The sequence below is a fragment of the Bubalus bubalis genome, chromosome 21, assembly GCF_019923935.1.
Source record: "Bubalus bubalis isolate 160015118507 breed Murrah chromosome 21, NDDB_SH_1, whole genome shotgun sequence".
NCBI classification, from domain to species: domain Eukaryota; kingdom Metazoa; phylum Chordata; class Mammalia; order Artiodactyla; family Bovidae; genus Bubalus; species Bubalus bubalis.
In genome coordinates, this window is record NC_059177.1 from 735,213 (window position 1) to 879,391 (window position 144,179).

The following is a 144,179-nucleotide window of genomic DNA, read 5'->3' on the forward strand; positions in this document are numbered from 1 at the left end:
TTCCTCACTGGGGAGCTGCTCAGCAGGGACTGATGGATCCCAGACACCGATCCCAGTGCTTCCCCAACTGGATGATCCAGGCCACTCAACACCACTCGGACCAGAATTTCCAATCAGCTTCTGCAGCATAAAACTAGTAGACCAAACTTCTAACTTGAAAGATAGAAACTAAAGCCAACAAACAGGAAAAGTAATTCAGATAAACTAAAAAGCAAGTGGGACATGGCTGGAAAAACTGCTCTTCCCCTCCTGCTGACTCATCGCAGCACATCCACACTGGTCCTTCTGAAGCAACCAAGAGGAGAATGGGGTCCCCAGGGAAGCTCAGCCTGGCAGTTGTCAGAAACGAATTCCCAGCTCTACTAAATCAGACAATCCCAGCAATCCATGTCCTAACAAACCCTTCCTGGAACTGCCGAGTGAAGTCTGAGCCCCTCCCCCCTTTCCCACTCTCCTGGGCAACATTCATACTTTCTCTCCTCTCCTCACATCCTACACCTCATCTTCCTCCATCTTCACTCAGCAGATGCTGCCTCACTTCTCACTTCACCAAGACAAGTGAAGAAGCCAGAGGACTTCCAAGCTCCCCCCACCACCACCCACCCTCTGCCTCCGTGCTCATCTGTTACCCACAGGCTCCTCTCTGGCTGAGCAGCTGCCTGGTGCTAGCTCCAGTCTCCTCTGCCTACCTGAAGACATCACTCCACAACATCCCTTTCTGTGCTGCATCACTTTTAAAAGAAGCCCTCATTGGATCAGACTGATTTACAGACATGCTGTTATTTTTCTGAATAAAAAAGATTTTTTTCTTGATCTTATTTCTCTTGAAAACTATGGCCCCATTTCTTTCCTCTCTTTTGCAACAAAACCCCTTTAGTGTTGTCCGTTCTGCTCCCCAATTCATTAAGGACCTCGGGGTGATGAATGCAATGGCCAATTCTGAGGTTTTCACTTATCAGGATCATCTGAAACAGCCAATCACTCTGCTGCACACTGTATTTTCCTCACTGGCTCCAGGAACACAGACTCCTACCCAGAGACTTCTTCTTACCCTCCTTTGCTGGAGCAAACTCCTTTGGATTCTTAATGCTGTAGGCTCTGCTTTCCCTGTTCCCTTTATCCTCACCTTCTGGGTGAGCTCATCCAGCTCTTAGGTGTAAATAATCAATATGCAAATGACTCCAAAGTGACAGTTCCCTCCCAGATCTCCCTCCCAACTCCAGCAGTCAGGCCACCTCACACTCCACATGCTTAAGCAGACTCTGATCCCCCCAGTAGTCTCTTCCACATCTCAGCTGCAGGCAACATCCTTTCCAAGGCTTGGGCACTCCAACTCTGTGGGCTCTTCCATGCTCTGCACCTGGCTGTCAGGAATCCTACTGGCTCTAAGGACACATCTAGAGAACAAAGCTAGTGGAGATGATGGAATTCCACTTGAGCTATTTCAAATCCTAAAAGATGATGCTGTGAAAGTGTTGCACTCAATATGCCAGCAAATTTGGAAAACTCAGCAGTGGCCACAGGACTGGAAAAGGTCAATTTTCATTCTAATCCCAAAGAAAGGTAATGCCAAAGAATGCTCAAACTACCACACAATTGCACTCATCTCATACGCTATTAAAGTAATGCTCAAAATTCTCCAAGCCAGGCTCCAGCAATACATGAACCGTGAACTTCCTGATGTTCAAGCTGGTTTTAGAAAAGGCAGAGGAACCAGAGATAAAATTGCCAACATCTGCTGGATCATTGAAAAAGCAAGAGAGTTCCATCTATTTCTGCTTTATTGACTATGCCAAAGCCTTTGACTGTGTGGATCACAATAAACTGTGGAAAATTCTGAAAGAGATGGGAATACCAGACCACCTGATCTGCCTCTTGAGAAATCTGTATGCAGGTCACAAAGCAACAGTTAGAACTAGACATGGAACAACAGACTGGTTCCAAAAAGGAAAAGGAGTACGTCAAGGATGTATGTTGTCACTGTGCTTATTTAACTTATATGCAGAGTACATCATGAGAAATACTGGGCTGGATGAAGCACAAGCTGGAATCAAGATTGCCGGGAGAAACATTAATAACCTCAGATATGCAGATGACACCACCCTTATGGCAGAAAGTGAAGAAGAACTGAAGAGCCTCTTGATGAAAGTGAAAGAGGAGAGTGAAAAAGTTGGCTTAAAGCTCAACATTCAGAAAACTAAGATCATGGCATCTGGTCCCATCAGTTCATAGCAAATAGATGGGGAAACAGTGGAAACTGTGGCTGACTTTATTTTCTTGGGCTCCAAAATCACTGCAGATGGTGGCTGTAGCCATGAAATTAAAAGAGGCTTACTCCTTGGGAGAAAAGTTATGACCAATCTAGACAGCATATTAAAAAGCAGAGGTTACTTTGCCAACAAAGGTCCGTCTAGTCTAATCCATCATGACTATGGTTTTTCTAGTAGTCATGTATGGATGTGAGAGTTGGACTATAAAGAAAGCTGAGCACCGAAGAATTGATGCTTTTGAACTAAGGTGTTGGAGAAGACTCTTGAACGTCCCTTGAGAGTCCCTTGGACTGCAAGGAGATCCAACCAGTCTATCCTAAAGGAAATCAGGCCTGAATATTCATTGGAAGGACTGATGCTGAAGCTTAAACTCCAAAACTTTGGCCACCTCATGAGAAGAAGTGACTCATTTTGAAAGACCCTGATGCTGGGAAAGATTGAGGGCAGGAGAAGGGGACGACAGAGGATGAGATGGTTGGATGGCATCACCAACTTGATGGACACGAGTTTGAGTAAATTCCAGGAGCTGGTGATCGACAGGGAGGTCTGGCCTGCTGCAGTCCATGGGGTCACAAAGAGTTGGACACGACTGAGGGACTGAACTGAACTGAACTGAGAGTCCCACCATTCTTGCCAAGCCACATCGTTTCTCTCCTGGACCAGCATTCTGGTTTCCCTGTATCCTCCTGGCATTTTCTCAGGAGTCAACACATAAACTAGGTAATATCCTTCCTTTGCACAAACCCTCAAGTGACTCTGTGCTTCACCCAGAGTGAAGAGTCTTTAGAATGGCCTTCCTTCCCCACTGTCCTGTCTCTGCTCTTGAGCAGGGCACACCATCTGTCTGATGCTGTTTCCAGACACTCGTCTGGCCAACTCCATGAACTTCTTCAAGTCTTGGCTGTCACTGTCTCTAGTCTCACTCTGACCATCCTGCTTAAAATAGTAATGTGTGTTCTCTCCGCCACGTCAGTCTCTTGCTTTATTATATCCTATTATTACTTAATATCTTACAACATAGGAGAAATTTGCTTATCTAGACTTATTGTCTCTCTGCTATACCACAAACTCCACAAGATGAGATTTTTTTGACTGTTTTGATCATTGATGGATTCCAAGTGCCTAGAAAAATGTATGGCACTGAATAAGCACATAATGACTATGTGCTGAATAAATTACCATCCTCAAAGAGATAAGATACTGCAATAAGAAATAAGAAGACGTACACAAAAGATGTCCTAAGGACAAGAAAAACACCTGGAAATAAAGACACAATAGAAGGCTTTGAAAATAAAGTTGCCATCTCTTAGAAAAGAAAGCAAAAGGCAGAGGAGAAAAAGCAAAAAATAAAAAATAATATTTTTTTTAAAAAGAAAGTATTCAAGAAAATTTCTTAGACTTGAAACCGAGTTTCTAGATTGGAAGGACCTACCAAGAACCCAGGACTAAGCTCATTATCATGACAGAAAGAAAAATTCTACAACTTGCAAAGTAATCACATCAAAACACAAGATTGAGCACAAAGAAACAAGAATCACTGTGACTTTGAGGTTCTCAGAGGTAACACTGCAAGCCAGAAGCCCGTATGATACCTTGAAATCTCAAGAGGAAAGTCACTTCCAGTGCAGAATTCTCTAAGCAATCTATGATGTAAGTGTCAGAACAATGACATCCTTCAGGCAGAAAAGGTCTCAGAACTTTCTGTTCAGCTGCAGGCAGTGTGGTCCTTGTTACTGGAGAGGCTCTGGGAGCAAGTCTGTCCCTGCTCACAACCCTCCCTTTCAGTGTCCCACAGCCAAGCATGAAGCTCTTGGTAACTTCCCTATGGCCTCCCTGAGGAAACAGTTTGAAAAGCAGGCCTCCTGAGTTCTTGGGACTGTGGGGGTTATTTACATGATTATGGGTAGATTTATGATTATGCCACTTTGGTACATGTTTTATTCTCTCATGAACGATACTTTAAGGAATGCAGTAGGGTCCCCGTTAACACACGACCAGGACTGCATCTGTTGGATGATCCCATGAAAGCCACAAGAATCTACCTGGTACAGAAGCAGTAAGATCTCCAGGGCCATTAAACAAAGAACAGGTCAGAGAAACAGAAAACCCAGCCTCTCTGAACTTTTAGGTTTGGTGTAAGCCTGAAATTGTGGTTTGGCTCCTCCTTGCCCCTGTGGCAACTCTTCCCCTTGAAGGACCTTGGCACAGCGGGCACCTGCACAGAGTGTACAAAACAGCTGGCTGAAGCGGACTGAGGAGAGGCTTGGGATTTGGGATTTTCATTTTTACTCAGGAGAGTGAGCCCGTTTCTCCACACAAAAGCACCACACCCATCCTTCATCAACCCCATCACAAGAGCACTGCCATGTGCTAGGTGCTTCTTCCATTTGTTATTTCATTCTAATTCTCCCACTAACCAAATAAGGTTATCCTGATTACACAGAAAAGCTCAGTAGGAAATTCCTTGTCCAAATTTATACAAGTAGCAGAGCCCAGATTCCACACATCCAGATTCCACAGTCTCTGCTCTTGACTTCCATTCCACATGAGGATACCCAGGAACCTGGTTAGAATATACAATCATGAGGATTTATACCTATGGAAGTCATCAAATTAACTTAAAAAAACAGTCATGACACAGAAATGAGTGAGGGTAATGGATGACAAGGACCAGCCTAACCTCACACCAGAGGCATTAGACTGCAAGACTGACCTGGTCAGCTTACCTGTGGTCCCCTCCTGCTGGGACCAGGAAGTGCACCCAGGTCACAAGCCCCGCCCACACACCGAGGAGCTGTCCGAGGTCCTGCCAAAGGAGGGTGAGAACTGAGCCTGAGCTCACTTCCTGCAGGTGCTCAACAGAGATGGTGAGCTGCAAGAGGCGAGTCAGCACTTCACTGTCAGCAATGAGCATGAGGCCTGGCATGCTGCACGTCTGAACCAAACATTCGCTGGGAGGAACTAAGCCTCCCACCTCCAAGTTGGAGAAGGAAGGGGGTGGCAGTGGCACCTGGGATGCAGACTGGACTTCTTTATAGCCCCCGTGATCCAGTGACCTATCTCCATGGAGCAGGGGCCTTGAAGGAGCCTGCAATCTTCCTCTGATCAGGAAAAGCAATGATGCAGCACAGCCTGCCAGGGCCACTGGCCAGTCCAACAGAAGGGTGACAGGCATCACGGTGACATTCATGCTGGAAATGACACCTGGCTCTCCTCCAGATGTGATGTGGAAAAATTCAGACTTGGAAGGGCCCTTTTTAAGCTTCAGCAAAGAGACTGGGAAGGAGTAAAGACAGTCTATAAAAATGTTTAGGGAACCTGGACTTCACACCTGAGTATTGCTTTTGTGAATTTAGCAAATGAAATAACAGCTCTAAGATTGCCTTATAAAGTTAAGAATAGTTTGAGACTGCACTGAATGGTTCAAGGGGCCCAGAAAGCAGGGGAGAGACGACAGAGCTTCTCTCAGGCTTCACTTTCTCACCTTCTGTATCGGGCACATAGGAGAGAAAGTGCTGAGTACAAGTCACAGGTTTGGCCACGGGCAAGAACTATCCCTCATTCCAGCTGTGACCAGGGCAGGCCATCAGCTTCCTCACTGGAAAATAGTAATGAGTACAGTGCCCACCCCCAGGCATGCAGTGACCCCCCAGCCATGCCATAACCCCACCAGCCATGCCGTGATCCCAACGCACTGTTGACTGTTCAGGGCAACTGTGAATGAAAAGGCCTGTTACACATGCAAGCTCAAGACAGGTTTCTCTTAGTATTACCCAGGTTCTGGAGGGCCTTGGAGTAAAAAAAGAAAGCTATTATTCTAGTGAGCTATCTAGGACATCCCAACACTAGCAGTCGCCACATGTTCTATGAGGAAGGCAACCTTCACACTGGTGACCAAGGCTCCCAACCATCGCTCCTGAAGGCAGAGAGAGCTGAGAACAGAGGAAGACCCCGCAGGTGTCGCAACAAAACCGTTTTTACTAAGTACTGAACTAGGGTACCCCACACACTTTTTGTGGACCTCAACTTTTTCTCTTTCAGATTTTAAAATGGAATTGTGCATACACATTATTTTAAAAGCTTACACACATTTTGGAGAAAACGAACAAATCTAAGAAATCACTGAAAGGCTCTGAAATCCGAATTCACACGCTATCAGAACCACTACATCAGCTGGGGCTGTTCTCTTTCTTCGGGGAACTGGGAACTGGAGCCCGTGTCACCACCGGGAGTCACAGCCTGCGCTGTTAACACATGTAGCAGGTCAGCAGGCTTCTAAACAAGCCCTGTAAATAACATATCCTCCACTCACCTCACAAGTGCTCTATCTTCCCTCAGTGTGTTAGGCAGAAGCAAGTTGAACACACAGGCAAGATGCCCAGGTAAAAAGGGTCACCCTTACTGCTTCTGGTCAGGAGATGTGGCCAGAACCCGGGTTCCCAAGAGCGGCTCGCTCTTGCTGAGTGGGGCGATTCCCGTGCTGCTGCTCTGGCCTCCCCTGGGAAATGAGCCAGCCTGGATATAACTCCGTGCCCAGGCCTGCAGGGCTGCCACTGAGCTCTGGCTGAGGTGGGAACGGTGCATGTGGGCTGACGTCGAGTGAGCTTTTCTCACAACAGCCCAACCCACTCCAGTCCCACCTGTGGGTCCTGGGAAACGGGGCTGCCTGAGAAGCACATGAGGAGACCCAGGAAGCTGGTCAGAATATACAATCAAGAGGATTTATACCTATGGAAGTCATCAAATAAACTTAAAAAAACAGTCATGACACAGAAATGAGTGTCAGAAAATGAAGAGATGCATGAGGCATCATTTAGAAACCAAAGGGCACGTGTTAGGGTGTTAGCCCCACAAACAAGGCTTGACATCCCAAGAACTGCGCATGTGCAAAGGAATCTCTGTTCTATGTAGACGTTCTTCTTCCTCCTTTATGAAAGGAGTGGAAACCAGGGCTGACAAACACTTGACAACCCCTTGTAGACAAGGAGCAGATCATCAGAGATCTACCTTGTCTTGATCATGCCTTGGCCCACAAGTGAGAAGTCTGTAGAAAGTCTCAGACCATTCATACCATGACAACAAAATTCTTCTAAAGACAGATCTACATGGTAAAAATACCATGAGGGTATGCTAATCCAAGTTAATGCCCAGTTTTAAAACAAAAAACATCAGACAGACAGTGTAATTTTCTTGGTTAGAACTGTTTCCCACACGCATAGATACAGACCAGTACTTTATGCTTAATACATTTCATCAAATGTGAGATTTCTATCACCTGAATAATAGACAAAAATAAGGACTATATTCATCCCAGATCTGTACTTTGATAACTTACTAAAATTTGAAAAAAGTTTAAGTGGAGGGACATGGGAATAGCCTGTCTGGAATTGTATCCACTGAACTTAAAGCACTAAGTTATACTGCTGATAGAACTGAGGTGCAGTCTGTTTTAATAACATACACTGAACCGAGACTTGCCAGCCCTCAGCCGCTGCTACTTGATTTCATGTGGCCATGAAAAAGCTCCCCCGAATGTCCCCAGTATCACGGGTCCACTCCTCAGGGCACAGGCTGCCTTGGATTGAGGAGAGTCTAGAACTTCACACAACAAGCCTAAGAATGGGAGTCCCAACAGGGGACAGTGCTGGAATGCGCCCCCTTTGGCTTCTTATAAACACTAAGAGCACAACACACAGAGAGTGCACGTTTGACTATCTAGTGGAAAGGCTCTCCACCCCCTACTTCAGCAATCCTGTTTGATTTTTTTCATTTTTGGAGTGGTCTTTCTCTCACGCTCATCTGAAAGGCACACGCAGAAAATGCTGGGAAGTTTTACCACTGGGACATCACTGTGGAGAATTCTGTTACATAAGAGACACCACCTGCCTATTTCCTTGTTTGTCAATACAGAAAACACCTCACTTTAATAGTATGTACAGAGAAGTGGCTGCCGTGTGCCCTCATGCACAGCCAGCTCGGGCTCATGGACAGAGAAGGGCTTCTGTTTAGAACAACCTACACCTATAGACAGCAAACACCAAGAGACATGCACACACGACAGAGGACTGGACATGAAGAATTCATATTTTACACCGGCGAGGGGCACTGTTACAGAATGCTGACGGGACGGTCTGCCATCACACTCTGACACAGGGGGTCTAGGAAGACGTCTGCTTCTCCTTCTCCCGCCTTCAGGATTCCCAGTCGGTTCTGTGTCAGGCACTCAGCACTCAGCAACCTGGTGGCTTCTGGTCCACTCAGGTCTCTCAGTAGTCTTTTTGAACCTTCGTATCCCTCTGTGAAGAGCTGAGTTCAAATGCTGGAAACCGTGATGCCTCTGGGGCCAGGATGTCAGAGAGGAAGTGAATAGTGCCAGCCATGCCTGCAACGAAAAACGTCATCCATCGTGAAAAAAACGGTGTGTGGTGGGGTCCCAGGCCAACTGACTTTTAATCACTGCCTTTACTGGGGCTGTAAGGATGTGGGGAAAGGTAGTGAGGACTTTAAAAATAACTTCACACACACAAATGGAAAATCCTTATATTAGCACACAGCAGGTTTTCTTCACGATCTTATTTTTAAATCTTGCTTCTTGACACTTTATGGTGATTTCATAGAACTGCTAACAAAAAAGTTAAGGGAATTGCTATTGTGATATTCCAACATGTAAACTTCCTCTCAGAGTCTTTATGTTTTTATTTCAAATGTAAAGCTGCATTTTATATTTTCCTTAGGTTTTAACAATACTATTTAGAATAAACTTGCTTGGTTAAAATCCCCACCGCCAATCACTGCAGTAACTCAGCAGCCTACCCAGAGGAACCCTTGGTTGGAGGGAACTCTTGCAGAAAGGGTCCCAAGCACTGGGGGCCCTGCCAGCCTCAATGCCTCCACACAGCCACTCACCATCTCACTAGAACCAAGTTATTGGTGTCTCTTGCCAGGCATTTGTCAGGCACAGGATCCAGAAGAATCTGAGAGCTTCCCAGCCTCTAGGCAGGGAACATTCAAAGATTTTCACCCACTGGGGCTTTGAATTTGCCATTTATAAACTTGAATTTATGAACCTGAATGAACTTCATTTACAGTTTAGGTTATATCTATTATTCTGTTATTTCTATACACACACACACACATATAGGTTATTCTGTTATATCTGATACAACTCATTTTTATGACATGATGAAAATTTTTATCCTGAGAAACATTTTTTCATTATAAAATCTGTGAATACTAAAAAAGATCTTTTTTTGCAAAAGATAATGACAAATGCTAATTTTTGCTCACTTGTCTATTATATGATTAAAATATTATCAATAGCAGAAATAAAACATGGCATATCACTACAGACAATTCAAAACATCAAAAAGATAATGAAGGGATACTACCAAAATTTTATGCACATAAATTTGACCCCACAGGTGAAATGGAGCAATATCTTAAAAATGCAAACTAATAAAATTCACTGAATATGAAATAGATAACTTACAGCCTGGTGAACTATTAAATTAAGTTCATAAATTTAAGACTCTTGGAAAAGAAATCTGTAGGCTAGGAAGGTTTTGTGGAAGAATGTTACCAAACATTTAAACCAGAATTCTTCTACCAATTAGTATACAATCTATTACAGAAAACAGAGAAAATATCAATTTAGTAGGCCAGTATTTCCCGGATAGCAAAACCAGAGAGTGACAGTATACAAATGGACAGCTACAGGCAAATATTCCTTATGACTATAGATCAGTAAAAACCATCAACAAAATATTAGCAAATACAATTCTGCAATACATAAAAAGCACTGTACACCATGGCCAAGCAAGGTTTATTCCAGAGATGCAAGATTGGCTTAATATTTGAAAATGAACCAATGTGATTCACAGTGCTAGGAGGCTGAAGAGAAAAAGCACATGATCTTATCAGCTTTGTATTCGATAAAACTCAACATCCATCTATTATTTGATTTTTTATAAGTATTCATTTATTCCTTCTGGAATTTACTTTGGAATTAATGTAAAATGTAGCCCTAAGGTAATTACAAAGTTGCTGTCAATTTATCCCAACCCCATTTAACCTTTGCCCTTAGTTTCTGCAACTTATGTTAGAATATCTCAGTCTCTGCAGGTCTTCTGTTTGGTTTTCCTGAATTATATTCTATGCATTCTGCCTGCAGCAGACTCTCAATGTGTTTGCTGGTTTCTTTCACTGCTCTTGTTTTTCAGAACTTTCTTATTATTTTTCCAAGTACTAATAGTTTTACTTACTAATACTTTTAAATTACTAATGTTAATTATTTATGCTTCTTTATATGACTTAAATAATTAAATGTATCTAAATAACTAACCAAGTTTGCTGTGAATAGAGCAATACTATATGCATGGTATTACAGGTGAAATGCAGAGGAAAAACTTATTATTTCTTCCATCACAAAGCAGCAAACAGTCTATGCATATATACTTCACAAAAGATCTAAAAATACATGGAAGAAGTTCACAGGAGCACAAGTAGGCAAGGTAAAAAGACTCAGTATAGTTTTCAGCAAGGAATAACTTTGCTCCTGGTATTTGCGAGCTTTGCACTGATCACTAAGTAAGATCAACTGTGACGGTGCACAGAGCCAGGAGGACCAAACGCACGCACCCAGAGACTCGAACCTGGAGTTTCCCTCACTCTTACCTTCAAAGAGAGAATAGGGTCTGTCAGGAATTCGGCAGCCATGTGCTCCATATTCTAGACACCACTCTGCAAACTAGGAAGAAAGACATTTCTTTTTAAGAGTGGGGTTTCACTTGGTGGAAATGGAACTAAAAAGACACTATGGTGAATTCACAAAGAATCAAAGGCCCAGATGCCCAGGCAACAGAGCGGCCAGCAGTGTGGGCCTGGAGGGACTTAGCACCACCTCCTCTAAGGAGGTGAGAGCTGGCAAGTCCTGTCACCTGTCTAGGCCTGTTTCTCATCCGTCAGGGAGGATTTACCCAGGAAGGTTGTCACAACCTTCTCTCTCTTCCAGGCATTGCCTTCCGCCCTGGCAGGCACTCTGTGCAGACGAAAACCCCCGCATGCTGAGCCCTGTTGCTGAATATGCAGCTTGCCCCCCTCTCCCCTCCTTTCCCCACTGAGCCCATGGGCTTCCCACTGCCCACCCTATTCCTCTCGAAAACGCATCCCTTAGCTTTCTCAGCAACTCCTCTGAGCTCTCTGATGCTTCCTTCTGAAACTTCTTCAACGGATTTTTGTGACATTATAATAAAATTCATGCTGCTTTCTACCCTCCAGACCCTCACACACTTCTAGGTCTTTTGATGCACTATCTATCTGGTTTTCTTAGTCAGACATCAGGAAGATATTCATACATTTCTGTCTTCTCCACATTAAAAAAAATCCACCAAATTCTGTGGGCTCAACATCCTAAGTGTTTCTAAATCTTTCTTTAGTATCATAGCCAGTATCCTTGGTTTGTAACTACATTTCCGCTTTTTAAAAAATATTGAGTGAGTGAGTTGTTTGGCTGCATTGGGTCTTAGCTGCAGCCCTGAGGTACACAAACTCTACAGCTGAGGTGCTCAGGCTCCAGAGCACACTGGCTCAGTAGCTGCAGCACGCCAGCTTAGTTGCTCTGAATGTGGGATATGGGATCTTAGTTTCCTGATCAGGGATCAAACCCACATCCCCTGAATTGGAAGGCAGATTCTTAGCCACTGGACCACCAGGGAAGCCCCAACATTTCCTGCATTAATTATTAAACAACAATTTGGAGAAACCATGGTGACCCTTCTGAGAGAGAAGACTGAACGTGAATCACAAACCCTCATGAAGCCCCTCCTGACAGATGAGGACTCATGTGGCTGGTGGGGAGACCCACAGGTGCTGGGACCACAGGGCTTGGGCTCCTGCACCACTGGATCTCCGCTGGGGTCCAGGCCCTCTTAAGTGTGAGAGCTTTTAAGCACTCACAGGCTCCCAGTGAGTCTACAGTGTAACCAAGGTTGAGATCTACTGACTAGGGCAAGGACTAGCTTTCTTTGGCCTCTGCCCTTCTGACGTCATCCCTCACCCTGCACCCCCTAACACTGGGCACTTGGGGTGTCGGGTTGCCCTGTGCTGCGCCTGCCTCCATGGTTCTGCAGGAGCTCTTCTCCTAAGGGAGAGACACCCCCCCTCCATGCCATGCTTTCCTGGCCCACCTGAAAAGCTCTACATCTTTAGAAAACTAGCCGTGCCTCCCTCCTTGTGAAGTCTTTCCCAATCCCCACAACTTCTTGCCCATCTGCCACTGTGACTTCTGTCACCCGAAGCTGCCCCTCATGTCTCTGCTCTGGCCAACGGAACGTCATGGCCCCAGGGTGCTCACCCCTCCAGCTCCCTCTGCGGGCAGCTCTGCTCCCATCCCCCACCCCTGCAAAGCTTCCAGCTCTCCTTTGGGTCTCAGTTTACATGACACTCCTGGGCCAGCACCTGCCCTCGGTGCCCCCACAAGACCCTGTGTGCACGGCCTTTGTGAGTATGGGCACCACGGCTCTATTCCACCTGGTTTAAGAAAAGCCTGCAGAATAGTAATAAATATAAAAATAAGCCACTCTGAATGCCCCCATCTACCCATGGTCTTGTACATTTTGATGTATTTTCCTCCAATCTTTTTTTCCAGTGTCTTCGTAACTATTTTGTGAAGTGTGTATAGCAAACGTTTACTGAGTCTTGCTTTGTGCATTCATTTTCAAACACCTGAAGCGTCTTTGTTAGTCTCCACTTGGGGCCAGGCACTGTCCCGGATCATGGTCGAGGGCGTGGCACAGCAAGAGCAAGCAGAGCACCCCGCAGCGAGCAGCAGCTCCATCACTGGGGTCGAGACCTCAGAGGTCCCCTCCACCAGGCGGATTTCAGGGGAGCCCCAGGCCTGCTGTGCCCCACGGAGAGCACGGGGAGGGGGGCGGTGCGGAAGCGGCAGTGTGGAGCACATGGCGAGGCAAGAGGAGGCACGCGAGGGCTGAGGCACAGGGGCCCTCCAGCGTGGGGGCGTGGGTTCTGTGCATGGAGCAATGTGAACCATTGGAGGACTTTAAGCAGGGGCACTGACTGATGATCTGCCCATTATCACAATTAATTTTTCTTGGAACAAATTTAGGAGCGGATAGTATTTTTCCAGTTGAGGCTTAAAGAAGGGACGTTCTAAAGTCATGAGGCTAATAAATGCACAGGAAGGCACACTTAACAGGTTGTGGGATGGCAGAGGGCATTTCCACTCCCCAGTCCCACTGCACAGAGAGGACCCCTGAGGCAGAGGGTCAGCAGGGACACGGCTGTGTAGAAGAAACTGCAGAGCTGGGCGAAGCATGTCTGAAACCAGAGAGCTGTTTTGGGCTTTGTGTGCTCTGGAGGGCTCAAAAGCTGTCTGGATAGACATGCTCTTACCTTGCAAGCTCGGTAGAGGTACTTTTTATCCTGTGTGATGTGGTAAAGGGAAAGGAAGGAGTAGCCATTCCCAGCGGTCCCGTGGCAGATCCCATAGCCCTTCCGCAGCAGACCTCGCTGCCAAATCACGTCGCTGCACTCCACTGCGTCCTTCAGGTACTTCTCCTCCTTAAAAACCTGAGAGATGGAAAACAAAGCAGTGCTAAACTAGTGTCTTAAGTAACAAACAGCACATCTCCCCTTTCTGCTGAGAAAACGTCTTGCCCTTAGGAAACCTGAAGTGACCTGAGATGAACTGAGCCCAGCAGCAGCAGCATCGCACCAGGCAGCCTGTAGTTCCCCCTGTCTCCCCCCGCCCCCCGCCAAGTGGCTTAGGAGAGTCCCAAGATACTCCTCTCCCCCGCCCTCCTTCCAGTGCGCAGTGTTTCAAAAGCAGTTCAAAGGTTAAAAAATTATAAGGAAACTGACAAGATCTCTTTGGTACGATGGTCTGGCATACACAAACTGTTTTGCATTTCCTGGGACTTACAGGCTGCAGCTCTGAAACTCCTACTCGTGTAGAAGGCAGTGGAAGATTCCACACGGCCCTGCCATCCACATCAAGAACATTCCATACCCTAGGTCAGCCATATACCCAATGCATCCGACAAGCTGTCATATAAATTGTCACAAAGAAACCTGCACAGAGCATCTTCAGCCCCTCAGCGGAGGAAGCGCCATCTCCACGCAGTGGTTTCCAGGGACAGAGACAAACACACTCGGGAGAGATGACCCCGGCAGGGCAGGAGGAAGCTTTCACCACTCCGACTCCCCTTTACTCTGCTCTTTCTCCTCACACTGCATTTGTTTTCCTTCCCAGTCCTCTCCTCAGAATCTGTTATTTTATTAATAGCAATCTCTGCTGCTGCGCTCATTCCATTCTAGTGCAAACAAGTTTTAGACCATGGGTTCGAGGCAAAAGGTCACTGGAGAAGAGTTCCCTTGGGCGGCCAAAAGGATCCTCCCTGTGACCTCTTGGGCATCCAACTGAGGAGGCTCTGAGGAGCAGGAGAAACAGCACCTGAAAGGGGATCAGCATCTGGGGGTCTGGCTGCCCGCCATTCAAAAGCCAATAAGCAGGCCAGGTTGGTGGGAAGAAAATTTGCTTTATTTCAGATGCTGGCAACTGGGGTGGGGGCAAGTGGCGGACATATGTCCAAAGACTGACTCCCCCCCCAACACCCCACCAAGCAGGAGGTGAGAGCTTTTACAGAGTGGGGTGGGGGAGGTTACACGCAGAAACAGCACAGTCATCTCTAACAGTCATCTTCACTGGTCATCAGTGGTCTGACCGGCATCATCTTGTTTGTTACAGGTACAGTTAATCTTCAGTCCTGCGGTGCGCTTGTTCCCATTTCTTTGAAGTCAATTCTCAGAATTGTGGCAGCTCAAGTCCTGGATACAGTCTGGTCATCATGTAGTTAACTTCTGAAAGGTTGCTAAACCATGAAAGATGCACGGATTCTTGGCCTCCGGAGGAGAAGCATTCGATCCAGGGCAGAAACGAGGTCTGATTGCTCAGAGCTTTTGTGTAATAAAGTGAAAGTGAAGTCGGTCAGTTGGGTCCGACTCTTTGTGACCCCAAGGACTGTAGCCTACCAGGCTCCTCCGTCCATGAGATTTTCCAGGCAAGAATACTGGAGTGGGTTGCCATTTCTTTCTCCAGGAGATCTTCCCAACCCAGGGATAGAACCTGGATCTCCTGCATTGTAAGCAGACGCTTTACCATCTGAGCCACCAGGGAAGAACTGGTGTAATAAAGTTTTATTAAAGTATAAAAAAGGTAGAGAAAGCTTCTGACAGACATCAGAAGGGGGCAGAAAGAGTGCCCCCTCGCTAGTGTTAGCAAGAGAGTAAAATACTTTTTAATTAGTTATTACAATGAATCAAAAGAATGTCTGGAGATTGTAAAGATCTTATTAGACCCACTCCCATAATTTACACTTTTAAGATAAAAGGATTAGCCAAAAGGTTTTCAGGAAGGAGAAACTGTCCCCAAGCAGGATACACTGTTGTCAATACAGAGTTCAGTTCAGTTCAGTTCAGTCACTCAGTCGTGTCCGACTCTTTGCGACCCCATGAATCGCAGCACGCCAGGCCTCCCTGTCCATCACCAACTCTCGGAGTTCACTCAGACTCAAGTGCATCGAGTCAGTGATGCCATGAAGCCATCTCATCTTCTGTCGTCCCCTTCTCCTCCTGCCCCCAATCCCTCCCAGCATCAGGGTCTTTTCCAATGAGTCAACTCTTCGCATGAGGTGGCCAAAGTACTGCAGTTTCAGCTTTAGCATCAGTCCTTCCAATGAACACCCAGGATGATCTCCTTTAGGATGGACTGGTTGAACCTCCTTGCAGTCCAAGGGACTCTCAAGAGTCTTCTCCAACACCACAGTTCAAAAGCATCAATTCTTCAGCACTCAGCCTTCTTCACAGTCCAACTCTCACATCCATACATGACCACAGGAAAAACCATAGCCTTGACTAGACGGACCTTTGTTGGCAAAGTAAAGTCTCTGCTTTTGAATATGCTATCTAGGTTGGTCATAACTTTCCTTCCAAGGAGTAAGCCTCTTTTAATTTCATGTCTGCAATCATCATCTGCAGTGATTTTGGAGCCCCCAAAAATAAAGTCTGACACTGTTTCCACTGTTTCGCCATCTATTTCCCATGAAGTGATGGGACCAGATGCCATGATCTTAGTTTTCTGAATGTTGCGCTTTAAGCCAACTTTTCACTCTCCTCTTTCACTTTCATCAAGAGGCTTTTTAGTTTCTGCCATAAGGGTGGTGTCATCTTCATATCTGAGGTTATTGATATTTCTCCTGGCAATCTTGATTCCAGCTTGTGCTTCTTCCAGCCCAGCGTTTCTCATGATGTACTCTGCGTATAAATTAAATAAGCAGGGTGACAATATACAGCCTTGATGTACTCCTTTTCCTATTTGGAACCAGTTTGTTGTTCCATGTCTAGTTCTAACTGTTGCTTTGTGACCTGCATACGGGTTTCTAAAGAGGCAGGTCAGGTCGTCTGGTATTCCCATCTCTTTCAGAATTTTCCACAGTTTATTGTGATCCAACAGTCAAAGGCTTTGGCATAATCAATAACGCAGAAATAGATGTTTTTCTGGAATTCTCTTGCTTTTTCGATGATCCAGCCGATGTTGGCAATTTGATCTCTGGTTCATATATATATATAAAATATTGCTTTGCTGTAATTATTGCCATATACTGTTGCTATATATTGCTATATACTGTTGCTTTGTGAAGCTCACAGTGACACGGTAAATCAACTATGTTGACGTTCAGTAGCCAAGTCACGTCTGACTCTCTGCAACCCCATGAACTGCAGCATGCCAGGCTTTCCTGTCCTTTGCTGTCTCCCAGAGTTTGCTCAAACTCACATCCATTAAGTCAGTGATGCCATCCAACCATCTTATACTCTGTCGCCCCCTTCTCTGCTCGCCCTCATTCTTTCCCAGCATCAGGGACTTTTCCAGTGGAACTGGCTCTTCACATCAGGTGGCCAAAGTACTGGAGCTTCAGCTTCAGCATCAGTCCTTTCAATGAATATTCGAGTTGATTTCCTTTCGGATTGACTGGTTGGATCTCTTTGAAGTCCAAGGGAGTCTCCCAAGAGTCTTCTCCAACACCACAGTTCAAAGTCATCAATTGTTCAGCACTCAGCCTTCTTTATGGTCCAACTCTCATATCCGCACATGACTACTGGAAAAAACATAGCTTTTGACTACACATAATATGTCAGTAAGGTGGCTCAGACAGTAAAGCATCTACCTACAATGCGGGAGACCCAGGTTCAATCCCTGGGTTGGGAAGATTTTCTGGAGAAGGAAATGGTAACCTACTCCAGTACTCTTGCCTGGAAAATCCCATGGACAGAGGAGCATGGTAGGCTCCTACAGTCCATGGGGTCACACAGAGGACACAACTGAGCGACTTCACTCACTCACTCACTCAATTTGTCAGTAAAGTGATGTTTCTGCTTTTAAATATGTTGTGTAGGTTTGTCATAGCTTTTCTTCTATGGAGCAAGTGTCTTTCATGGCTGTAGTCACTGTCTGCAGTGATTCTGGAGCCCAAGAAAATAAAGTCTGTCACTGTTTCCACTGTTTCCCTATTTATTTGCCAAGAAGTGATGAGACCAGACGCCATGATCTTGGTTGTTTTTTCTTTTTTTTTTGAATGCTGAGTTTTAAGACAGCTTTTTCACTCTCTTCTTTCACTTTCATCAAGAAGTTCTTTAGTTCCTCTTTGCTTTCTGCCATTAGAATGGTATCATCTGCATATCTGATATTTCTCCCGGCAATCTTGATTCCAGCCTGAGCTTCATCCAGCCTGGCATTACACATGATGTGCTCTGCATATAAATTACATAAGCAGGGTGACAAAGGAGCCTTGATGTACTCCTTTCCCAATTTGGAACCAGTCCATTGTTCCATGTTCGGTTCTAATTGTTGCTTCTTTACCTGCATACAGGTTTCTCAGGAGGCAGATAAGGTAGCCTGGTATTCCCATCTCTATACTAACGCATATATATGGAATTTAGAAAGATGGTAACGACAACCCTGTATTCAAGACAGCAAAAGAGACACAGATGTATAGAACAGTCTTTTGGACTCTGTGGGAGAGGGAGGTGGAGGATGATTTGGGAGAATGGCATTAAAACATGTATAATATCATATAAGAAACGAATCGACAGTCCAGGTTCAATGCAGGATACAGGAAGCTTGGGGCTGATGCACTGGGATAATCCAGAGGGACGGTATGGGGAAGGAGGTGGGGGGGGGTTCAGGATGGGGAACACGTGTACACCCGTGGCAGATGCATGTTGATGTATGGCAAAACCAATACAATACTGTAAAGTAAAAATAAATAAATAAATAAATAATTTTCCACAGTTTGTTGTGATCCACGCAGTCAAAGGCTTTTAGCATAGTCAACAAAGCAGATCTTTTTTGGAATATCCTTGCTTTTTCTATGATCCAGCAGATGTTGGCAATTAGTTCTGGTTCCTCTGTCTTTTCTAAATTCAGCTTGTACATCTTAAAGTTCTCAATTCATGTACTCCTAAAGCCTAGCTTGGAAGAGTTTGAGGATTACCTTATAGCATGTGAAATGAGTGCAACTGTACAGTAATTTTAATATTCTTTGGCCTTGCCTTTCATTGGGATTGGAATAAAAACTGACCTTTTCTAGTCCTGTGGCCACTGCTAAGTTTCCCAAATTTGCTGGCATATTGAGTGCAGCACTTTCACAGCATCATATTTTAGGATCTGAAATAGCTCAGCTGGAATTCCATCCCCTCCACCAGCTTTGTTCGTAGTAATGCTCCTAAGACCCACTTGTCTTCGCACTCCAGAAAGTCTGGCTATAGATGAGTGATCACAGGATCATGATTATCTGGGTCATTAAGATCTTTTTTGTATAGATCTTTTTTGTATAGTTCTGTGTATTCTTGCCACCTCTTCTTAATCTCTTCTGCTTCTGTTAGGTCCTTATTGTTTCTTTATTCCTTTATTGTGCCCACCTTTGCCTGAAATGTTCCCTTGGAATCTCTGATTTCTTGAAGAGATCTCTAGTCTTTCCCATTCTATTGTTTTCCTCTATTTCATTGCAATGATCACTGAGAAAGGCTTTCTTATCGCTCCTTGCTATTCTTTAGAACTCTGCCTTCAGTTGGGTGTATCTTTTCCTTTCTCCTTTGCCTTTTGCTTTTCTTCTTTTCTCAGCTATTTGCAAGGCCTCCTCATACAACCACTTTGTCTTACTGTTACATTTCTTTTCTTGGGGATGGTTTTGGTCACTACCTCCTGTACAACACTATGAACCTCCATCCATAGTTCTTCAGGCATTCTGTCTACCAGAACTAATCCCTTGAATCTATTCATCACCTACACTGCATAATCATAAGGGATTTGATTTAGGTCATACCTGAATGGCCTCATGGTTTTCCATACTTTCTTGTATTTTGCAATAAGGAGCAGATGGTCTGATCCATAGTTAGCTCCAGGTCTTGTTTTTGCAGACGGCGTAGAGCTTCTCCATCTTTGGATGCAAAGAATATAATCAATCTGATTTTGGTACTGATGATGTCCACATGCAGAGTCGTCTCTTGTATTGTTGGAAGAGTGTGTTTGCTATACCAGTGTGTTCTTTTGGCAAAACTGTGAGCTTTTGCCTTGCTTCATTTTATACTCCAAGGCCACACCTGCCTGTTACTCCAGGCTATCTTTTGACTTCCAACTTTTGTATTCCAGTCCCCTACGATGAAAAGGACATCTTTTTTTTTTTTTTTTTGGTGTTAGTTCTAGAAGGCCTTGTAGGTCTTCAGAGAATCATTCCAAGTTCAGCTTCTTCAGCATTAGTGGTTGGGGCACAGACTTGGATTACTGTGATGTTGAATGGTTTGCCTTGGAAATGAACTGAGTTCATTCTGTTGTTTTTGAGATTACACCCAAGGACTGCATTTCAGACTCTTTTGTTGAATATGATGGCTACTCCATTTCTTCTAAGGGATTCTCACCCACAGTAGTGGATACAATGGTCATTTGAATCAAATTTGGTCATTCCCGTCCATTTTAGTTCACTGATTCCTAAAATGTCAAGTTCACTCTTGCCATCTCTCGTTTGACCACATCCAATTTATCTTGATTCACGGGCCTAACATTCCAGGTTCCTATGCAATATTGTTCCTTACACATCTTATTTTACTTTCACCACCAGACACATCCACAACAGGGTGTCGTTTCTGCTTTGGCTCACCCTCTTCAATCTTTGTGGAGCTATTTCTCTGCTCTTGCCCTGTAGTATACTGGACACCTACTGACCTAGGAGGATCATCTTTCAGTGTCATATCTTTTTGCTTTTTCATGCTATTCAACTATACTCCAATTAAAAAAAAAAAGAGAGTGAACAGAAGGTGCCAGTGGTTCCAGAGCCCTCTGAGATCACACTGTTTCATGTCTAATCCTCTGAAGAGTGACTCTAACTCTTTGGAACCACTGGGCTGGAACATACTCTCTCCCTCCCTCAGACCTGGTCACTGAGACCTTGCTCCTCTCTCTCCTCTGTAGAACCCTGCTGTGGACTTCAAGGTATGAAATAAAATTCAGAGGTTTTTAATCTTGTGAACTTTTCCATTGAGCTATAACATTCTGATATTACTCCCTTTTCCAAGGGAAAATGGGTTGACTTTTTTCTTTTATGGTTTAATACATGACTACAGGGAACAGCTTGTGGGGTGCAAATCATTATGTCTTATTGCCTTCAGATCAGATCAGATCAGTCGCTCAGTCATGTCTGACTCTTTGCAACCCCATGAATTGCAGCACGCCAGGCCTTCCTGTCCATCACCAACTCTCGGAGTTCACCCAGACTCAAGTCCATCGAGTCAGTGATGCCATCCAGCCATCTCATCCTCTGTCGTCCCCTTCTCCTCTTGCCCCCAATCCCTCCCAGCATCAGAGTCTTCCAATGAGTCAACTCTTCACATGAGGTGGCCAAAGTACTGGAGTTTCAGCTTTAGCATCATTCCCTCCAAAGAAATCCCAGGGCTGATCTCCTTCAGAATGGACTGGTTGGATCTCCTTGTAGTCCAAGGGACTCTCAAGAGTCTTCTCCAACACCACAGTTCAAAAGCATCAATTCTTCGGCGCTCAGCCTTCTTCACAGTCCAACTCTCACATCCATACATGACCACAGGAAAAACCATAGCCTTGACTAGACGAACCTTTGTTGGCAAAGTAATGTCTCTGCTTTTGAATATGCTATCTAGGTTGGTCATAACTTTCCTTCCAAGGAGTAAGCGTCTTTTAATTTCATGGCTGCAGTCACCATCTGTAGTGATTTTGGAGCCCAGGAAAATAAAGTCTGACACTGTTTCCACTGTTTCCCCATCTATTTCCCATGAAGTGATGGGACTGGATGCCATGATCTATGTTTTCTGAATGTTGAGCTTTAAGCCAAACTTTTTCACTCTTCACTTTCACTTTCATCAAGAGGCTTTTTAGTTCCTCTTTACTTTCTGCCATAAGGGTAGTGTCATCTGCATATCTGAGGTTATTGATATTTCTCCCAGCAATCTTGATTCCAGCTTGTGTTTCTTCCAGTCCAGCGTTTCTCATGATGTACTCTGCATAGAAGTTAAATAAACAGGGTGACAGTATACAGCCTTGACGAACTCCTTTTCCCATTTGGAACCAGTCTGCTGTTCCATGTCCAGTTCTAACTGTTGCTTCCTGACCTGCATACAGGTGTCTCAAGAGGCAAGTCAGGTGGTCTGGTATTCCCATCTCTTTCAGAATTTTCCACAGTTTATTGTGATCCACACAGTCAAAGGCTTTGGCATCGTCAATAAAGCAGAAATAGATGCTTTTCTGGAACTCTCTTGCTTTTTCCATGATCCAGCAGATGTTGGCAATTTGATCTCTGGTTCCTCTGACTTTTCTAAAACCAGCTTGAACATTAGGAAGTTCACGGTTCACATATTGCTGAAGCCTGGCTTGGAGAATTTTGAGCATTACTTTACTAGCGTGTTAGATGAGTGCAAGTGTTTATCATTCCCTCATAAACACTGAAAAACAATGTCTGCTCCAAGGAAATGAAGGCTTTTCCCTTTCTTCTTAAAGCTTTCATCTTTTTATCATATATTTCCTTTATCGTCTTCAAAATTGTTTCAACTATTAAAATTAAAGCCTTTAAGGAAAATACGAAAAAAGGAAAAAATATGAGCTCATATTCAGTGAAGCTGGACTGGTGACAGGGTTTCGACTTGCCAAGAAACACACATGACACAAAGTTAATAAAACTACTTAAGTTTTTTTTTTTTTTTTTTTTAATTCTCACAAGCAGAAGTGAAGTTTCAGGTGATTCATTTACTAAGACCTCTTCCAGAAATAATACTTACTTTATTAACTTACAGTATTTCACTAGTTAATTTAAAAAATAATTCCTAAGAGGCATTCTCCTTGTAAGTCTTGGAGAGATGAAATCCCATAACAACAACAACAAAAAAAAGCAACTTCAGTTTTTTTTCTTTTTTTTTTTAACATCTTCCACTTAGCAGCCAATTTGATGGGGTGGAAGAATTGAGTTTTCCTAAGTAAAGAGCAGTATTCATCTCCATCACTGCTTTTGCTTATTGTTGTGCATGCTCAGTTGTTAATTCATGTCCGACTCTTTGCAACCCCATGGACAGTAGCCCACTAGGGTCCTCTGTCCATGGGATTATTCAGGCAAGAATACTGGAGTGGGTTGCTATTTCCTCCTCCAGAGATCTTCCTGACCCAGGGATCGAACCCACATCTCCTGAATTTGCAGATAGATTCTTTACCACTGAGTCTTATTGTTAGGCATTCCTAAGGTGGTAGGAAATTTCTGGATCAGTTATTACAAAATCCCTGTTCTCTAAAGTTTTTGGAATAATAAAGAAATGTCTGCAGAATTGATTTAAATGTTCATGATAAGGAGAGCATTCCTCCCAAATCACGACAAGATGCAGAAGGAAGACTGAAGCACCACCCAGAGGGATGGCTTCAGATTTTGCCCATGAAAATTACCATTGTTGGAACAACCAGAAAATAATCAAAATATTCACCTACATTAGGAAAAGTTCCCTGGTATGTAATGTAGATGAACCAGTACTCCCAAAATGTCAAGCTCACCTTGAAATCTATAAAGCACTTTGGTACAAAATACCCACACACTAGTGCCACAGGAATATGAAACAGTAGGAATTCTACTGTTAGAATTTTATTGGTTCATTTGGATGTCAACATCATCACAGAGAACTGCAAGAAATTTTCTTAAATCAGGAAAAAGATATAAAATCTCTGTTACCATAAATACCACAACAATCAACAAACTGAAGGCTGTTTGCCAGATATGCATTCCTTGCATGAATCACCTCTTTGACAATGGATCACCCTCTCCTAAGTAATCTGCTGAATAAGCCAAAGCCAGGTCAAAGGAGTTCCAGCTGGTGCATTCAAGTGTGTGGTTCCAGGCAGAACAACCTGGTGCCTGTATGGTGCTAAGTACCTGAGGCAGGGCCTGAGGTATGAGACATTTAGCAACATGTTGGGATCCAAAAGTATACGCTACAACTAAAATATACTGTCCTTTATTTTCCATTAAAAAAAAAAACGAAGGTGAAATAAAGACAAGTGATAAGTAACAACTGATAATCAATGTGTTGTTACCAAACCGACTATAACAAATGCTAAAGGAAGCTCTTCAGCCTGAAGGAAAGATCTGGATCTTCAAGAAGGAATGAAGAGCACTCTAAAGAGCAAATATACAAATAAATATGAAAGACCATCCTCTTTGTCTTAATTTCTTTAAAATACTATTTAAAAAGCAAAAATTATAAAACTAAAAATTATATCACTGGTTTTTAACATTGTTGATTTATACATCTGACAGATCTTATAAAGATATACAGAACTGCAGTCAAGAGAACTTGGCACTTACTACTTTCTTCTTTTTTATGTGAAATGTACAATGTTAATTCTAAGGAGACTGAAAAGTTAAGAATGTATACTGCAATTTCTACATTGAAATATTAAAGATGTATATTTAGCAACCACTAAAAAATGAGCGGTGAGCAGCCGAGAAGAGATACCCCACGTCCAAGGTCAGGAGCAGCAGTTGCGCTTTACTGGACCAGCCATGTGGAGATACCCCACGTCCAAGGTCAGGAGCAGTGGCTGTGCTTTGCTGGACCAGCTGAGAGGACATACCCCACGTTCAAGGTCAGAGAAACCCCAGTAGGATGGTAGGCACTGGAGCAGCTGTGAGGAGATACCCCACGTCCAAGGGCAAAGGAGAAGCACCAGCAAGATGGTAGGAGGGGCGAATTCACACTTAGAATCAAACCCTGTTCCCGCCAGAGATGCTCAGAGGGCTCAAACAAACCTTGTGTGCACCAGGACTAGGGGCCCCATAGAGACTGAGACAGAACTGTGTTTGAGCATCTTCTGTGGAGGTACGGGTCAGTGGTGGACTGTCACAGGGACGGGGCTCTGGGTGCAGCAGATTTGGGTATGGCATAAGTCCTCTTGGAGGAGGTCGCCATTAACCCCATGACAGAGCTGCCAGAACTTACACAGGACTGGCAAATAGACTCTTGGAGGGCACAAACAGAACTTTGTGCACCAGGACCCAGGAGAAAGGAGCAGTGGCCCTGCAAGGGACTGACCCAGACTTGCCTGCGAGTGTCAAGGGGTCTCCAGTGGAGGTGTGGGTCGGTGCTAGCCTGCCGCAGGGCTGGGAGCACTGAGTGTAGCAGTGCATGTGTGGGATCTTTTGAAGGAGGACACCATTATCTTCATTACCTCCACCATAGTTTGAAAGTGAAGTCGCTCAGTCATGTCCGACTCTTTGCTACCCCATGGACTGTAGCCTACCAGGCTCCTCCGTCCATGGGATTTTCCAGGCAAGAATACTGGAGTGGGTTGCCATTTCCTTCTCCAGGAGATCTTCCCAACACAGGGATTGAATCTGGGTCTCCTACATTGAGCCACCAGGGAAGTCATTCCACCATAGTTTGTCCCTAAATAGCAGGGAGGGAACACAGCTCCAGCCATCAATGGAAAATTGGATTAAAGATTTACTGAGAATGGCCCCACCACTCAGAATAAGACCCAGTTTCCCCCTCAGTCAGTCTCTCCCATCAGGAACCTTCCATAAGCCTCTTATCCTTCTCCATCAGATGGCAGACGGACTGAAAACCACAATCACAGAAAACCAACAAATCGAATCACATGGGACCACAGCCTTGTCTAACTCAATGAAACTATTACCATGCTGTGTAGGGTCACCCAAGACAGACAGGTCATGGTGGAGAGTTCTGACAAAATGTGGTCCACTGGAGAAGGGAATGGCAAACCACTTCAGTATTCTTGCCTTGAGAATCCCACGAACAGTATGAAAAGGTCAAAAGATAGTACACTGAAAGATGAACTCTCCAGGTCGGTAGGTGCCCAATATGCTACTGGAGATCAGTGGAGAAATAACTTCAGAAAGAATGAAGAGATGGAGCCAAAGCAAAAACAACACCCAGTTGTGAATGTGACTGGTGATGGAAGCAAGGTCCGATGCTGTAAAGAGTAATATTGCATACGAACCTGGAATGTTAGGTCCATGAATCAAGGCAAATACAGTTCAGTTCAGTTGCTCAGTTGTGTCCAACTCCTTGTGACCCCATGAATCGCAGCACGCCAGGCCTCCCCGTCCATCACCATCTCCCAGAGTTCACTCAAACTCACGTCCATCGAGTCAGTGATGCCATCCAGCCATCTCATCCTCTGTCATCCCCTTCTCCTCCTGCCCCCAATCCCTCCCAGCATCAGAGTCTTTTCCAATGAGTCAACTCTTCGCATGAGATGGCCAAAGTACTGGAGTTTCAGCTTTAGCATCATTCCTTCCAAAGAACACCCAGGGCTGATCTCCTTTAGAATGGAGATTGGGAGTGGTCAAACAGGAGATGGCAAGAGTGTGAATGTCGACATTTTAGGAATCAATGAATTAAGATGGACTGGAATGGGTGAATTTAACTCAGATGACCATTATATCTACTACTGTGGGCAAGAATCCCTTAGAAGGGATTCTTCATCATAGTCAACAAGAGCAGCACTGTTTATAATAGTCAGGACATGGAAGCAACTTGGATGTCCATCAGCAGATGAATGGATAAGAAAGCTGTGGTACATATACACAATGGAGTATTACTCAGCCATTAAAAAGAATACATTTGAATCAATTCTAATGAGGTGGATGAAACTGGAGCCTATTATACAGAGTGAAGTAAGCCAGAAAGAAAAACACCAATACAGTATCCTAATGCATATATATGGAATTTAGAAAGATGGTAATGATAACCCTGTATGCTAGAGAGCAAAAGAGACACAGATGTATAGAACTGTCTTTTGGACTCTGTGGGAGAGGGAGAGGGTGGGATGATTTGGGAGAATGGCATTAAAACATGTATAATATCATATATGAAATGAATCACCAGTCCAGGTTCAATGCATGATACTGGATGCTTAGGGCTGGTGCACTGAGACGACCCAGAGGGATGGTACAGGGAGGGAGGTGGGAGGGGGGTTCCAGATGGGGAACACATGTATACCTGTGGCGGATTCATGTTGATGTATGGCAAAACCAATACAATATTGTAAAGTAATTAACCTCCAATTAAAATAAATAAATTTATATTAAAAAAATAAAATAAAATAATTTATATTAAAAAAAAAAAAGAACAGGAGTTCAAAACGCAGTACTTGGATGCAATCTCAAAAACGACAGAATGATCTCTGTTCATTTCCAAGGCAAACCATTCAATATCATGGTAATTCAAGTTTATGGCCCGACAGGTAATGCTGAAGAAGCTGAAGCTGAATGGTTCTATGAAGACCTACAAGACCTTCTAGAACTAACACCAAAAAAGATGTCTTTTTCATTATAGGGGACTGGAATGGAAAAGTAGGAAGTCAAGAAACACCTAGAGTAACAGGCAAATTTTGCCTTGGAGAACAGAATGAAGCAGGGCAGAGGCTAACAGAGTTTTGCCAAGAAAACACACTGGTCATATCAAACACCCTCTTCCAACAATACAAGAGAAGACTCTACACATGGACATCACCAGATGGTCAACACCAAAATCAGATTGATTATATTCTTTGCAGCCAAAGATGGAGAAGCTCTATACAGTCAGCAAAAACAAGACCAGGAGCTGACTGGCTCAGATCATGAATTCCTTATTGCCAAATTCAGACTTAAATTGAAGAAAGGAGGGAAAACCACTAGACCATTCAGGTATGACCTAAATCAAATCACTAACGATACACAGTGGAAGTAAGAAATATATTTAAGGGACTAGATCTGATAGAGTGCCTGATGAACTATGGATGGAGGTTCGTAACACTGTACAGGAGACAGGCATCAAGATCACCCCCAAGAAAAAGAAATGCAAAAAAGCAAAAAGGCTGTCTGAGGAGGACTTACAAATAGCTGTAAAAAGAAGAGAAGCAAAAAGCAAAGGAGAAAAGGAAAGATATACCCATTTGAAAGCAGAGATCCAAAGAATAACAAGGAGAGATAAGAAAGCTTTCCTCAGTGATCTGTGCAAAGAAATAGCAGAAAACAATAGAATGGGAAATACCGGAGATCTCTTCAAGAAAATTAGAGATACCTAGGGAACATTTCATGCGAAGATAGGCTCGATAAAGGACAGAAATGGTATGGACCTAACAGAAGCAGAAGATATTAAAAAGAGGTGGCAAGAATACACAGAAGAACTATATAAAAAAGAGCTTCATGACCCAGATAATCATGATGGTGTGATCACTCACCGAGAGCCAGACATCCTGGAATGTGAAGTCAAGTGGGCCTTAGGAAACATCATTATGAACAAAGCTAGTGGAGGTGACAGAATTCCAGATAAGCTATTTCAAATCCTAAAAGATGATGTTGTAAAAGTGTTGCACTCAATATGCCAGCAAATTTGGAAAACTCAGCAGTGGCCACAGGACTGGAAAAGGTCAGTTTTCATTCCAATCCCAAAGAAAAGCAATTCCAAAGAATGCTCAAACTACCACACAATTGCACTCATCTCACACGCTAGTAAAGTAATGCTCAAAATTCTCCAAGCCAGGCTTCAGCAATACGTGAACCATGAACTTCCAGATGTTCAAGCTGGTTTTAGAAAAGGCAGAGGAACCAGAGATCAAATTGCCAACATCTGCTGGATCATGGAAAAAGCAAGAGAGTTTCAGAAAAACATCTATATTGCTTTATTGACTATGAGAAAGCCTTTGACTGTGTGGATCACCACAAGCTGTGGAAAATCCTGAAAGAGATGGGAATACCAGACCACCTGACCTGTCTCTTGAGAAACCTGTACGCAGGTCAGGAAGCAAGAGTTAGAACTGGACATGGAACAACAGACTGGTTCCAAATAGGAAAAGGAGTACATCAAGGCTGTATATTGTCACCCTGCTTATTTAACTTATATGCAGAGTACATCATGAGAAACGCTGGGCTGGAGGAAGCACAAGCTGGAATCAAGATTGCTGGGAAAAATATCAATAACCTCAGATATGCAGATGACACCACTCTTATGCCAGAAAGTGAAGAAGAACTGAAGAGCCTCTTGATGAAAGTGAAAGAGGAGAGTGAAAAAGTTGGCTTAAAGCTCAACCTTCAGAAAAGTAAGATCATGGCATCCGGTCCCTTCTTCATGGCAAATAGATGAAGAAACAGTCACAGATTTTATTTTTTGGGCTCCAAAATCACTGTAGATGGTGATTGCAGCCATGAAATTAAAAGATGCTTACTCCTTGGAAGGAAAGTTATGACTAACCTAGACAGCATATTAAAAAGCAGAGACATTACTTTGCCAACAAAGGTCTGTCTAGTCAAGGTTATGGTTTTCCCAGTAGTCATGTATGGATGTGAGAGTTGGATTATAAAGAAAGCTGAGCACCAAAGAATTGATGCTTTTGAACTGTGGTGTTGGAGAAGACTCTTGTGAGTCCCTTGGACTGCAAGGAGATCCAACCAGTCCATCCTAAAAGAAATCAGTTCTGAATATTCACTGGAAGGACTGATGCTGAAGCTGAAACTCCAATTCTTTGGCCACCTGATGAGAAGAACTGTCTCATTTGAAAAGACCTGATTGATTCTGGGAAAGATTGTAGGGAGAGGAGAAAGGGACGACAGAAGATGAGATGGTTGGATGGCATCACTGACTCAATGAACATGAGTTTGAGTAAACTCTGGGAGTTGGTGATGGATAGGGAGGCCTGGTGTGCTACAGTCCATGGGGTTCCAAAGAGCCAGACACAACTGAGCGACTGAACTGAACTGAAAAAAATGTGGAAATAGATACAACTAAAGAGTCGACACAGAAATTAAAATGGAATTCCTGAAAAAATCCAATTAGTCTCTCCTACCTCCCTAAAAGGGAAGAAAAAAAAAACAAAGTAGGGGAAAAAAAGTCCCAATATGTAGCCAATAGCAACCATATGGAAAAACAGTAGAGCTAGATCCCAACCATGTAAATATTATTAAACTAAACTTCAAAATTAAAGGCTGAGATTGTTAAAACTGCATTGCTAGACAAGCCCCAACTATGAAGAGACACACTTTAAATACAAAAACATCAAAAACTATGAAACATGCTGACCTAATAGAAAATATAAACAGCGGAAACCATATTTGTGGATAGGAATACTCAATATCAATATCAAATCTACCAAAACTGATCTATAAATTGACTGCAATCTCAGTGATAATCCTAATAGGCCTCTTTTGCAGAGGTTGATGAACTGATTTCTAAATTTTATACTGGAATGCAAAGGATCTAGGATATTTAAAACAATTTTGCAAAATAAAAACAAAGCTGAAGTCTTAAATTACCTGATTTTAAAGCTTAAAGCTAGAGTAACCCAAACAAGGCAATGGCACCCCACTCCAGTACTCCTGCTTGGAAAACCCCTCGCTAAGAGTCGGACACGACTGAGCGACTTCACTTTCACTTTTCACTTTCATGCACTGGAGAAGGAAATGGCAGCCCACTCCAGTGTTCTTGCCTGGAGAATCCCAGGGACGGGGGAGCCTGGTGGGCTGCCGTCTCTGGGGTCGCACAGAGTCGGACACGACTGAAGTGACTTAGCAATCCAAACAAGATGGTATTACGATGACAGATAAAGAGGCCAAAATAAATGAATAGCGAGCCCAGATATAAACCTATGCTTACTGGGTAATCGATCTTTGAATTAGTGCCTCTATAGGTACCAAATCAACTGGGGAAATAAGTCTTTGCAATAAACAATGTGGGAACAATCAAACATTCCTACAGTGAGAAAATGAGCCTCAGTCCTTCACACAGTATATAAAACTTAATTTGAGACAATTCTAAATATAAAATCTAAATCCATGAAGCATGTAGGAGAATACTGTCTGTATAACCTGGGAGTGAGTAAAATTTCTTAGACAAGATTCAGAAAGTAATTGCCATTAAAAAAAAAGAAAACAAAACACTGATAAGGTAGACTTCACCAGAATTTGAAACCTGATTCATTAAAAGATACCATACAGAATATTAAATTAGGCTGACTACAGACTGAGAGAAATTATTTCCAAAACATATCTGCAAAAGGGCTTACAACCAGAACATAGGAAGAATTTTTATAACACAATAATAAAAAGATAAAAAATAAAACAATGTGGGAAAAAGATATGCACAGACACTTAACAAAAATATACAGTTAATTAACCCATGAACAATATGGGGGCTGGGGTACCAGCCCCCACCTAGTTGAAAATCCTTGTATAACTTTATGGTGGGCCCTATCTGTATGCCATTCTGTATCCTCATTCAACCCATCGTGGACTGTGTTGTACCACAGTACTGTATTTATTGAAAAAGATTCAAATATAAGTGGCCCCACAAAGCTCAAACCTGTGTTGCTAAAGGTTCAACTGTACGAACAACCCATGAGCACAAGCAAAATTGCTCTATATTATTAATCATCAGGAAAACATAAATCAAAACCAGAATGAAATACCCACCAGAAATGAAGACAATTTTCAACACCAAGAGTTGGCAGAGATGTGCAGCAGCTGGAATTCTCTTACACTGCTGACTGACCGTAAAAATGGTACAGTCCCTTAAGAAAAACTCTAGCAGTGTCTTATTAAACTAAACAAGTCACCTTCTGATCCAGCAATTCCACTCCTAGTTATCACCCCCAAAGAAATGCAAACATATGTCTACAAAAAGGCCTGTACAAGGTAGTAAAATAACCAGAAACAACTGAAAGACAAAGGGATAAACTAATATGTCTAAAACGATGCTTCATATCAGGAAGGTACCAGAATCTTGAGGAAGAAGGAAAAAGTATAGTTTGAAAATAATCTCTCCAGGTGATTCTGACAAATACCACCTAGAAGAAAGATATTCCATGTTAGAAATAATTAACTAACAAATGAGTTTTAGAGAATAATTGATATGAAAACATTTTCTGATGAAAAGTGAAGGTCAAGAGTTGACCATCAAGATGCATTTCTAACAGTTCTACTGTGGAAATTACAGAGCAGGATTGTGGGTACAGGAAGGAAGGGTATGGTTTTTTCACACATTTAGCCCAGAATCAAAGGATAACTTTGATATCACTTTGCTATGACTTACATGGTTTTCTTGGGAACCATATTTACTTTTTCAAATATAACTTTATTTGACCAATGTTAGTATTTGTTTATTAGTGGCTGAGTCCACACAAACTGCTAATGCCCTAAGGCCTAAATGTGTGGTTAGAAGGTGGAAGATTTTGTTACTATAACCTATAATTTACCATAAAGAACTGATCGTAGAACAGTGAAAGTGTTAGTTGCTCAGTCATGTCTGACTCTTTGCAACCCCATGGACTTGCAGTCCACTAGGCTCCTCTGTCCATAAGATTCTCTAGGCAAGAATACTGGAGTGGTAGCCACTGCTTTCTCCAGAAGATCTTCTCAACCCAGTAATCAAAACCAGGTCTCCTGCACTGCAGGCAGATTCTTCACCCTCTAAGCTACCACAGAAACTCACTGATTGTAACTATTCATCAAAATAGCTTCCACTCATGAGGTCCACAAATATCCACAAAGGTAAGTGTTAGGGAATCACTTTCAATTAACAAAATACCTAATACATCACAGAAATAGTATTAACAATCTTGACATTTTTTCCAAGACCATCTAAAATACTACACAATTTCAAATAATACATGTTCATACCAAGAAGAGTATGCCCTATGTGAAATGTGAGTAGCATCTATAGGAGGGACAATCAAACATCAACCATTACAAAGATGCATTAAAAGAAAAAATTTCAAAAGCAATTTTACATGATAATTTCAATTTACATGGTAATTTTAAGTCCAGGAGAGAAATAACAGTATTCTTAACACTGTGCGCAGACAGCTTGAGAGTCTACTACAGTTCATCAGTAAAGGCATTGCCAAATTTCCAATAAAACCCTGTATGTGTGAAAATTTGAACACCATGTCCATCTTTCATAAATAATTTTATAATAATTTTAAATTCAGATTTAAAATTTCCCAAATCATCATCATCATCCTGCAACAAAGGTTTATTCAAGGAAGGAAATGAAATGATGTGAAGTCAAAAAAAAAGCCTTGTGGCTATAATGCTACCTCCTACCTTACTGGTTATTCACACTTATGTCATCTAGGTTTTCTTTTACACATAAATATAATCCCTGTTAAGACACACATACACACTTACAGCTCTAACTATAGTGGTGATGAACAGTGAAATAAGATTTTCTGCTTACTAGTAGAAATATTAGCCCTAAAAGGTTTTTAGTTTGCAAGCAAATGTGATTATCAAGACCAAACCGGAAACTCAGTGGTGAACAGTGTGTGTGTGTGCACATCGGGTGCTAAGGACACGCCTGAGCACTGACCTTGTACGCCTGCATGAGCACGTGGATGACACCGGGGGCACCATGGCACCAATGCACCAGTCGGTCTGTCTCATTGCTTAGTGACGACGGGTAATTCCCAGATCGGAATCTTTTGTGGCGCATATAGTCAATACTAGGTTTCACCATTTCTGTCAAGGTTTCTTGGTCCACTTTTGCTGCTGGCTTTTAAACAAACAAAAAATTTAATTAATTTTTCCATATGTTTTTTTCTTTTTTAACCTATATTGTGGCTAATATAGTTAAGCATCAATTACCTAGAATACTGAGGAACATATAAAACTAGAATTAATTTACCTCTCTGGTTACTTAAGGCCTGGGCAGACTTTTGCATCAATGCTTGCTGAGGCTGCAGATGAAGCTGAAGGCTGTCTGCTGGGGATTCCCTCTTGCTCAGGAGAGGCCTTCAACTGACTGGATGAAGCCCACCCACAGTGCAGAGAACAGACTTCTTTACCAGAAGTCAACCTGTTTGAATGTAAGCATCACCTATACATCCTCACGGAAATACCCAGAATAATGTCTGACAGTGTCTGGGCACCACGGCCCAGTCAGGTTAACACATAAATTGAACCATCACAGACAGCTGGGGACTTTCATATACCTATATCTGCAAATCCTTTATCTGAGCTGTTTCTGCAAGACTTCAATTCCCTGTGTGAGGCGGTGAGGCACCGACAGCCGGGCTGGGGGAAGGCGCCGGGGAGAGGCCGGCTGCGGCCACAGCGAGGTCTCCTTGCTGACGGTGGGAACAGTCATGAAGCCCCGCCTTCAGCTCTGTGCTTCACTTCAGTCTCATCTACACCTGGCTTTCTGGAGTTAAAAGAACTGGGTTTACTCTTTCAGTCTACTTGCTGTTATCTCTAGTCACCTCGCTGTGCAGGGTGATCCCTGCAGAGGCCCAGGTGGGCTCCACAGAGATTTTCAAAGATGCCCTCCTGTGGCCCAGACTCACTCTCCACCTGCATACATGTCTGGCACTGCCTTTGAGGGCACCTTAAATTCCTGAGTGCAGGGCTTAAATTCCTGGCTTGCTTCTTGCTGGCATCCTGTTCCGCAGGCAGCTTGTGCAACCATCCTGTCCTCTCCGGTCGCCTACTGTTTCTCTGTTCCTTCATCTGTTCTCAGTCTACATACTTGTCTAGTGGGGCTACAGAAGTCTCCAAGTCTCATCAAAGAAGCTGGGTGTCAGTTTTCTGCTTTCCTTGATGTTTTGACATGATTTTCAAGAAGAACTGTTCTTTATTCTTCATTGTAAAAGTGGAGTTCGGTTCAAGTGATATTTTGAAAGTTTTTGTGTATGCTGTTCTGTTAGCTGTTCAAATGAAACCACACAGGAGCCCCCGCAGGGTCAGGCTGGCACCACTGGGGAGAGGCATGCACGGCCAGCTTCATGAGACCAGCTCTGGCCCATCACTGCTTAGTGATCCGGAAGAGAACACTGACATCAATTTCTAAATAGCATCCTTTACAAAACAGTGTCTCTACGTTTGTCACTTTAAAAGTAGGTGAGTTGAAAATTTTATGATTTGTGATTCTCTCAAGGAACCCCCTAATCTCTAGCAAAATTAAATACCTAAAACTAAATTATTGGTGATTTTCTTATGATTCAGTCAGTTCAGTTCAGTCGCTCAGTCGTGTCCGACTCTTTGCAACCCTATGAATCACAGCACGCCAGGCCTCCCTGTCCGTTCCCCCTAAAGGTTTTACCACTTTTAGAAAAGGTTCAAAGGCCACTGTTATAAACGTTTTTCTGAGAAAATAGAGAAAAACAGACAATCTACCAACTGTCTAGAACAAAACTGGCATTTTAAAATGAGACATGGAATTCTGGCTGCTTGGGAACATGTCTGAACTAAGACAAAATTCACAAATTGGAATACATAGGTGTTTTACTTTCTACAATGATAACCAAATATACTTAATCATCAGAGAAAGGAGTTCTAGTTCTGGGCAGATAAGAATTTTCTATTTTCCTTTAGTGAGTACCAGCATGATGCAAAAGATAAAAATAAAAAAGGAATTTGTAAGTAAAAATTTTAAAAAGGAATATATGAGCTTTTAATTAAAAAGATCTAAATTCTAATCCATGTTCCTTGACATACTAGCTTTGTAATTTTGAATAAGTTAATAAAGTACTCTGTTATGGGTGTGGTAGAATAAAAAAAGGCTTAATTGGAAAAAAAAAAAAGTACAGCCAGACCTTGTTTTATTGTGCTGCACTTGTCTTTTTAAAAAACTGAAGGTTTATGGCAACTCTGAATCAAACAAGTCTATTGGCACCACTTTTTCCAACAGGATTTGCTCATTTTGTTTCTCTGTGAAACATTTTGGTAATTCTCACAATATTTCAGACTTTTTCATTGTTATTACATTTGATATAGTGATATAGGATCAGTGACCTGTGATGTAACTACTGCAAAAAGATTACCACTCACTGAAGTTTCAGATGATAGTTTAGCATTTTTTAGCAATAAAGTATTTTAAAATTCAGGTATGTACATGTTTTTTAAGGACATAATAGTATTGCACACTTTAAATAGACTATACTATAATGTAAACATAACTTTTACATGCACTGGAAAGCCAAAAAAATGTATGACTTCCTTCATTGTGACATTTGCTTTCCTGCAGCAGTGTGGAACTGAACCTTCGATGTTGCTGAGGTCTGCCCACAGAGGAGGGGCTCACAGGCCATAAGGCTGGAAGCAGGCTGAAGCAGTATTTGGTGCAAGGTCTTCGACTATCTGATGGAAGAGTCAGTACATGATTCAGCAGACAGGGGTGATTCAGAGACAAGATCATAACCACAATAATACTAGTTAAAAATTTTCAACACAACTGATACCAAGTTGGGGTTATTTGAATATGAAAAAGCCTCTGCCCTAGTCTGCATTCTAGAAGCCTTTTCTGCTTCTTGAAGGTTTTCCCCAATTAAAAGAGCAGGGGAAAATGGACAGAAATAAAGTGTGGGCCACAGACACCGTATCCAGCACAAAATTGCACACAGAAGTACTCTCTCTCAGGAGGTCCCTGCTGGAGGATCCATGATTCTTATTTCATTTCAGCCTGCTTGGTTTGTGGTAAAATTTCAGTTCCCATTCTCGGGTCAATCTGGTATTTTATAATGTGGTTAGTACATTGGTATTACAGACTGTCCCTCACCTGCATTAACATGTAGTAGATCCCGGCCATGCCATGGGCTGCTCCAACGTACTGCTTCCTGTGCCACTGATACAGCAGGGGACAGCGCTCCACCTTCTTCTCCTCCTTGGACAAAGCTTTGCCCGATTCAATGATAGCATTGACTACCTACACAGATGATGAGACAGGTAAGTCTAGAAAACTTACATCTAATCTGTCTACTTTAATTAACAATAACAGCATGTCTTTATATACATAGATTACTTAATCTGAAAATCTTTATATACATAGACCACTTAATCTGAAAATGTTTAATCTTTAATACATAGATTACTTAATCTGAAAAGATAAGCACCATTATCTTTATTAATCAATAAATACAGTCAGGGAGAAATCAGAAGACAATCTCAGAGTAGAAAAAGATATTAAGAAGTAGAACTAAGAGATCAAAAGATCTTTGTATGGAGAGTTTATTAGAATCTAGAAAAACTTCCTATAAAAACTATCCTGGACTACTTAGACTCAATATTTTCCCCCAAAAGGCAAGTACAGTTGGCCCTCCATATCTGCTGCGGGTTTCACATCCGTGGATTCAACCAAGCTCTGAAAAATATATTGAGGAAAATATATTCCACAAAGTTCCAAGAAGCAAAACTTGAATTGGTTGCATGGGTCAACTTTTTACATAGCATTTTACATACATACATACAGTACGGTGTTAGGTATGAAAAGTAATCTAGAGATGATTGAAAGTACACAGGAGGATATGCATAGCTTACATGTAAATACTACATTACTTTATTAACAGACTTCAGCATTCTGGCATTTTGGTATCCAGAGGGGGTCCTGGAATCAATCCCCAGCAGGTACTAAGGGATAACTGTACACCCACCAATGCTGGAGGAACTGGCTTTATTTATGAAAGATTACAGCAATGAGTTTGCTGCAGGATTTTAGAATGACTATGTGGCAAAGTAGTATTTAACTGTTTCCTCATATCCTCTCTCCCCTCATACTTTTGGTAACAGGGCTCCAATTTTTAGTGAGACATATCGCCTTAGAGATACAGACGGGGACACAGTCATCTGACGGAGTTGTAGAAGTAGGATGTGCGCACAGGTGAGGTGGGCAACTTCTGGTTCCTCCACGTCCTCACCACCCCCTGGGCTGGGGGCTCTCAGTGCCGTGCAGATAAGGGCATGGCCCAAGAATAAGGCAGAACAAAAGAGAAGCTGGTCCCTAGCCATATTCACCTTGATTGCCTATCAGTTCAGATACCTCATGAAAGAGAAATAAACATTCTCTCTTCTTTAAGCTAGTGTTTGGTTCTAGTAAAAACAGCTGAATTAATACAAACTTAAATTAAAAAACAAAAAACAAAATCCCCAGAAGAAAAAATAAAAGAGCTATTTATTAATTTTATGAGAGGCCTTAGGAAATTACTCTTACCTAGAGGCAGAGTCCAGCCACTACAATAGCTCTATGCTAGCAGACAGGCTGCCTGATGGAGAGGAGAGGACTCCCCAACCCACGGCCCCACAGTACCTCTTTGATAGCTGACTCACACACAGCGCCTGGACCTATCTCCGTGTTCACGTAGAGTAAGGCGTACAGATAACCTGCCCGTCCATAAAGCAGCTCATCAGGAAGGTCTGAATCTCGACAGACGATGGTTCTCTGGAGTTGCAAAAGTCTACCCAACAAGAAAAAGTCTGTTTTCCCAGAGAATGTCTAAAATACCTCTTCCTGAAACTGCAAGTAACCCTATAACTTTAGGAATTATCTGTTATTATTTTTCATTTAAAAGTGATTTTTTAAAATATCAAAAAAGAGGGAAAACAACAAAAACTTCCACTACAAAACCAAACAAAAGCTTCTCTCTCAGATATCAAAATTAATAATAACACATCTTGCTGTTCAAAAGTTCTACATTTACTAATATATCTGAACTTTATAGGAATATATACATATAAGAGAAGATACTCAATTTTGCTTTTTTTTTTATTTTTAAACTTTAAATAATTGTATCAATTTTGAAACCCAGAATTAAAAGAAAGTGATTAGAAATTGTAATAAAAATCTTACTAAAATGTAGCCAGTGGTTGAGAATTAGCTTGAGTCACCCCATCTTTAACTAACATTAACTGACCAGTACATGCCAGACACTTCACTAGACCATGGCAGTGAGCTCTGATTCAAAAGAGAATATAAACCAATATATGCAATAAAAGCTTACATTCTCTGTATTTCATAACAACTGAACCAAAGAATAACTCAGTTATTATAGTGAATCTAAGGCTTATAAGCTAATTTTCATGCACTGAAGGCAACCAAAAATTACTTAGGAAAAAACATGTTTACTATTTTCCCTCAAATTAAGACAAACACATGCTTGGATAGAAAAGGAGCAAACAATCCCAATATTGAGCCCAATCAGGCTCAAGATTAATTTTCAAACCTTTTTCTACTTGAAGAGAACTATTTGCAAGAGCAGGTGAATTAAAAGAGACAATGATGTATAGAACAGTCTTTAGGGCTCTGTGGGAGAGGGAGAGGGTGGGATGATTTGGGAGAATGGCACTGAAACATGTATACTATCATATATGAAACGAGTCGCCAGTCCAGGTTCGATGCACGATATTGGATGCTTGGGGCTGGTGCACTGGGACGACCCAGAGGGATGGTACAGGGAGGGAGGAGGGAGGAGGGTTCAGGATGGGGAACAGGTGTATACCTGTGGCGGATTCATGTTGATATATGGCAAAACCAATACAATATTGTAAAATTAAAAAAAAAAGTGTAAATAAACTGCATTGGATAAATTGCAAAAAAAAAAAAAGAGAGAGAGAGAGAGAAAGTCATTTTCATTTTCTGAGTTTCTTTCAACATCATTACTGAGAATTTAGAAAAAACACTTCCAGTAGTAAAAACTCACTTTGTGATGCATTCCTGGGACTCACAATCACTTTTGAGTTTATGATAAACAACAGCTCCAACGGCCAGGGGCCCAGCATCTCCACAGAGGAAAGTGACCCTTCGGCCATTCAGATTCCGAAGTGTTCTCTTTACGTAATCCAGGGATCGGAGCAAATAGGACTGGTCACATGTGACCCGGTACAACTGCAGGTACAAAAGGGCTATGCCTGGAATAGTCCCCCCACCCCCACAAAAAAAGACAAGCATTATAGCCTTTCCTTTGTATCATCAGGACATTAATTCACAATTACATGAAACTCTTACACAAAGTCTACACTTCTGAAGGGGTAACATTAAAAAAATCACATATGATATGTTTCTTAAAAATGAGGGGGAAAAAAACCCAGGGTAGAAAAAAATTTAGACAAGTTTAAATGGTGCCAATTGCTCTAACACAATGGTTCAGTAACTCCTAGATAAGGGGATGTAAGACTCCCATTCATTCCCCTTCCATTTTCATTTGTCTCAAGGTTATACTTATTTTCCTTTGCTAACTTGGGTCCTCTTCTTCTTAATTCTCATATAATAATGTCCTCCTCCTATATCTTATGCCAAATTACATGACTGCTTTTCTGAATTTTATACCCTCTTCTTTCCAATACCTATTTCTCACAATTTTTAATTTTCTTTAGTGACCAACCAACTAGTTATCCAGCTCATCATTTATGGAAGAGCCACATGATGCAGTTTAAGGTAGTGAATTCACAAGACATAGCTGTCACCTACCCAACTTTCCTATGTTAGATTAAAGAACAGATCTGGTTACTCAAGGGAACCAGAGAGGTGTCTTTTTCTGAAAATCGAAGGAGGATGAACTATATGGCTTCTAAGGAGGCACACATTCCTGGGCTCAGGAAGTCAATGTGACGGCTAAATAATATATCAATCTGTATAAACATGTACCTAATAAAATATACTCAGGAAAAAGTATTTTTAAAAAATGATATGCTGGTCAAAAGGCCAAAAATAAATCTATTAATATTTGAATTGAGGTTCACTAATATTCTGTTCTTTATCTGATATCCTATTTTCACTTTTTATTTTTCATTTTGCTTTTTAAATGTCTCAAAATAGGTAGCTTCTTTCTTCTTTAATTTTGCTATTCAAGATATCCTACTTCCCTTTGAGATTAACTCTTAACACCCACATATATTTTTTGAGAAGTCCTTTTATCATTATCCATTGCTTTTATAAGTCATTGTGTCAAACAGATAGAAAAGGAGCACATTAATAAGCCCTAAAAAGATCCTTCCATATGATTCAATTATGATTTCGAGTGTGTGTTTTCTGTATTCAAAAACTGAAATTATAAACATATAGAAAACAAATTCAATACCAACAAATTTCAAATATAATAATCACTATAAAAGGTTCACCAGTACTTTCTTACTGACTCAGAAACCCCTAAAAATAGGATGACGATCTGGCCAACCTATGAACCTAAAGATCTATGGTTATATATATTCAAACCTTAAGTATTTTAAAGTAAATGATGACAGGCAAAGTATAAAAAAGGAGGTCATCATGACATTCTTCCCCTGAATACTTCAGTATGAAAATCTAAAACATACAAACCTTTTCTTAGAAGCCAAATTAACACTGTAGCTATCAAAAGTAAGATTGAGCTATGCTTATTTTTTTTCTTTTTAGTAAATCTTTACAACAGTTTCGGCACTAGTATTAACCTTGCTTTATAAAACAAGGCAAAGTATTTCTTATTTTCCTGTTCTCTGAAACAGTGTAAGAGTAGCACTGAGATTCCCTGTTCTTTAAAAAACAAAAACACTGACTCTTTTATTGTTTATTGTTCATTTCCTCCAGTTTTATGGAGGTACAATTGACAAAATATGTCCTTTTCATTATAGGGGACTGGAATGCAAAGGTAGGAAGTCAAGAGATACCTGGAGTAACAGACAAATTTGGCCTTGGAATACGGAATGAAGCAGGGAAAAGGCTAATAGAGTTCTGCCAAGAGAACACACTGATCATAGCAAACACCCTCTGCCAACAACACAAGAGACGACTCTACACATGGACATCACCAGATGGTCAACACCAAAATCAGAATGATTATATTCTTTGCAGCCAAAGATGGAGAGGCTCTATACAGTCAGCAAACACAAGACGGGGAGCTGACTGTGGCTCAGATCATGAACTCCTTATTGCCAACTTCAGCCTGAAATTGAAGAAAGTAGGGAAAACCACTAGACCATTCACGTATGACCTAAATCAAAAAAAACCCCTTATGATTATACACTGGAAGTGAGAAATAGATTTAAGGGACTAGATTTGATAGATAGAGTGCCTGATGAACTATGGATGGAGATTCATAACATTGTGCAGGAGACAGGGATCAAGATCATCCCCAAGAAAAAGAAATACAAAAAAGCAAAATGACTGTCTGAAGAGGACTTACAAATAGCTGAAAAAGAAGAGAACCGAAAAGCAAAGGAGAAAAGGAAAGATATAAGCATCTGAATGCAGAGTTCCAAAGAATGGCAAGGAGAGAAAGAAAGCCTTTCTCAGTGATGAGTGCAAAGAAATAAAGGAAAACAACAGAATAGGAAAGACTGGAGATCTCATCAAGAAAATTATACCAAGGGAACATTTCATGCAAAGATGGGCTCAATAAGGACAGAAATGGTATGGACCTAACAGAAGCAGAGGATATTAAGAAGAGGTAGCAAGAATATACAGCAGACCTGTACAAAAAAGATTTTCACGACCCAGATAATACGACAGTGTGATCTCTCACCTAGAGCCAGAATCCTGGAATGTGAAGTGATGGAATTCCACTTGAGCTACTTCAAATCCTGAAAGATGATGCTGTGCAAGTGCTGCACTCAATATGCCAGCAAATTTGGAAAATGCAGCAGTGGCCACAGGACTGGAAAAGCTCAGTTTTCATTCCAATCCCAAAGAAAGGCAATGCCAAAGAATGCTCAAACTGTCACACAATTGCACTCCTCTCACATGCTAGTAAAGTAATGCTCAAAATTCTCCAAGCCAGGATTCAGCAATACGAGAACCGTGAACTTCCAGATGTTCAAGATGCTTTTAGAAAAGGCAGAGGAACCAGAGATCAAATTGCCAACATCTGCTCAATCATCGAAAAAGCAAGAGAGTTCCAGAAAAACATCTATTTTTGCTTTATTGACTATGCCAAAGCCTTTGACTGTGTGGATCACAATAAACTATGGAAAATTCTGAAAGAGATGGGAATACCAGACCACCTGACTTGCCTCTTGAGACACCTGTATGCAGGTCAGGAAGCAACAGTTAGAACTGGACATGGAACAACAGACTGCTTCCAAATAGGAAAAGGAGTACGCCAAGGCTGTATATTGTCACCCTGCTTATTTAACTTATATACAGAGTACCTCATGAGAAACGCCGGACTGGAGGAAACACAAGCTGGAATCAAGATTGCTGGGAGAAATATCAATAACCTCACATATGCAGATGACACAACCCTTATGGCAGAAAGTGAAGAGGAACAAAAGAGTCTCCTGATGAAGGTGAAAGAGGAGAGTGAAAAACTGGCTTAAAGCTCAACATGCAGAAAACTAAGATTATGGCATCTGGTCCCATCACTTCATGGCAAATAGATGGAGAAACAGTGGAAACAGTGGCTGACTGTATTTTTTGGGGCTCCAAAATCACTGTGGATGGTGATTGCAGCCATGAAATTAAGACGCTTACTCCTTAGAAGGAAAGTTATGACCAAACTAGACAGCATATTAAAAAGCAGAGACATTACTTTGCCAACTAAGGTCCATCTAGTCAAGGCTATGGTTTCTCCATTAGTCATGTATGGATGTGAGAGTTGGACTGTGAAGAAAGCTGAGCACCAAAGAGTTGATGCTTTTGAACTGTGGTGTTGGAGGAGACTCTTGAGAGTCCCTTGGACTGCAAGGAGATCCAACCAGTCTATCCTAAAGGAGATCAGTCCTGGGTGTTCATCAGAGGGACTGATGTGAAGCTGAAACTCCAATACTTTGGCCACCTGATGCAGAGAGCTGACTCACTGGAAAAGACGCTGATGCTGGGAAAGATTGGGGGCAGGAGGAGAAGGGGATGACAGAGGATGAGATGGTTGGATGGCATCACTGACACAATGGACATGGGTTTGGGTGGACTCTGGGAGTTGGTGATAGACAGGGAGGCCTGGCGTGCTGCGGTTCATGGGGTCACAAAGAGACGGACACGACTGAGTGACTGAACTGAACTTGTATGTAAGTAGTTTTTTGTTTCCTGCTTCAGAAATTCTGTCTTTCATTTTAGACAGTTTTATTATAATGTGTCTCAGTAAAGTCTTCTTTGATTTGACTCTCTTTGGGAAAGTATAGACATCTTGAACTCTTAATTTCCATCTCTCTTTCCAGATTTTGAAAATTATCAGCAATTATTTCTTTAAATAAGCTTTTGCTTTCCCCTGCGCCCTTATTCCTTCTGTGACTCCTATAATGCATTAGTTGTTTTCTTGATGACATCCCTTAATTCATGTAGGCTATCTTTACTTTTATTCATTCTTTTTACTTTTTTCTCCTCTGACTGGTTAATTACAAATGACCTGCTTCAAAGTTCATAGGTTATTTATTTCTTGTTGATTCATTCCGCTGCTGCTGCTTTCTGCTGCAGCTGTCATGTCATTTGTTTGTATTCTTCAGCTCTAGGCTTCTTTTTTGGTTCTATTATGTATGACCAACCTAGATAGTATATTCAAAAGCAGAGACATTACTTTGCCAACGAAGGTCCGTCTAGTCAAGGCTATGGTTTTCCCTGTGGTCATGTATGGATGTGAGAGTTGGACTGTGAAGAAGGCTGAGCACCAAAGAATTAATGCTTTTGAACTGTGGTGCTGGAGAAGACTCTTGAGAATCCCGTGGACTGCAAGGAGATCCAACCAGTCCATTCTGAAGGAGATCAGCCCTGGGATTTCTTTGGAAGGAATGATGCTAAAGCTGAAACTCCAGTACTTTGGCCACCTCATGCGAAGAGTTGATTCATTGGAAAAGACTCTGATGCTGGGAGGGATTGGGGGCAGGAGGAGAAGGGGACGACAGAGGATGAGATGGCTGGATGGCATCACTGACTCGATGGACGTGAGTCTGAGTGAACTCGGGAGTTGGTGATGGACAGGGAGGCCTGGTGTGCTGAGATTCATGGGGTCGCGAAGAGTCAGACACACTGAGCGACTGAACTGAACTGAACTGATGTATTGTTTTCCTGTTGTTTATGCATTGTTTTGTATTGTTATATGTATTGTTTCCCTGGTTTCATTAAAATGTCTTTCTCCGTTTTCTTGTAGTTCATGAGCTTCTTCAAAAACACTAATTTCAATTCTTTATCAGAGAAACTATAAATCTCCATTTCTTTAGGGGTGGTTACTGGACAGTTATTTTATTATAAAATTCTGAAGTATAAGTGGTATTATGTTTCCTTGATTTTTCATGTTTCTTGAAGTCTTAAGTTGCTGTCTCAGCATCTGAAGATGCAGTCACCTCCTTCAGTCTTTATTGACAGCCTTCAGGAATGAAATGCCTTTGGTCAGCTTTACGAGGGATTCTCAGGCTTTCTCAGAACGTCTCTATGGATATGCCTGCTCCATACTTTTTGTTCCCTGTTAAGGGAGAATTCTTAAGACTGTATGCCTCTCCTAATTCCATAAAGTCCGGCTGAGTGCTGAGTCTCGTGTTTGCTTTTCCTAGGGTAGTTGAGGGCTCCTCAAGTGTGTATGCTTTCTCCCAATCCTGCTGGGTTGAGCCAGCTTTCTGCCCATGCTGAATGTCCACAAAGGTTGCACACACTGCCCCCAGGGGCACACATAAGGTGGGTCAGTGTGTGAGTGTGGAATGCAGCATGTTGGAGGCCCAAGGTTATGGTTATGGGCCAATTTGGGGGGATCCACAGGTGGTGTCCCCAGCGACTCATGGGCAGGCTTCCTGATGGAGTCTGCAAAGTGGTTAGTGGAACTGTGCCCCTGTTGAATTCTGAGCCCTGGCTGCTGTGCTCTCAACCTCTCCTTGCCCTTCAGTTATGCAGATCACCTCTGTATTCTGAAAGGGGTGAGAAAGAAGTGGGTGTCCTCAGTAGCTTCACACAGAGTTGCGGAAGCTGGGCACTCACTCACATGTTCTCACTTTCCTCTGCAGGAGAAATCACAGGCCACGTGTGTCTCTCTTGGCACTGAGCTGTTGAGGATGAGGTGACAGGTGATGTGGGAATTTTCCTCTTACCCTTTTCAATGTGTCCAATCTCAGTTCTGTATTTTTTTCTTTGCTTCAATGATATCGTGTAACTCCTCCATTGGACTCTTGGGTCCCAGAAAGGTGCTCTCATTTGTGTGCAATTATCAAAATCAGTATTCTTTGGGTGGAAGAGGGAAACAGTACAGAACTCATGTTACAGCATTTTTATGTCATTCTCCTTGGGATTTCCTGTTCTTTAACTAAAGTTTGGCAAAATTTCCCAGTGAAGTTTTTGGCCAGGTAGTTGATGACATTCTCAAATTTTTATTTGGAATTTTATCTATTTACACTATTTGTATATACTAATTTATCTATTTGTATCTCTTCCAGTGTCAGGTTTGGTAGATTATGTATTCAGAGAATTATCCATTTCAGTTATATTGTGAAATAAATTTATGTAGTGAAAAGTAGTCATGTTATTCCTAAAATTTCCTGTTTTAAATTTTCCCAATTTTATTGATGTTTCTATGCCTATTCTCCTATCTGCAAAATTCTGTTCCTAATCAATGTTACTCTATGCTCATGTCCATGTTTCCTTGAATCATATCTTAGCTAGTCTTCTAATATAGAAGTCAACAAATTTTTTTTTCCCATAAAAACCTAGATAATAAACTCTAGGTTAGGCCTTGAGGACCACATTCAGTCTCTGTTGGGTATTCTTTTATTTCAAAATTCTAGGAATGTAAATAAAAGCCCTTCTTGGTAACAGGCCTGTGAAAAGGCTGTATCCCAGATTTGGCCCATAAGCCATTGTGTGTAAGCTACCACACTAGCAGAGTCCTCTGCAATGCTCTAAATAAAAATATTTTCTAGGTTCTTCTTATATCTTTTGTTATACTTTATATGTTTGGAGGGTGGTAAGCTAGCTGTATTTAAAATCTTATCTTCATTTTTAACTCCTTGAAAATCTTGTAGGGTGCTGGTGAACCTCTGAATGTGGCCACTTAGAGGTTTAATGCCAAGGTGATTTCCTCCCTGTTGATACTTCTCTCATATACCTCTTCCTCAACTACTGACGTCCCACACCACAGCAGTACATGTGTTACAACTGATGAATTGACACCGATGCATCATTTTCACCAGAAGCCCACCGTTTATACTGCCATACGCTCTTGGTGCTATACATTCTATGGGTTGGGACAAGTGTATAACAAGGTGTGTCCACCACTGTAGACGATCCAGAGCAGCTTCCCTGTCCTAAATATCCTCTGTGCTCTGCCTGTTCACCTGTGCTCCACCTCTAAATGCACTGAAACCAGTAACCACGTCTACTGTCTTCATAGTTACATATTTTCCAGAATACCATATAATTGAAATCATATAGTAGGTAGCCTTTTCAAAGTGTCTTCTAGAAAAAGTAGAAAGTTTTAAGTTTCTTCCATGTCTCTTTCTGGCACACCTCCTTTTAATGCTGATAATACTTCATTGTTTAGACGAACCATTTATTTATCGACTTACTCAATGAAAGACATCTTGGCTACTTCAAACTTGTGGCAACTATGAATATAGTTTGCTATAAACACTCATGGGCAGCTTTTTGGTGGGCTTAAGTTTTCACTTCATTTGGGTAATAAAGAGCACAATTACTGGAACGTGTAGTAAGAGCCATGTTTAGCTTTGTAAAAAATTGCCAAACCATCTTCTAGTATGGCTGACTATTTTGCATTTCCACTAGCAGTAAATCAGAGTTCTGGTTGTTCCACACTGTCACCAGCATTTGGTACTGTCAGTGTTTTGAAATTTGGCAATTCCCCAATGACATGAGATGTTGAACATCTTTTCATATGTTTTCATATGGCTTACTTGCCATCTGTGTATCTTTTTGAGTGAGGTGTCTGCTCATGCATTCTGTCTATTCTATAAGAGGGTTGTTCATTTCCTTATTATTGGGTTTTAAGAGTTTTTTTTGTTTATGCTTGGTAAAAATCCTTTATCAGGTATGTCCTTTGCAATTTTTAAAAAATCTTTATTTTTTTAATTGAAGGATAATTGCTTTACAGAATTTTGTTGTTTTCTGTCAAACCTCAACATGAATCAGCCATAGGACTTTTTCCCGGTCAGTGGCTTATCTTCTCATTGTTTTTCACACAGTAGCTTTTTAAAAAGCCTTATCATTTACAGGGATCTCTCTCACTGTCTCTCTCTCTCTTTTTTCAAATTAAAGCTTTGTGGCACCCTGAATTGAGTAAGTCTGTTAGAGTTACTTTCCCAATAGGATTTGCTCATGTTGTTTCCCAGTATCACATTTTGGCAATTCTCACAATATTTCAAACTCTCTACCAACAAAAGGATAAAGACTCACTGAATGCTTATGTTAGCATTTTTTTTACCAATATTTTAAAATTAAGGTATGTACATTGCTGGTTTTTTTTTTTTTTTTTTGACATGATACTGTTACAAACTTAACAGAGTAAACATAACTTTTATATGCACTGAGAAACCAAAAATGTATGACTCATTTTATTGTGAAACTTGCTTTACTGTGGTAGTCTAGAACTGAACCTACAATATTCCCAGGGTTTTGGCTGTGTTTCTTTCACAGACCACATCTTCAGTGTTGTATGTAAAAAGTCAGGTCCACACCAAAGGCCATCTAGGTTTTCTCCTGTGTTATCTTGAGGAGTCTTATATTTTATGTTCAAGTCCATAATCTATTTTGCTAATTTTTTTTCTTTTGCTAATTCTTTTGAAAGGTATCTAGATTCATTCTGTTGCATGTGGATGCCCAAGTGCTCTAGAACCATTTGTTGAAATGACCATCTTTGCTACACTGCATTGCCTTTGATCCTGTGTTAAATACTGCTAACTATATTTCTGTGGCTCTATGTCTGGGCTCTCTTCTGTTCTTTCACCAGGACTACACTGGTTGATTATTGCAGCTTATGAGTCTTATAGTCTTAAAAGTCTTATAAATCTTAAAGTTAGATAGTGTTAGTTCTCCATCTGTTCTTTTCCTTCAATACTGAGTGGAATATTCTGAGTTTCTTTCCTCTCTATATAAACTTTAGAATCAGTTTGTTGATATTCACAAAATAACTTGTTGGAATTTTGATTGGGACTGCACTGTATCTATAGATCAAACTGGGAAGAAATGACATCTTGACAATATTGAGTCTTCCTATCCAAGAACATGAAATATCTCACTTTAGTTCTCCTTTTGCTATCTTTAATAAAGAGCTTTGTAGTTTACCTCTCACAGATTTTTGTATATATTTTGATAGATTTGTACCTCAGTATTTTGGGGGGATGCTAATGTAAACGGTATTGTGTTCTTTACTTTAAATTTCACATATTCATTGCTGGTATATAAAAAAACAATTTGTAAACTTACTTCATATCCCACAACTTTTCTCTAATTGCTTATTAGTTCCAGAAAATTTTTTTGTTGTTGATTCTGATTTTCTACTTAGAATGGCTATGACATCTGCAAAGACAGTTTTATTTCTTCCTTCCAAATTTGCATACCTTTTATTTCCTTTTTTTTTGTCTTATCACATCAGCTAGAACTTCAAGTATGATGCGGAAAGCAGTGGTGAGCAACATTTTTACCATGTTGCTGATCTTAGCAGGTAAGTTTAAATATTTACCATTAAATATGACATAGTTTTTTTTGTGATGTTCTTAACCAAGTTGAGGATGTTCCCCTCTATTCCGAGTTCACTGAGATGTTTAAATTACAAATAGGCACTGGATTTTGCCAAATGCTTTCTCTGTATTTTACAATGTGATTTTGTTTTCAATTTAATTCCACTCCACTTTCAAATATCACTATAACACTTCTTGGGTAGAGCAAGTATCTTATAATAACAAATTGTTCCTAAATTCATCTTTCTTTCTGTTGTTTCTTACTATTGTTCATTTTACTTATACATAACATATACATGGTAGTATGATCATGCTCAAAATTCTTCAAGTTAGGCTTCAGCAATACATGAATTGAGAACTTCCAGATGTTCAAGATGGGTTTAGAAAAGGCAGAGGAACCACAGAGCAAATTGCCAGCATTCACTGGCTCATGGACAAAGCAAGGGAATTCCAGAAAAACACCTACTTCTGCTTCATTAACTAAACTAAAGACTTTGTATGGATCACAAAAAACTGGAAAATTCTTAGAGATGGGACCTCCTTACCTGTCTCCTGTCTCACTTCTTGCAGATTAATAAGCAACAGTTAGAACTGAACATGGAAAACTGGTTCAAAATTGGGAAAGGAGGACAACAAGGCTGTACATTGTCACCTTGTTTACTTAACTTATATGCAGAGTACATCATGTGAAATGCCAGACTGGAAGAATCATAAGGTAGAACCAAGACTGCTGGGAGAAATATCAACAACCTCAGATGTGCAGATGATCCCACTCCAATGGCATAAAGTATAGAAGAACTGAAGAGCTTCTTGATAAGGGTGAGAGAGTGAAAACGCTGGCTTGGAACTCAGTATTAAAAAAACTAAACTCATGGCATCTGGTCCCAACACTTCATGGCAAATAGAAGGGGGGAAAGTGGAAGCAGTGACAGATTTTATTTTCTTGGGCTCCAAAATCACCAGTGTGAACGGTGACTGCAGAAGGTACTTGCTCCTTTGAAGGAAAGCTATGACAAACCTAGGCAACATATTAAAAAGCAGAGGCATCACTTGGCTGACAAAGGTCCGTATAGTTAAAGCTATGGTTTTTCCAGCAGTCATGTACAGACCTGAGAGTTGGACCATAAAGAACGTTGAGCACTGAAGAATCAAGAATCAATGCTTTCAAATTGTGGTGCTAGAGAAGACTCATGAGAGTCCCCTGGACTGCAAGGACATCAAACCTGTCAATCCTAAAGCAAATCAATTCTCAATATTCATAGGAAGGACTGATGCTGAAGCTCCAATACTTTGGCCACCTGACACAAATGACTCATTGGAAATGACCGATGCTGGGAAAGGTTGAAGGCAAAAGGAGAGGGGGCAGCAGAGAACGAGATGGTTAGATAGTACCACTGACTCAATGGACATGAATCTGAACAAACTCCAGGAGATAGTGGAGGACAAAGGAGGCTGGCGTGCTGCAGTCCACTGGGTCACAAAGAGCTGGACACAACAACATATATATAATCATATATATATATATGTGCATATATATAAAATATATATATGTGCATATAAATATATATATGTGCATATATATAAACATACATATATGCTTATGTAACAAATATATTCATTGCTGTTATTTGAATATATATTAAGTTGGTGCAAAAGTAACTGCAGTTGGTGCAAAAAAGCGGGGTTCAAAAGTGCTTGGTTCAAAAATAATTGCGGTTCATTGATGCAAAAGTCAACCACAATTACTTTTGAACCTCAATTACTTTTGCTCCAACTGCAATTACTTTTGCATCAATCTAATAATTTGATCTGCTAGATCATTTGAGAATAAGAAAAATAAAAATTTTTATTTCACCTTCACTTATTCATATACTAAAGCTCTTCCTTATTTTAGTAACTCCTGGTGACTCAGATGGTAAAGAATCCACCTGCAATGAGGGAGACCTGGGTTCGGTCCCTGACTTGGGAAGATCTCCCAAAGGAGGGCATGGCAACCCACTCCAGTATTCTTGCCTGGAGAATCCCCATGGACAAAGAAGTCCACAGGGTCTCAAAGAGTCAGACAAATCTGAGTGACTAAGCACAGCAACAAGTAGCTAACTAATACCATTTTCCTTCTCACAAAGACTTGGTTTACCATTTCTTGAAAATCAAGTCAAATGGCAATAAATTTCCTGGATTTTTGTTTGAGAAAGTTTTTACACCTCCTTCACTTTTAAGGATAATTTGAAAGGGTACAAAATTCTAGGATTTTTTTTTTTTTTTAAACTCTCAACACTTGAAATATTTCACTCCACTCTTACCTTGCTTACATTGTTGCTGAAAAGAAGTCTGGTGTAATTCTGATCCTTGCTTCTCTATAATAGGGCAGTTTTTTCCTTTATGTTCTTCCAAGAGTTTAAAAAATATATATTATTGGAGTATAGTTGATTTACAGTGTTGTGTTTATTTCAGGTGTACAGCAAAGTGAATCCGTTATACATATACATATATGTATATGTATATACATTTTTCAATTCTTTTCCCATTTAGGTCTTTACAGAGTACTGAATAGGGTTTCCTGTACTATATGTGTGCTCAGTTGCTCAGCTGTGTCCAACTCTTTGTGATCCCATGGACTGTGGCCTGCCAGGCTCCTCTGTCCATGGGATTTCCCAGGCAAGAATGGTGCAGTGGATTGCCATTTTCTTTTTCAGGGGATCTTCCTGACCCAGGGATTGAACCCGCATCTCCTTCATTGGCAGAGGGATGCTTTACCACTGAGCCAGCAGGGAAGCCCTGTGCTATACAGTAGGTGGTTATTAGTTATCTATTTTACATATACTAGTATGTATGTGTCAATCCCACTCTCCCAAATTATCTTTCGCTCCCTGCTTTCCCCACTAGTAACTGGAAGTTTGTTTTCTACATCTGTGACTCTATTTCTATTTCATAAATCAGTTCACTTGTACCCTTTTTTAAGATCCCACATATAAGAGATATACAGTATTTGTCTTTTTCTGCCTGACTTACTTCACTCAGTATGACAATCTCTAGGTCCATAAGTTGCTGCAAATGGCATTATTTCATTCTTTTTCTGAGTAAATTACGTTGTATACTGCCTCCAGGCTCCTCTGTCCATAGAATTCTCCAGGCAAGAATACTGGAATGGGCGGTCATTCCCTTCTCCAGGTGATTTCCCTGACCCAGGGATCAAACCTGGGTTTCCCACATTGCAGGCAGATTCTTTCACTGTCTGAGCTACCAAGGAAGCCCAGATATGCCCCACGTCTTCTTTATCCACCCCTCTGTTGTGGACATTTAGGTTGATTCCATGTCCTGGCTATTATAAGTAGTGCTGTGATGAACACTGGGATGCATGTATCTCTTTCAAGATTTTTTTTACCTTTGGTTTTGTGAAGTTTGGATATTAAATGCCTAGATGCAGGTTTTTGTTCTTTGTTTTTGGTATTTATCCTGTTTGGTATTCTCTGAGCTTCCTAGACCTGTGGTTTAGTGCATATTAATTTGGAAAAATTCTTAGTCATTATTGCTTCAAATATTGCTTCTGATCCTTTCTCTGTTTCTTTTCTTTCTGGTATTCCCATTTCACAAATGTTAAACCTTTTGTCATTGTTTCCCATTTCTTTAATATTCTGTTTTCTTCTTTTTTCAGTGTTGTAAATTTCTTCTGCTGTATCTTTAAGCTAAGGATTCTCTCCTTAGCTGTGTCTAGTAGAGAATTCTTTATCTGTTACCGTGTATTTGATTTCTAGCATTTATGTTCAATTCTTAGAATTTACACCTCTCTGCTTACATTATCCATGGGTTCCTTCAAGTTGTCTACCTTTCATTAAAATCCTTAGCATATCATCATAGTATTTAAAAATTCCTGGTCCAGTAATTCCAACATTCCTTCCATATCTCGTTCTGGTCCTGACGTTTGTTTAGTCACCTCAAACTGGCTTGTTTTTGCCTTTCAGTATGTCTAGCAATTTTTCTGTTGAAAGGTAGACAAAGTAATAGGTAAAAGAAACTGCAACAAATAGTCCTGCAGTAATGGAGTGGTCAGGAGTGCAGGAGTGGAGGCATTCTATGGTCCTGTGAGCAGGTCTCAGTGTTCCAGTGAACATGCACCCCTGGACCATGAACTCCATCAGTACGCCTCAATGTCTTCCTCCCCTTAGGTTGAACAGGATGCCAGAGGGAGCTGGAGTCGGCTATTACACTTTCCCCAGGTAGCTTAGCTTCTGATCCAGTAGGTTAGGCTCTGATAAAATAATTTCTCCTGAAGGCTGGCCTTGTTAAGAACAGAATGCTCTGAAATATTTTAAAATGGTTCCTTTGCCCCTCAACCCCACAAGAGGCATGCAGGGATTTTTCTCCAATATTCACAGTGAGGACCTGGGATAACTGCTGAAGTTAACATCACAAAAGTGTGGAAGCCTCCCTATGACTGGGTCCTCCTGGAGTTTTTTTCTTTCCCGTATTTGCCTACAGTGAGTTTCAGGCATTAATCAATTACAGTTTAGGTTCCTGTGGTGATTTCCCTTTGTAGGTCTCTGCTCTAGTAAATTGTGATTTTCTGAATCTCCCTGAATATTGCTCCTATTTTAGGTGTAGCTATTTGTCATGTAACCCCAATTTTCTGATGGATCCAGAAAACTGGGATTACATGACAAATAGAAAAGTTGTTGACTTTTCAGTCTGTTCAGTTTTTAACTTTTTAGGACAAAGTGGTGACTTTTATTAGTAACTCTTTATATGTCAGGCAGAAACTGAAAGTTTTCCTTCGATTTAATTTTTTTCTTGTTTTATTTTTCCTTTTATGTATTCCTATATTTTCACTTCTTTCTTCAACTCCTTGCAATTTGGTCCTCGTTTCTGACATGATTTTGTCTTTTCCTTGAATTTCTTTTTTGAGTTCGGTCAATTCTCATTTTACATCATCTTACTGCCTTACCATCTCTCCTCAGAGTTCCATTATTTCTGCATTGTGAATATACTGCATAATTAAGTTACAAAATTAATGCTGAAAAGTGCTGCACTTTTTCTCCATCTTGTAGTAGAAATGTCTTGCTATGTTTTCTTCTGCTGACAAACTCTGATTTTCTATTTTTTCTAATATTACGTAAATAATTGATCTTTTTCTTAAATTTGAAACAGATGGATTTTTCTGGATCAAATATTAATAGGAAGATTCTCTAGAAGAGGAAGATGGTGAGAGTGGCTTTCATCTGAAAGTCATCTTCTTTTTAGGTGAGGAACAGTTCACTTAGTACATGATGACTCTGGACGCCCAGCCTTCCTCTGACTCTCATCGTTTTTGTTTCAGGAGGCACCTACCATCGATGTTTCCCTCCTTCCTACACATTAGCAGTGTCGCCAGGAATGCGGCTTCTGCTTTCTAAGTTAATCCTCTTTTTCAGAATAGTGCTTTGTTAGAAAGTCTATAAAACCTAGGTTCTCCATATAACCAGATACCTTTCTTCTCTGCTTTGTCCAGCATTACTTGCCCACTTTTCACACAGATGTGCCCTCCAAGTTTCCCCTCAGGGTCTGTCTCACTCCTGCTGGGAATAATCACTTGTGGGGAGTCATAGGACAGATTTTGCCACCCCTGGATCCCTTGTCTTTCTTCCCCTGCTCTACCAATGCTCTTTCCATAGTCATTCTGGATGGTATTTGTTTTTAACCCTGTATTATGTGTGTATATTCTCTATCTCATATCTTGCTAAAGAGATAAATTTTGAATGGTTCAATTATTCTTCTTATATTGTACAGTTTTAGGAGACAAGACAGGGAGGTATGGGTCTAAGTGGATTCCATACTGCTACATGAACCCCAAAGCCCTAAATATTATTTGAAATCATTCAAGCCAAATACTTCCATGATAACTCTCAGTGATCCCCCAAAATGACAACAATTGGGGATTTTTAAAAACAATCATTCTTTGAATCATACCCTCTGAGTTCCTGATATAACTGTCCTGGAATGGAGTCTCTGTTTATTATAAAGCTCTTCAGATAATTCTGATGCATAGCCAATTTGGAGTCTAACAATAATGGAGTTAAAACAGAAGAAATGCTTTAAGTAAAAGACTTCATAGGGGGCAACCTGTGCTACTAACAACTGATTTTTCCTTTCAAAATAACAGTATTCTTTGTATTTTACTTCAAGTTAGCCAAAATTATTTAACTTTATATTTAGGATAAATTTCTTTGGCTCTGTAAGAGAACTAGCTCTATGTCTGGGTATAAAAGTTTGAAAAATTCAATTCTATTGTCACTATGTAATATTGTAGTCACAATAGGCAAATAATAAATCAAGCATAACATAAATGAGTACACATATAAACACAAATACAGAGATCATGGCCATCATATTTGGGTGTCACTTGAAAAACAAGTACCAGTTCCTGGCAACTCCAACATTACACTTGTGTCCATACTGTTTACTGATTAAACTATAAAAATTTAGCAAGAAAATACTAAAAATTTACATGTGAATTGCCATTAACACTAATCATACTGTGTTTCTAATCCCTCAAAACAAGGTCTGTCCAGCAAAACAGACACAGATGTAAAGAACAGACTTTTGGACTCTGTGGGAGAAGGCAAGGGTGGGATGATTTGAGAGAATAGCATTGAAACATGTATATTATCATATGTGAAACAGACCGCCAGTCCAGTTTCGATGTATGAGACAGGGTGCTCAGGGCCGGTGCACTGGGATGACCCTGAGGGATGGGATGGGGAGGGAGGTGGGAGAGGGGTTCAGGATGGGGACACATGTACACCCATGGCTGATTCATGTGAATGTATGGCAAAACCACTACAATATTGTAATTAGCTTCCAACTAAAATAAATAATTAAAAAACAACAACAACAAAAACCAAGGCCTGTCTCATTTCTTTTATATTCCCTAGATAGCTATTATAATGTATGACACCATGGTAAAATAATAAAAAGAATATAAAGATTAGTTAAGGCAAACTGATTTTGAAATTAAGATTTTTGATGTGAAGTGTTACTACTGGTTGCTTGTTTAATTATAATTATCAAAATCAAAATCTTTATGTGTACAAATTATTTAAATGAGTACAAACATAAGGTTAAATCATTGATAACTATAAGGCCAGAAAAGTCACACAAATATAGCTTGTTGCAAAGAACAAAGACAAAGAAGCAAACAAAGAGAAACAGACCTTAGAGCAAGTCTGTTCTCATTACACATTTTAAAAAATCAGACATATATTAGGTCAGGTAATTAATGTTACAAAAATGACATACTAACTTCATATGACATTTAAACTTCAAGCAGAAAGAATTTCTTTAGAAATAAAACTACAGGCCTGGAAGGAACATGTGGCCCAGAATGGAAGCAGTTAGGGCTCAGGACTAGTAGGCAAGTGTTTAAGAATATTAATGTCCAGGAGGCCTTCCAATGGCAGACGAGTAAGATGGGGAGATCACCTTTCCCCCAACAAACACATCAAAAATTCATCTGCATGTGCAACAACTTCTACAGAACAACTTCTGAACACTAGCAGAAGACAGACTTCCAAAAAGATAAGTCAATCTTATCTTTGAGTTAAGATAAGAATGAGATACAGCAAAGGACAAAGATAAAGAAAGAGACAAAGGATTTTGAGATGGGGACCAGCACCCTGTGGAGGGAGTCATGAAGGAGGAAAAGTTCCCCCACACTTGGAAACCCCTCATGGGAGGGGTCAGGGGGACCTTTGGACTCTCAGAGGGGAATCCAGCAACAAGTGTCAGAAGGCAAAACCGAGATAATTCACCACAGAGATCTTGCCAAACAGCCCTTCCCAGTCGAGAAGTGGCCTGAATGCCTCCACAGTGAGTGGAGGCTGGGTATGAAGGCTCAGGCTTTGAGGGTCAGACTCCAGGGAGAGGACTGAGGTTGACTACCAGGAAGATACTCTGAGGAGGTTAGTATGATACAGCTAAGGGAGTTCAGGGAAAAGCCTGGGCCTGCCAGAGAGGCAAGAGATCACTGCTGCAGGAAAGCTCTAACTCCCCATGCTCATGGAATGCAGGACCCCATCTTCACAAGTGCCAGAGGGAAAAGGAGACAGCAGCAGTCAGTGACTCCAGAAACAGAAAATCTGGCAGGAGAGCCAGATGCAGAAATAGACGCAACTGCAGTTTGTGATACCAGAGGGGGAAACATGGGATACTTGACTGCTGCCAGGCCACTGTGGGGGCCAGAGGCGGTAGATAGGAGGCCACTATGGTCTTGACCACAGGGGTTACAACTGGCACCAACCTGTGAGTGGGCACAGGTCACTGCCCACACCTTCCTGGAGGCCTGAGCAGCTTGGCTCTGCCTAGGGACCCACAGCCTGAGGCCAATTCCCCTGGGGAAGTGCATGACCTTCCTTAGAGTGTGATGACTTCCTGCAGATCTCAGCCTCAGTAGGCACTCCCCACACACCCCAAATGTGTCTGCCGTACTCCTCCCTTTCCCCAGTCCAACTGAACAAGTGAGCCCCAATAAGCTGCTATTTTTGTCCCCTCATGTCTAGGTGGAAAACAGACATGAGAGGGAGGCCTACAAGCAGAGGCAGGGCCTAAACCAGAGCAGAGAACCAGGGGCCATGTGAGCAACAGAAAGAGGGAAAACAGCTCTTACAGCTGCAGGTGCAGCAGATTAAATCCCTACAATCAGCCCAAAATTGTGGACTTTCGGGGCAATTGTGGACTCTGGGAACAAGTAAAGCAACTACTGAGTAAGGCAAAATCTGAGTTTGAGCTGACGTTACACTGTCCACAACAGGTCCAAAGACCTTTTCAGAAATGTTGGAAGACTTTCTGAGTAGGTAGATGGACTACAGCACACTCTGTGAAGAGGAAAATAAGGAATTAGTACAACATTCTTCTAGCTATCACTCTATATATTTTTTCTTTTTCATATTGTTCTAATGACGTTCTTTCTTTATTAAACCTTTAATTGTTATTTTTTATGAACTACTTTTGCCTTTGTTAAAACATCTTATTTTTAAATGAATTCATTCTATTTTTTCCTGTTTTTACAGTACCCTTTAGTTATATTACATTTTTTCCATGTTTTTTACTTTGTATTTGTGCTAGTCTGCTGCTGTGGCTGCTAAGTTGCTTCAGTCGTGTCTGACCCTGTACAACCCCATAGACGGCAGCCCACCAGGCTCCTCTGTCACTGGGATTCTCCAGACAAAAATACTGGAGTGGGTTGCCATTTCCTTCTCCACTGTGCTAGTCTAGTTTTTAGCATTGATTTTCACATATAGATTTGTTTAATGGCTTGATTACTCTCTTCGTTTTCAACTCCTGTTTTTCTTTTTCTTTCATCTCTTTTTTTCTTGCTCTTTTCTCAATATAAGTGTGTGAGTTTCTTTGGATGTTCTTGGCTGTGGTTTAACCATTAGTCTTGGGGTTTTGTGTTCTGTGCTGTGTGGCCTGTGACATTTTGGAGCTGCATTAAGGGGTTGGGCCTTAATCACTGAGATGGGAGACCTGAGTACAGGCCCCAGGACCAAGAGACCTCCCAACCATGGAACATTAATCAGCAAGAGCTCTTCCAAAGGTCTCTCAACACTAAGACCAAGCCTTACTCAAAAGCAAGCAATCTTCAATACCAGACACCTCAAGCAAAACCTTCAGCAAAATAGGAACACACACTTGCCCATGATCAGACAGGCTGCCCAAAGCCATAACAAGCCCAGAGAAACCCCAAAACACACTACTGGATATGGCACTACCCTTCAGGGAGACAAAACACAGTTCCACCAACAACAAGAACACGGGCACAGGTCCCCAACACTAGGAAACTTCACAAGTCATTGGTCCAACCCCAGACATGGGGGGGAACCCTGACAAATGAGAGGAACTACTACCTTCAAGCCTACAAAAAGGCGACCTCAAAAGCAATAAATTAAACAAAATGAAAAGAAAGAGAAACGTGAAGCAGATAAAGGAAAATGGTAAAAACCCACAAGACCAAACAAATGAAAAATAGGTAGTCTTCCTGAAAAAGAATTCAGTGCAATGATAGTAAAGATATCCAAAATCTTGGTAACAAAATGGATGCACAGATAAATAGAATGAAACACAGATCTAGAATATATGAAAAATGTTTACCAACGACCTAGAAGAAATAAAGAATAGAAAGCCAACAGCGAACAACACAATAACTGAGACTCAAAATACTCTGGAGGGAACCAACAGCAGAATAACTGAGGCAGAAGAACAGATAAGTGAGCTTGAATATAGAATGGTGGAAATAACTGAAGCAGAATAGGACAAAGGAAAAAAATGAAAGAAATAGCAACACTCCAGAGAACTCTGGGACAATATTTAGTGCACCAATATTCAAATTATAGGCATCCCAGAAGAAGAAGAGAAAAAGAAAGGGTATGAGAAAATATTTCAGAATATTATAGTCAAAAACTTCCCAACATGGGAAAGGAAATAGCTACCCAAGTCCAAGGAGACCAGGGAATCTCATAAAGGATAAACCCAAGGAGAAACACACCAGGACACATATTATTCAAACTAATGAAAATTAAACACAATGAAAAAATATTAAAAGCAGCAAGGAAAAAGCAATAAATAACATACAAGGGGATCCCTGTAAGGCTAACAGCTGATCTTTCAACAGAAACTCTACAAGTCAGAGGGAGTAGCAGGATATACTTAAAAGTGATGAAAGGGAAAAAACCTACAACCAACATTACTCTATCCAGCAAGATTCTCATCAGATCCAAAGGAGATATCAAAAGCTTTACAGAAGCAAAAGTGATGAGAATTCAGCACCACCAAACCGGCTTTAACAAACGGTAAGAGAACTTCTCTAGATAGGAAACACAAGAGAAAGAAAAGCCCTACAGAAATAAACCCAAAAGAAAAAAGTACACGGTAATAGGATCATATATATCAATAATAACCATAAATGTAAACAGATTAAATGCTTCAAACAAAACACACAGATTAGCTGAATGGACACAAAAACAAGACCCTTATATATGCTGTTCACAAGAGAATAACCTCAGACCTAGAGACACATACAGACTGAAAGTGAGGGGCTGGAAAAAGATATTCCATGCAAATTGAAAACAAAAGAAAGTGGGAGTAACAACATTCATATCAGATAAAATGGGCTTTAAAATACACACCATTACAAGACACAAGGAAGGACACCACATCATGATCAAAGGTTCAATCCAAGAACAAGATATAACAATTATAAATATATATCCACCCAACATTGAAGCACCGCAATACATAGGCAAAAGCTATCAATCAAAGGGGAAATCGACAGTAACTCAATAATAGTGGGAGGCTTTAACCACTCACACCAATGGACAGACCATCTAGACAGAAAATTAATAAGGAAACACGAGCTTTAAATGACATATTGGACTAGTTGGACCTAACTGATATCCACAGGGCACTTCATCAAAAAACAGTAGATTTCACTTTTTTCTCACTTTTTTCCTGAACATTCTCCAGGATATATCACATCTTGGGTCACAAATCAAGCTTTGGTAAATTTTAAAAACTGGAATCATCTCAAGATGTTTTTGACCATAATGCTATAAAATTAGATGTGAACTACAAGGGGAAAAAAACCTATAAAAATCACAAACAAATATAGGCTAAACAAAATGCTTCTGAGTAATGAAGAGGTCACTGAAAAAATCCAAAGAGAAGATCAAAAAATACTTAAAAGCAAATGACAATGAAAACGTGACAACTCAAAACCTATGGGATGCAGTAAAAGCTGTGCTAAGAGGCAAGTTTATAGCAATACAATCCTATCTCAAGAAACAAGAGAAAATTCAAATAAACTACTTAACCCTACACCTAAAGCAACTAGAAAAAGAACAAAAAAAACCCCCCAAAGTTAGTAGAAGGAAAGAAATCATGAAGATCGGACCAGAAATAAATTAAAAAGAAATAAAGGTGACAAAAACAATGAGCAATAAAACTAAAAGCCTCTTCATTAAATGATAAAAAAAATTGACAAACCATTAGCCAAACTCATTAAGAAAAAAAGGGAGAAGACTCAAATCAACAGAATTAGAAATGAAAAAGGAGAAGTTACAACATGCAGTGCAGAAATTAATCATGGAGATTACTACCAGCAACTATATGGCAATAAAATAAACAACCAGGAAGATATGGACATATTCTTAGAAAAGTATAACCTTCCAAGATTGAAACAGAAGAAATAGAAAATACGAACAGGCCAATTACAGACACAGAAATTGAAACTGTAACCAAAAATCTTCCAACAAACAAAAGCTCATGGCCAGATGGCTTCACAGGTGAATTCTACCAAAAATTCAGAGAAGAGCTAACACTTATCCTGCTCAAACTCTTCTAGAACTCGTTCTACAAGGCCACCATCAACCTCATACCAAAACCAGACAAAGCTGCCACAAGAAAAGAAAATTAAAGGCCAATATCATTGACAAATTAGATGTAAAAATCCTCAACAAAATTCTAGAAAACAGAATCCAACAACACATGAAAAGGTTCATATATCATGATCAAGGGGTGTTTATTCCAGGGATGCAAGGATTCTTCAGTATCACAAATCAGTAAATGTGATATACCATATTAACAAATTGTTAGGGGAAAAAAAAAACTGCATGATCATCTCAATAGATTCAGAGCAAGTTTTCAACAAAATTCAACACCCATTTATGATAAAAAAAAAAAAAAATACTCTCCAGAAAATAGGCATAGATGGAACATACCTCAAAATAATAAAGTCCATATGTGACAAACCTACAGCAAACATTATTCTTAATGGTGAAAAACTGAAAGTTTTAGACGTCTTAGCCATAGCAATCAGAGGAAAAAAACAAATAAAAGGAATCCAGACTGGAAAAGAGGTAGTAGAAGTCTCATTGTTTGCAGATGACATGATTCTTTACATAGAAAACCGTAAAGATGTCACAAGAAAATTACTAGAGCTAATCAATGAACATACTAAAGTCACAAAACACAAAACTAATACACTGATATCCCTTGCATTTCTATACACTAACAATGAAAAACCAGAAAGAGAAATTAGGGAAACAATCCCATTCACCATTGAACAAAAAGAATAAAATACCTAGGACTAAACCTACCTAAAGAGACAAAAGACCAGTATGTAAAAAATTATAAGAAGCTGATGAAAGAAATCAAAGATGACACAAACAGATGCAGAGATATACCATGTTCTTGGATTGGAGAATTAATACTGTGAAAATGACAATACTACACAGAGCAATTTACAGATCTAATGCAACCCCTATCAAAATATCAATGGTATTTTTCAAAGAACTAGAACAGAAAATTTCACAATTTGTATGGAAATACAATTCAGTTAAGTCTCTCAGTTGTGTCCGACTCTTTGCACCCCATGAATCGCAACACACCAGGCCTCCCTGTCCACCACCAAGTCCCAGAGTCTACCCAAAGCCATGTCCATCGAGTCAGTGATGCCATCCAACCATCTCATCCTCTGTCATCCCCTTCTCCTCCCACTTCAATCCTTCCCAGCATTAGGGTCTTTTCCAATGAGTCAACTCTTTGAATCAGATGGCCAAAGTACTGGAGTTTCAGCTTCGACATCAGTCCTTCCAATGAACATTCCAATGAACACCCAGGACTGATCTCCTTTAGAATGGACTGGCTGGATCTTCTTGCAGTCCAAGGGACTCTCAAGAGTCTTCTCCAACACCACAGTTCAAAAGCATCAATTCTTCGGAGCTCAGCTTTCTTCATAGTCCAACTCTCATATCCATACATGACTACTGGAAAAACCATAGCCTTGACTAGACGGACCTTTGTTGGCAAAGTAATGTCTCTGCTTTTCAATATGCTATCTAGGTTGGTCATAACTTTCCTTCCAAGGAGTAAGCATCTTTTAATGTCATGGCTGCAATCACCATCTGCAGTGATTTTGGAGCCCAGAAAAATAAAGTCTGACACTGTTTCCTCATCTATTTCACATGAAGTGATGAGACCAGAAGCCATGATCTTAGTTTTCTGAATGTTGAGCTTTAATTCAACTTTTTCACTCTCCTCTTTCACTTTCTTCAAGAGGCTTTTTAGTTACTCTTCACTTTCTGCCATAAGGGTGGTGTCATCTGCATATGTGAGGTTATTGATATTTCTCCCAGCAATCTTGATTCCAGCTTGTGTTTCTTCCAGCTCGTTTCTCATGATGTACTCTGCATATAAGTTAAATAAGCAGGATGACAATATACAGCCTTGACATACTCCTTTTCCTATTTGGAATCAGTCTGTTGTTCCATGTCCAGTTCTAACTCTTGCTTCCTGACCTGCATATAGGTTTCTCAAGAGGCAGGTCAGATGATCTGGTATTCCCATCTCTTTCAGAATTTTCCACAGTTTATTGTGATCCACACGGTCAAAGGCTTTGGCATAGTCAATAAAGCACAAATAGATGTTTTTCTGAAACTCTCTTGCTTTTTCGATGTTGGCAAGCGGATGTTGGCAATTTGATCTCTGGTTCCTCTGCCTTTTCTAAAACCAGCTTGAACATCTGGAATTTCATGGTTCATGTATTGCTGAAGTCTGGTTTGGAGAATTTTGAGCATTACTTTACTAGCATATGAGATGAGTACAATTGTGCAGTAGTTTGAGTATTCTTTGGCATTGCCTTTCTTTGGAATTGGAATGAAAACTGACCTTTTCCATTTTCCAGTCCTGTGGCCACTGCTGAGTTTTCCAAATTTGCTGGCATATTGAGTGCAGCACTTTCACAGCATCATCTTTTAGGATTTGAAATAGCTCAACTGGAATTCCATCACCTTCACTAGCTTTGTTTGCAGTGATGCTTCCTAAGGCCCACTTGACTTCACATTTCAGGATGTCTGGCTCTAGCTGAGTGATCACACCATCATGATTATCTAGGTCATGAAGATCTTTTTTGTACAGTTCTGTGTACTCTTGCCACCTCTTCTTAATATCTTCTGCTTCTATTAGGTCCATACCATTTCTGTCCTTTATCGAACCCATCTTTGCATGAAATGTTCCCTTGGTATCTCTAATTTTCTTGAAGAGATCTCTAGTCTTTCCCATTTTGTTGTCTTCCTCTATTTCTTGCATTGATCGCTGAGGAAGGCTTTTTTATCTCTTCATGCTATTCTTTGGAATTCTGCATTCAGATGGGAATATCTTTCCTTTTCTCCTTTGCTTTTTGCTTCTCTTCTTTTCAGAGCTATTGGTAATAAAAGACTCCCAATAGCCAAAGCAATCTTGAGAAAGAAGAATGGAGCTGGAGGACTTAACTTTCCTTACTTTAGGCTTTACTGCAAAGCTACAGTCATCAAGACAGTGTGGTACTTGCACAAAAATAGAAATACAGACCAATGGAGCAGGACAGAGACCCCAGAGATAAACCCACGCACCTATGAGCACCTTGTCTGTGACAACAGAGGCAAGAACATACACTGGAGAAAAGAAAGTCTCTTCAATAAACAGTGCTGGGAAAACTGGACAGCTACATGCAAAAGAATGAAACTAGAACACCTCCTAACATCACACACAAAAATAAACTCAAAATGGATTAAAGACTTAAATAGTAAGGCCAGAAACTATAAAACTCTTAGAGGAAAACATAGGCAATAACAATGTAATGGAAATTAAAAAAAAAAACCACACACAAGTGGGACATCATTAAATTTACAAGCTTTTTGCACAGCAAAGGAAAAAATAAAGAAGATTAAAAGACAATCCTGAGAATGGGAGAAAATAACTACAAATGTAATAACTGACAAAAGACTAATCTCCAAAATATATAAGCAGCTCATATAGTTCAATATCAGAAAAACAAAGCCCCATCAAAAACTGGGCAGAAGGCCTAAACACACATTTCTCCAAAGAAGACATCCAGATGGCCAATAAACACATGCTAATCATTGGAGAAATGCAAATCAAAACTACAATGAGGCATCACCTCACACCAGTCAGAACGGCCAACATCCAAGACTGTAGAAACAATAAATGCTGGAGAGGATGTGGAGAGAAGGGAGCCCTCTTGCACTGTTGGTGGGAATGTAAACTGATACAGTTACTATGGAGAACAGAGATTCCTTAATAAACTGGGAATAAATCTACCATATGAACCACCAACACCACCACTGGGCATATATTTAAGAAAACCATAATTCAAAAAGACACATGTACCTGTGTTCACAGCAGTACTATTTACAACAGCTTGGACAAGGAAGCAACTTAGATGTTCATTAACAGAAGAATGGATAAAGAAGATATGGTACATATATACAATAGAATATAATTCAGCCATAAATAAGAATGAATTTGTGTCCGTTCCAGTGAGGTGGATGAATCTAGAACCTGTTATGCTAGATTTTTTTTTTAAATAAATTAAAAAAAAAATTACAAAGCATATCATCAATGAAGATAGTTCAAAACTTCTTTTTATAAGGTATTAAACGTTATCACTTTAAAAGAAAAAAAATTCAGATCCAAGTCTTACACCTCATAATCCAAAAATAAAACGTATCAATTACTTATATCCCATAGACTTACCTGTCCAACCAGTATAAGCAGAGCAATCATGTGGATCAGCTGTCTTCAGCCCTTCTTCCATTTGCTGTAGAAGATCTTTAATTTTGGTCTGGATCCGTCTTGTGAAGTTATTAATAATCTGACAACCAAAAGAAGACATAATATTAAATTACAGAAGACCAGGATAATGTTGCAGTGGTTGGGAAGATTCCCTGGAGAAGGGAAAAGCTACCCACCCCAGTATTCTGGCCTGGAGAATTCCATGGACTATATAGTCCATGGGGTTGCAAAGAGTTGGACATAACTGAGGGACTTTCACTTCACTTCACTTCAAACACTTCAACTAACAGTCTAAGTTGTAAAAACAAACAGATGGAAATTATAATACCTGGCCCATTTCAATGATTCATTGGTTGGAGCGAGTCTACCTTGTTTTTACGAGGTTAAGTTTTAAAATAAGAGCATGCCCTATATGGATTCTAAGTAACAAGTAGGATCACAAAAAATAAGCTGCAAAAATCAAAGAAAAAAACAAAACAAAAATAGAGTAAAGAGATGGATTTGACTACACAAACATTTTAAGTTAAAGAACATAAGATGGTTTAAAAGTCAATGACAAGGGAGGAATATGTACAATATAAAATATTATAAATAAAAGTAGGCTATGTAACAATATGGAAATACACATAAAATTATCAACATACCTTACAAAAAGAAAAAATCAAATTGCAAGCATATGCAAACATTTTCAATCACTTACCAATTAATGAATTGAAAATAAATACAAATACTATCAGATTAACAAATAATAAAATATTAAGTTCCAAGGCTGCTAGGAGCTAAGGAAGCAGATATTCTTACTGAGTGCTGGTGATCTTTCTCAAAGGAAATTTATCAGTAATTCTTAAAAAATTTTATTTATTTTTGGCTGTACTGGGTCTTTGTCACTGTGCATGGGCTTTCTCTGGCTGTGGCGAGCAGAAGCTACTCTCTAGTCGCTGTGCACAGGCTCCTCATTGTGGGTTTCTCTTGTTGCAGAGAATGGGCTCTAGAGCCCGGATTCAGTAGTTGTGGCATGCAGGATTAACTGCCCCACAACATGTGGGATCTTCCCTGACCAGAGATGGAACCCTTTCCTCTGCACTAGCAAGCAGGTTCTTAATCAATGGATCACCAGGGAAATCCCACATCAATATTCTTAAACATGTAGTTGACAGTGTTGTCCCGATTTTTCTGCCTTTGATGATTTTTAAAAACTCTAGTCACTACATCAATCGCTGAGGTGTAACTGTAATTCTCTTTTCGCCCCCCTTTAGTGTACTTATGGGAGAAGGCAATGGCACCCCACTCCAGTACTCTTGCCTGGAAAATCCCATGGACAGAGGAGCCTGGTAGGCTGCAGTCCATGGGGTCGCTAAGAGTCGGGCACGACTGAGTGACTTCACTTTCACTTTTCACTTTCATGCATTGGAGAAGGAAATGGCAACCCACTCCAGTGTTCTTGCCTGGAGAATCTCAGGGACAGAGGAGCCTAGTGGGCTGCTGTCTATGGGGTCGCACAGAGTCGGACACGACTGAAGCGACTTAGCAGCAGCAGCAGCAGCAGTGTACTTACAGTTCTATTATTTGGCACAGACAAATTAGGACTATTATGTCTTCTTGACAGGCTTTATCATCAAGAAACATCCCTCTGCGAGGCTACAGGGAAGTTACTTTCATGTTACTGGACAGTTAGTGCTTTCAGGCCAAATTTTACTGAAATTTGGGATTCTGGACTAAAAGCAACATTAGAATTACGTTACAACTATGAAAGCCCCAGAGAGATTTACTTAAACCTAGAGAGATGTGTGTACATTTCAAAGGGGATGAGAGTCTGGAGCAGGAAGACACTTCCCAGTCATAGAACTGAAGACAAAGGAGCCTGGTCTTATCACAGAGAGATTTATTTACAGTCCAAAGACTTCACTTTGCAACAAAGGTCCATATAGTCAAAGCTATGGTAGCTTTCCAGTAGTCATGTATGGATGTGAGAGCTGAACAGTAAAAAAGGGTGAGCTCCAAAGAGATGCCTTAGAACTGTGGTGCTGAAGAGAAGACTCTTGAGAGTCCCTTGGACAGCGAAGAGATCAAACCAGTCAATCCTAAAGGAAATCAACCCTGAACATTCATTGGAAGGACTGATGCTGAAGCTGAAGCCCCAATACTTTGGTTACCTGCTTCAAAGAGCCAACTCCTTGGAAAAGACGCTGATGCTGGGAAAGACTGAAGGCAGGAGGAAAAAGGGGCAACAGAGGATGAGATGGTTAGATGGCATCATTGACTCAATGTACATGAGTTAGAGCAAACTCCAGGAGAAAGTGAAGGACAGGGAAGTCTAGTGTGCTCCAGTACATCATGGGACTGCAAAGAGATGGACATGACTGAGTGACTGAATAACAACAATGACGATTTTGATATTTCCAACAAAACTCTCTCAGAAAAGGAAGGAGAGACAGTTGTCTTCTTCCCTTTTATAAAAAGCACAGAAAACTTAATTTTTCTTCATTCTTTGCCTATAATACAGACTCTGTCTACGAACCTTTGACCTGGGTTTTGATGACTTGGATGTGAGATTCAGGGAACCACTCACTAGTTACTTTCTTTCTCATAAATAATATAACCTCTTGTGTACTTTCAGGAAAAACTTAATAAGTATAAATATTAAAAAACTAAAGAACAAAAATTAGGGATCTATCCACAAAGGGAAGAACTTTCATGTGAGTAGTGGAACCCAGCACCTTACTCCAAGGGACTTACAGCAAACCTAGCCCACTAGAGCACTGGGTAATAAGCACACAGACTTCAGTACCAGCTGTGAAACCTTCAGGAGACTGAGCCAGGTCCAGCCCCTGAGCTATAGTCTGGGAGTACAGGCAGAACAATGACTCAGCAGTCACCTTCAGATGAGACAGCCTTTGTGGAAATCCATATTTCCACAGGAGAAGTATCAATATTCCTTTTGAGGACAAAGAAAAAAAGAAGTTTGGATGAGCTGGAGTGGATAAGAGGAATAGCTTGTCCCTGCCTGTATCACATAATGTACAGATACAGCATGTGGCTAAATAGACAGCCCGTGATTTCTCTCACAGGGGGAAGGGAGAGTCACTGAGTCCAGTTTCTAAAGGGTCAGCCACACTCGTTTGGTATCTAAGTCTGTGCAGGACTCTGCTGAAGAGACTTAATTCTCTCATTTCTCATAATGTATCCAGAGTATCCCAAAGGAAGTCCACGCCTGGGGAGAGGGAGCAAGTCAGAGAGTAGCATGTAAGATCCCCAGAGGCCATTAAAGGAATGTAGTTTCTGCTGATGCATTTTGGACTCTATTAGGAAACACAAAAAATCAAGAAGACATGATATCACCAAAAGATCACAATAATCTTCCAGTAACCAAATCTAAAGGCAAGAAAATCTACTATTTATACAATAAAGAATTCAAAATAGCTGTTCTAAGGAAACAGCTATAAGAAAACACAGAAAAAAATCAAAGAAATTAAAAAAAAAAACGATGTGATGAAAATGAGAAATTAAAAAAATAGAAATCACTGAAAAAAAAATTCTAGAGTTTAAGACCTGAACAAATGAAATGAAAAATGAAATAGAGAGCATCAAAAGCAGGTAGACCACATAGAAAACAGAATCAGGAAAAGAGCTAGGGGGACTTCCTGGTGATCCAATGGTTAAGAATCTGCCTTGCAATGCAGGGGACATGGGCTCAACCCTGCTCAGAGAACTAAGACCCCATATGCCACGGAGCAGCTAACCCCTCATGCCACTAACTACTGAGCCCCTGTGCTCCAGAGCCTGCAGACCACAACTAGAGGGTTTGTGTGCCACAACAAAAGGTCCCACAGGACTCAATGAAGACCCCGCATGCTGCAACAAAGACCTGACACAGCCAGATAAATAAATGAATATTTTTTAAATTCTTTAAAAAAAAAAAAAAAAAAAGACAGGAACTTTGAAAGAACTCAGCCTAAAGAGAAAAAAAGAATAAAAAAGTGAAGAAAGTCTGAATAATCTGTGAAGACATCCTCAAAAACCCAATATCCAAATCATTAGAGTTCCAGAAGGAAAAATGAGGGAAAACAGGGGCAGAAAACTTATTTAAAGAAATAATGGCTGAGAACTTTCCAAATCTGGAAAGAGATCTGTACATCAAGTTCATGAGGCTAATAAACAGATTGTCCCATTAAGTCAACCCAAAATGTCCTTCTCCAAGACATTTTATTTAAAAAACAGAAAGTATAAAAAATCAAACACAAAAAAGAGAAACCTAAAGACAGCAAGAAAGAAAGAAGACTGTAACCTACAAAGGAACCTCCAATGGGACATCAGTGAATTTCTCAGAAGAACTCTTACAGGCCAGGAGACAGTGGGATGATATATTCAAAGTAATGAGAGAAAAAAAACAATCAAAAATAATCCACCTGGGAACTTTCCTGATGGTCCAGTGGTTCTGACCTGTGCTTCCACTGCTGGGAGAACAGGTTTAATCCTGGGTTGGGTAATTAAAATTCTGCATGCTGCTTGGCATGGTCAAAACTTTAAAAATTTTTTTAAATTAAAAAAAAAAAAAAAATACTCCACGTGGCAGAATTATCCTTCAGGGATATAAAGACATTTCCAGACAAAAGATGAGGCAATTCATCATCACTAGACCTATCTAACAAGAAATGCTGAAAGAAGTTCTTCAAGCTGAAATGAAAGGAGGCTAATCAGTAACATGAAAGAAAAAATACACAGATAAATATACGGTCAAACTCAGAACCCTGTAATATGATGTTAACATAATGCTACTTTAAAGATTAGAACAAGAGTATCAAAAGTAAATAAAGTTACTATAATTTGCTAATAAATACACAACATAAGAAGGCAAATTATGACATTTAAAAAAACATAAAAGGAGGAAGAGTAAAAGTGGAAAGGTTTTGTATGTGATTCAAGAGATGGGAATACCAGACCACTTGACCTGCCTCTTGAGAAACCTGTATGCAGGTCAGGAAGCAACAGTTAGAACTGGACATGGAACAACAGACTGGTTCCAAATAGGAAAAGGAGTATGTCAAGGCTGCATATTGTCACCCTGCTTATTTAACTTATATGCAGAGTACATCATGAGAAATGCTGGGCTGGAAGAAGCACAAGCTGGAATCAAGATTGCCGGGAGAAATATCAATAACCTCAGATATGCAGATGACACCACCCTTATGGCAGAAAGTGAAGAGGAACTAAAAAGCCTCTTGAAGAAAGTGAAAGAGGAGAGTGAAAAAGTTGGCTTAAAGCTCAACATTCAGAAAACTAAGATCATGGCATCTGGTCCCATCACTTCATGGAAAATAGATGAAGAAACAGTGGAAACAGTGTCAGACTTTATTTTTGGGGGCTCCAAAATCACTGCAGATGGTGACTGCAGCCATGAAATTAAAAGACACTTACTCCTTGGAAGAAAACTTATGGCCAACCTAGATAGCATATTCAAAAGCAGAGACATTACTTTGCCAACAAAGGTCTGTCTAGTCAAGGCTATGGTTTCTCCAGTGGTCATGTACGGATGTGAGCGTTGGACTGTGAAGAAAGCTGAGTGCCGCAGAATTGATGCTTTTGAACTGTGGTGTTGGAGAAGACTCTTGAGAGTCCCTTGGACTGCAAGGAGGTCCAACCAGTCCATCCTAAAGGAGATCATCCTAGGTGTTCAATGGAAGGACTGATGCTAAAGCTGAAACTGCAATACTTTGGCCACCTCATGCGAAGAGTTGACTCAGTGGAAAAGATTCTGCTGCTGGGAGGGATTGGGGGCAGGAGGAGAAGGGGACGACAGAGGATGACATGGCTGGATGGCATCACTGACTCGATGGACGTGAGTCTGAGTGAACTCCGGGAGTTGGTGATGGACAGGGAGGCCTGGCGTGCTGCGATTCATGGGGTTGCAAAGAGTCGGACATGACTGAACAACTGAACTGAACTGAACTGAACTGAAGTTAAGCCATTATCAGAGTAAAATATGACTAGGTATAAGATGTTTTATGTATCTCATGATAACCACAAAGCAAAGAATTTGACTAGATTCCCAAAAGACAAAGATGGTGAATAAGAACACACAACAGTGGGAAATCACCATTTCACAAAGGAACCCAGCAAGAATAAAAAAAAGAACAAGAGAACTACAAAATAGCCAAAACACAATTAAAAAGATGGCACTAGGAAGCTCTTGTATTTGTACTCAGTCATTCAGTCATGTCTGACTCTTTGTGACCCTTTAGACTTCAGGCTCCTCTGTCCGTGGAATTTTTCAGCCAAGAATATGGGAGTGGGTTGCTATTTCCTCCTCCAGGGGATCTTCCCAGGCATCACACTCAGGTCTCCTGCATTACAAGTGAATTCTTTTCTGCTGATCCATTGAGGAAGCCCAGTAAGTTCTAACATATCCATAATCACTCTAAATATAAGTAGATTAAGCTTCTAATCAAAAGGCAAAGAATGGCTAGATGAATTAAAAAAAACAAGATCCAACTATATGCTGCCTACAAAAGACTCACTCTGGCTTTAAGAACACACAGGCTCAAAGTGAAAGGATGGAAAAAGACATTCCACAAGTGAAAACCAGAAGAGAGCCATATTTATACCAGACAAATGATCTTAAGTAAAAAACAGTCACCTGAGACAATGGTCCTTCTATGGAGGGGTCAATTCTTGAAGAAGACATTACCAATTAGCAATAGTAATACAAATGCACTCAACACCAGAGCAACTAAATATATTACGCAAATACTAAAAAAGCTAAAAGGTGAAACCGACAATAATACAACACTAATAGGTAACTACACCACCACACTGTCAGTAGGGATAGGTCATGCAGTCAAAAAATCAAGAGAACACTGGACTTGAATCATACATGAGACCAAATGAACCCAACAGACACATACAAGACATTCAATCTGACAACAGAATACACATTCTTCTCAAGTACACACAGAATATTCTTAGTGGTAGATCAAATGACTGGCCACAAAATAGGTCTTACTATATTTAGAAGAGTGCAACAATACTATGTAACTACTGTGCTTGTGTTCAGCTGTGCAGTTGTGTCTGACTCTTTGTGACCCCATGGACCCCAAGGAGCCTACCAGGCTCCTCTGCTCATAGATTTTTCCAGACAAGAATCCTGGAGTGGGTTGCCAATTCCTCCTCCACCTTTTCTGACACTGGCATAAAAATGGAAATCAACAACAAGGGGGAAGTGGAAAATCCACATATATGAGGAATTTAAAGAATATACTCCCAGATGACCAATGTCAAAGAAATCAAAAGGGAAATCAAACAATACCTTGAAACAAATGACAACTGAAACACAACATTACCAAAACTACAGGATGCTGCAAAAGCAGTTCTAAGAGAGAAGTTTATAATGATAGATACCTATAGGAAGGAAAAAGGAAAATCTTAAATAAATAAATAACCAAGCTTTACACCTCAAAGTGAAAGTGTCAGTCACTCAGCCTTGTTCAACTCTTTGCGATCCCATGGACTGCAGCCCGCCAGGCTTCTCTGTCCATGAAATCTCCAGGCAAGAATACTGGAGTGGGTTCCCACTTCCTTCTCCAATGGATCTTCCCAACCCAGGAATTGAACCCCGGTCTCCCACATTGCGGGCAGATTTTTTACCGTCCAAGCCACCAGGGAGGGAATTAGAAAAAGAATAAACAACTCAAAATTAATAGAAGATAGGAAATAACAAAGATCATAGCAGAAATACATGAGATAGAAACTAGAGAAATAACAGAAAAGATGAACAAAACTAAGAGTTGATTAAAAATAATTTAATTGATAAACCTTTAGCTAAATTAAGAAAAAGAGAAGACAATAAATAAAAACAGAAATGAAAAGATATATTACAAGTGACACCACAGAAACACAGTTGACGCTTGGAAAGCATGGCTCTGAAATGCATGGGTCCACTTATATGCAGATACTTTTCAGTAGTAAATATTACAGCGCTACATAGTCCACAGTTGGTTGAATTCAGGGGTGTGAAGGAATCAAGATCATGAAAGGCTGGCTATATAAATTATATGCAGATTAACCCCCATGTTGTTCAAGGGTCGACTCTACCAAGTATCACAAGAGACTACTATGAACAATTATATACCAACAAAATGGATAACCTAGTAAAATGGATGAATTCCTAGAAACATACAACTAACCAAGCCAAATCAGGAATAAATAGAAAACATGAGTAGACCAACAATGGATTTGGAGATTGAAATCAGTCATTTAAAACCTCCCCAGAAACAGAACCCCAGAAATATGATGGTTTCACTGGTGAACTGTACAAAACATTTAAAGAATAATTAACACCAATATTTTCTAAACTTTTTCCAAAAACTGAAGAGGAAGGAAAACTTACAGATGCAAGACCAGCATTACTGTGATTCCTAAGCCAGATAAGGACACTAGTCGTAACTAATATTCCTGATGAATATGGATGCAAAAATTCTCAACAAGATGTTAGCAAACTGAATTCAAAAATACACTAAAAGGATCAATCAACAACTTCAGATATGCAGATGGTACCACTTTAACAGCAGAAAGTGAAGAGGAACTAAAGAGCCTCTTGATGAGAGTGAAAGAGGAGAATGAAAAATCTGGCTTGAAACTCAACATTCAAAAAACTAAACTTATGGCTTCTGGTCCCAACACTTCGTGTCAAATAGACGGGAGGAAAGTGGACAGATTTTATTTTCTTGGGCCCCCAAATCACTACGGATGGTGACTGCAGTCATGAAATTAAAGGACAACTGCTCCATAAAAAGAAAGCTATGACAAACCTAGACAGCATGTTAAATAGCAGAGACACCACTTTGCCAACAGGTCCACATAGTCACAGCTGTGGCTTTTCCAAGAGTCATGAATGGATGTGAGAGTTCAATCATAAAGAAAGCTGAGTGCCTAAGAATTGATGCTTTTAAACTGTGGTGCTGGAGAAGATGCTTGAGAGTCTCTTGGACTGCAAGGAGATCAAACCACTCCATCCTAAAGGAAATTAACCCTGATTGTTCACTGGAAGGACGACACTGAAGCTGAAGCTCCACTACTTTGGCCACCTGATGTGAAGAGCCTACTCTTCAGGAAAGACCCTGATGTGGGGAAAGATTGAGGGCAGGAGGAGAGGATGAGATGGGTGGATGGCATCACTGACTCAATAAACAAGAGTTTGAGTAAACTCCAGAGACAGTGAAGGATGGGGAAGCCTGATGTGCTCTGCAGTCCATGGGGTCACAACAGTTGGACACGACTTAGTGAATGAACAAAAACAATGAGAGAAAACCCTAACGACTCAACCAAAAAACTGATATAAACAATAAAACCAGTAAACTTGCATGATATAAAATTAACATATGGAAATCAGTTGTGCTTCTATTGCTGCTGTTCAGTCCCTAAGTCGTTTTGTAATCTTTCTGACCCCATGGAGGTCAGAGCCTGTCAGGCTCCTCTCTCCATGGGGTTCTCTTGGCAAGAATACTGGAGTGGGTTGCCATTTCCTTCTCTAGGGCATCTTCCTGCACCAGTGATTGAACCCGCCTCTCCTGCAATGGCAGGAGGATTCTTTCACTGAGCCACCAGGGAACATTAACAAGAAACTTCTCAAAAAAGAAAGAAATAAAACAATTTCATCACAATAGCATTAAAAACAAGAAAATACTTAGGAATACATTTTATTATCAAGGAGGTAAAAGAGGTGTATGTTGGAACTGAAAGCTTCTGATGAAAGAAATTGAAGACATTAACAAATGGAAAGATATCCTGTTTCCATGGATCAGAAAAATTAACAGGTAGTGCTGTTGTGTGTTAAAGAGAAATAGTTGTCTGATTCTCCATCCAACTGATTAATAATTTTTTGACTCCAAGTTAGTCATTTAAGCCTCCTGTATTTAAACCTTTTAAACCACTTAAACCTTGGGTTTCTACCATTAGTCAAAGAAATGCAAAATAACAGTCATAAGAAGAAAAAAAAAAAAAACTAGAGTATTATATCTTCATAAACTGATATGGCAGAACCCATAAGGTAGTATCCAGCCCACGTTTATTTCCCACACCTTCTTCCTTATCATCAGAATCCTGATTCTATTCACAGCAGCAACACATCTAAGCCCAGAAGAGCTACCTGCTGTCCCAGACTGCCTTATGACCAAGGGCAGCCAAGGACACAGTTTCAACCAGTGAAAAGCAAGTGCACGTCTTCTAGGGTCTCTTGGAAGGTTCTCACACTTCTTGATAAAAGAGAAACATAGAGCTGGTATTCCCTTCTTTTTTCTCCCTTTGTCCAGTTGTAACATTAGACAAGAAATCCAGGACTACAGCCATCTTATACTACAACACAAAAAATATGAAAGAAAGACCAACATAATTGCAGAAATCCTATCTGATATCTTGGAGAAGGCAATGGCACCCCACTCCAGTACTCTTGCCTGGAGAATCCCATGGACGGAGGAGCCTGGTAGGCTGCAGTCCATGGGGTTGCTAAGAGTCGGACATGACTGAGCGACTTCACTTTCACTTGTCACTTTCATGCATTGGAGAAGGAAATGGCAACCCACTCCAGTGTTCTTGCCTGGAGAATCCCAGGGATGGGGGAGCCTCATGGGCTGCCGTCTGTGGGGTCGCGCAGAGTCAAACACGACTGAAGCGACTTAGCAGCAGCAGTAGAAGTATCTGATATCTTGTTGAAATGAATCAACACCATCAGTTGCCTACTTCTAGACTTCCTGTTATACAGGAAAAATAATCTGATTAAAATACTTCCAAGTTAAGTCTTCTGTTCATTGTAGCTGAATGTAGGCCTAAGATATTTGTGTATAGTTTTAGCTCTGTCATGATAACTTGATTCCAAAGCAAATGCTTTATTCCTCATAAATGATACTAGAGTATAGTTCTAAGGCTTATGATTATTCACTCTAATTCCTCTTAATACTTGTCAACATTTCATTGTAAAAATAATTTCTCTACATTTGTTTTAAGGTATCTTGTCTAGTTCCTAATTTTTCAATTTTGTCATAAAAGAGATTTCTAACTTACATTGGAACCAAAGCCTCATGAACAAAGAAGAAAATCTGTTATGCTATAATTTTACTTGGAGGAATTTTAATTGGTTCATCTCATTTAATAATGGTATTACTATAAGAACAATTTATTTAATAATTAGTGAGCATTTACCATATGCCTGGCACTCAGTACTCTACATGATATTTGAATTAATCTTTCACATCACTGAATCATTCTCCACTTTCTAGGTGAGAAATCTGACGCTAGCCCTAAGTCACATGTCAGCAAGAGACCTAACTCCTGGAGCTGTAACTGGACTATCTAATCCCAAATTTCCTGGGATCCCCATGCTGAGCCCTTACTATGAAAATCTTTGCTTGATTTTCCATGTACAATTTATCTTTAGATTTGCAAAAGGTTTCCAGTTTTCACTCAATCACACCATATGAATATGATACATATCCACCACAAAGCACAGAAACAGCATGAGAAGCTAAAGAATTCGGGAGGTTGATTTTTACTAACTACACTGCAAATTACGACCCAGATAATCACGATGGTGTGATCACTGACCTAGAGCCAGGCATCCTGGAATGTGAAGTCAAGTGGGCCTTAGGAAGCATCATTATGAACAAAGCTAGTAGAGGTGATGGAATTCCATTTGAGCTATTTCAAATACTGAAAGATGATGCTGTAAAAGTGCTGCACTCAATATGCCAGCAAATTTGGAAAACTCAGCAGTGGCCACAGGACTGGAAAACGTCAGTTTTCATTCCAATCCCAAAGAAAGGCAATGCCAAAGAATGCTCAAACTACTGCACAATTGCGCTCATCTCGCACGCTATTAAAGTAATGCTCAAAATTCTCCAAGCCAGGCTCCAGCAATACGTGAACCGTGAACTTCCTGATGTTCAAGCTGGTTTTAGAAAAGGCAGAGGAACCAGAGATCAAATCACCAACATCCGCTGGATCATGGAAAAAGCAAGAGAGTTCCAGAAAAACATCTATTTCTGCTTTATTGACTATGCCAAAGCCTTTGACTGTGTGGATCACAAGAAACTGGAAAATTCTGAAAGAGATGGGAATACCACACCATCTGACCTGCCTCGTGAGAAACCTGTATGCACGTCAGGAAGCAACAGTTAGAAGTGGACATAGAACAACAGACTGGTTCCAAATAGGAAAAGGAGTACGTCAAGACTGTATATTGTCACCCTGCTTATTTAACTTATATGCAGAGTACATCATGAGAAACACTGGGCTGGAAGAAGCACAAGCTGGAATCAAGATTGCTGGGAGAAATATCAATAACCTCAGATATGCAGATGACACCACCCTTATGGCAGAAAGTGAAGAAAAACTAAAAAGCCTCTTGATGAAAGTGAAAGAGGAGAGTGAAAAAGTTGGCTTAAAGCTCAACATTCAGAAAACGAAGATCATGGAATCCGCTCCCATCACTTCATGGCAAATAGATGGGGAAACAGTGGAAAAAGTGGCTGACTTTATTTTTCTGGGCTCCAAAATCACTGCAGATGGTGACTGCAGCCATGAAATTAAAAGACGCTTACTCCTGGGAAGAAAAGTTATGACCAACCTAGCCAGCATATTGAAAAGCAGAGACATTACTTTGTCAACAATGGTCCGTCTAGTCAAGGCTATGATTTTTCCAATAGTTATGTACGGATGTGAGAGTTGGACTATAAAGAAAGCTGAGCACTGAAGAATTGATGCTTTTGAACTGTGGTTTGGAGAAGACTCTTGAGAGTCCCTTGGACTGCAAGGAGATCCAACCAGTCCATCCTAAAGGAGATCAGTCCTGGGTGTTCATCAGAGGGACTGATGTGAAGCTGAAACTGCAACACTTTGGCCACCTGATGCGGAGAGCTGACTCATTGGAAAAGACCCTGATGCTTGGAAGGATTGAGGGCAGGAGGAGAAAGGGATGACAGAGGATGAGATGGTTGGATGGCATCACCGACTCGATGGACATGGGTTTAGGTAGACTCTGGGAGTTGGTGATGGACAGGGAGGCCTGGCATGCTGTGGTTCATGGGGTTGCAAAGAGTCAGACAGGACTGAGTGACTGAACTGAACTGAACACAGCAATTAGCAAGAAAATATTCTTTTCCCCCACACTAGGCAATTTTCCCTAACAATGATGCCCCAGAAGGTTATAAAGCAAAACTACATTGGTTATTTCTAACATAATTATATTTTCTGAATTTTTCATAAAAGTTTTTTGAGGAAATAAATATAAAATATTGTAAAATATAAAAATACAAAAATCTTTAAAAAAAGATTGACAATTAACTTTAAAAATTCATGATCTTATTTTCAAATAGAAGAAGAGTGGAAAGTCTTAAAATAGGTGTTTAACATGCACATATAAATAACTCCTAAAGCAAAACATAATGTTTTCAACAGGTATTTGTGAACCAAACTTCTGAGTTTGAATAATGAACCAGGAAAGCTTATGAATAAAATAATTTATTACACTCCTCATATATGCAGGCCCTTGTGACACTTATCTAACTCTATCCTGACAAGTCTGTAACAACATTATCCCCATGTTATGCACAGAGAAACTAAAGCTAACAATGAGTCGCCTACATTTTTAAAGACAATAAAAATGGCTTTTTAATTGACATTTTGCTTATTTGATATACAGAGATTATACACATCAATATATGGGCAAATGTACAGATACCAGTAAATACAAGCGTATATATGCCGTGCTAGGCTTTGCTTAGTCGCTTAGTCATTTCTAACTCCTCACAACCCCATTGACTGCAGCCCATCAGGCTCCTCTGTCCATGGGGATTCTCCAGGCAAGAATATTGGAGTGGGTTGCCATGCCCTCCTCCAAGGGATCTTCCCAACCCAGGGAACGAACCCAGGTCTCCGGCATTGCAGGACGATTCTTTACTGTCTGAGCCACCAGGGAAGCCCACAGGTATAAGAATATATATGCAAATATATAGACATCAGCAAGCAATTCTTTGATAGGAAAGGTTTTAATAAACCTTCTTCCTTCAGTGCACACGTGGAGGAAAGTGCATTTCGTAATCTCAGATCTCCCGGGGAAGATGCTCTGTGACAGTTCACACATACGAAGTAGGTGCGCTTGTTTTCTAACATTCTATTTTCAAACAAAAATGAATATCAAAAGTACCCCAATCATTACCTCAAAGTGAATTACTAAAGGAGAAAAGGGGATGTATTTTTTGTGTGTCATAAAAATTAACTTGATAATCTACTGTGTATATACTTTCTAGGGAAAGGGTTCCCAACCTCTGAGATTTAATGCCTGATAATCTGAGGTAGAGCTGATGCAATAAATATAGAAATAAAGTGCATAATAAATATAATGCACTTGATTCATCCTCCAAACCATACCCTCCATCACCTTGGTCCATGGAAAAACTGTCTTTCATGAAACTGGTCCCTAGCACCAAAAAGGTTGGGGACCACTTCTCTAGGGGATATATGTCTTAACCACAAAAATGGTTATAATTGCCATGAAGAATCAAGGTCAACTGCTTAGTGATGTATATTAATAAACTGATTAAAGGGCTCAAAGCATATATAATTATAGCTAACAGTGGGATTTGTGGTCAAATTATATTTATTTTTGGAAAACTCAGTTTGTTGTATTCAAATCTAATCCATCAAAATTTGCTCAATATCTACTCTGGCCCTAGCAGACTCAAAGGTGGCCCTACAGAGTATAGGCCTCACCTGGGACACAGATAAAGTATATTACAGTCTTTTATTATCTTAGAAGATTGTCGAGAGGACCTAAATCATGACTCAAATAATATTCTTGATACACAAGAAACTTTAAAAGTAAAATGATACTATTAAATAATATATAAAATAATTCTAATAAAACAATAAAAGTTTTTTATTTCAGTACATTTATTCCTCCTTCTATTGAAGAATATGCACTGAATATCTATTATGTATTAGGTTCAATATCAATTGTGGAGGTTTTTTTTATAATAACCATAATTCAAGCACAGATAAGAAAAAATTCCTGTTTGAAAGAGTAAAGTCAAGTGGGGAAGAGAAATGAAAACGCATGGTTAAGCCCTACCTAACAACATTCTGGACTGGAATGGGTGAATTTAACTCAGATGACCATTATATCTACTACTTCGGGCAGGAATCCCTCAGAAGAAATGGAGCAGCCATCATGGTCAACAAAAGAGTCCGAAATGCAGTACTTGGATGCAGTCTCAAAAAAAGACAGAATGATCTCTGTTCGTTTCCAAGGCAAACCATTCAATACCACAGTAATCCAAGTCTATGCCCCAACCAGTAATGCTGAAGAAGCTGAAGTTGAATGGTTCTATGAAGACCTACAAGACCTTTTAGAACTAACAACCAAAAAAGATATCCTTTTCATTATAGGGGACTGGAATGCAAAAGTAGGAAGTCAAGAAACACCTGGAGTAACAGGCAAATTTGGCCTTGGAATACGGAATGAAGCAGGGCAAAGACTAATACAGTTTTGCCAAGAAAATGCACTGGTCATAGCAAATACCCTCTTCCAACAACACAAGAGAAGACTCTATACATGGACATCACCAGATGGTCAACACCGAAATCAGACTGATTATATTCTCCGCAGCCAAAGATGGAGAAGCTCTATACAGTCAGCAAAAACAAGACCAGGAGCTGACTGTGGCTCAGACCATGAACTCCTTATTGCCAAATTCAGACTTAAACTGAAGAAAGCAGGGAAAACCACTAGACCATTCAGGTATGACCTAAATCAAATCCCTTATGACTATACAGTGGAAGTGAGAAATAGATTAAAGGGACTAGATCTGATAGATAGAGTGCCTGATGAGCTATGGAATGAGGTTCGTGACATTGTACAGGAGACAGGGATCAAGACCATCCCCATAGAAAAGAAATGCAAAAAGCAAAATGGCTGTCTGGGGAGGCCTTACAAATAGCTGTGAAAAGAAGAGAAGCAAAAAGCAAAGGAGAAAAGGAAAGATATAAGCATCTGAATGCACAGTTCCAAAGAATAGCAAGAAGAGATAAGAAAGCCTTCTTCAGCGATCAATGCAAAGAAATAGAGGAAAAGAACAGAATGGGAAAGACTAGAGATCTCTTCAAGAAAATCAGAGATACCAAAGCAACATTTCATGCAAAGATGGGCTCGATAAAGGACAGAAATGGTATGGACCTAACAGAAGCAGAAGATATTAAGAGATGGCAAGAATACACAGAACTGTACAAAAAAGATCTTCACGACCCAGATAATCACGATGGTGTGATCACTGACCTAGAGCCAGACATCCTGGAATGTGAAGTCAAGTGGGCCTTAGAAAGCATCACTACGAACAAAGTTAGTGGAGGTGACAGAATTCCACTTGAGCTATTCCAAATCCTGAAAGATGATGCTGTGAAAGTGCTGCACTCAATATGCCAGCAAATTTGGAAAACTCAGCAGTGGCCACAGGACTGGAAAAGTTCAGTTTTCATTCCAATCCCAACGAAAGGCAATGCCAAAGAATGTTCAAACTACCGCACAATTGCACTCATCTCACACGCTAGTAAAGTAATGTTTAAAATTCTCCAAGCCAGGCTTCAGCAATACATGAACCATGAACTTCCAGATGTTCAAGCTGGTTTTAGAAAAGGCAGAGGAACCAGAGATCAAATTGCCAACATCCGCTGGATCATGGAAAAAGCAAGGGAGTTCCAGAAAAACATCTATTTCTGCTTTATTGACTATGCCAAAGCCTTTGACTGTGTGGATCACAATAAACTGTGGAAAATTCTGAAAGGGATGGGAATACCAGACCACCTGACCTGCCTCTTGAAAAATCTGTATGCAGGTCAGGAAGCAGTAGTTAGAACTGGACATGGAACAACAGACTGCTTCCAAATAGGAAAAGGAGTACGTCAAGGCTGTATATTGTCACCCTGTTTATTTAACTTATATGCAGAGTACATCATGAGAAATGCTGGACTGGAAGAAACACAAGCTGGAATCAAGACTGCCGGGAGAAATATCAATAACCTCAGATATGCAGATGACACCACCCTTATGGCAGAAAGTGAAGAAAAACTAAAAAGCCTCTTGATGAAGGGGAAAGTGGAGAGTGAAAAAGTTGGCTTAAAGCTCAACATTCAGAAAACGAAGATCGTGGCATCCGGTCCCATTACTTCATGGGAAACAGATGGGGAAACAGTGGAAACAGTGTCAGACTTTATTTTTCTGGGCTCCAAAATCACTGTAGATGGTGACTGCAGCCATGAAATTAAAAGACGCTTACTCCTTGGAAGGAAAGTTATGACCAACCTAGACAGCATATTCAAAAGCAAAGACATTACTTTGCCAACAAAGGTTCGTCTAGTCAAGGCTATGGTTTGTCCTGTGGTCATGTATGGATGTGAGAGTTGGACTTGAAGAAGACTGAGCGCCAAAGAATTGATGCTTTTGAACTGTGGTGTTGGAGAAGACTCTTGAGAGTCCCGTGGACTGCAAGGAGATCCAACCAGTCCATTCTGAAGGAGATCAGCCCTGGGATTTCTTTGGAAGGAATGATGCTAAAGCTGAAACTCCAGTCCTTTGGCCACCTCATGCGAAGAGTTGACTCATTGGAAAAGACTCTGATGTTGGGAGGGATTGGGGGCAGGAGGAGAAGGGGACGACAGAGGATGAGATGGCTGGATGGCATCACTGACTCGATGGACATGAGTCTGAGTGAACTCCGGGAGTTGGTGATGGACAGGGAGGCCTGGAGTGCTGCGATTCATGGGGTCACAAAGAGTCGGACACGACTGAGCAACTGATCTGATCTGATCTGAACAACATTCTGTTTAGTCCATTAAGCCTCCTGTTGAGGGCTCAAGCTCAAACATACAAATCTGAAGATCCTTTTAATGATACACAACAATCTTCAGTTTTGCTGTGGCCCGAATAAAAACAGCATGAGTTGACAGAACTGTGGACAGAGTTTAGCTGACTTTTCAACATCTGGTAATCCTTTTTCACCTTCACCACCATCAGCAGGGGTGTTAGTATCCCCACTGTGGAGATAATGTGAGGAAAGTATGGTATGGAATTTGAAAATATGAGAACTGTTGACAATATGAGAACATACCTATATGAATACTGCATGTTTGGCTGTACCTTCCCCAGAAGAAAAATGCAAAAGAGCAAGCACTTTTTTCCTTCTCTAAGAAGGAAAAAGTAAAGGATATGCAGTATTTTTTACATTCCAGTAAAGATAAACTTTTAAGAAATTTTTCAGTATCATATTTTATGCTACAGTAACAAAAAATAGGCTATATAATAATGGTAGTAGCTATTGTTAACTGAACTCAAACTACTTACCTATGTATTAGTAACTATGTGTAACAAGGTACTGTAAATAATTGTATCAATATCAAGCACCACGTTTGAGTGCTCTAAAGGTATTAACTCTAAGCTAAAGAGGAACAGGTTATACCACAACTACTACATAAACTTTCAACCAATATAGCATATTATCACAATATTATACTAAGAACTTCAATTACCTTTTCAACTTAACCTTTTACTACAAGCTGATGACATAAATGCTATTATCCTATATTAATGGGCATCATTCTAAGTGTTTACACACATTAACTAATTAAATAGTCATAACCTATGAGGAAGGTACTATCATTGCCCAAATTACTTGTTCAAGGTCTACGCTAATAACAGGCTTCCCAGGTGGCGCCTGTGGTAAAGAACCCACCTGCCTATGCAGGAGACATAAGAGAGGCAGTTCGATCCCTGCGTCAGGAAGATCCCCTGGAGAAGGAAAAGGCCACCCACTGCAGTATTCTTGCCTGGAGAATCCCATGGACAGAAGAGCCTGGTGGGGCTACAGTTCACAGGGTTGCAAAGAGTCAGACACACCTGAAGAGGCTTAGCACACAGCACACGGCATTGCTATTAAGTGGCAGAAATGTAGGAGTCAAACCTAGGTCAATTCAAGTTCTCATGTGAAGGGCTCTTACTTCACATGTTGTTCCCAACTGATGGGAAATGTTGATTTGCAGTATCTTCTAGTCCCCCCTACATAATCTTTCAATTCTACTTTTATGTTATTATCTTTCCACATCACAAACTGAAAAGTGGCTCGAGGAAAGGCTGATGTTTTGGGTCCAAAAATCTCACTCTGAGGAGAAACGCCCATATTAGCTTATTTGAATGAAGAGAAAATAATTATAATTTCTGGGCAACTGAAAACTGCTATTTTCTTATGTTTCTGTGATATATTGTGACACTGAACAAATCCTGAAGTGAAAAGAACACACTTTTAAACAAATATATACAAAATTAAGTGAAGAAGTAAAAAATGAAGTATTTCCAAAAGTTCAAGATAATGCCAAGTTATAGAAGACAAGTAAAAATTCTCTTAATCTTCATTTCTGTATTTTAAAACTTTTAAAATCCTTAGGACCCATCAAGTCCTTCAGAATGGGCTCCAGTCTGCCTTTGCATCCTGGTTACCACCCAGTGTTACTCACGCTCCCTCCTCAGCAGTTAGATTTTACTCCCCTCTCCCTTCACTCAGTACTCCCTCAGCCTGGCAAAGCCCATTTATTTTCAGATTCATTAGACTGAGGCAGCTCTGAAGCTGTGGCAATTTAATTCAGCAAACCAAAACCTAAGCCTGTAGGTGCCTCAAGGTTATGAAATCCAAACACCAAGGACAACCAACCACAGACAGACAACTAGGCTTTAAGTCACAGCCAATCAAGAAGGTCCTTGCTTTGCTTCCACACTTTTCTATACAGTTGACCCTTAAACTAGACAGGTTTGAACTGCTCAGGTCCACCTGTACATGGATTTTTTTCAACAGTAAATACTACAGTACCACACAATTGCTGGTTGGCTAAAGCCACAGGTAAGGAACCATTGATAGGGAAGAATTTCAATACAGAGGAACCCCCTATTTGGAATTAAGTTACGGGGACATTCAACTGTTCATAGGGTCAGTGCCCCTAATCCCACACTGTTCCCCTGGCTCCTGTCAGAAAAGTGCTCCTAACCACTTTCACTTTGGCGTTTCCTGATCCAAATCAGTTTGTGCTCCCTTAACTCTTAGCATTTGCAATATGCCTCAGTTTATCTTTTAACAGTTCCACTGTCAGAAGGAGATCCTTGACAACCCCCAGGAGGTCCCCTCACTAAGACAGACCAAGTTTAATGAGATGACTTATTTTGCGAACAAATTAGCCTTACTACGATTATCTTAAATAGAAATGATGCTGATTGAAGAGAAAAAAAAATTTATCACTGTTGTTCAGTCACTAAGTCATGTCCGACTCTTTGCAACCCCATGGACTACATAAAGCACATCAGGCTTCACTGTCTTTCACTATCTCCCAGAGTTTGCTCACATTCATGTCCATTGAGTCGATGATGCTATCTGACCATCTCCTTCTCTTTTGCCTTCAATCTTTCCCAGCATCAGGGTCTTTTCTGAGGAGTCAGTTCTTTGCATCATGTGGCCAAAGTACTGGAGCTTCAGCTTCAGCATCAGTCCTTCCAATGAACATTCAGGGTTGATTTCCCTTAGGATTGACTGGTTTGATCTCCTTGCAGTCCAAGGGACTCTCAAAAGTCTTCTCCAGGACCACAGTTTGAAACTATCAGTGCTTCTGCACTCAGCCTTCTTTATGGTCCAACTCTCACGTCCATACATGATGGAAAAACCATAGCTTTGACTATACAGACCTTTGTCAGCAAATTGATATCCCTGCTTTTTAATATGCTGTCTAAGTTTGTCATAGCTTTTCTTCCAAGGAGCAAGCGCCTTTTAATTTTATGCCTGCAGTCATCATCTGCAGTGACTTTGGAGCCCAAGAAAATAAAATCTGTACTGCTTCCATTTTTTCCCCTCTATTTGCCATGAAGTAAAGCATATTCAAAAGCAGAGACATGACTTTGCCAACAAAGGTCCATCTAGTCAAGGCTATGGTTTTTCCAGTGGTCATGTATGGATGTGAGAGTCGGACTGTGAAAAAGGCTGAGCGCTGAAGAATTGATGCTTTTGAACCGTGGTGTTGGAGAAGACTCTTGAGAGTCCCTTGTACTGCAAGAAGATCCACCCAGTCCATTCTGAAGGAGATCAGTCCTGGGATTTCTTTGGAAGGAATGATGCTAAAGCTGAAACTCCAGTCCTTTGGCCACCTCATGCGAAGAGTTGACTCATTGGAAAAGACTCTGATGCTGGGAGGGATTGGGGGCAGGAGGAGAAGGGGACGACAGAAGATGAGATGGCTGGATGGCATCACTGACTCGATGGACGTGAGTCTGAGTGAACTCCGGGAGTTGGTGATGGACAGGGAGGCCTGGCGTGCTTCAATTCATGGGGTCGCAAAGAGTTGGACACGATAGAGCGACTGAACTGAACTGAGGCAGGGAGGGATGGATTATTTCTCTATGAGCTGAACAAAAGCATTTAGTTTATAGTTAAGCAGAGGGGGAATGTCCTCTGAGGCAAGCTATTAAGTATGATTAAAACAATGAAAACCAATTCAAAGGAACAGTTCCAACATGGAGTCAGAATTGGCTTCCTCCCTGCAACAGTTATCTGAGCCATACAAAATTAGTAAAACTGGGGACTAACGTGCAAGGGCCAATGAAAAAAAAATAGTGGTTTTGCTTTTGTTTAATTTATAAACTCAGAAAGGTCTTTGCTAAATGCCTTTTACAAACCTTTGTAAGCATAATAAATTAAATTCTAAAGTTGGGAAACTAAGCAACTGTTTTTGTCTCACAAATGTCTGAAAAAACAGAAATGTAAACGTAGGCCATAAAGACCTGAATTAGCTCACGCCACTGGCAAGATCTGAAACCAAGGGAAAAAATGTGGCAGTTTTAAATCCAAACTGCTGAATTGTTTCCTCAGCCAAAACTTACAGATAGTAAACCTTAATTAACTCAGCAAGCAACTTTAATGTATTCCAACTGTTTGTAAACTAGTAACTTTATATGGTAATACCTGATTCTTAGTTAAGCTTTTAAATGAAGCCATGAGATTGTTAGCGGAAGCACACTGAATGAAACCGCCCACCCTGGCCAGGCACCCTAGTAACCATTTGCATGAGTTGTTTTAGACACGAGGTCCTGGTAAGGAACATGGAACTAATAAGCCACCACCAACCCAAAGAGTCTGGGAAAGGTCAAAAAGAGACACTAAGTGTCAGACCACCTCCTAGAATCCTCCTCTCTGGCATCCATCTTGGCTGAGCGATGACAACCCGGAAACTAATCCCATCAACATAAAACCAGAGACTTCCAAGCTGAGTGGCAGAGCAGTTCTCCTGGGTTCCCCTACCCTACTGCTCTCCGCCTGGGTGCCCCTTCCCAGTAAATCTCTTGCTTTGTCAGCAAATGTGTCTCCTCAGATATTTTCGAGTGTTAGACAAGAGCCCACTTTGGAGCCCCATTCCTGCAACAAGATCTTGAGTTTGCCTGTTTATATCTGTGTCCACGTTATACACATGAAATATCTCTACTTCTAAAAAAGTATTATTAAAATTTGATTTAAAAAGAGCTCTATTTAATCTTCATAAAAAGCTCTTACTTTTAAAGAAACTGGTCATGATGACTTTCAGGTTCACATGAACTGAGAAATAGTCAATATTAAATTGATACCTGATATTAAGGTTTAGGTTTGTTAATCTAATTAAAATAAGACATGCTGTTAAGATTATTTTACCTAGGTTTAATAAATAAGACCTTACTAGATCTCTTGCAAGAAAATAACTTGATATAATGAAACTTAAAAGTGAATGTAAATAAGAGCTTTAAAGTTAAAACTCTTATCTTTTAGAAGTGACTACTTAAAATGATCTTTCCAGATATAACTTAAAAATTCTGGAGTTATGCTAACTGATGTGATGAAAATTTATTAAATAGCTAAAAGATACTAAGACATCAATTACTAAGTAGAAAAACAAAGTATTCGGGAACATTAATGAAAAGGTTTGGTATCACCCGAGATGTTCTCTATAAGAAAACAAATGTTTTTAGAAACTATCACTGGTGTTTATACACCAATCTACAGAATGCCAATGTAAGACAGTTCATAACTGCTTACTTCTTAGCTTTACTAAAATTAAGGTTTTAAGAGTTGAGGATTCTAATTTAAACATGGAATTAAAAAGCTATGAGAAATGATACAGTAACTTTCAGTATACAGTAAGAAATGGAATGTATGTTTTCAGAAAGGTATGAAAAATGAAATTACATTTTAATGAGGAAAAAGAATGTATGAGCCGGTTGATTTTATTTGGATGGAAAATGAGAAGACAGGCTGAATACAGAAAGTGTTGAGAGATTTTGTAAAGAAAAAGGAAAAAGTTTTATCCATATTCAGGATTATGTAAATTTAGATTAAAGTTGACTAAAGGGATTTTGTTAAGTAAGCTAGGAATTTGATTTCTGGGAGAAGTGCTCCTTTTTAATAATAAATTGTGTGATCTGCAACCTTAAGTGATCTCTATTTGTTTTCCTTTAATTGTTTTATGACTTTGGTTGAATAAGTATTCTTTCAGTGACCTATGATACTGTGTTTTAAAACATTTTTGATATTTCTAACAAAATTCCCAAATATCAAAATCTAACTAAGCTGTTTTAGCTTCCAGCTGACTCAGAGATAGACACTTCGAAGAAACATCTCCAAAACATCTCAGAGACAAATGTTAAATTAAGTTTATTTGGCATTGTTAATTCAAAAGCATTGTCAAATGATTGAAGGTGAACTTTAGGTTATAATGTATGGATAAATATCATTAATACAGATATTTCAAAATTTATATGAAATCCTTAACATCTGATATAATGCTACCAGTCATAATTCTAGTGGTTATACTAAAATATCCAAATTTCCTAATTACACTGTACTCAAATCTTTAACTATGCTATTTTAAGTTTTGTCCTTCAGAGACTATCATAATTTTATACTGCCTTTACAAAATGAAGATTTTCAAGAAAACTCATAAAAAGAACTTTGAAACAAATAAACAAATGTGTTTCTGATAGCCTTAATACCACTAAGTTCAGTTCAGTTCAGTCGCTCAGTCGTGTCCAACTCTTTTCGACCCCATGAATCGCAGCACACCAGGCCTCCCCGTTCATCACCAACTCCCAGAGTTTACTCAAACTCACGTCCATTGAGTCGGTGATGCCATCCAGCCATCTCATCCTCTGTCGTACCCTTCTCCTCCTGCCCCCAATCTCACCCAGCATCAGGGTCTTTCCAATGAGTCAACTCTTCGCATGAGGTGGCCAGAGTACTGGAGTTTCAGCTTCAGCATCAGTCCTTCCAAAGAACACCCAGGACTGATCTCCTTTAGGATGGACTGGTTGGATCTCCTTGCAGTCCAAGGGACTCTCAAGAGTCTTCTCCAACACCACAGTTTAAAAGCATCAATTCTTCGGCACTCAGCTTTCTTCACAGTCCAACTCTCACATCCATACACGACCACTGGAAAAACCATAGCCTTGCCTAGATGGACCTTAGTTGGCAAAGTAATGTCTCTGCTTTTGAATATGCTATCTAGGTTGGTCATAACTTTCCTTCCAAGGAGTAAGCATCTTTTAATTTCATGGCTGAAGTCACCATCTGCCACTAAACTGGGTAACAAATTACAAACTAATGGAAAACCTGATTACTTCATGCAGATCAATAGGAATCAACTACATGAAACTAAATGAACTAATGAATTATGATTTACATCTTTGACTTTAGAAAACATACTAACGTGAATCTGTTTTCCAGTAGTTCTTTTTCTCTTATGCTGTGTCCTACAACAGGTTGATAAAGTATGCCTTTTTGTAAACAAAGATAAAACATTTATCTTTTTCTCTCTGCCTGATCCTGCCAAGATCTGGCTTCTCCAGCTGGATCTTCTATGGACTTGAATGGTTATTGCAACTGGATTACAACTCATTAAACTAATAACTTTTAATTTGTTGTTTCTAAATTGTTTATGCTTTTGTCTCTCTGCTACACTGACTTTGTCAAGGTTACTAGCCAAATTGCTTATGTCTATTTTATAAGATTGCCCTCTCTTAGATGTGTAGCCAGGCCTCCAACAAATGTTACAGTGACTTAAAGCAACTGATCAAAAAAATAGAGATCTGTATGCCTTCAATAACAGTGTATTCTAGGTATGGGAAGATGCAACAGGGGAAACATCTCCTGAATCCTAACAGGTTAGAAGGTCGAGGATCCAGTGAATCTTCTATTATCTATCAATGGGCCTAATCCAGAAGTTAACACCTGAAGCGACATATCAACAAGAACTTTCGTCTGATCTCAGACATCCTTCCAGAGTGGCGGGACAAAAAAAAAAAAAAAGTCATGAAAAGTCTCTCACATATGGTTGAATTTCCAACCGTGGAGAGGTACTGTGAAACAAACATTTCCTCCCACAACAGTAAACACGCATGTCCAGCCATCAGCGTTTTGGGGCTTCCAAATGTGAATGAGGGCTCCCAAAACAGAAAACAAGGCCTGCAATTCAGCAGATGCCACCACTCAACGACCCTCAGCCTCAGTGCTGAGGGGCTCGGAGGCATGTGAGAAATCAAAAAAAACCAGGATGCTGGCCTCAGATAGCTGAGAGGCACAGGACAGGAATGACTTCAAAAACCCCACACTCCTGCATCTTCCCATTCAGAGTAAATTCCTTAACTTGAGATTGTCTATTTTCTTTAATTAACAATAAACTTTGATGTGCAAACTGCCTGGGGCCTTGTTACAAACTTAAATAAATCCTAACTCCCTCTCCGGCCTTCTCCGGCAGTTTCTCAGGGCTACATGACACGCCGTCTCCCTGGCTTGAAGTCCTAAACATTCCCATCAAATAAAACACTCCTTTCAGGTTGTGACTACTTTTTTTAGCGGACTGGCAGGAGGAGCCATGAGGCGCCGACCACGAGGAAAGAGATTAATAGCACAGAGTTTCACAGCCTTCCAGGGCCACGCCGCCCAGGCAGAGCCGTGCCGCCCAGGCAGAGCCGTGCCGCCCAGGCAGAGCCGTGCCGCCCAGGCAGGACCGCGGCGCGGCCCCCTGCCCGGCCCCCTTAGGCCAAGCCTCTCACGCCCCCAGCGTCCCCCGGGTCAGGCCGTGACCCAGGCGACGCGGGAGCGTGACGTCCGCCCGGCGCCGGCGGGTGACGTCGGCCCGACGAAGGGGCGGCAGTTGGACTCTACCATCGCTGGCGCCCCTGCCCCTCCCCTCCGGGCCTGGTGTTTCCCGGGTTTAGCAGCTTATCGCCGACTTACCTTCCCGTCGCTGTGGAAAGGGAGGCCGAGCTCCTCGGGGGAGAGGGGGGTGCGAGAACATGGCGGTTCTTCGGCCTGCCTTTCGGCGGCGGCCTCGTAGTCCGGGAAAGGGTTGGGGAACGCCCGATCTTCCATATCTGCGTCCCCGCCCAGCTGCAACTTGAGCCTCCGGGACATGGTCTCGCCCATGTCGGCCGCGCGCCCTGCCCTCCGCGGGGCCGCGCGGTACGGCGAGCGAGCTGGGACAAGCCTCCTCAGAGGCGCTCGGCCGGGCCACGGCGGGCGGCGGTAATCCCTAGGAAAGCGGCGGATGCGCCGCGTCGCGCATACACGTGGCTGTGGCTGGCGCCCGGTCCCGCCCCGACCTGTCTGGGGATGGGCCCCCGGGAAGGCTGCGGCGCCTTGCAGTTACCAAGGCTCCGCGGCACGGGGTCCCCTCCGAGGAGGAGGCTCCAGCCGGCCGGCGGCGCCGCGAGGACAGCGTCTCCGGGGAGGGCGCGGTCCTTCCCTGTCATCCCGCTGTTGGGGGGGTCTGGAGGAGGAGCCAACGCCTTTTTTTTTTTTTCCCCTTCTTTTAGGTTAGCCCCTTTGTTTTGAATAAACGAGTATCTTAGGTAACAGCAGGTAATGTGAAAGCATACTTAATCACCTAAATATTTCATTGACCCCAAAGTTCCTTCAGTAATAATTAAATTGCCCAGGAACATAACGTATGTTATAAAGGACACGAGCAAGTAAATCTGCAGTTGTATGATCACAACATAGTTAACAGTCTTTACTGGTTCTCTTTTTTTCTTCTTGTTTAATTATTTGAAGCTAAATAGATGTTATAGATGTCATGATTTCTCCTCAAGGGAAATATATTTTTCCATTATTTCGTTTTTTAATTTTTGTTTCCATTTAAACATGATTGAATGCCAAATGGTACTAGGTGATGACAAAGATAGTTTCTGCCCTGGAGATTCCAAGTTAGAAAAGTAAGCGTAGCTTAGCATAATATGAATACTCTTCTGGAACTAAAAAAGGTATAAATTAATACATCAAAAATGACATGATAGAGGAAAACAATATCTACCACAATAAAGGCTCTATTCTGCCTCTGTAGCCTGGCTTCCCACTCCTGCCTGTCCAGGTGTCTCCTCTGAACTGTACTACGATAAACATGTTAAATAGCCTCTACCCGTAGGATGACCATGGAAAACTCCAGTGTAGGAGAAAATCACTGTAAAGGTGTTAGTCAGCATAAACATATATCCTAAGTGTTCAAGGAAACAGAACTGATATAACGGGATGCCTTGAAGGCCCACTCCACTTTCCTGCTTCATTTCTTTGTCCCAGTGTCCATCTTTCATCCTCAGTGAGGACATTTTCTAACCACTCCTGAATTGTGATACCTTTTTGTTGTTCAGTCACACAGCCGTGTTTGACTGTTGAGACCCCGTGGACTGCAGCACGCCAGGCTTCCCTGTCCTTTACCATCTCCCAGAGCTTGCTCAAACTCATGTTACCTTTACCATATAGGAAATTCAGTCCCCTAACTGCTGAGACTCATCTGTCTTAGGAGCCATCCCTCTCCCACTTCATGGATTTTGCTGCTGCTGCTGCTGCTAAGTCGCTTCAGTCGTGTTCAACTCTGTGCGACCCCATAGACGGCAGCCCACCAGGCTCCCCCATCCCTGGGATTCTCCAGGCAAGAACACTGGAGTGGGTTGCCATTTCCTTCTCCAATGCATGAAAGTGAAAAGTGAAAGTGAAGTCATTCAGTCATGTCTGACTCTTAGTGACCCCATGGACTGCAGCGCAGTCCCATGAGCTCCTCCGTCCATGGGATTTTCCAGGCAAGAGTACTGGAGTGAGGTGCCATTGCCTTCTCCAATAATGGAATGTTGAAAGTGAAAGAAAGTGAAGTCACTCAGTTGTGTCCGACTCTTTGTGACCCCGTGGACTGTAGCCCACCAAGCTCCTCCGTCCATGGGATTCTCCAGGCAAGAATACTGGAGTGGGTTGCCATTTCCTTACTAGGCAAAATAACCCACAGCAGATGTTTCCCAAAGCCTGAGTTATTTAGACCCTGACACCACAGGTATGTGCAGCAGAAACATCCACTGCTGGCTTTGGTGTGTTTGGCCTAGTGACCTTTGACCTGTCTCTACCCCTTGTTGACTGAAAAAAAAACAGTGCGCAGTCTAAGCGTTGAGAATTACATTTTATCCCATGGTCGTACTGAGGACGATAGCCTGTGATGGCAGCCTCTCAGATAGTTCTGAGGAGCTGTTCCAAAGAGGAAAAGGAGGAGCCAGGATACATAGGAGTTTGCTGGGAAAAAAAAAAAACAAACCTGTAGTTGAATATCAAAAAGTTACTGCTAATCACACACACACACAAAAACTCCTGACTTCACAAATTAATGATTTTAGTGCAATCCACTCCAGTCTTCTTGCCTGGAGAATCCCAGGGACGGGGGAGCCTGGTGGGCTGCCGTCTATGGGGTCGCACAGAGTCGGACACGACTGAAGCGACGCAGCAGCAGCAGCAGAGGCCTTCTAAGATGCAAGAGTCCAGGCTCATTGACATTATTTCTCTGATCTGCATCTCACCTATCTGGGGTTTCAATATCGTTTTTTTCTTCATCATGAATCCCCTCAGGGCGTACCACTGGGGGCAACCACAGTGGATGATGGCTCTATGATCAGAACATCCCTTGTTTGCTGCAATGGCAAGGCGACATTTTGTTCAGAAGCTGGTGTGAGGTAAAGATAGTTTTTCTCCTTCTCCTTAAAATCTTGGTGATAATCATGGATAACTACTGGCAGGTACACAAACTTGTCCTAAGGACAACCAATATTTTCAAAGACCAAAACTCTAAACCTAGTGTAAGGACTTGGCAAATTTTCCTAAACGCTGTCCGACCTGCAGGTTCCTGTTCTCAGTGGAGATTTCATTTACACTGTTTTTCAAGAAATGGCAGTCTCCTTTCTTCACCTCCTGTCTCCAAGAGGCTTCTTAATGCAGGAGACATGGGGATCTGTTCTGACCTTTCAAACCTCAGGACCACCCTCCTCTGCTGGACACTCTTTAGTAGTACAAGGACTTGGCCAGTGCCTAGAAATTACAGACGTTTTAATTATTTTAGGCCAAACCAAATTCTTAGGGAGGGCTTCCTTCCCAACCCTTCCATGTAATTGAGATGGTCAGTACAAGGATTAACTAAATACCCATCCAAAACAAATCCCAGGAGTGGTAAGGGCAGTTGGCAAGTGATGTCTCCTTTCTTTCAAAGGAATCTAACTGGGAGAGGGGCATCTCTGTGTTCACCTGACTGAAAACTAGGGCACCACTTAAGGTTGGAAACCCTGAAAGGGCCCAGGGAGTGAGACTTCCTCCTGTAGGATCAGGTTTTCCTGAGGGGGTGAGTAGGGATGCATGGCTGAGAAGCCTCCAGATGGCATGCATGTTGGCAGTGGTCAGGTGAAAGAACATCTGTTGAGGACACATGAGGGCCTGGGGCTTTGCTTTTGATTTATTATTTCTCTTTTTGTTTTATTTATTATTCACGTTTGTCATCTGACAGGGTTTAGATTTGCACACCTTCCTCAGCCGCTGCTGAGTCCTCTGGTCCCGTTTATGCTTGCCAGAGCTGCCCAGGCTTCCATTAAAAGGACTTTCCTTCAGGTGGTACAAGAGGAAGTCCCACAAGGCAGACCAGCGAACGCCCTTTGTCTTACACTGCAATCTCCTCTGAGATTTCCTTACGCTTTGTCCATCCATCCTGTCCCAAGTTGTTAGCTGGGGGAAGAAACAAGCTTGCTCAAGGGTATAGGGAAGGGGTTTGCTTTACCTCCTGTCTCTTCTGATACATGAGATGGTTCCTTGCAGCTGCAAGCCATATACAAGCCCTATGTATGCTATACAACCCTGATGTAAGACAAATTTGATCCCTTAAGCCAGCAGTTCTCATAGTGTGATCAGACCTGTTAGGGGGGCTGTGAGGCCAAAACTAGCTTTTGTTTTTTTTTTTATTTTAAGGATAAGTCAATATATTAACTTTAATGTAAACTAGAGCCTGATAGGCTACAGTCCATGGGGTCGCAAAGAGTGGGACAGGACTGAGCTCCTGACACTTTCACTTTCATATCTTAATGTCATTGTTTTAACTGTAAAGAAACAGATCCTTCCAAGACCAGAATAACCCACAGGCCATAAGGTGGGTTTCTCTGTTTTCCTTTTTTTTTTTTAATTTAAAAGAATGTTCATCAAGATGGTTCAACAAGTAAGGTAAATGACGTGGCTAGGCAGTTTTGCACGTCTAAAACCCAGGGAGGTGCGTTAGACAGAAGGGGTAGTCATTCTAATTAAACAGTTAAGTAACATCATGACAAATGGATTTGCAGCATCAAAATTGTCCATTTAGATATCTTATTTTTTAGTGATCAGAGATTTCACATTGACTCTAGTTTTTTTGATACAGACCAGGGTTCTTGGCCTTCCCAGATCAATAGAAATTGACCAGAGACCAGTCAAGAAATTCCGGTGAGGGTGGGGCCCCTGCTGCTGGGAAAAGGGAATGAGAATAAGTAACAGGTTCCCTTGCTTGCTTGCTGAGGGGGTGGGAGTGAGTTGGTTCCTTAATATGGGGTGAGAGTAGCGATGTGTCAGAGGTTGGGCTAGAGGGAGGGCTTGGGTGTTTTGTCCACTCCTCTGGTGACATTGTATGCAGGGGCTATGCACAATATACTGTTTTTGCTCTAGGCTCTTCAGAAGTGGCAGTTGGATTTCTTGGTCTTTTTGTATCTTTTGTCCATAATTTGCCCAAACTGCATATGCACATAATTCGTTTTAGTCCCTTGTAGTTTCTTTGTATTCCATTGCTGGAGGAGAGGAGTGTCCAGGTGCAGGCCCTGTGGCAAAAGGTCCCAGGTCCCAGCCTGCCTCATTTTTGTTGTGTTTTGTGTGAAATCCATTACATAATGTAAACTTGTTGGACCTCCATCAACGGCAGTACACACTGGAGTTATTTTTCTGGTTATGAAAGGTTTCCATAGATAGATAGCAATGATCTTTAACATAAAATCTTATGTAAGCTAGATAACCAATTGCAGCTGTCCTAGCAGCAGTGGTAATGGGTGTTCTGGTAGTCATATTCTTCGTACATATGCACAGGACACTGAGCACTAGTGAGCCTGTGCAGACCGTTGGAGACAGGTGTGAGAGAAGTACCCACTCACTACTCTCTCTCTCTTTGGTACTGTATGGAAGCAACATTATACATGATGTCACAGCAGGTTAAATAGAGAAGCAGTCAGGTATACAGATTTGCAAAAAAATTAAACAATACCCCTTTTCTCATGCATATTATTTTGGTTTTGAAAATAGTTATCTTTCATAAAAATATGTTGTTTATGTTAAAGTTTAGCATCTAATTTATGTTAATATGTTGACAAATACATTAACATAATATGCTAGAGTTGGACTATAAAGAAAGTTGAGCGCCGATGAATTGATGCTTTTGAACTGTGGTGTTGGAGAAGACTCTTGAGAGTCCCTTGGACTGCAAGTCCATCCTAAAGATCAGTCCTGGGTGTTCATTGGTAGGACTGATTTTGAAGCTGAAACTCCAATACTTTGGCCAACTGATGGGAAGAGCTGACTCATTTGAAAAGACTCTGATGCTGGGAAAGATTGAGGGCAGGAGGAGAAGGGGACGACAGAGGATGAGATGGTTGGATGGCATCACCAACACAATGGACATGGTTTGGGTGAACTCCAGGAATTGGTGATGGACAGAGAGGCCTGGCGTGCTGTGGTTCATGGGGGCACAAAGAGTTGGACAAGACTGAATGACAGAACTGAACTGATAACAAATTGTTAATTATAATTGATAAATTGACAAATTAAGGGTGTAAAGGAATTCTGAGACCTAACATTTGAAAACTGTTGCCTTCAGCAACCTGTTGCTACAAGCCTATGCTTCAGGGACTTAGAACATTCAAAACAGCACAATGTGTGTATGAGCACTGCAAAGAACTCCACCCTCACTGCTGCTGCTGCTGCTAAGTCGTTTCAGTTGTGTCCAACTCTGGGCGACCCCATAGATGGCAGCCTACCAGGCTCCTCCGTCCATGGGATTTTCCAGGCAAGAGTACTAGAGTGGGGTGCCATTGCCTTCTCCGACTGTCACTGCTGGTGTTTGCTATTTCCTGTGAAAGTGAAAGTCAAAGTTGCTCAGTGTATCTGACTCTGTGACCTCAGGAACAGAATAGTCCATGGAATTCTCCAGGGCAGAATACTGGTGTGGGTAGCCTTTCTTTCCCTTCTCCAGGAGAATCTTCCCAACCCAAGAGGCAAACCCAGGCCTCCCGCATTGTAGGCAGATTCTTTACCCGTAGTCTTTTTTTTTTTTTTTTTTCTAGTGTATTTTGATGTTATTTGTATAATTTCTTGCTTTCTGGAATTCAATTTATAATTGGAAAATGATGATCAAAGAAAGGCTAGGTGTCAATTCAAATATGAAAAAGGAGAGTTAGGAGATCCTGACCCAAATTGTGTGTGTGTAATCATATATGAATCAATAGATTTAAAGCTTGTGCCAAATTTTAAAATGTAAGCTGGATGTTAATGCTTACATGATAGTTGTAAAAACCAGAAACAATTTAGATTGTAACCAATCTTGGGTTTTGCAAGCATTTGCAGAAAGAAGTGGTGGTGGACTGGGGGGCGGACTGGGGGGCTCCTGTCCCTGTGGCAGCTCTCAGCAGCAGTCCTCTGTGGCAGTGTCTCTGAGTGCTGAGGACAGGACCACCACTCTCATAGGAGTCCTAGAAGGGACCCTTCAGTGGCTGTCACCAGGCGAGAGCATGGTGAGCCCTGAAAGTCTTCGAGTCAAAATGGGCAGTTTCATAACTCTCTTTCTACATTGGATCAAAATCTATCATGACTATCCAAAATATCTAATTTTATTTCTAGATCTCGGCAGGAATCAATGGGATGATTTAGGTTGTTCTAGACTAACAGATAGATAAGAAGGCAAAGATGAACCCAGCAGTTGGTTAGATCACAGGGAAAGCTAAGAAAGAGCAGGAGACATCGATGAAGTGGCAGCAGACTCTCAGCACTAGCTCATCTGGAGAGCTCCAAAATATGAGAAAGTTTAACTCAGACAGGAGATCCCTGTGGGGTTCAGCTATCTCTGAGGTCTGGGGACATGCAGGCAGCCTCAGCGTAGTCTACTTGCAAAAAGTGTGCCTTCCTTTACTCTCTGAGGGCCACATGCAACCACTGGCCCAAGAACAAAGCCTCACTTGCAGATGTGGTAGGATTCTGAGAACAATGTAATGTGGGGGAATTCTGAGAACAATGGGGGCAGGGGCTCGTCCCCAGCTCAACTCAGATGGGTCCTCAGGAAAGAGAATGTCATCATGGTGAAGAAAGACGGGGCTTCATGGGTAACCGTGCATTGCCCACTCCTTCCTGCAGACTTGGCACAGCCTGTGAGGGTGGCAGAGGTAGCATGGTACCCTGCACTATATAAACTATCCAGAACAGGCTAATCTATAAAAACAGAAAACAGAAGAGTGGAGAGGTCTAAGGGGAGAGGGATTAGGAAGTGATGATTAGGAGACACAGAGTTTTTTTTTTTAATTAATTTATTTATTTGAATTGGAGGCTAACTACTTTACAATATTGTAGTGGTTTTTCCCATACATTGACATGAATCAGCCATGGGTGTACATGTTTTCCCCTATCCTGAACCCCCTCCCACCTCCCTCCCCATCCCATCCCTCAGGGTCATCCCAGTGCACCAGCCCTGAGCACCCTGCCTCATGCATTGAACCTGGACTGGTGATCTATTTCACATATGGTAATATACATGTTTCAATGCTATTCTCTCAAATCATCCCACCCTCGCCTTCTCCCACAGAGTCCAAAAGTCTGTTCTTTACATCTGACACAGAGTTTATTTTGGTGATGAAAATGTTCTAAGTTGATTGTGATAATAATTGCACAACTCTGTGATACACTAAGGGCTTCCCTGGTGGCTCAGACAGTACAGAATCTGCCTGCAATGCAGGAGACCTAGGTTCAATCCCTGGGTCAGGAAGATCCCCTGGAGAAGGAAATGGCAACTCACTCCAGTATTCTTGCCTGGAGAATTTCATGGACAAAGGAGCCTGGCAGGCTAGAGTCCATAGGATCTCAAAGAGTCAGACACAGTTGAGCAAAAACTATTGAAGCATACACTTTAAATGAGTGAATTTTATGCTGTATGAATATATATCAATAAAGCTGTTACATTAAAAAAAAAAAACAGTTGAGAAACTGATAGCCAATACCTAGACAACAGAGTGCCATGATCCAGCTCTCCAACACCACAGGTGGGTGACAGGGTTATGCTAACCTGCTCTATGTGAGGTGGAAAAACTCAAGACCACTGGGCTCTATGCTGGGACAGATTTATTACTGATTGTTGGCAAAAAAGGTTTTGAGGGTGACATTACATGGCATCAGTCAAATGTGTTCTGTTACGATCCCTGTGAGATTTAGTCCAGTGACCTAAGGATGAAAGAGAAGGATAAAGGAAAAGAAGACAGAGATAGCATAATACACCCATAATACCTTCCTTGGGATTTTCCAAGTTCCTCTCCTATGCCTAGAATTCTAGAAGACTGTCTGTGCCTTCTGGGTGGCATGCTCCAGGTCCTGGCAGGACACATGAGGTTCTGTTCCATTTCTTTCCTTCAGAGCACCCTTCAGGGTACAAACCAGTTGCCCCAGGAGCTCTGGGACTTGTGCCTCTGGAGATTCCCTAGGGTCACCTGGCTGGACCTAGGTTCTAGAAAAGTGGTCTGGAGAATGATTAGGTCTTAGTATGGGGCTGATGCAAACAGTTCATAATAAAACAGTAAATAATAGCCCTGCAAAACATTACTTGCCTTGGGCCTTATACACCCTACTGTATGTATCTGTTGATGAAAATTCAATTAACAATCAAGCTAAGAAGGAAAAATTGAGAATTTTGAAATTGAGGACTATAACCTGGGAAGCAGATTCCCAGAAACCTCTGAAAACTGTTCCACCTGTTAGAAGTGAAAGACAAAGTCAAATACGCTTTCAAGACAAAGAGTCATACATAAAAATGACAGACTGATATTTTACATAAAGTTCACCAGAGACACACAGTCCAGGTTCAGTTCAGTTCAGTTCAGTTGCTCAGTAGTGCCTGACTCTGCGACCCATGAGCTGCAGCACGCCAGGCCTCCCTGTCCAACACCAACTCCTGGAGCCCACCGAAACTCATATCCATTGAGTCGGTGATGCCATCTAACCATCTCATCCTCTGTCGTCCCCTTCTCCTCTTGCCTTCCCAGCATCAGGGTCTTTTCAAATGAGTCAGCACTTTGCATCAGGTGGCCAAAGTAGTGGAGTTTTAGTTTCAACATCAGACCTTCCAATGAACACCCAGGATGGACTGGTTGGATCTTGCAGTCCAAGGGACTCTCAAGAGTCTTCTCAAACACCACAGTTTAAAAGCATCAGAACTTCAGCGCTCAGCTTTCTTTATAGCCCAACTCTCACATCCATACATGACTACTGGAAAAACCATAGCCTTGACTAGACAGATCTTTGTCGGCAAAGTAACGTCTCTGCTTTTTAATATACTATCTAGGTTGGTCATAACTTTCCTTCCAAGGAGTAAGTGTCTTTTAATTTCATGGCTGCAATCACCATCTGCAGTGATTTTGGAGCCCAGAAAAATAAAGTCTCTCACTGTTTCCACTGTTTCCCCATCTATTTGCCATGAAGTGATGGGACCAGATGCCATGATCTTAGTTTCCTGAATGCTGAGTTTTAAGCCAACTTTTTCACTCTCTTTCACTTTCATCAAGAGGCTTTTTAGTTCCTCTTCACTTTCTGTCATAAGAGTGGTGTCATCTGCATATCTGAGGCTATTGATATTTCTCCCAGCAATCTTGATTCCAGCTTGTGTTTCTTCCAGTCCAGCGTTTCTCATGATGTACTCTGCATATAAGTTAAATAAACAGGGTGATAATATACAGCCTTGACGTACTCCTTTTCCTATTTGGAACCAGTCTGTTATTTCATGTCCAGTTCTAACTGTTGCTTCCTGACCTACATACAGGTTTTTCAAGAGGCAGGTCAGGTGGTCTGGTATCCCCATCTCTTTCAGAATTTTCCACAGTTTCTGGTGATCCACACAGTCAAAGGCTTTGGCATAGTCAATAAAGCAGAAGTAGATGTTTTTTCTTGAACTCTTTTGCTTTTTTGATGATCCAGCGGATGTTGGCAATTTGATCTCTGGTTCCTCTGCCTTTTCTAAATCCAGCTTGAACATCTGGAAGTTCACGGTTCATTTATTGTTGAAGCCTGGCTTGGAGAATTTTGAGCATTACTTTACTAGCGTGTGAGATGAGTGTGACATTCTTTGGCATTGAAATGAAAACAGACCTTTTCCAGTCCTGTGACCACTGCTGAGTTTTCCAAATTTGCTCAGAGGACCATTTAAATCAGAGGATCATTATAACTACTACTGTGGGCCAGAATCCCTTAGAAGAAATGGAGCAGCCCTCATAGTCAAAAAAAGAGTCTGAAATGCAGTACTTGGATGCAATCTCAAAAACAACAGAATGTTCTCTGTTTCCAAGGCAAACCATTCAATATCACAGTAACGTGAGTCTATGCTTTAACCAGTAACACTGAAGAAGCCAAAGTTGAACAGTTCTATGAAGACCTACAAGACCCTCTAGAACTAACACCCAAAAAAGATGTCCTTTCCATTATAGGGGACTGGAACGCCAAAATAGAAAGTCAAGAGATATCTGGAGTAACAGGCACATTTGGCCTTGGAGTACAAAATGAAGCAGCCAAAGGCTAACAGAGTTTTGCCAAGAGACCGCACTGGTCATAGCAAACACCCTCTTCCAACAATACAAGAGAAGACTCTACACATGGATATCAGCAGATGGTCAATACCAAAATCAGATTGATTATATTCTTTGCAGCGAAAGATGGAGAAGCTCTATATAGTCAGCAAAAACAAGACCAGGAGCTGACTGTGGCTGAGATCATGAACACCTTATTGCCAAATTCAGACTTAAATTGAAGAAAATAGGGAAAACCACTGGACCATTCAGGTATGAGCTAAATCAAATCCCTTACGATTATACAGTGGAAGTGACAAATCTATTCAAGGGATTAGATCTGATAGAGAGAGAGCCTGAAGAACTATGGATGGAGGTTCATGACAGCCTACAGGGGCAGTGATCAAGACTATCCCTAAGAAAAAGAAATGTAAAAAGGCAAAAATGGTTGTCTGAAGAGGCCTTACAAATAGCTGAGAAAAGAAGAGAAGTGGAAGGCAAAGGAGAAAAGGAAAGTTATACCCATCTGAATGCAGAGTTCCAAAGAATAGCAAGGAGAGATAAGAAAGCCTTCCTCAGTGATCAGTGCAAAGAAATAGAGGAAAACAGTAGAATGGGCACGACTAGAGATCTCTTCAAGAAAATTAGAGGTACCAAGGGAATATTTCATGCAAAGATGGGCACAATAAAGGAGAGAAATGGTATGGACCTAACAGAAGAAGAAGATATTAGGAAGAGGGTGCAAGAATACACAGAAGAACTATACAAAAAAGATCTCCATGACCCAGATAACCATGATGGTGTGATCACTCACCTAGAGCCAAACATCCTGGAATTCGAAGTCAAGGGGGCCTTAGTAAGCATCACTACGAACAAAGCTAGTAGAGGTGATGGAATTCCAGTTGAGCTATTTGAAATCCTAAAAGTTGATGCAGTTAAAGTGCTGCACTCAATATGCCATATTTCTGATAAGGAGTTAATTTGGAAAATGTACAGGGAACTACTACAGCACAATGGCAAAATAAACAAGCAAACAAAAACCAATTTAAAAATGGGTTAATGACTTGAATAAAAAAGGCCAAATACATAGAACTGAAAAATGGAATAGTGGCTGACAGAGATGGGGCTGTGGCAGGGCAGAAGATGGGGAGGAGGGCGGAGGGAAATAGGCATAAAATGTTAGTGACCCAAGAGGAATAAGCTCTCAAGGTCTGCTGTGCCACACATGGGATACTAAACAATAATACACTGTGCACTTTAAAATTTGTTAAGAAGGTAGATGTCAAGTTAAGTGTTTTTTCACAGTAAAATAAAAACAACAGCAAACAAACAAAAGATAGTTTAGTTACATGTCCTTTGATTTGTGTTATTGTAAATATGTATCATCTACATATATCATAAACATCCACAGTGTTAATCTTTCTTTTAAAGAAATTAATAGAACAAAAAAGGAACTTCAAACTCTTCCTCCCTCACAGTGGACAGCAGTGAATTATCTATCTGTTCCTTTAGTTTTCAGCTGTTACTTTGGGCCCATTAAAGCCTCCTTGTCAAGAGACAGGATCCTATGGAGCCTTCCTGAGACAGACCCCTTCCTCATATCCTCTGCTTTAGCTGCTCTCTAAAGTATTTGCATGTGTGTGTACTAAGGCACTTCAGACTCTTGGCGACCCCACAGACTGTAGCCCACCAGGCTCATCTTTCCATGGGATTCTCCAGGCAAGCATACCAGGATGGGTTGCCATGCCCTCTTCCAGGGGATCTTCCCGACCCAGGGATCAAACCCGTGTATCTTGTCTCCTGCATTGGCAGGAGTTTTCTTTATGAGTAGCACCACCCAGGAGGCCCTGAAGTACCTTGATAACATCTGATGCATATTCCTGAATTGTTTTACAGATGTAAAAACCCCCCACTAAATGGAAGAGGTTAACTACTCCATGACCAGGAGCACATAACCCCTGGTCTCCTGAAGTCTGAGGATTGATAATGTGGCACCCTGTGACACTGCCCTGTTACCACACCATCAACCAATCAGAGAATTGTGCACAGCCATCATGCACCCCACCACCCCCTCCCTCACCTAGCCTTTAAAAATGCTTTATGAAACGAGTCGCCAGTCCAGGTTCGATGCACGATACTGGATGCTTGGGGCTGGTGCACTGGGATGACCCGGAGGGATGGTACAGGGATGGAGGAGGGAGGAGGGTTCAGGATGGGGAACACATGTATACCTGTGGCGGATTCATGTTGATATATGGCAAAACAAATACAATATTGTAAAGTTAAATAATAAAATAAAATTTTTTTTAAAATGCTTTCCTGAAACCCACTGGGGAGCTTGGGGTTTTTGAGCACTAGCTGTCCTGGACTATTACGTGTATGGCACCTTACAATAAAGGCTGCATTTTTCTTCACCGAGTCCAGTGTCAGTAGACTGGCTTCACTGCAAGGGTGAGCAGACCCGTGTTTGGTTCAGTAACATCTCCACGCGTGTGTGGTTTAAGGGATCAGTCAAGAACCTGGGCAGAGTTTACAGTCAGATTTTGGGGTTTATCCACTCTAAATCTTCCTTCTTTCCAGAATTTTACCCCTAACTTTCCACCTGCTCTGCCAGCCCCACATTTTGTCATCTGACGCTTCAAGCTGCCCTGAACAGTCTGTGGCCTGCGGAGTTCTCCAGGTTGCTTCAGGCCAAAAGCTGCAAAATAACAAATTTCACGCACTAGGCTCCTTGACTTTCAAGGCCTGACTTCACTCCCATTTCTGCCTGCTTTCCGTCGTGCTCAAGAACATACACACTGTTGTCTTTTTAACTCTTTTCAGTCTGTTAATCCTTATTATACACACAGTTTTAGATTTTTTTTTCCTCTCCATCTGTCAGGGAAAGAATTGGCAAGGGTAGGGGTGACTCATCCTGGTAATTTCTTCTGGTCCTGTATTATTTCCCTGGCAATATGAATATCATGGAATTCTATCTGCTTGGGCAGAAAGCCTCTCTATGTTCTTTTATTATTATTTTTAGTAAATTATATCTACCCAGAATTCATATCACTAGTGGAGGCTTCTGTTCTTAAAAAGAACTGAAGCTTAACTAAGATTCATTCCATCTGTACTTGGTTCTATTGAATAATGACATTCCTCTTCCTCCTAGCATCAGGTTAATAAAAATAGTGAGAAAGTCCAATAGAACCCACTCAGGTTAAAAAGGTAAGCTGCAAAAGAAAAGTTACAGTTTGGCTTTGTAATCATGAATCTTATTAATGTAAAGTTCATTGATACCACCACCAATACAATCAGATGTATCCTTATAAGAGGGAAACAGAAGGAGATTTCACACACAAAGAAAAGGTAGTGTGATCCAGGAAGCAGAGATTGAGTGATGTGTCCAGGAATGCTGGTGGACACCAGAAGCTGGGAGGGGCAAAAGATGGATCGCCTTATAGCCTCTGGAAAAAGCACAGCTCTGCTGACCCTTTGGCTAAGGCTCAGATACTATCTTCGGACTTCTGGCTCCAGAAACATGAGAGAATTCATTTCTGTTATTGCAAGCCCTTGCCTGGAAAATCCCATGGATGGAGGAGCCTGGTGGGCTATAGTCCATGGGGTCGCTAGGAGTCAGTCGTGACTGAGCGACTTCACTTTCACTTTTCACTTTCATGCAATGGAGAAGGAAATGGCAACCCACTCCAGTGTTCTTGCCTGGAGAATCCCAGGGACGGCAGAGCCTGGTGGGCTGCTGTCTATGGGGTTGCACAGAGTCGGACACGACTGAAGCAACTTAGCAGCAGTAGCAGCAGCAGTGTTTGTGGTAATTTGTTACTGCAGCACAGGAAAGGAATGTACCATATAATGGAGTGCTATATAGCAATAAAATAAATGAACTGCTCCACATGCAACTTGATTGGATCTCAAAAACAACCCTGAACAAAATGAGCCAGAGTCAAAAGACAATACATTATGTAGTTTCATTTCATTTCAGTTCAGTTCAGTTGCTCAGTCGTGTCCAACTCTTTGCAACCCCATAAACCGCAGCACACCAGGCCTCCCTGTCCATTACGAACTCCCTGAGTCCACCCAAACCCATGCCCATTGAGTTGGTGATGCCATCCAACCATCTCATCTTCTGTTGTCCCCTTCTCCTCCTGCCCTCAATCTTTCCCAGCATCAGGGTCCTTTCCAACGAGTCAGCTCTTCATATCAGGTGGCCAAACTATTGGATTCTCAGCTTCAACATCAGTCCTTCCAAAGAACACCCAGGACTGATCTCCTTTAGGATGGACTGGTTGGACCTCCTTGCAGTCCAAGAGACTCTCAAGAGTCTTCTCCAACACCACAGTTCAAAAGCATCAGTTTTCGGCACTCAGCTTTCTCTATACTCCAACTCTCACATCCACACACGACTACTGGAAAAACCATAGCCTTGACTAGACAGATCTTTGTTGACAAAGTAATGTCTCTGCTTTTGAATATGCTATCTAGGTTGGTCATAACTTTCCTTCCAAGGAGTAAGCGTCTTTTAATTTCATGGCTGCAATCACCATCTGCAGTGATTTTGGAGCCCAGAAAAATAAAGTCAGCCACTGTTTCCACTGTTTCCCCATCTATTTGCCATGAAGCGATGGGACCGCATACCATGATCTTAGTTTTCTGAATGTTGAGCTTTATGTAAAGTTTAAAAATAGTCAGAACTCATTCCTATTGTTAGAAGTCGGGACAGTGGTTACTTTGTGGCGTGAATAGTGACAGAGGGGCAAGAGGAGTGACTGTGGCTTTGGTGATGTTCAAGTCTTTACATTTAGGGTTGTGTTCAACTTTGTTCATTGAGCTGTAATCTGATAATTTATGCATTATATGTGTGTGTGTGTGTGTGTGTGTGTGTGTTTTACTTAAAGTTTTATTAAAAAAAAAAAAAACTAAATGAAATCTGGTCTAGTTGCATCTAATGGGCGTCTTCCTCATCATCACCTCTACAGAGACAATGACTCAAGGGCTGGGCCTGCTCTTTAATCACCTGCCCTTTTTGGACCCACCTTGGTTTAAATGGTTACAGTCTGATGCTGGTGGCTTCTCTGCTATGCTGTTCTCTATGTAGATGGTATGTGTGTTTGATTTGGGATGGGGCAGAGTTGAGCTTCACCCTGACCTACACTTTGCCACAGAGTATTCCCTCAAAGGGGGGTCTCTGTGTGTCCCATTAGTCATACCAACAGTCCAGGTCTACAGTATCTGTTCAAGGTGGGGCTTGCCCACTCTGGTCCTGTACTAGACCCAAGGGCTCCTGCCTCCGCAGCCTCTGTGCTCCATACTGGAATGCCTTATCTCCCCTCATGTCCCCAAGAGCTTCAGATGTCTGGACTGGATGGGGGAGTAATTTCTCTTGGTTCTCTGGCACACCCAGTGGATCCCTCTCATCTTGCTGGCATGAGAGACATCAGTGGGGGAAGGGAGAGGCTAGTCTTTTTTCAGGCACTTCTAATTCCCATAAATGATTCTTCTAGCACCTCCTTCCTCTCTAGGCTCTGAGTGGGGACAGGTAAGGGAGAAACACTTCCCTCTTCTGTGTAGAAGGAGAAGAGACAAGCCTCTCACTATGAATGATGGGCAAGATGACAAGAGAACTCAGGGACCTCTCCACTTCCACCCGTCCTCTGGTGAGGCAGATGGAAGCTACAGTTTAGAGCCAGTCTCCTTTTTAGTTCTGGGGGTGGGAGACTATGTCTGACGCTAACAGTAGTGGGTGTATTTAGCATCTTTCTGTGTTGCATTGGACTTTAGTCACTAATTCTGGGACAACTGGAAAAATCCCACTTAGTGTCTTACCTCAAGGACCACTGTTCCAACACGTGCAGATAAAAAATGGGTCCAAGTAAAGTATGCACACAATATTTCTTCCCCTGGACCATCTAAGGATATCTAAAAGGTGGGATCCAATCCTTGGTAACATCTGTATTTTCGTAAGCTTGTATATTTTTGTCTGGTTGGACCCCCAACTATAGTTGTAACTGGAGGAACAAATTATCTTCATATTCCTTGATCCATGAAAGTTTATTTATAACTGAGAATAATAAACCCTCATTCTACCAGTCTTCTTCCATGTTGTTACACTAAGCAGGTAAAACTTGATTTTTTTTGTCATGCGCAGTTCTTCTTTCATGCCAAGACTACTCTCTTTCTCAAATCAAGTGGGTGAAGCCCTATCACATCCACCAGTTCCATGGTTTGCTAGAAGCAATCACTTGACTCAACACACTGTTTATAATGATTTGGACCAAAGTACAGAAAACCATAGCAGAAGATACTTGGATTAATTCTCTCAACTTCTGTTGCATTCTCCATGTATAGGAAATAGTTGAAAATCTAAAATTACATTTTTTTCAGACTCTTGCTGGGTAAGTATTGGGTTCTGACACTGTGACATAGCATCATGAGGTCTGGATAGAGAGAATTTAGGTGGAGGCCACCATTTCTTCAGGCCTTGGCTATTGCTGCTGTCAAGCAAAATTGGAAATGTCAGGCTTTTGGGCCACCTCATCCCTGTGTCTTTCCCCCAGCTTTCAAGAAGACAAAAGGCAGTAGGTGAATTGGCACTTATCTATTTTCTCCCCACCCCCACCACCAATTTTCTTTATGACTGTGAAGTATATATAACAAAATTTGCTATTTCAACCATTTTTAAGAGTATATGTTGATATCAAAAAGTCTTAATCTCTTTGCATTGACGTTGAAAAGAAATACAGGGACAAAATTTTGGAGGAATGAGAAAAATGGTTTACTCTTTGCTTGGAAAAGGGGGAAAGACAGCAGGATACTGTCTCAAGATCTTAAAGGGAAAATACAGGCTTTTCAACCTTGAGTGGTGCCCTAGGATTCAGTCAGGTGAAAACAGAGGTGTCCCTCTTCAAGTTAGATTCCTTTGAAAGAAAGGAGACATCACTTGCTCTTACCACTCTTTGGATTTCTTTTGGATGGGCATTAGTTAATCCTTGTACTGATGATCTCACTTACATAGTACGGTTGGGAAGGATGCCCTCCCTAAGAATTTGGTTTGGCCTAAAATAATTAACCAGGAACTGACTGTGGCTCAGATCATGAGCTCCTTATTGCCAAATTCAGACTTAAATTGAAGAAAGTAGGAGAAACCACTAGACCATTCAGATATTGAAAGGTTGTTGATGAACCATGAAAGGTGCTGGGATTCTTGGCTTCTGGAGAATAATTCAATCCAGGGCCAGAGATGAGGCTTGACTGCTCAGAGTTTTGTGTAATAAAGTTTTATTAAAGTATAAAAGAGATAGACAAAGCTTCTGACATAGACATCAGAAGGGGGGCAGAAAGAGTGCCCCCCTCCTAGTCTTTAGCCGGATGTTATATAGCTACTAGCAGTCTGCTAATTTAAGAAAGGAAATGTCTCAAAACTCAGAGAATGGCACCAGGTGAGTCATTCCAAGCCATAAAACAAGTGGCATGAATCTTGAAGAAAGGCAGATTTCCATACAAATATATAGTTTCATTAACATTAGGAGAACAACGTATGAGTATAACATACTGGTTTCTCAAGTTGGTTCTGAGCAGAACCAACTTGAAGACAGAACTAACTTGAAGACAGAGTTTATGGTAAATACATAGTACATGAACATAGCTTAATACAAACATTTCCATAAGAAAAACGCATTGGTTAGCTCAAGGTTTGAGAAAGGTTAAGTGGATAGGTGGATCCAGGAGATAGGAGATAGGAGTGGATAGGAGAAAAGTTAAGATCAGGTGGATCCAGGTGTAATTAATGCAAGACAAAATTTTAAGAGAAACCTCTTTTTGTATTTGTATAGAAAAGGGGGAAAAAATAACACTAGTTTGTTTCCTCCTGCTGCTTAAGCGAAAGATAAAAAAAAGCCTGACACTTGCAGCCTATCTTCTCCATTTGGAGACCCCTGGCCTTCCTGCCTGCTACCCTCTCAATATGACCTAAATCAAATCCCTTATGGCTACACAGTGGAAATAACAAATAGATTCAAGGGATTAGATCTGATAGACAGCCTGAAGAACTATGGATGGAGGTTTGTGATAGCCTACAGGAGGCAGTGATCAAAAACATCCCCAAGAAGAAGAAATGCAAAAAGGCAAAATGGTTATCTGAGGAGGCCTTACAAATAGCTGAGAAAAGAAGTGGAAGGCAAAAGAGAAAAGAAAAGATATACCCATCTGAATGCAGAGTTCCAAAGAATAGCAAGGAGAGATAAGTAAGCCTTCCTCAGTGATCAGTACAAAGAAATAGAGGAAAACAGTAGAATGGGCAAGACTAGAGATCTCTTCAAGAAAATTAGAGATACCAAGGGAATATTTCATGCAAAGATGGGTACAATAAAGGACAGAAATGGTATGGACCTAACAGAAGCAGAAGATATTAAGAAGAGGGTGCAAGAATACACAGAAGAACTATACAAAAAGATCTCCATGACCCAGATAGCCATGATGTTGTGATCACTTACCTAGAGCCAGACATCCTTGAGTCCTAAGTCAGGTTGGCCATAGGAAACATCATTATGAACAAAGCTAGTAGAGGTGATGGAATTCCAGTTGAGCTATTTGAAATCCTTAAAGATGATGCAGTTAAAATGCTGCACTCAATATGCTAGCAAATTTGGAAAACTCACAGTGACCACAGGACTGGAAAAGGTCAGTTTTCATTCCAATGTCAAAAAAAGGCAGTACCAAAGAATGTTCGAACTACCACACAATCACACTCATCTGACACACTAGCAAAGTCATGCTCAAAATTCTCCAAGCCAGGTTTCAACAGTACGTGAACTATGAACTGCCAGATGTTCAAGCTGGATTTAGAAAAGGCAGAGGAACCAGAGATCAAATTGCCAACATCCATTGGATCATACAAAAAGCAAGATAGTTTCAGAAAAACATCTACTTCTGTTTACTGACTATGCCAAAGCCTTTGACTGTGTGGATCACAACAAATTGTGGGAAATTCTTCAAGAGACGGGAATACCAGACCACCTGACCTGCTTCCTGAGAAATCTGTATGCAGATCAAGAAGCGACAGTTAGAACCAGACATGAAAAAAACAGACTGGTTCCAAATTGGGAAAGGAGTAGGTCAAGGCTGTATATTGTCACCGTGCTTATTTAACTTATATGCAGAGTACAATCATGAGAAATGCCAGGATGGATGAAGCACAATTTGGAATCAGAATTGCCGGGAGAAATCTCAATAACCTCAGATACACCAGATGACACCACCCTTATGGCAGAAAGCAAAGAGGAACAAAAGAGTCTCCTGATGAAGGTGAAAGAGGAGAGTGAAAAACTGGCTTAAAACTCAACATTCAAACAATGAAGATCATGGCATCTGGTCCCATCACTTCATGGCAACTAGCTGGGGAAACAGTGAAAACAATGAAAAGCTTTATTTTCTTGAGCTCCAAAATCACAGCAGATGGTGACTGCTGCCATGAATAAAAGACGATTGCTCTTTGGAAGAAAAGTTAAGACCAACCTAGACAGCACATTAAAGAGCAGAGACATTACTTTGCCTACAAAGGTTCGTCTAGTCAAAGTTGCGGTTTTTCCAGTAGTCATGTATGGATGTGAGAGTTGGACTCTAGAGAAAGCTGAGTGCCAAAGAATTGATGCTTTTGAACTGTGGTGTTGGAGAAGACTCTTGAGAGTCCCTTGGACTGCAAGGAGATCCAACCAGTCCATCCTAAAGGAAATCAGTCCTGAATGTTCTTTGGAAGGATTGATGCTGAAGCTGAAACTCTAATACTTTGGCCACCTGATGCGAAGAGCTGACTCATTTGAAAAGACCCTGATGCTGGGAAAGATTGAAGGGGGAGGAGAAGGGGACAGCAGAAGATGAGATGGTTGGATGGCATCACCAACTCAATGGATATGAGTTTGAGCAATCTCTGGGAGTTGGTGATGGACAGAAAGGCCTGGTGTGCTGCAGTCCATGGGGTCACAAAGAGTTGGACATGACTGAGCCACTGAACTGAACTGAAAATAATTAAACATTGTAATTTCAAAGCAGTGGCCATGTCTTTGTACTACTAAAGAGTGTCCAGCAAATGAGGGTGGTCCTGAGGTTTGAAAGGTCAGAACAAATTCCCATACCCCCTACATTAAGAAACCTCTTGGAGACAGGAAGTGAAGAAAGGAGACCCACATCTTGAAAAACAGTGTAAGTGTTTTTCTCCATTGAAGACAGGAACCTGTGGCGAGAACTGCGCTTAGGAAAGTTTGCCAAGTCCTTACTGATGGGAAAACACAGCAGGTTAGTGTCTCAAGAACTGTGCTGGTTGTTTCTGCTGCTGATATTATGATTTGGATGAAAGAGTGATACTTTGCATTTATTTCTTTAATAAACTCTGAGGAAGCATGTACAGTTTTGTCCAGGAATTTCAGGGCTATACTTTTCCTGATTATTTGTCTAACATTTTACTAATTCAGTTTCTGCTTATTCTTTTCTTTGGAGGATTGTTTATTTATTTTTGGCTGCATTGGATATTCGTTGCTGTGGGCCAGCTTTCTTAGTCACGGTGAGCAGGGGCTAATCTTCATTGCTGTGTGCAGACTTCTTTCTCATTGTGGTGACTTCTCTTGTTGCAAAACGTGGGCTCTTAGTGTGAGGGCTTAGGTAGCTGTCGTGCACAGACTTAGGTGTCTTGGGGCATGTGGGATTTCCTTAAGAGGGATTAAACCTGTATCCCCTGCATTGGCAGGAGTATTCCTAAGCACTGGACCACCAGGGAAGCTCAGTTTCTGCCTATTCTCATATTCCCTTTTCTGGCAATGATCTAATTATCCATTTATGTGTAAGTAGATAGATAGAGGCCCTGACTTTTATCAATAAACATTTTATCTTGAGCATTTCCTCAGGCTATGCTATAGTCTGCCAAAGTGTGATCTTAGTGGCTGTGTAATATCCCACTTAATGGAAACAGCCTAACTTCTTAGGAGTCCCCTATGTTTGGACTCTGAGTTGTATATAATTTCTCTATGCTATTAATAACTCTTGGAAAATCTTATTTGTAACCCTGTACATCTAATTATTACACTATAACTGTTCCTAGAAGTATAATCAAATGATACAAAATTTTAAAGACATCTTGAATCATTTTTCTAAAAGATTTTTTTTTGAGAAATGATTTTGGTTCTTCTCAAACACAGTGAAAAGGGGAGAAAAACATCCAGTGTTCTACATCATAGAGTATTACTGAGACAGGCCTGGGCTGGGACCTGGGATCCTTTGTTGCCCTGGTGCAAAGCTTGCACATGGGAACACCTCTCCTTAAACAACAAAATACAAAGAAATTGTATGGGACATGAGTTTGAACTCTGGAGTTGGTGATGGACAGGGAGGCCTGGCGTGCTGCGATTCATGGGGTCGCAAAGAGTCGGACACGACTGAGCGCCTGAACTGAACTGAACTGAACTGAATAATAACTATGTGCATGTGCAGTTGGGACAAATTCTGAACCAAAAGATATAAAGACAAAATGTACCCAACTGCTATTTCTGAAGAGCCAGGAGCAAAAAAAACTGGGGTAGGGAGCAAAGGCAAGGTATTGCACATGTCCCCCTGCACGGGACAGCACCAAGAGGTGGACAAACCACCTAAGCCACCCCTCCAGCCCGATCCCTGGACACAGCCCTACCCTCACCCCATATAAGGAGAAAGCTCTCTACCGCCCCCCCAACCCCCTCACTCCCCATCCTCTTCCTCAGTCAGTGAGCAAGGGAACCACAGCCAGCACAAGAACCCCAGTAAAGCCTCACCTGAATTTCTTTTGTCTGACCTCTAGTCAATTTTTATTGATTGGAGAAGGCCAAGAATCCTGGTTGGTATCATTATTATGTTATTTTTACCCTGGAAAATGTTTAAAGTTGATATAAGAAATGCTCACTTAATGATAAAAATAAAATGATAAAAATAAAAGTCAGTGCAAACATTACATTCAACAGCACAATTCTCATTAAATGGCTTTTTAGTTTCGAGTCCCTCTTCTCCTTTAAACCCTTTTCTAAGCTCTGTTCTTCCCTGTCCCCAGGTGAAGTCTCCAGCAGGTCGTGACTTTTTTGTTAACTTACCTGTAACTGAGAAGTTCTAAGGCCACCATGCAAAACACAGCCTCTAGCATGTGTACCTTCAATAAAAACAAACTTGATGCCCACACTTACTCATTTGCTTGAAACTCCTATATATGCAATTAAAACTCCTATACAAACTTGTGTCTATAGGCCTTAGAGGCTTCTTTGAGATTACAGGACAGTTAGGTGTTCTCAGGCCAGTTTTGTATGCAGACAGAGCTGAAGGGCAAGCAGCACTGCATGCAGTCTACAGGCGAGGGCCTCTGCCATCACTGCGAAAGGGACATGGGCAGAGCCACACACCAAACAACCGCAGTCATGTGGTGGCAAAGACAGAGAAAGAGGAGCCCAGGGCCTGACCAGGTGTCAAGTTCTTTCCTACAAAGCTGAACTTCTAATTTCCATTCAGTGTAAAGTGACCACAAAATAAACTAACATAGAAGACGTAGATAGGTATGGTATGCATGTGTGCTAAGTCGCTTCAGTTGTGTCCAGCTATTTACAACCCTATGAAATGTAGCCCACCAGGCTCCACTGTTCATAGAATTCTCCAGGCAAGAATACTGGACTGGATTGCCATGCCATCCTCCAGGGAATCTTCCCGACCCAGGGGCTGAACCTGTGTCTCTTATGTCTCCTGCATTGGCTCGTGGGTTCTATACCACTAGTACCACCTGGGAAGCCCATAGATAGGTAACAAATACATGAAAAGATGCTCAAAGATGCAGTATTAGAGAAATGAAAATCAAAACTATGATGCAGTATCATCTCACACCAATCAGAATGGCCATCATCAAAAAGTCTATAAACAATGAATGCTGGAGAGTGTGTGGAGAAAAGGAAACCCTCTTGCACTGTTGGTGGTAATACAAATTGATACAGCCATAATGGAGAACAGTATGGAGATTCTTTAATAAACTAGAAATAAAATTACCATATGACCCAGCAATCCCACTATTAGGCATACACCATGAGGAAATCAGAACTGAAAAAGACACAGGTACCCCAATATTCATTGCAGCACTTTTTAAAATAGCTAGGACATGGATGCAATGTAGATGTCCATCAACAGATAAATGGATAAAGAAGTTGTGGTACATTTACACAATGGAGTATCACTCAGCTATAAAAAGAAATGCATTTGAGGCCATTCTAATGAGATGGGCAAACCTAGAGCCTATTATACAAGTGAAGTCAGAAAGAGAAGAACAAATATCATATACTAATGCATATATATGGAATCTAGAAAGATGGTACTGATTATTTGCATGGCAGCAGTGGAGATGTAGTCATAGAGAACAGACTTGTGGACACAGAGTGGGAAGGAAAGGGTGGGACGAATGGAAAGAGTAGCATGGAAACATTTATATTATCATATGTAAAATAGATAGCCAGTGGAAATTTGCTGTATGACTCAGGGTGCTCAAACCAATGCTCTGTGATAATCTGGAGGTGTGGGATGGGATGAGAGATGGAAGGGAGTTTCAAGAGGGAGGGAACATATGTATACCTATGAATATGTATATGGTATATGTATACCAATTCATTTTAATTGAAGGGTAATTGCTTTACAATGTTGTGTTGGTTTCTGCCATACATCAACTGATTCATGTTGATGTATGGCAGAAACCAACACAACATTGTAAAGCAATTATCCTTCAATTAAAATGAATTTTAAAAAGATGAAAATGACAAGGAATTAATCTCCAAAATATACAAACAGCTTATACAGCTCAATATTAAAAAAAATCCAATCAAAAAATGAGGGGAAGACCTAAATAGATATTTCTCCAAAAAAACATATAGATGACCAAGAGAAATATGAAAAGATGATCAACATCACTAATTATTAGGGAAATGCAAATCAATGAAGCATCACCTCACATTGGTTAGAATGGGCACAATTAAAAAAATCTACAAACAGTAAATGCTGGAGAGGATGTGGAGAAAAGGGACCCCTTCTATACTGTCAGTGGGAATGTAAATTTGTACGGTCACTATGGAGAACAGTATAGAGATTCCTGAAAAAACTAATGATATAGCTAACACATGATCCAGTAATTGCACTCCTAAGGTATACATCCACAGAAAACCAAAATTTGAAAGTATACATGCACCCCAGTGTTCATTGCAGCACTATTTGCAATAGCCAGGACATGGAAGAAAACTAAATGTCCGTTGGAGAAATGGATAAAGAAGATGAGGTACATAGATATAATAGAATATTACTCAGTCATAAAAAAGAATGGAATGATGCCATTTGAAGCAACATGGATAGACTAAGAGATCATCATACTACTAAATGAAGTAAATCTGACAAAGACAACTATCATGTGATATCATTTATATGTGGAATATAAAAAAAGGGTACAAATGAACTTATCTACAAATCAGGAATAGTGTTACAGATGTATAAAACAAATTTTCAGTTACCAGGAGGTAATGGGGGAGGGATAAACTGGGAGATTGAAATTGACACATACACACTACTAAATATAAAATAGGTAGCTAATAAGAACCTAGTGCATAGCACAGGGAACTCTGCTATACTCTGTAATAGATTACAAGGAAACAGAATCTAAAAGAGAGTGGATAAATGTATAATTGACTCACTTTGCAGTACAGCAGAAACTAACACAACATTGTAAACCAACAATATCCCATTAAAAAATTAAATAATTTAAAAAATGGCCATGATTCTGTAACCCAAGAGCCTCCCTGCCCCTGCTGCTGCTCATTGCTCTTCTTGGTGTGCTAAAAAGGAGACATAAATATTGAGTCTGCATTGCTTTTTCATCTGTCCTCAGCACGCCTTGAACATATGTCTGCAGACAGGCCTGAGACTTGGGGAGTCTGAAGGGAACCTGGGATATCATCTTGTTTTACCAGAAATCAAGGAAGTATTCAAAGATGGCTAAATTGGGTCAAAGGATACAGGATATGCTTTTATCTCTTTATTGTGTACCTCAAGCACACACACACACAAATAACAAACACTCCATCTGGAAGAGATTCCCATTGCCTCAAAATAGATCGATTTGTCAAAAAAGAATAATGACCATAATAAATCATAACTGTATAAAACTGCACGAGTCTGTATAAAATTCAAAAACAGAAAGAAAGGGAGAAGAAAGCAAACTTTTATTTACAAATATCGGCACGTAAATTTAGAAAGAATGGTAGCATTTTAAAGAGCACCCCTAAAGTGATCACTGATGTTGATTGATCAATGATCATTAGATGATAAAACCATGAGATAAGATATTGTAGGAACAGGATGTTATACACAAAAACCCTCATCCCACAGATTACTAACAAATTACATAGGTTACCTACTAATTAGATCAGGGAAGATGTGATTTCCTTATCCAAGTGATCTAATTTAATAGCACCAACAGTGGAAAAAATTGGCATTTCAGAATTCCTGATGTGATACAATATGAAATAGTCAAAATATTGGAATATTCAATATCTTCTATTTAGTACTCTTACCAAAAGTATTTGTCTTGAATCTTATCACAAAGAAATCATCAGACAAATGCAGAATTTATTAATGTATTAGGCATCTGACCCACATTCTTAAGAAACAATCATCATGAAAAGGAAGAAAAGGCAAGGGGTAGGTTTTAGACTAAAAGAAATGAACATTTAACAGCTTCAGTGTGTGAACCTAATTGGAACAGGGACTGTGGTGGAGTGGTGGGGGACTTTAAATGATATCTTGGAGACAATTGAGAAATCTAAAAATGATTTCCGTTGTAGATGATATTTTTTAACTTTTTATTTTACTTTGGAATAATGTTGCTGTTGTTTTAGTCCCAAGTCATATCTGACTCTTTTGTGACCCCATGCACTGTAGCCCTCCAGACTCTTCTCTCCATGGGATTTCCCAGGCAAGAATACTGGAGTAGGTTGCTGTTTCCTGTTCCAGGCAATCTCCATGACCCAGGGATCAAACCCTCGTCTCCCACGTTGGCAGGAGGATTCTTTACCATTGAGCCACCTGGGGAGCCCATACAGCTGATTAACAATGTGATAGTTTCAGGAGCACAGCAGAGAAACTAAGTCGCACATATACACATATAAGTTAAAACAGCAGGGTGACAATATACAGCCTTGACGTACTCCTTTTCCTATTTAGAACCAGTCTGTTGTTCCATGTCCAGTTCTAGCTGTTGCTTCTTGATCTGCATACAGATATCTCAGGAGGCAGGTAAGCTGGTCTGGTCTGGTATTCCCATCTCTTGAAGAATTTTCCACAGTTTGTTGTGATTCACACAGTCAAAGGCTTTGGCATAGTCAATAAAGCAGAAGTAGATACTTTTTCTTTTTTGGAACTCCTGCTTTTTCCATGATCCAGCAGATGTTGGCAATTTGATCTCTGGTTCTTCTGCCTTTTCTAAATCCAGCTTGAACATCTGGAAATTCGCAGTTCATGTGCTGTTGAAGCCTGGCTTGGAGAATTTTGAGCATTACTTTGCTAGTGTGTGAGATGAGTGGAATTGTGTGGTAGTTTGAACATTCTTTGGGATTTCCCTTCTTTGGGATTGGATTGAAAACTGACCTTTTCCAGTCCTGTATCCACAGCTGAGTTTACCAAATCCATTTTCTCCACATCCTTGGCAATATTTGCTAGTTGTGTTCCTTTTGATGATGGCCACACTTGACATGGGTGAGGTGATATATCATAGCGATTTTGATTTGCATTTCTTTAATAATTAGGGTGTTGTGCAATTTTCATGTGCCTGTTAGCCATCTGTATACCTTCTTTGGAAAAATTTCTGTTTAGGTCTTCTGCTCATCTTTTAATTGTTGTTTTTTTTTTTTTTTATTGATACTGAGTTGTATGAGATGTTTAAATGTTGAATATTAACTCCTTGTTGGTCATATCATTTGCAAACATTTTCTCCCATTCTGTAGGTTGTTTTTTATTTGTTATAGTTTCCTTTGCTCTGTAAGAACTTTTATGTTTAATTACATCCCATTCTGGAGAAGGCCATGGGAACCCACTCCAGTACTCTTGCCTGGAAACTCTCATGGATGGAGGAGCCTGGTAGGATGCAGTCCATGGGGTCGCTGAGAGTCGGAAACAACTGAGCGATTTCACTTTCACTTTTCACTTTCATGCATTGGAGAAGAAAATGGCAGCCCACTCCAGTGTTCTTGCCTGGAGAATCCCAGGGATGGGGGAGCCTGGTGGGCTGCCGTCCATGGGGTCACACAGAGTCAGACACGACTGAAGTGACTTAGCAGCAGCAGCGGCAGATCTCATTTATTTATTTTTGCTTTTATTTCTTTTACTCTAGGATAGGAATGTGAAAAATATTACTATGATTTATTTCAAAGAGTATTCCACATCTGTTCTCTTCTAGGTGTTTTATGGTTTCAGGTCTTACATTTAGGTCTTTAATCCATTTTGAGATTATTTTTGTTTATGGTGTGAGAGAAGGTTCTAATTTCATTTTTTAAAATGGCAGCTGTTCAGTTTTGCCAGCACTCTTACTTGAAGAGAGTGCCTTTTGTCCCTTGTATATTCTTGTTTCCTCTGTCATGGATCAACTAACTATACGTGTGTGAGCTTATTTCTGGGCTCCCTGTTCTGTTTCATGGATCCATGTCTCTGTTTTTATGCCAGTACCATACTGTTTTGCTTAGTTTGTATTACTAGTATAATCAAAACCAGGGAGTGTGATTCCTTCAGCTCTCTTCTTTTTCTCAGGGTTGTTTTGGTTATTCAGGGTCTTTTGTGGTTCCAGACAATTTTTTAGAATGATTTATTCTAGTTTTATGAAAACTGCCATTGATATTTTGATAGGGATTGCACTGAAACATTAGCTAGCCTTGGGTGTTGTTGTCCAGTGCTAAGTCATGTCCATCTCTTTGCAACCCCATGGACTGCAGCACGCCTGGCTTCCCTCTCCTCCACTATCCCCAAGAGTTTGCTCAAGTTCATGTCCATTGAGTTGATTATGTTATCTAACCACCTCATTCTCTTCCATCTTTTCCTTTTGCCTTCAATCTTTCCCTGCATCAGGGTCTTTCTGATCCCAAAGAAAGGCAATGCCAAAGAATGCTCAAACTACTTCACAATTGCACTCATCTCACATGCTAGTAAAGTAATGTTCAAAATTCTCCAAGCCAGGCTTCAACAATACATTAACTGTGAACTTCCAGATGTTCAAGCTGGATTTAGAAAAAGCAGATAAATAAGAGATCAAATTGCCAACATCTGTTGGATCATAGAAAAAGCAAAGGAGTTCCAGAAAAACGTCTATTTCTACTTTATTGACCATGCCAAAGCCTTTGACTCTGTGATCAAAATAAACTGTGAAAAATTCTGCAAGAGATGGGAATACCAGACTGCCTGATCTGCCTCTTGAGAAATCTGTATTGCAGTTCAGGAAACAACAGTTACAACTGGACATGGAACAACAGACTGGATCCAAACAGGAAAAGGAGTATGTCAAGGCTGTATATTGTCACCGTGCTTATTTAACTTATAAGCATCATGAGAAATGCTGGACTGCATGAAGCACAAGCTGGAATCAAGATTGCTGGGAGAAATATCAATAACCTCAGATATGCAGATGACACCACCCTGATGGCAGAAAGTGAAGAGGAACTAACGAGTCTCTTGATGAAAGTGAAAGGGGAGAGTGAAAGTTGGCTTAAAGCTCAACATTCAGAAAACTAAGATCATAGCATACAGCCCAATCATTTCATGGCAAATAGATGGAGAAACAATGGAAACAGTGGTTGACTTTACATTTTGGGGCTCCAAAATCACTGCAGATGGTGACTGCTGCCATGAAATTAAAAGACACTTGCTCCTTGGGAGAAAGGTTATGACCACCTAGACAGCATATTAAAAAGCAGAGATGTTACTTTGCCAGCAAAGGTCCATCTAGTAAAAGCTATGGTTTTTCCACTAGTCATTATGGATGTGAGAGTTGGGCTATAAAGAAAGCTGATCACCGAAGAATTGATGCTTTTGACTGTAGTGTTGGAGAAGACTCTTGAGAGTCCCTTGGACTGCAAGGAGATCCAACAAGTCCATCCTAAAGGAGATCAGTCCTGAGTGTTCATTGGAAATACTGATGTTGAAACTGAAACTCCAATACTTTGACCACCTGATGCGAAGAGCTGACTCATTTAAAAAGACCCTGAGGCTGGGAAAGATTGAGGGCAGGAGGAGAAGGGGACAACAGAGGATGAGATGGTTGGATGGAATCACTGACTCAATAGACATGTTTGAGTAAACTCTGGGAGTTGGTGATGGACAGAGAGGCCTGGTGTGCTGCAGTCCATGGGGTCACAAAGAGTTGGACACTACTGAGTGACTGAACTGAACTGAACTGGTGAAATGAAATGGTGAACATGAAATGAACTGGTAAACAAATGAAAGTGCTAAAACTGCTTACTCACTAAATGGCAATGGTGACCCTTTAGGGCTCTGACTTCAGAAAGTAAATTTAAAACCTCCCTGTCTCATAAGGAATAATTATCATTCTCATCCACACTTCATTTTCCCAGACCATTTACACACAATTTTATTAGACATTTGTATTTTTAAGCATTCTTAGTAGTTGTGAGAGGGCATCAGAAGGCAGACATACTGAAACCATAATCACAGAAAACTAGTCAATCTGATCACATGGACCACAGCATTGTCTAAATCAATGAAACTAAGCCATGCCCATGGGGCCACCCAAGACGGGCGGGCATGGTGGAGAGGTCTGACAGAATGTGGTCCACTTGAGAAGGGAATGGCAAACCACTTCAGTATTCTTGCCTTGAGAACCCCATGAACAGTATGAAAGGGCAAAATGATAGGACACTGAAAGAGGAACTCCCCAGGTGAATAGGTGCCCAATATGCTACTTGAGATTAGTGGAGAAATAACTCCAGAAAGAATGAAGGGATGGAGCCAAAGCAAAAACAATACCCAGCTGTGGATGTGACTGGTGATAGAAGCAAGGTCCGATGCTGTAAAGAGTGATATTGCATAGGAACCTGGAATGTTAGGTCCATGAATCAGGGCAAATTGGAAGTGGTCAAACAGGAGATGGCAAGAGTGAATGTCGACATTCTAGGAATCAGCAAACTAAAGTGGACTGGAATGGGTGAATTTAACTCAGATGACCATTATATCTACTACTGTGGGCAGGAATCCCTTAGAAGAAATGGAGTAGCCATCATGGTCAACAAGAGTCCGAAATGCAGTACTTGGATGCAATCTCAAAAACAACAGAATGATCTCTGTTCGTTTCTAAGGCAAACCATTCAATATCACAGTAATCCAAGTCTATGCCCCAACCAGTAAGGCTGAAGAAGCTGAAGTCGAACGGTTCTATGAAGACCTACAAGACCTTTTAGAACTAACATCCCCAAAAGATGTCCTTTTCATTATAGGGGACTGGAATCAAAAGTAGGAAGTCAAGAAACACCTGGGGTAACAGGCAAATTTGTCCTTGGAATACTGAATGAAGCAGGGCAAAGGCTAATAGAGTTTTGCCAAGAGAATGCACTGGTCATAGCAAACGCCCTCTTCCAACAACACAAGAGAAGTCTCTACACATGGACATCACCAGATGGTCAACACCAAAATCAGACTGATTATATTCTTTACAGCCAAAGATGAAGAAATTCTATCAGGCAGCAAAAACAAGACCAGGAGCTGACTGTGGCTCAGATCATGAACTCCTTATTGCCAAATTCAGACTTAAATTGAAGAAAGTAGGGAAAACCACTAGACCATTCAGGTCTGACCTAAATCAAATCCCTTATGATTATACAGTGGAAGTGAGAAATAGATTTAAGGGACTAGATCTGATAGAGTGCCCGATGTTCATGACATTGTACAGGAAACAGGGATCAAGACCATCCCCATGGCAAAGTAATGACAAAAAGCAAAATGGCTGTCTGGGGAGGCATTACAAATAGCTGTGAAAAGAAGAGAAGCGAAAAGCAAAGGAGAAAAGGAAAGATATAAGCATCTGAATGCAGAGTTCCAAAGAATAGCAAGGAGAGATAAGAAAGCCTTCCTCAGCGATCAATGCAAAGAAATAGAGGAAAACAACAGATTGGGAAAGACTAGAGATCTCTTCAAGAAAATTAGAGATACCAAGGGAAAGTTTCATGCAAAGATGGGCTCGATAAAGGACAGAAATGGTATGGACCTAACATAAGCAGAAGATATTAAGAAGACGTGGCAAGAATACATAGAAGAATTGTACAATGATCTTCATGACCAAGATCATCACGATGGTGTGATCACTGACCTAGAGCCAGACATCCTGGAATGTGAAGTCAAGTGGGCCTTAGAAAGCATTACTATGAACAAAGCTAGTGGAGGTGATGGAATTCCAGTTCAGTTATTTCAAATCCTGAAAGATGATGCTGTGAAAGTGCTGCACTCAATATGCTAGCAAATGTGGAAAACTCAGCAGTGGCCACAAGACTGGAAAAGTTCAGTTTTCATTCCAATCCCTAAAAAAAGGCAATGCCAAAGAATGCTCAAACTACCACACAATTGGACTCATCTCACATACTAGTAAAGTAATGCTCAAAATTCTCCAAGCCAGGCTTCAGCAATACGTGAACCGTGAACTTCCAGATGTTCAAGCTGGTTTTTGAAAAGGCAGAGGAACCAGAGATCAAATTGCCAACATCTGCTAGATCATGGAAAAAGCAAAAGAGTTCCAGAAAAACATCTATTTCTGCTTTATTGACTATGCCAAAGCCTTAGAGTGTGTGGATCACAATAAACTGTGGAAAATTCTGAAAGAGATGGGAATACCAGACCACCTGACCTGCCTCTTGAGAAATCTGTATGCAGGTCAGGAAGCAGCAGTTAGAACTGGACATGGAACAACAGACTGGTTCCAAATAGGAAAAGGAGTACGTCAAGGCTGTATATTGTCACCCTGCTTATTTAACTTATATGCAGAGTACTTCATGAGAAACGCTGGGCTGGAAGAAGCACAAACTGGAATCAAGATTTCCAGGAGAAAGTCAATAACTTCAGCTATGCAGATGACAGCAGCCTTATGACAGAAAGTGAAGAGGAACTAAAGAGCCTCTTGATAAAAGGTAAAGAGGAGAGTGAAAAAGTTGGCTTAAAGCTCAACATTCAGAAAACTAAGATCATAGCATACAGCTCCATCACTTCATAGCAAATAGACAGGGAAACAGTGGAAACAGTGGCTGACTTTATTTTCGTGAGCTCCAAAATCACTGCAGATGGTGATTGCAGCCATGAAATTAAAAGACGCTTACTCCTTGGAAGGAAAGTTATGACCAACCTAGATAGTATATTAAAAAGCAGAGATGTTACTTTGCCAGCAAAGGTCCATCTGGTTTAGGCTATGGTTTTTCCAGTAGTTACGTATGGATGTGAGAGTTGGACTATAAAGAAAGCTGGGTGCCAAAGAATTGATGTTTTTGAACTGTGGTGTTGGAGAAGACTCTTGAGAGACCCTTGGACCGCAAGGAGATCCAACCAGTCTGTCCTAAAAGAGATCAGTCCTGAGTGTTCATTGGAAGTACTGATGTTGAAGTTGAAACTCCAATACTTTGGCCACCTGATGCGAAGAGCTGACTCATTTAAAAAGACCCTGAGGCTGGGAAAGATTGAAGGCAGGAGGAGAAGGGGACAACAGAAGATAAGATGGTTGGATGGCATCACTGACTCAACTGAGATGAGATTGAGTAAACTCTGGGAGTTGGTAATTGACAGGGAGCCCTGGCGTGCTGTGGTCCATAGGGTTGCAAAGAGTTGAACACGACTGAGCGACTGAACTGAACTGAACTGAACTTTCTGGAGAGCTTTTATCATAAATGGTGTTAAATTTGTCAAACGCTTTCTCTTCTTCATTTGTTGAGATGGTTTTATCTTTCAATTTGTTAATGTGGCATATCATATTGATTTGCATAGTTTTAAAAAATTTATTTTTAATTAGAGGATAATTACTTTAAACTATTGTGATGGTTTCTGCCATACATCAACAGGAATCAACCATAGGTATACATATGTCCCCGCCTTGTAAACCTTCCTCCCGCCTCCCTCCTTATCTCACCCCTCTAGGTAGTCACAGAGCACCAGCTTGCAGTTCGAGTTGGTGATGCCATACAACCATCTCATCCTCTGTCGTCCCCTTCTCCTCCCACCTTTGATCTTTCCCAGCATCAGGGTCTTTTCCAGTAAGTCAGTTCTTCACACCAGGTGGCCAAAGTATTGGAGTTTCAACTTTAGCATCAGTCCTTCCAATGAATATTCAGATTAATTTCTTTTAGGATTTACTGTTTGGATCTGCTTGCAGTCCAAGGGACTCTCCAGAGTCTTGATGAAGGTGAAAGTGTAGAGTGTAAAAGCTGGCTTAAAACAGCATTCAAATAAGTAAGATCATGGTATCTGGCCCTATCATTTCATGCAAATAGATACGGAAACAATGGAAACAGTGACAGAGTTTATTTTCTTGGGCTCCAAAATCACTGTGGAAGGTGATTGCAGCCATCAAATTAGAAAATACTTGGAAGAAAATCTATGACACACATAGACAGCATATTAAAAGCAGAGACATTACTTTGCTGACAAAGGTCCATCTAGTCAAAGCTATGGTTTTTCCAGTAGTCATATATGGATGTGAGAGTTGGGCCATAAAAAGGCTGAGCACCAAAGAACTGATGCTTTTGAACTGTGGTGTTGAAGAAGACTCTTGAGAGTCCCTTGGGCTTGAAGGAGATCAAACTGGTCAATCCTAAAGTAAATCAATCCTGAATATTCATTGGAGGGACTGATGCTAAGGCTAAACACCCAATATTTTGGCCCTTGATGTGAAGAGCTCACTCATTGGAAAAGACCCTGATGCTGGGAAAGACTGAAGGCAGGAATAGAAGGGAGTGACAGAGGATGAGGTGGTTGGATTGCATCACAGAATCAAACATGAATTTGAGCAAGCTCCAGGAGATGGTGAGGGACAGGGAAGCCTGGTGTGCTCTAGTCCATGGGGTCGCAAAATTCGGACACAACTGAATGACTGAACAACAACAAGAGCAGGGGGGATGGAGAGGGATGGATTGGGGGTTTGGAGTTGGTAAATACAAACCATTACATTAGAATGGATAAACAAGGTTACAGTGTTCAGGGAACTATAGTCAATATCCTGTGATAAACCATAATGGGAAAAATATAAAGAAAGAATACATATATGTGTATAACTGAGTCACATTGCTGTACAGAAGAGACTGGCACAATACTGTAAATCAACTATAGACTTCAGTAAAAAAAAAATGTGGTGATGCTGCATAACTTTCAAGGCAGGCTTAGAAATGGTCCCATGGCTTCTGATGGTTTCTTTTGCAATGCTTACTTTGGGGACCAGCCACCATGCTGTAAGGAGGTCCAGGCCACATGGGATGTCTGCATGTAGATGTTCAACCAACATCCTCATACTAGATTCAGCTGACAGCCAGCTGAAGCAGGCGTGGAGAGGACTCTAGCCCAGCCACTGTCTAACTGAAACCACATGAGGGTACAAGTAAGCACCATCCGGCTGAGTCCAATCAACCTCAGACCAAGAGTGTCAGTTACAGTAAACAGTTATTGTGGTTTATGCCACACAGCTATAGATAATCAGAGCAGCAATATGCACTGGTTATTCAATTATTGCCCTTCATGGGAATTCCCTAGCAGTACAGTGTTTAGGACTCTGCCCTTTCACTGCGGAGAGCCAGGGTTCAATTCTTGGTTGAGGAACAAATATCCTGTGAGCCACACAGTGCTGGAAGACAAAAAAACAAAAACAAAATACACACACACACAAATAACAAAACAAATGAAAACACGTATACCCAACCAAACCCCAAACATATTAAAATATATATATACACATATTGCCCTTCAGAAGACTCTGACTTTAGTTTGCATAGTCGCAGCACCCCTGTATACTGGGCTGTGTTAGAAACAAAGGGCCAGGTTTCTGCCCACCCTCAGTGCACATATATTTAGCCCAGCTCTAGCAAGATACTGAAGCACTTTATCTATAACAGTCAAATGCAACCAGAGCTGCATATCAGAGTCACCTAGAAAGATTCTTCTATTCCCCATGCCCAGGCTACAGCTCAGATCAGTTAAATCAGAATCTTTGGGAATGTGGCCCAGGAATCAGTATATTTAAAAACTCCTCAAGCATTTTTAACATGCAAAGCAGCTTGAACAGAGTCAGTGAGGTTCCAGGCCAGCTTATCACAAAGATCATGATGCCAGCTCACCCCTGGCCTTGGCCCAGATCCTGGAGGAGCACTGTTACTCTCACCAGGGAAGCAGGATAATTTGGGCCCAGGGATAAGTTTATTCTTCTCTGTTTGACTTTTGGTGAAATATATCATTCCTGATCTAGATTACTCTTTAACCTAATGCCCCTGCCTTCTCTCTCTCTCTTTTTTTGTAACCAGACCTCAGAGTCCAATTTCTTTCATGAAATATCCTGATCATTCCAGGCATATTAATTTTCTCTTTCTGCTTAACAAGTCACTCTAAGGCTCAGCAGGTTAAAACAGCAATAAACATTTATCATTTCATACCTTTTTGTGGGTCAGGAATTCAGGAGAGGCTCAGCTGGGTGGATCTGACTTGGAGACTTTCAGGAAGAGTCAATGTGTCAGGAAGGCCTGACTGGGGCTGGGGACACATTTCCAAAATGATGTGCCCACGTGGCTGCTGAGTTGGCACTCACTGTTGGCAGGAGACCTGGGCTCCTCTCCACAGCGACTCCTTTGTAGAGTTACTTGAGTGTCCCTATGATGGATTGTGTCAGAGCAATAATCTTCAGAGAGCGAGGAGAAAAAGTGTGATGTCTTTTATTACCAACCTCAAACCACACATCATTTGCACTGTCTTTGGCTACTCATCTCACATGCTGGCAAAGTAATGCTCAAAACTCTCCAAGTGAGGAGAGGTGGTCCTAAGATGGCAGAGGAATAGGACTGGGAGACCACTTTCTCCCGCACAAATTCATCAAAAGAACATTTAAACGCTGAGTAAATTCCACAAAACAACTTCTGAATGCCGGCAGAGGACATCAGGCACCAGAAAAGCAGCCCATTGTCTTCGAAAGGAGGTAGGAAAAAATAGAAAAAACAAAAAAGAGACAAAAGACGTAGGGATGGAGCTCCATTCAAGGAAGGGAGTTTTAAAAAGAGAGAAGTTTCCAAACACCAGGAAACACTCTCACTGCTGAGTCTGTGGTGAGCCTTGGAAGCACAGAAGGCAACATAACAGGGAGGAAAAATAAATAAATAATTAAAACCCACAGATTACGAACCCAATGGTAACTCCCCCAGCGGAGTAATGGTGCAGTCGCCTGCACCTGCCACTAGGAAGTGGGGGCTGGGCATGGAGGCGAGGGCTGCATTGCTTAGAGCAAGGACCGGGCCTGAATACCCCGAGGGCAATCTAAGCGAACTAACTTGGGCTAGCAAACCAGACTGTGGGATAGCTACCACGCGAAAAGTCCTAACCTAAGAAACTGCCAGGCCCACACACAGAACAAAGGACTGAACAGAACCAGCCGGCTGCAGACCATCCCTCTCCTGTGACAGGCAGCCAGAGCTGGAAGCGGGCAATCGCAGCCCCAGAGAGACATTATCTATCAAACTGCAAGCAGGCTTCTTTGCTAAGACTTCTTGGGGTTCTGGACGGTCAACAGCTGCCTGAGAAGGTGTGCTGGTTGTACACCCAGAAAACCGAGTGGCAAGGACGGGGGAGGCGATAAGTCGCAGTGACTGCACTCGCCAAACACCTCATCACCTGAGCTGCTCGGACCTGGGAAGGGCACAAAACACAGGCCCGACTCAGTCTGCGCCTCGGAGGATTACCCGAGTGCCTGAATCTGAGCGGCTTAGACCTGGGAGGTGCATGCAGCCCTGGGCTGGCCTTGGATGGTTCCTGGCGGAGCAACCTACAGCCTGAGCAGTGTGGGCAGGGAGGGCACATCCGCCGTGAGTGGGGGCAGGCCCAGTGTGGCTGAGACACTGCAAGCACACGACAGTGTTATTTGTTTGCAGCACCTCTGCACACCTCCGCACAGCACGACTGAACAAGTGAGCCTAAAAAAAGTGTCCACCACCGCCCCCCTTGTGTTAGGGTGGAAATCAGACATTGAAGAGCCCAGCAAACAGAAGAAGCTAAAACAGAGGGAACTGCCTTGGACGTGACAGGTGCAATAGATTAAAACCCTGTAGTTAGTACCAACTACATAGGAAGGGGCCTATAGATCTTGAGAAATATAAGCCAGACCAAGGAACTATCCAAAAATGAACTGACCCCATACTGCCCACAACAACACCAGAGAAAGTCCTAGATATATTTTTACTATTTTTACAATCATTGTTTTTTCAATTTAAAAAAAATTTTTAAATCCTCTATTACTCCTTTAATTTTCATTTTTATAACCTACTATTACTTTGCAAAAAAAGACCCTATTTTTTTAAAGCAAACTTCATATATATATATATATTTATATTTTATAATTTTTGTGACTCTGTCTTTCTTCTTCTTCTTCTTCCTTTCTTTAATATTGTATTTTTGAAAATCCAACTTGTACTCTAGATTTTTAATCTTTGCTTTTTGGTATTTGTTATCAATTTTGTACCTTTAAGAACCCAGTCTTTAGTACCCATTTTTACTTTGGAGTGAAATTACTGGCTTGACTACTCTCTCCTGCTTTGGACTCTCCTTTTTCCCCACCAGGTCACCTCTGTCTCCTCCCTCCCCCTTCTCTTCTCTACCCAACTCTGCGAATCACCAGTGTGTTCTGGACGGTGGAGAACACTTAGGGAACTGATTACTGGCTGGATCTGTCTCTCTCCTTTTGAGTCCCCACTTTTTATCCTCCTGGCCACCTCTGTCTCCTTCCTCCCTCTTCTCTTCTCTGTATAACTCTGTGAACATCTCTGAGTGGTCCAGACTGTGGACCGCACATAAGGAAGTGATTACTGGCTAGCTTGCTCTCTCTTCTTTTGATTCCACCTCATCTCATTAGGGTCACCTCTAACTCCCTCCTCCCTCTTCTCTTCTCCATGTAACTCTGTGATCCTCTCTGGGTGTCCCTCACTGTGGAGAAGCTTTTCATCTTTAACCTAGATGTTTTATCAATGGTGCTGTATAGAAGGAGAAGTCTTGAGACTAATGTAAAAATAAGACTGAAAACCAGAAGCAGGAGGCTTAAGTCAAAATCCTGAGAACACCAGAGAACTCCTGACTCCAGGGAACATTAATCGACAGGAGCTCATTAAACGCCTCCATACCTACACTGAAACCAAGCACCACCCAAGGGCCAACAAGTTCCAGAGCAAGACATACCACACAAATTCTCCAGCAACACAGGAACACAGCCCTGAGCTTCAATATACAGGCTGCCCAAAATTACTCCAAAACCATTGACATCTCATAACTCATTACTGGACACTTCATTGCACTCCGAAGAGAAGAAATCCAGCTCCACCCACCAGAACACCGACACAAGATTCCCTAACCAAGAAACCTTGACAAGCCACCTGTACAACCCCACCCACAGTGAGGAAACTCCACAATAAGAGAACTCCACAAACTGCCAGAATACAGAAAGGCCACCCCAAACTCAGCAATATAAACAAGATGAAGAGACAGAGGAATACCCAGCAGGTAAAGGAACAGGATAAATGCCCACCAAACCAAATAAAAGAGGAAGAGATAGGGAATTTACCTGATAAAGAATTCTGAATTATGATAGTGAAAATGATCCAAAATCTTGAAATCAAAATGGAATTATAGATAAATAACCTGGAGACAAGGATTGAGAAGATGCAAGAAAGGTTTAACAAGGACCTAGAAGAAATAAAAAAGAGTCAATACATAATGAATAATGCAATAAATGAGATCAGAAACACTCTGGAGGCAACAAATAGTAGAATAATGGAGGCAGAAGATAGGATTAGTGAAGTAGAAGATAGAATTGTAGAAATAAATGAATAAATAAATAAATAAATCAGAGGTGAAAAAAGAAAAACGAATTAAAAGAAATGAGGACAATCTCAGAGACCTCCAGGACAGTGTTAAATGCTCCAACATTCGAATCATAGGAGTCCCAGAGAAAAAGACAAAAAGAAAGACCATGAGAAAATTATTGAGGAGATAATAGTTGAAAACTTCCCTAAAATGGGGAAGGAAATAATCACCCAAGTCCAAGAAACCCAGAGGGTCCCAAACAGGATAAACCCAAGGCGAAACACCCCAAGGCACATATTAATCAAATTAACAAAGATCAAACACAAAGAACAAATATTAAAAGCAGCAAGGGAAAAACAACAAATAACACACAAGGGGATTCCCATAAGGATAACAGCTGATCTTTCAATAGAAACTCTTCAGACCAGGAGGGAATGGCAAGACATACTTAAAGTGATGAAAGAAAATGACCTACAGCCCAGATTACTGTACCCAGCAAGGATCTCATTCAAATATAAAGGAGAAATCAAAAGCTTTACAGACAAGCAAAAGCTGAGAGAATTCAGCACCACCAAACCAGCTCTCCAACAAATGTTAAAGGATATTCTCTAGACAGGAAACACAAAAAGGGTGTATAAACTCGAACTCAAAACAAAGTAAAGTAAATGGCAACGGGATAATGCTTATCAATAATTACCTTAAACATAAATGGGTTGAATGCCCCAACCAAAAGATAAAGACTGGCTGAATGGATACAAAAACAAGACCCGTATATATGTTGTCTACAAGAGACCCACCTCAAAACAGGGGACACATACAGACTGAAAGTGAAGGGCTGGAAGAAGATATTCCATGCAAATAGAGACCAAAAGAAAGCAGGAGTAGCAATACTCATATCAGATACAATAGATTTTAAAACAAAGGCTGTGAAAAGAGACAAAGAAAGACACTACATAATGATCAAAGGATCAATCCAAGAAGATATAACAATTATAAATATATATGCACCCAACTTAGGAGCACCACAATATGTAAGACAAATGCTAACAAGCATGAAAGGGGAAATTAACAATAACACAACAATAGTGGGAGACTTTAATACCCCACTCACACCTATAGATAGATCGACTAAACAGAAAATTAACAAGGAAACACAAACTTTAAATGATACAATAGACCAGTTAGACCTAATTGATATCTATAGGTCATTTCACCCCAAAACAATGAATTTTACCTTTTTCTCAAGTGCACACAGAACTTTCTCCAGGATAGATCACATCCTGGGCCATAAATCTAGCCTTGGTAAATTCAAAAAAAAATGGAAATCATTCCAAGCATCTCTTCTGACCACAATGCAGTAAGATTAGATCTCAATTACAGGAGAAAAACTATTAAAAATTCCAACATATGGAGGCTGAACAACATGCTGCTGAATAACCAACAAATCGCAGAAGAAATCAAAGAAGAAATCAAAATATGCATAGAAATGAATGAAAATGAAAACACAACAACCCCAAACCTGTGGGACACTATAAAAGCAGTGCTAAGGGGAAAGTTCATACCAATACAGGCATACCTCAAGAAACAAGAAAAAAGTCAAATAAATAACCTAACTCTACACCTAAAGCAACTAGAAAAGGAAGAAATGAGGAACCCCAGGGTTAGTAGAAGGAAAGAAATCTTAAAAATTAAGGCAGAAATAAATGCAAAAGAAACAAAAGAGACCATAGCAAAATCAACAAAGCCCAAAGCTGGTTCTTTGAAAGGATAAATAAAATTGACAGACTCATCAAGAAACAAAGAGAGAAAAATCAAATCAATAAAATTGGAAATGAAAATGGAGAGATCACAACAGACAACACAGAAATATAAAGGATCATAAGAGACTACTATCAGCAATTATATGCCAATAAAATGGACAATGTGAAGAAATGCACAAATTCTTAGAAAAGTACAACTTTCAAAAACTGGACCAGGAAGAAATAGAAAATCTTAACAGACCCATCACAAGCATGGAAATTGAAACTGTAATCAGAAATCTTCCAGCAAACAAAAGCCCAGGTCCAGACGGCTTCACAGCTGAATTCTACCAAAAATTTAGAGAAGAGCTAACACCTATCCTACTCAAACTCTTCCAGAAAATTACAGAGGAAGGTAAACTTCCAAACTCATTCTATGAGGCCATCATCACCCTAATACCAAAACCTGACAAAGATGCCACAAAAAAAGAAAACTACAGGCCAATATCACTGATGAACATAGATGCAAAAATCCTTAACAAAATTCTAGCAATCAGAATCCAACAACACATTAAAAAGATCATACACCATGACCAAGTGGGCTTTATCCCAGGGATGCAAGGATTCTTCAATATCCACAAATCAATCAATGTAATACACCACATTAACAAATTGAAAAATAAAAGCTGTATGATTATCTCAATAGATGCAGAGAAATCTTTTGACAAAATTAAACATCCATTTATGACAAAAACTCTCCAGAAGGCAGGAATAGAAGGAACATACCTCAACATAATAAAAGCTATATATGACAAACCCACAGCAAACATTATCCTCAATGGTAAAAAATTGAAAGCATTTCCCCTAAAGTCAGGAACAAGACAAGGGTGCCCACTTTCACCACTACTATTAACATAGTTTTGGAAGTTTTGGTCACAGCAATCAGAGCAGAAAAAGAAAGAAAAAGAATCCAAATTGGAAAAGAAGAAGTAAAACTCTCATTGTTTGCAGATGACATGATCCTCTACATAGAAAACCCTAAAGACTCCACCAGAAAATTACTAGAGCTAATCAATGAATATAGTAAAGTTTCAGGATATAAAATCAACACATAGAAATCCCTTGCATTCCTATACACTAATAATGAGAAAATAGAAAGAGAAATTAAGGAAACAATTCCATTCACCATTGCAACAAAAAGAATAAAATACGTAGGAATATATCTACCTAAAGAAACTAAAGACCTATATATATAAAACTATAAAACACTGGTGAAAGAAATCAAAGAGGACACTAATAGATGGAGAAATATACCATGTTCATGGATCGGAAGAATCAATATAGTGAAAATGAGTATACTACCCAAAGCAATATGCAATCCCTATCAAGCTACCAACTGTATTTTTCACAGAGCTAGAACAAATAATTTCACAATTTGTATGGAAATACAAAAAACCTAGAATAGCCAAAGCAATCTTGAGAAAGAAGAATGGAACTGGAGGAATCAACCTGCCTGACTTCAGGCTCTACTACAAAGCCACAGTCATCAAGACAGTATGGTACTGGCACAAAGACAGAAATATAGATCAATGGAACAAAATAGAAAGCCAGAGATAAATCCACGCACGTATGGACACCTTATCTTTGACAAAGGAGGCAAGAATATACAATGGAAAAAAGACAATCTCTTTAACAAGTGGTGCTGGGAAAACTGGTCAACCACTTGTAAAAGAATGAAACTAGAACACTTTCTAACACCATTCACAAAAACAAACTCAAAATGGATTAAAGATCTAAATGTGAGACCAGAAACTATAAAATTCCTAGAGGAGAACATAGGCAAAACACTCTCAGACATACATCACAGCAGGATCCTTTATGACCCACCTCCCAGAATACTGGAAATAAAAGCAAAAATAAACAAATGGGACCTAATTAAAATCAAAAGCTTCTGCACAACAAAGGAAACTATAAGCAAGGTGAAAAGACAGCCTTCAGAATGGGAGAAAATAATAGCAAATGAAGCAACTGAAAAACAACTCATCTCAGAAATATACATGCAACTCCTGAAGCTCAATTCCAGAAAAATAAATGACCCAATCAAAAAATGGGCCAAAGAACTAAATAGACATCTCTCAAAGAAGACATACAGATGGCTAACAAACACATGAAAAGATGCTCAACATCACTCATTATCAGAGACATGCAAATCATAACCACAATGAGGTACCATTTCACGCCAGCCAGAATGGCTGCGATCCAAAAGTCTACAAGCAATAAATGCTGGAGAGGGTGTGGAGAAAAGGGAACCCTCTTACACTGTTGGTGGGAATGCAAACTAGTACAGCCACTATGGAGAACAGTGTGGAGATTCCTTAAAAAACTGGAAATAGAACTGCCTTATGACCCAGCAATCCCACTGCTGGGCATACACACTGAGGAAACCAGAAGGGAAAGAGACACGTGTACCCCAATGTTCATCGCAGCACTGTTTATAATAGCCAGGATATGGAAGCAGCCTAGATGTCCATCATCAGATGAATGGATAAGGAAGCTGTGATACATATACACAACGGAGTATTACTCAGCCATTAGAAAGAATACATTTGAATCAGTTCTAATGAGGTGGATGAAACTGGAGCCTATTATACAGGGCAAAGTAAGCCAGAAAGAAAAACACCAATACAGTATACTAATGCATATACATGGAATTTAGAAAGATGGTAATGATAACCCTGTATGCTAGACAGCAGAAGAGACACAGATGTATAGAACAGTCTTTTGGACTCTGTGGGAAAGGGAGAGGGTGGGATGATTTGGGAGAATGGCATTGAAATATGTATACTATCATATAAGAAACGAATCACCAGTCCAGGTTCAATGCAAGATACAGGATGCTTGGGGCTGGTACACTGGAATGACCCAAAGGGATGGAACGGGGAGGGAGGTGGGAGGCGTGTTCAGGATGGGGAACATGTGTACACCCGTGGCAGATTCATGTTGATGTATGGCAAAACCAATACAATATTGTAAATTAATTAGCCTCCAATTAAAATAAATACATTTAAATTAAAAAAAAAAAGCTCTCCAAGTGAGGCTTCAACAGTACATGAACTGAGAACTTCCAGATGTTCAAACTGGTTTTAGAAAAGGCAGAGGAACCAGAGATCAAATTTCCAACATCCATTGAACCATACAAAAAGCAAGAGAGCTCCAGAAAAACATCTACTTCTCCTTTATTGACTATGCCAAAGCCTTTGACTATGTAGATCACAATAAACTGTGGAAAATTCTTAAAGAGATGGGGATACCAGACCACCTTTTCTGTCTCCTGAGAAAAGTGTATGCAGATCAAGAAGCAACAGTTAGAACTGGACATGGAACAGTGGACTGGTTCCAAATTGGGAAAGGAGTCAGTCAAGGCTGTATATTGTCACCTTGCTTATTTAACTTATATGCAGAGTACATCATGTGAAATGCTTGGCTGGATTAAGCACAGGCTGGAATCAAGATTGGTGAGAGAAATTTCAATAACCTCAGATATGCAGATGACACCACCCTTAATGGCAGAAAGTCAAGAGGAACTAAAGAGCCTCTTGATGAAAGTGAAAGAGGAGAATGAAAAAGCTGACTTAAAACTCAATATTCAAAAAATGAAGATCATGGTATCCAGCCCCATCAATTCATGGGAAATAGATGGGGAAACAATGGAAACAGTGACAGATTTTATTTTGGGGGGCTCCAAAATCACTGCAGATGGTGACTGCAGCCATGAAATTAAAAGACACTTGCTCCTTGGAGGAAAAGCTCTGACCAACCTAGACAGCATATTAAAAAGCAGAGATATTACTTTGCTGAGAAAGGTCAATCTAGCCAATGATATGGTTTTTCCAGTAGTCATGTATGAGTGTGAGAGTTGGACCATAAAGAAGGCTGAGTGCCAAAGAATTGATGCTTTTTGAACTGTGGTGTTGGAGAAGACTCTTAAGAGTCCCTTGGACTGCAAGGAGATCAAACCAGTTAATCCTAAAGGAAATCAATCCTGAATATTAACTGGAAGGACTGATGCTGAAGCTTCAATACTTTGGCCACCTGATGCGAAGAACTGACTCATTTGAAAAGATCCTGATGCTGGGAAAGATGGAAGGCAGGAGGAGAAGGGGATGACAGAGGATGAGATGGTTGGATGACATCACCAACTCGATGGACATGAGTTTGAGTAAGCTCTGGGAGGTGGTGATGGACTGGGAAGCCTGGCATGCTGCAGTCCATGGGGTCACAAAGAGTGGGACACAACTGAGCTACTGAATTGAACTGAGCTGTTGGCTACCCAGCTTAGGCCTGATCACATCAGGAGGCACCCCAGGGTGGGAACATTAGACCACGGGAGTCACTGTCAGTCAGCCTGGAAACTGACCAGGCCCCAAACCCTCTTCCTTCTTCCTCTCTACCCCAGTGGTTCTCAAACCTGGATGAGATAATCTGAGAAGCTTCTAAAAGTAAAGATTCTCTGATGCCACCTGAGATACTTTGCTTCATTCAGGTCTAGGAGTCTGTATTTTTAGTCTTCCAAAGTGATTCTGATGATCATAGTGGGAACTTATGGTTGTTCAGTATCGGCACTAATTTCTGATCCATCTGGGCCTCCCATGAGCCAGGACCCAGGGAGAACCCTGCAGTCCAGGAAAGGAGCCCCAGGTTAGTTCAGGAACTGCCTCTTTGTACATCATTCCTTCCCTGGACGCTGCCATCTTCCTCAACCCTACTGTACCAGCTGCCCAACTGGACACTTTCCTGGGCACAGATCTTTAACTCAAACTCTCATCCCTGGAGGAGAGCATTTTTAAAGACTGAAAAAATGGTTTCATGATGGTCTATAACCACGTATGGCATAAAACCTTGGGAATGTGTGAGTGGGGAGTGAGGGGCTGGATACGTCTCACTCCCTCCATAATGACAATGAAAGTTTACAGGTCAGCTGGGCAATTCTTTAGGTGAGCTGGACATTCTTCATGTCCAGTCCTCATCTGTATTTTACAGCCCAGAATTTGGAACCAGATTTTCTAGGTTCAAATCCTGCCTCTTCTACTTACTGTCTTGTGATTTAAGACAAACAATGACCATTACCATGGCCCTGGTCCTGAGTGTGGAAGCTGGGGGGCATGTCCCTGGTCTCTGCTTATCCTTCACCCATTGTCCTGCCCCTGGGGCTTCGACACCAATGGGCTGGCAGCTAGCCCTGCAAGAGCTTAGAGAGGAGCTCCGAGCTGGGCCTTGGGGGCTGGCAGGCCCTGGCAGGGAGAGATTGGTTTTCCAAATTCATGAAGCAGTGAGTATGACCCACTGATGGATCCCAGAGTATGTGGGAAAGAGGACTTAGTGAGGATTCCTGGGGTTTTGATTTGAAAGTGGTAGCAATATCCATCCCATTTGCTGACATCAGGCTCTGCAAGTTTGAGGGGAGTTGGGAAGAGTTTTGTTTTGATGGTATTAATTTTCAGATACCTACTAGACATCTGAGTAAGCACTAAGATATTTGAGTTTGGATCTCAGGGAACACATTGGGGCTGGAAATAGACATTTAATAAGCATGAGCATTTTGGAGTCATTACAGACATGGGACAGATGAGATGGCCTGGAGCAGCTACAGATGAAGAAAGAGGCCCAGTGTGGAGGGTGAGGGGCCAGGACTGTAGGAAGAACCAGTTCAAGGGGAACATGGGTTCTAGAGAGGACTTTTTAAAAGGTGGAAGATCCTAGAACATGCTGTACATTCATGATGATAACCCAGGAGATAAGGGTTAATTGCTGATGCTAGAGAGGAGAAAATCATATGAGAAAAATCCTTGACACGAGGGGATGAGGTCCCAAGCACAAATGGAGGGTAGGGGTGTTTTAGAAGGAGCAAGGACAGCTCACCAACTGCCATGGGGAGAACAGGGAGCAGGTCGTTCTTGGTGCAAGGAGTTTAGCCGATAGGCAAGGAGTTTAGCAGATAGGCTGGGAAATCATGTCCTCAGGGAAGCAGAAGGAGATGCTGTGGATGGAGTAAGGAGTGGGAGGAAGGGCATGGGGTATTCAAGCCAGGAGAAGTTGTGAAATAACATCCTAGGGAAGTGAGAAAGCAAAAAGACTCCAGAAATATTCTGGGGTCACTGGGCATGGCAGCCTCTCCTCCCCACAACCTTGGTGCTGATGGTTATTGAAAGGAAGCGACACTATGATTCTTCCCCACCATGTCCTCCATCTTCCTTTTGTCTGTAGAAAAAGTTCACCCAAAGAATAAGTCGAATCAGAGAAATGAGAATGTGCAGAAACAAATGAAAAAACAGCCAACTGAGACCAAATAATAGTTTAGTCATTCAGCAAAATCAAGGATTTTTAGTTCTTCCCCAAGGGCTGTAGATAATATTCTGAGTCATGTCTTATGAGCTGTCTTATATATACAGAAACACCCACCAGGTGAAAGAAGTTAACTACTCGATGACAAGACTTTAGCCATGACATAAGCTGCTGCAATCTGGCCTCAAGGAAATGCGGAAAAACTAACTCTGGAGCTGAAGATTAGCTGTACTTGAAAGAGTCAAGATGACGCTGTTCAGACACCACGGACCAATTTCAAGATGACTATCAGAGCTGATGTGCTGTTTCCACATATGATCCTCTCCCTCTATCTATAAAAGCTCTTGCCCACTGATTGTTGGTGGAGGAGGTGGCTTTTGGACACTAGCCTGCTCTCCCCAACAGTTGTTGGCCTATGGAATAAAGCAAACTTTCCACTAACTTTGCTTCTTGAGCATTGGCTTTTGAATGGCAAGCAGCTGAACCCCACTTTCAGTAATATTATGATGGGGAAGGGCCAGCAGATTTCTGGCTGCACAATGGATTTCACCTGCTGCTCATCCTCTCTCCCTAATGGATGGTTGTGCTGTGAAATGAGGGTAGAGCTGAAGCAGGGAGTTTCTTCCACTCTAAGGGCCTGGGAAGAGAGCCACAGGATGGGAAAACTGAGCTGTGTATCCAGGGTAGATTACCCTGTGGTGCTCAGAAGTACCTGGATTGGGGGGGTGGCGCTCTATGGTCTCCCCCTTGGGAAACAGCTGCCTCTCTGTGCACCTCTGTCCATGCTCAGCACAGGCTGAAGGTGGGCAGAGCCAACATGACCCTACCTTCCTGGGACTTGGAGTCCAAGGAAGCTGTCTTCCACATATTTGTCCATGGTGGCTGCTCTCTGCTGACTAGTTATCAGAAGGAGGTCCCTGCTACCAGCCTCAGATGCAGCCAAAGCTTCTGGAATCTGAAAGGGTACTTAATTCTGTGCCCCCTTGATGCCCAAATTGTGGGGCCAGTTGACCAGGGATGCCTGAGCTAGGACTTTGCCTGACTCCTAATTTTCTTCAAGGTTATACAGCAGCTCTGACCTCCTCAGTGAGGAAATGGAGCTCCTGGCTGAAGTCTAGCCTTTGGGTGTGTAGCCCCATGGCCCAGCCATGCTGGTCATCAGGGCAGCAGAGCTCCGAGCAGATGCAGCCTCCAGAGCCAGATAGCAGGCCTGTCCTTCAGCATGGGGAGCTCAGCATTGCTGAAGTTTTGTCTAGAAAGTCACAGGATCAGGTGGGTGTCTTATGTACCCAGAGATCTTCCCAGTCCTCGTCTTAGTCATCTCAGGACTGAAGCAAAATGCTGTAGACCGGGGCTTAACAACAGAAAATTCTCTCTCCCAGTTCTGAGGCGAGGGAGTCCCAATCAGTGCTGCCAGGATGTGGTTTCTGGTGAGGACTCTTCTTCTGGCTCACAGACGGCTTCCTTCCCACAGTGTGCTCAAGAGGCAAAGAAATCTCTGGTGTCTATGCCTGTTTTATGAGAACATTGGTTCTGTGTGCCCACGGCCCAATTCTTATGACCTCATTTTTAACTTTAACCCCCTCCTTAAAGGTTATATTTGCAACACAGCCATATGAGTTTTGAGAGGCACAGTTCAGTCCAGAGCAATCCAAGGGCCCCACCTGGACCTGGTGCAATGTCCCCTCCAGAGTCCCACGTTGGTTGTGGCCAGGAACACCCATTGACTCTGCTGGATTTTCCATTCCCAGTTCTGAAAACATAAAGAGCCAGTGAAAGTGGTTCCTGGTGGTTTGTGTCCCGAGGGAGGAATTTCTGGCTGTCCTCTGGACCAGCTCTGCCCTAGCATCAGGGACTTTGCACCAGAGTGAGCGTGTTCTGTTGCTCAGAGTTACATGCCTGGGACTCAGGGCCCAGGTCCCTGGTCCCGAGGCTGCAGTCCCTATGGAAAACAGCTTTTTTTTTTTTTCTCTTGCTGTCCTGACACAGCCTCACTTTGGGCTCAGCTCTGGCAGGAGCTATGCTTCTTGAAGGCCCTCTCTGCCTGATGCCCTGTGGGGGTCATGGTTCAGTGGACTCTGGAGAGAGGCAGGGAGTCTGCTGCTCAGGGCTTGTCTTCAGCCAGTTTCCCTTGGTTCTAGCAGGGAAGAGATAGAAGCTCAAGGACAGTCCACTTAGAAAAACAAGCGACCTCAAGTCTGTGTCCCTTGCACTGATGCAGAGTCAGGAGTTGAGCATTTCTTCAGCAATTGCAGGACGCTGGCTGTCGGGCCCTGTTGTCAACGGTCTCTCTCATCTGCAGGTCTGCATTGCACCTGTGAGTTGGCAAGGACGCTGCCCTTCAGGGGCTCCAGGTTACAGGGCTCCTGCAACTCATGATTTGATAAAGAAGAGATCTTGTGTCCTAATCTCCACTTCCACCTCCCTGAATATACTGATAGGTTTTGTTGATCTCCCCCTTAAGCCAGCACAGTGTCTGGGGGGTCGGGGCAGTGACAGGCCAGCCTGGTCACAAGCTACAGCCTTCCGTCTTTGGCTCCAACAGCACTGGGTATGTCGAGTGCGGAAGTTCTCATAAGCATGTGTGGCAGACAGCAGCGTCAATACACCTGCACTGCACACCCTGAGGTGGAGGCTTGGCAGGGTGCACTGACCCTCAGGACAGCACCAGGGTCACACCCACTGCTCTCAAATGGGGTGGGGGCACCCAGCCTCCCACTGCCTGGCTCACACAGAAAGCATCTCCATTCAGAAAACAGCTCAACTTTGGTTTTCATCCTTCGTACATTGTACTTCTGGCATCTCTGCCACCTTTGGGTTTGATCAGCTCTGTTCTAAACAACGGGCCACACAGGAGGAGCTCAGGGAGACCTGGTCTACCACATGCCAGCAGCTGTGCTTGCTGGCCATGATCTTGGAATGTTCACCACAGCTGGCCTTCTGCCAGTGCATGTTTGATTTTCTGACAAGTCTTCCTTGATTTGCCCTTTTCTTTTCACTGTGCCTGTTCCCCTTCCCTCCTCAGATTCTAGCCCACTGGGCACAGGGAGCCCAGGTGGATGGCAGCTGGCTGGCTTGGTTTGTTTGAGATCTTATTCATCCTCCTCCAAAAGAAGGATGGTGTCATGCATGAACAGAGTTTGTGAAAATAATTTTAAGATTATCTGTTCGAAGTTCAACAGGGCAATTATGGGAATGTAATTATTATTCCCATTATTTTTTTAATATACATTTATTTATTTAATTACCTTACAATATTTTATTGGTCTTGTCATACATAAACATGAATCCACCATGGGTATACACGTGTTCCCCATCCTGAACCCCCCTCCCACCTCCCTCCCTGTACCATCCCTCAGGGTTGTCCCAGTGTACCGGCCTCAAGCATCCAGTATCGTGCATCGAACCTGGACTGGCGACTCGTTTCATATATGATATTATACAGTTTCAATGCCATTATCCCAAATCATCCAACCCTCTCCTTCTCCCACAGAGTCCCAAAGACTGTTCTATACATCTGTATCTCTTTTGCTGTCTCGCATACAGGGTTATCATTACCATCTTTCTAAATTCCATATATATGCATTAGTATACTGTATTGGTGTTTTTCTTTCTGGCTTACTTCACTCTGTATAATAGGCTCCAGTTTCATCCACCTCATTAGAACCAATTCAAATGTATTCTTTTTAATGGCTGAGTAATACTCCATTGTGTATATGTACCACAGCTTTCTTATCCATTCGTCTGCTGATGGACATCTAGGTTGCTTCCATGTCCTGGCTATTATAAACAGTGCTGCGATGAACATTGGGGTACACGTGTCTCTTTCAATTCTGGTTTCCTCAGTGTGTATGCTGGGTCATAATGCAGTTCTATTTCCAGTTTTTTAAGGAATCTCTACACTGTTCTCCATAATGGCTGTACTAGTTTGCATTCCCACCAACAGTGTAAGAGGGTTCCCTTTTCTCCACACCCTCTCCAGCATTTATTGCTTGTAGACTTTTGGATCGCAGCCATTCTGACTGGTGTG

At 41.3% G+C, this 144,179-nt stretch overlaps 1 protein-coding gene across 1 annotated transcript; it reads right to left on the reverse strand.

Moving 5' to 3' along the window:
- Nucleotides 1–8,333: 8,333 nt before the first annotated feature.
- Nucleotides 8,334–92,576, reverse strand: LANCL2 (LanC like 2). The gene is made up of 9 exons (XM_025272897.3): nt 92,104–92,576; nt 65,741–65,858; nt 39,304–39,511; nt 37,914–38,061; nt 36,390–36,536; nt 33,207–33,389; nt 13,680–13,856; nt 10,944–11,016; nt 8,334–8,652 (listed from the first exon to the last, which is right to left on the reverse strand). The coding sequence occupies exons 1-9, from the start codon at nt 92,290–92,292 to the stop codon at nt 8,537–8,539; spliced, it is 1,359 nt and encodes a 452-aa protein (XP_025128682.3). The 5' UTR covers nt 92,293–92,576; the 3' UTR covers nt 8,334–8,536.
- Between the last annotated feature and the right edge of the window lie 51,603 nt (nt 92,577–144,179).

Coding starts and splice junctions, on each gene's coding strand:
- LANCL2 (XM_025272897.3), bottom strand. CDS start 92,292: ATGGGCGAGACCATGTCCCGGAGGCTCAAGTTGCAGCTGGGCGGGGAC. Junction 39,512..65,740: donor TGCTTATACTGGTTGGACAG/GTAAGTCTATGG, acceptor GGACTATTCCAG/GCATAGCCCTTTTGTACCTG. Junction 36,537..37,913: donor GTGAGTCAGCTATCAAAGAG/GTACTGTGGGGC, acceptor TCATCTGTGTAG/GTAGTCAATGCTATCATTGA.